The following is a 117,730-nucleotide window of genomic DNA, read 5'->3' as shown; positions in this document are numbered from 1 at the left end:
AGAAAAATAAGGGATCGCAGCGGCGCGACACCGGAAGTCACTTCTATGCATGTCCAGACATGCGTAGAAGTGACTTTCGATGCTGGCGCTGCCCAATTTCCGGTGCCCAGACATGGGCGGAGCGGCACTGGCTCAGATGCAGGAAATAAATGCTTGCAAAAAAAGGATGCCAAATGCACTAATACAGTGATGCTTCAGGGAGATGCTTGTGCTGTGATTCCTGCACTGGAGGGGGTTGGTCTAGAGGACCCTTGGGGGTCCCTTCCAACCGTCCAGTTCTGTGATACTATGATTAAAATACTCCAAGAAATAAATAAACGGGCTTCTCTGTGGCAGTCATTGGAAAGGGCTCCGGGGGGGGGGGGGCATCCCACAGAAAGTTTGGTATGTGCCCTGCAAAACCACCCTCTAGCCTTCAGGTTTATTTTATTTTTATTTACTACAATCGATTGTAAAATAACAACAGCAACAACAACCTCAAAGCAGTTTACAAACGGATAAAACAATAAAATTAAGGGGGGGGATCTCAAAACTTAAAACGTACAAAAAGTTAAAATACTAAAATAGATTGAATTTCACATCCACTTTATTGGATATTCCCTGGTTCTAGTATTATGAGAAGGGGAAAAAAAATCTCTTCATTCCCACCCACAATTACTTGCCTTTTTTCTAAAAGTTAAAATGCCCCAGATTTTGGAACATTTCCTCATAGGGGAATTGCTCCAATCCATGGATCATATTGGTTACACACACACACACACACACACACACACACCAATAATGTGATTCTCTGCCATGGCAATAGGTATGCTCTCAAGAGACAACTATATAAGACAATCTTGTTGAGTATTGTCCACTGACTGGCAGCAGCTTTCCAGAGTTTCTGACTCTACCTGGGCATGCCTGCAACTGAACCTGAGGCAATGCAGGGCAGCTATGGCTATACTGAGCTACAGCCCAGAAAGCATAAACCAGGAACAGAGAGGCAATTACAGTAAGAAAGGACAATAACAGTTTGCTATAATTTGGCAAGCTTTGGCTACCTAAACCAGCTCAAGAGAGTGGCTTGCAAAAGGCACCTTTTGTTTATTTGAAACCAAGGAATGTCACGGATTTGCAAGATGCAAATTGAATCCCTGCCCCCAGGCAAATCTATTGTACTTGGGGTGCAAATTGGATTTGAGCTCACAGCTCCTTTTATGTGGCTGGGCACAGGAGGAGGTGCTGCTAAAAAGATATATTAAAAAACAAAACTTTTGAGGCCATTTATCGTAATAATTTTCACAATTTGCCAGATGGAAGTGAACTAGAGTGTCACAAGAGGAAGAGGGGGTTAGGATTTAAATGCTCCTGGGGAATAAAACAAAAGAAAGAGAGAGGAAGAGGAAGGGGGAGAGCTTGCAGGAAAAGCCTGGCAGAGCTCCTCCCCACCCGTCCTATCGATCCCTCACCTTAATGGGCAACAGCAAGGATCACTCACCTTTTTTACTCTCTGGGCCATAAAGAGCCCAGCCCGTCTTGAATGTTAGATGACTTCAAGGCAACCCTGTCCTGCACGTACATGCCCAGCATTTTGTACTATTGGGAGGGAGGGAGGGGGGTTGCAGCCTCTTAAACGGGATCCAGACGCAGGAGCATTGCCGGCCAGCCGCCGGGGAGGTGTCTGTGTGTGTGTGTGTGTGAGAGAGAGAGAGAGAGGCAGCGAGAGCGAGAGAGAGAGCGCCCATGCCTGTAAGGGAAGCGCGTCCTCCTGCAAGCTCTTTCCCAAAGTTGCAGGACGGAGACTGACCTCATCCCTTGTCAGAAAGGGGGCGGGGGTCCAGCCAGGATCAGGCTGTGTAAAGCGAGGATTCCTTTGTATCAGTGTCTACCGGTATGCAGCGAACTGCATAGCTTAATTAATGCAAATGCTGCCTTCTCTCTCCCCATCCCCCTTTCCCTTTTGGCTGAGAGGGGGGGGAGGCAAAGCAAAGCAAAGCAAAGCAAAGCAAAGCAAAGCAAAGCAAAGCAAAGCGCCACACAGGCGTCTGACCCCCACCGCTTGCAGCCGCAGGTAGGGAACTGCCTCTTTCCCCGCCGGGAAAGGAGCGAGCTGCAAGCGGATGCCGGAGAATCAGCTAAGGGGGGACCGGGGCTGCGAGACAGTGAAGGAGCCGAAGGGAGAGGAACAGCTTTGGCAAGGCTGCTGCTCCTGAGTCCTGACTGGAGCCGCTGCCTTGCAGGAGAGTCGGCAGGGAGGGAGGGGGCGGGGGAGCCACTTTGCATGGAGCTGGCAGGACTCGCTGGGGTGCCCCCTAGAGGCCTGGAGCAACGCGCAACGTAAATCCGGGTGATTTATGGGATTTTGTTCGATCCGGGCTGCCAGCGGGAAATGGCTTTGAAAACGGGGCTTTCCCGCGAAAAACGGGAGACTTGGCAGCTATGGTAAGTTCCCCTGATGTACCAGGCAGATAGCGACAGAGGGACAGTGGCAGGCAGGTGGAGGGGAGACATTCCTATTAACAATGACACCACTCTGCTGTTTTTTTCTTTTTAGCACAATTCCACAATTCCCCTTTGAATATTCACTGAGTGTTCACTTTGCTTACAGTGCAATCCCAGCCCCCAGATACACCATTTGAGATGGCCGCAGAGTATCTTCTTACACTGACTGGGGAAAGCCCAGTTGGTGTAAATTAAGCCAGTGTAAGTTACATTGGTGTAGATGGCAAAAAAGGGCCATATCAAGGGTGGGGAGTGGTTATGCCAAGTCAGGGAGAGGGCCAAACAAAGTTACGCTGTTTCCTAACTCCCTGCGTTCACTGGTCTCATCTACAGAGCTTGATATAAAATACACCACCAGGTATAACTAAATTCACTACAGGAGTAAATAGAAGGGTAGAAGATGAAAGTTCACCTTGCCTCCCTGGCCACATACATTCTGGTCAGAAGCAGTTAGGACACAGCTGAACATACACAGGAGATACACTAGCAAATCTACCTAGTAAGGCTTGCTCTGTAAAGCTGCAGTTTATATACAATTACTTGAGAGTAAATCTTGATTAAGTTAGCACAACTCACATCTGAGTAAACACATGAACACAGGCTCATTTTCTGACTGTAGTTGTAAGATGGGTTCATAGAAAGGATATAGTCATATGCACAGTTTCCTGATACATGAGCAGGTTGTAATGTCTCTGAAGCCTTAATTTTCCCCAGACATAGAATAGGATTTAAGGCTGGTATTCATTTAAAAACTGTGGATGATTCTCTGCCATATAGATGGCTAATCTTAGGCTAATCACACACACTAAACCTCATAAAGAGAGAAATGAAGGGCTCTTTTAGACTTGCTATTTTTGAGTGGGGTACATACCAGAAAATTCAGGTTAGGTGATTAAAGTTGATTTGATAGTCTTTCCAGCAAATCAACTTTAATCACCTAACCTTTGTGATAAATAAATGAATGACACGGGACAGTGCAGTGAAAAGTGCTCACAGGAAAAGAATGTAAAAAGTTGGGGAAAACTTTATATAGAACATGTGAAGCCAGATGGACCACTTTGTGACATTGTATCATATCAGTATTCATTCATTGCATTCTGTTAATCATGCAAAATAATACAATAAATAAATAAACTTCTTTAAATAATGCTTAGCCTTTATTTTCACTTAATGTTGAACATGCAGTACTAGATATGGCCATGGATAGTATTCAGCTAAGTTTTACTCAGAGTAAATCCATTAAAAGTAATGAAACTACAACTTAATCATGTTCATTAATTTAAATGAGTCTACTCTGAGTAAAACAGTTGAACACCACCCCATATATTCTACTTACACTAATGTATTCTAGTTTTAAAAGTATTTACAACTCATTAATATGCAACAAGTAACCTTTTACAAGTTCAGAAAATTTGAAGTATTTTAGAAACAAACCAAATCTACTTTTAAAATATAAAATGCAGGAAAACAATACAGTATTCTTATAAATATTATTGTTCGTTACCTCTGATATTCAAATTATATATGCCTATCAAAAATTATGCTTTAAAACCTAAACCTGGATAACGGAGTTTTAAGTAATAAACACCCGCAAAAGCTAGAAACATTAATAATGGTCTTAAAATTGCAACTGCAATGCAGGATTCATCACATATAATCCGGAATTCAAAGGGTGGATACCATCGTGAATAGCCTATTTTAAAAAAGATAAAAGGATTTTTATGAAATGTGAGTTTTGTTCTTGAAGTAAGTTTAAACTATAATACAAAAATATAATACATACGTCGGCTGTTTTCTTTCTCACGTTCAGGATTTCCTGGAAGAGAGAATAGTTATAACAAATGAAGAAAGGCTTTAAAATATGAAAACTGCAATGCTACGGTAGGCCTAAGGCAAACCAGTCATATAACACTGATTCTGACATTGGCTACCTTACGTTTCGAAGCTCAAATTATAGTGTTGGCTTTGACCTGTGACTGCTTAGGACCCCAAATGGCAGAAGGAGTATGGGCCCTGTCTCTAGTCCTGGAGAAGCACTATCACTGCCAAGGACCCATGACTAGAGGCTGCAATTGGTAAAGGACAACTGGTCCCACACAAGGAGAGACTAACTTTGCCCTGATCTCCTTTCCTCAGCACTACATATCTGGACTGACCTGCTGCCCACCTCCCATGGAAAGGACTCACATGTCTTGCTATATGTTAGTTCCTACTATGACTTTGTTAAATCTTCCTCTGCATGCACCTGATTCCCATGGGAATGGTATACTCTGCTTCAGTGCCTGTACCTTACTCTGTCATGAAAACATTCTGTAATGAAATGATTAGGAGTGAATGGCAGGTATTTACCTACACAGGATAAAGTAAAGAAGTTTATTCAGGGTGGTAGGAAATTTCAGTTTTTAGATGCATTTTATAACGGAAGAATTCAACAAAACAAATGCAAGTGCGGCCAAAAAAGGCATTGTATTAAATTAATACATGATAAAATTGCTAGTCCATCTTATCCAGGACTTTAAAATGCAATAGAAATAATGTTCCTAGAGAAGACAGGCAAAATTTATAACATAGGGTCTTTTTTGCTCACTCACTTATGTCCTGATAGCTGCTGTTCAATCAGACAGAACTTCAAAGACAGCATTAGCCTTGCATGAACCCAATGCCTTGAGCACATTAGAATGCCCCACTAGAACTCACAGATGAAACCCAGAAATGACTTTAATATATGTGATGGTTGATACCATCTTTTCCATGACTGTTCGTATCATTCAATTCTATACTTACTGCAGAGTTTATTTTGACAAGTGTCTCCTATTGGGCAGTTGCTACATGGAGCTCCCTCTTTATAAGGACGAACTCCCTTGTAGTTGCCCCTAAAGAACAAAATATTACATAACGTTATGTATTCAGTACACAAAGTGCACAAAACTAAAAATGAAAATGCAATCTACTGTATCTATATGTATAAAAATGTAAAAATCATGAAAGTGCGTGTTCCACTTTTCTCCGTAACTGCTTGACCGATCGTCCTGAAATTTTGACACAACGATCCAGGCCACTCCCCGAGCGTTGTTGGAAAAGAAAATCCCTCAAATCGCACACCTAGGCAGGTATAAACCAGGTTTTCCACCAAGTCAAACAGCGCCCTCAAGTGGCGTTATTCCCTCAGCTCCTCCTCCTTCCTGTGAAATCTACACCACACCCACAAACCAAATGGCATCATCAGCCAAGCAACTGAAACCACCAAGGCGGCCATTATCAGACCCCTAGGCCCCTGCCAGGCTGCTAGGCCCCTACTAGGCCCGGGGGGGGGGGGAAGAGGGCGAGTGCCCAGATCGCAGGTCGCAGCACGGCATTTGTTTTATGTAGCCCCCTGCCAGGCCCCCACTAGGCCCGGGGGGGGGGGGGAAGAGGACAAGCGCATGGATCACAGGCCGCAGCATGGCCTTTGTTTTATGTAGGAATAACCCACAGCAACGCACTTGGGGGTACGGCAAGGGATTTTTACTTTAAAATTTAGCACCACTACCCCCCCCCCAAATCCCCCCAAATAATCACAAGACAAAAATAAATACCATCCTTCAAAACGTCATGAGATACACTGGTCACGGGGGGGGGCAAACAGAATAGATCATGGATCGGGACACGTGGGGGCAGTCACAGGGATTAGCCACAACAACGCGTCACACCCACAAACCCCGCCTCCGCCACGAGACCCTGTAAAACAGGGGGATCTGAAGGGGGCCTATTACCGTCCATTTGACAGACTAACGCACAGCAACCCACAAACCCCGCCTCCACCACGAGATCCACCACTCACATACATCTATCTGGCAGAGGTGTTGAAGACCAACCCAACTGAAAACAGGTAGGTAGCCGTGTTGGTCTGACGTAGTCGAAACAAAATATAAAAATTCCTTCCAGTGCTGCTGGAAGGAATATTTTTATTTTGTTTCAACTGAAAACAGGCCTTTTATAGCAACAAGGCCGAACATTGCCAAGTGGAGGTAGGGGCCTGCCTGGGGGGGTGGGCCCCCCGAATAGGGAGCAGGGATACGTAATGGGTCAGAACAGGGTGGGGAAGGCACAGGGATGAAACCTGCCCTCTCCACAGTATCTCGCCTCGACTCAGGGGGACTCTGAGGCTTAGGGGGATCTGAAGGGGGGCTATTACCCTCCATTTCACAGACTAACGCACCCTTAACACAGGCACACACACCTGATCAATATGTTAATTTATAGACATACTAGCTGACCCGGCCACGTGTTGCTGTGGTTCTTCCCTGTGATCCCCACCCACCCTGTCCCGATCCATGACATATCCTGCCCCTCCTCCCTCCACCCCGGCTCATCCCTGTGTTTCGGTAGGATACCCTTCCTTCTGTTGTCCCTGGGGAGTGTTGACCCCCCTCCCCTCTGTATCTCCATACCTTGGCCCCCACCCTTGGAAAAGGAACTGTCAGCTTCTAGGTTCCATTTCCCAGTATTTACTTTTGTCTGAGCCCTCTGTTGTCCCCTCCCCCCTGTATCTCCATACATTGGCCCCTGTGCACGCATCGTGAACATTTCTATATATTTAGATTAAGGATCGGGGGTGATGATGCGCCCTGGGACCCAGAAAAATACTTTAAAAATCCCGACCGGGGGGGGGTGTTAAATAGTGAAGCCCCGTAGCAACAGACAGGCCCAGACAGGAGGGGGGGGGTCATATGGGCCACTTGGCGCGGGCCTCCGAATCCAAAGGGGCTGGCAACAGAAGGTGCGTTCTGAAGCACCCGAGTTGTTCAGTTCCATAAAAAAAACCCAGGAAGTGGCAAGGGGAAGGTAGGGGATAATAAATCGAGGGGGGGGGAATTGGGCACTGCAGATATCTGAGGACTTAAACTGGGGAGAGAAAGTGCATGGTTTAAAAAAAAAAGACGCAGAGGGTTGCATTCAGTCGTAGTATATGTGAAATGGAGGGTAATAGCCCCCCTTCAGTTCCCCCGGAGCCTCAGAGACCCCCTGAGTCGAGATACTGTGGAGAGGGCAGGTTTCATCCCTGTGTCTCCCCCCACCCTGTTCTGACCCATTACGTATCCCTGCTCCCTATTCGGCCCCTCATCCCCCCCCCCCCGGGCAGGCACCTACCTCCACTTGGTAATGTAATGTTTGGCCTTGTTGCTGGAAAAGGCCTGTTTTCAGTTTAAACAAAATAATAATATTCCTTCCAGCAGCACCTTAGTTGATCTTGGACCAACTAAGGTGTTGCTGGAAGGAATTTTTTAATTTTGTTTCGACTATATCAGACCAACACGGCTACCTACCTGTTTTTAGTTGGTTTGGTCTTCAACACCTCTTTGATACTTTTCCATGTTTTGGCATAATTATTGTCGAATAAATCCACATTGCTATTAGTTATCATAATCCCTAAATATTTCACTTTTTTACCACTTCCCATTCACTAATCCTTTGTAATTTCTCCATTTCTTCCTTTCTCATATTTTTAATCATTATTTTAGTTTTCTTATTATTAACTTTGAATCCTGCTACCTCTCCATAAATTGCTAATTTATTTTTCAACTTAATTAATGTCTCTGTAGGGTCTTCCATCATTATTATCATGTCGTCCGCAAAGCCCTTCAATTTGTTATTACTCTTACCCACCGCAATACCTTTGAGATCTTTATCATATTTTATATCCCTTATCAAGAACTCTAGTGACCATATAAACAACAGTGGGGATAGCGGGCACCCCTGTCGCGTTCCTTTCGATATTTCGAATTATGTTACCCTTCCATTGATAATCAATCTCGCTAATAGTTTGCTATGAATTGTGTCTACTCCCTCCATGAATCTTTTATCCCCAATTTCTTTAATGCTCTTTTCAAGCTAGGTTGTCGAAAGCCTTTTCGGCATCCAAAAAGATGAATGCTATTTTCTTACTGGGGTTCCAGTCTGCATACTCCATTAGGTTCAGTAGAGTTCTTATATTACAGTACTATACATCTTCCTTTTGGGTAGGAAGCCTTGTTGTTCCTGGCCTATGACTTTGTTTAACACCTCTTTAATTCTATTAGCCAATATTCCAGCAAATAATTTGTAATCAATATTCAGTAGTGAAATTGGCCTATAATTCCCCACCTCTTCTGTGCCTCCTTTTTCTTTTGGTATCAGGATTATATATGTATTTTGCCACGTCTTAGGTATTACTCCTCTTTCTAAAATCTCATTAACTAATTTTCCATACACCTCTGCCAATTCACTCTTAAATATTTTATGCTTCCCAGAGAGGCCATCCGTTCCAGGTGATTTTCCTAATTTAACTTTGGCTATAGCATCCTTTATTTCTTGCCTTGATACTGGTTTAATATTTCATTCTCATCGGGGTTGATGGGAACTCCCTTAAAGCTATCCAGATATTCTTCCAGTTTGTTTTTATAAATATCCTCGCCTTTATATAACTTCCTATATTTTACAAACCATTTCTGTATTTCGTTTGGGTTGGTCTATCTCCTTTCCCCTTCCTTTATTGACGTGATTAACCTTTCACTTTGTTTTTTCCTCATCTGTCAAGCCAATAACTTCCCTGACCTATTTCCAAGCTCGAATGTTCTTTATTTAGCCCACTTAATCCTGTTTTCCATTTCTTCATTCATTAATTGTTTCAATTTATTCTGTAGCATTCTTATTTGTGTTATTGATTTATTATCTTTGGGATTTCCCCCCAGATCTATCTCTCTTTTTATTCTCTCTAATTTCTCTGTTTTTTCTTTTTTATATTTACTCTTTTGTTGTATATACAATCCTCTCATAAAGGCTTTACTAGCATCCCAGACTGTTGTTAATTCTACCTCATGTGATATATTGATTTGGAAAAATTCCTTTACAAACTCTTTCATTTTATTTAATAACGTTTCATCATCTAATACCCTATCATCCATACGCCATCTCTTAACACTGTTGTCTTTCTCCTTAAGTTTTATCATGATTGGGTTGTGATCTGTTATGGATTTTGGCATAATCTCACATTTTTTAATATATTTTGCTAATCCCGTCGATAACCAAATTATATCTATTCTAGAAGCCAATTTTTTGGCTCCGGAATAAGAATATTTCCTTTCCATCGAGTTTCTGAGTCTCCATACATCTTTTAATTCATAATTAAAAAATAATTGAAAAGTAAATCAGCTTACAAAATCCAAAATTAATACATTCAGTTTCAAACAGGCATACAGTTTGGTATTTTATAATTACTAAGTGTAACACAAGTTTAGATCACTTTAAGATTAGTTAACTTACGGTGGAGCATAATTGCACACAAAATATGAAAAATTCTTGGTCTTGGCTCCTTTGCTATTAGTTGACGCAGGACAGTGAACAATAGCACAGCCAATCTTATAAGTATTAGCCCAAACAACCTGAAAAAAACATGTTTGATTATACAATATAAAGTCCAAGCTTTGTTCATTAGTATCATTTTTTACATTCACTTTTTCCTCCAGATTTCGCTCTCCCTCCTTCCACTTTTATCGGCATTTAGCTAAAGGCGCATTTATACCTTAGATTAATATTCTAGTATCCTATTCTGTACTCCTAAAGTTTTCAGAAAGGCATCTCCCAGCACTACCTGGAGATGCTGGGGACTGAACCTGAGACCTTCTGCATGCAAAGCAAGTGCTCTACCATTGAACCATGTAAATGGAATAGTATTTTTTGCTAATCCTGGCTGATGAATGATCTGTCTTAGATGTCTGATTTCAAGCTTCACTGATTATTTTTCCTGTCAGGAAAATGTATAAATTCATGGTGATTCAATTTGTGAACACAGAGCTAGCATTCTGCTGATAACTACAAGTATTTTAAGTCATTCATATATTCCAAATCAGGGGGCCATGCCCCCCCAACTTTATAGCGGCGGCAAGCGCACGCTGCATGGCTTCCAAACGACGTGGTCAGCATGCACTGTGGTATGTGCAACAGCATGCCCTGCGGCATGTTAGCATGCCACGGGGCACACTGATGTCATGCGCACACACCGCAGGGCACACCCCACACTGATGACACACTGCCCCGGGGTCCCTCAATCACGGGGACAAGGTGATGCATGTTATATACAGTGGTACCTTGGTTTGCAACTGCTTTGGATTACAACCGTTTCAGATTACAACCACGTCTAACCCGGAAGTGCGTGTCCCTTTTTTTCAATTACAACCAATTTTTCTTGGGAGGCCCCTTTGGTGAAAGTGCGCCTTGGGTTACAACCTGATTTGGTTTACAACCAGACCTCCGGAACGGATTGTGGTTGTAAACCAAGGTATCACTGTATATGCATGTGTGTATATTAAATTTTTCCACAATAAAAGACATGCCAGCCCCCACAAATAACAAAAAAAGATGGAAAAACACCAGATTCTCCCCCACAAGTATCCCAACTTTTTGTCCCATATTTAAGTCTTATTGTAGATAATTAAAACTAAACAGAAGTAGGCTACAAACAAAACTCAATGTGTTATAAAGATGGACAAGTGTCTGAAAAAATTACAGGATACCAAAATCTCAACCGGTCCATGCACTAGCTTTTAACTATGACCTACAATAGCATGGATCTTGCATCAAGTAAACTTGGCCTTTCTGGCCACATATTTTTCTTCTTGCTAGAAAAGTGTTTCCTAAATAAAACAAAAAAAATTCCTTCAGTAGCACCTTAAAGACCAACTAAGTTTTTATTTTGGTATGAGCTTTCGTGTGCATGCTATCTGAAGAAGTGTGCATGCACACAAAAGCTCATACCAAAATAAAAACTTAGTTGGTCTTTAAGGTGCTACTGAAGGAATTTTTTTATTTTACTTCGACCCAGACCAACACGGCTACCTACCTGTAACCTAAATAAAACAGACTAGGTGGAGCAGAAAAAAGGGCATAGTCTCCTTTGCTCACATTAAAACCTTTGATGATTCAAACCAGCTTGTTTTTATAGATACATCCGAGTGCTATCTACATCAAAGTTCCATTTGGAGTCATTATTTAGTGTGTTTCTCTCTCCCATTCTGAGGACAGGAGGTTAACAGAAGGAAAGGCTGCCCAAAGGCAGGCTGTCCTTCTTTTTCATAGTAAGAACTCTGCTGTTATGTATATGCCCTGTAACAGTTAGTGCTGGCCAGGTAAGTGCTAGTAGCTGTTTTTACGAATCTTAAACTGCGGGAGGCAGTGGAAGACAGGAGTGCCTAGCAGGCTATGGTCCATGGGGTCACGAAGAGTCGGACACGACTAAACAACAACAACAACCATCAGCAATACATGTTAACTTAATATTGGAACTGAAATAAAGTGGAGGTTTATTTTGTCAATTGCCTCTAAATTAATTGTAAGCACTCCATATACTTTATAACTAAGTATACTTGATAATAATAGAATGCAGATTATCACAGTTTATGAGCAACTACAATATTTACTTCATATTTTTATTGACTGAAATAATTGAAGTTATTGCAGTTTCCTTCAAATTCTGTGGACTAAGCAGAGAAGAGAATAACTTACCTGAGTATAATGACCACAAACACGTGTACATTCGTTGGTTTTGTAGGTGTAGTGTTTTACTTCGTTATAAAAAGCTGCAATGGGGCCAGCAGGATCAAATGGGTGTTTATAGCCAGTTACAACCCATATATTTTCTCCAACAGGCCTAAATTTAGGATCAGGGTGGACCATATCAGATGGGTTATGCATAACAACGCATTTTTGTGCCCATGCTCTAGCTATTCTAGCCAAAGCTAGATCAAATGTCTGCAAAATATAAAAAAATTGTGAGTTTTTAATCACAACATTATACATGTATAGTAAACATGCTGATAATACATCTTGAGTTCTAGCAAGTATTTCTTCGGAAATATTTACTTGCATCAAGCTGTCGAATGATGAAATTCTATACATGTCTACTCAGAAGAAAGCCCCATTGAGTTCAAGGGAATCTACCCACAGGCATGGGCATAAGCAGAATTTATGTTGTATCAGGCTCTGCCCCCCAACATGAAGCCTGATACAACATGTTGTTGTTGTTTAGTCGTTTAGTCGTGTCCGACTCTTCGTGACCCCATGGACCATAGCACGCCAGGCACTCCTGTCTTGCACTGCCTCCCGCAGTTTGGTCAAACTCATGTTTGTTCTCGAAGCTACGAACATGAGTTTGACCAAACTGCGGGAGGCAGTGCAAGACAGGAGTGCCTGGCGTGCTATGGTCCATGGGGTCACGAAGAGTCGGACACGACTAAACGACTAAACAACAACATGTTGTATCAGGCTTCATGTTGGGGGGCAGAGCCTCAGTTAAGTATTTTATTGCTTTTCTTGATTGTGGGGACCACAAATTGTATAGGAACTAAAATGTCAAAGAAACTGAATGAATTAAAATACATTTTTATTACTTTCATGCTGTTATTTAGAGGAATGTGTGGCCAAAAAGAAACGGATTGTTGAAACTACAGAAATCTTAGTCTTTATGTTCAGAAATACTATCAAGAAAATTGATTTTCGGTTCTTACTAGAGAAACTGCAAATATGGGATCTTCTACAATTGGAGTGTGTCATTCAAATTAAAAATCTGTATTAATAATGAATAAAAACAATCAAGAGATGCAAAACAAGTGGCTGCCTTGGATAATCAACACTTTAAACAAATACTCCCAAAGGTAGAAGTGATTCAGACTTTTTGTTTTGTTTTGTTTTGGTCGTTTTGAAACAATAAAATAATGAATTGATTTTATATCCCACTTAATGAACAGTCTCTAGACTTTCTTTACAAAAGGAAAAATATGTAAAGTTACTGGAATAAGAAAAAGCATATATATTGTTTGAAAGAAAGGCATTTAAAGAAAGGCAAAGAAAAGCATCTAGAACTATACTCATATTTGGTGCAACAAAAAAGAGGGTTGCAGTTATAGTAAAAATCATAACATCCTATTAAAGAATTATAAAAAGGATGGATTTGTTTTTTACTCTGATCGCCACTCTTTTTGTTACATAAACAATTCTTTGAAATACTAACAAGATGACTTAATCAGTTACAAGTAAGCAACCTATTTTTCTTGGTCTCTGTGGGTAAACCCCCTGTGGGTAAAAAGCTAACTTGGATGCAGGACAGGTGATAGTCAGTCTTGGCTCAACCTAAAACAGCCACACTAGTTAGGGTTCAATTTATGCAGGGATTGATTTCTGGAATCAGTTAAACCCTGGAAAATGTAATCATCACCCAGGAACCTGAAGGCAATATTTATTTATTTAAGGAAGACATGCCATGACCCACCTCATAGAGAATCGGGGCCTGAGCCCTGGTACTTCTATACTTAAGTATTATTTTAAATAAAGCATTACACACTTAGCAGCAGTAAATGTAACTGCTAGGTCTTTTAAGAGCCAACAAGTTTTCCTCATTCGACTAAGTAAAAATTATGTCTACGGTTCAGAAGCAAGACACGAAGTGTAATTCTAAATGGACAGAAAACCCTAAAAAAGAGAAAAGATTGTCGTCACTGCTGACAACAACGCATCAAGGTACTGTATGTAGTAAACAAAGGCTGGTCTGTTATTCTGTAATCTGTGGCAAAACAAAAAAAAAACCTCAGCAATTCACCAGACTTCTCCCATGGGTGTAGCCAGGATTTATGTTTTGGGGGGAGGCAGGTTTCATATACCCTTTTAAAATATGGCTCTTTTCTGGGGCTGGGTGATATTGGGTTGCTGTTTTTATTCTATTATGTTGCGATTTTTTTCTGTGAACAGTCCTGAGACCTCCAAGTGTAGGGCAGTATATAAACTACTATAATACTGTAGTAGTAGACTAGTAGTAGTATTGGGGAGGGGCAGAACGTCAGCTAGAAAGACAACTATTATTGATTTACTTGATTTAGGGGGGCAGCTGCCCCTTGCCTCCCTTGGCTAAGCCTTCTCCCAGCATCTCCACAGCAGCCAACACCGGCTGCCTGAGGCAGCCAGGGTAAGGCAGCCGGTTGACAGGGGCAGCTTCTCCCCACACACTCCCCGCCCTCGACTCCCTTTCCTCCTTCCACCCCGTGGACACACACCATGTACAGCATGTTGGAAGCGGGGGGATTGACTCCGCTGCGGTAGTTGTTGTGGGTGTCGAGGTACTGATTGATGAAGGTCCTGTTGTTGATGTCGGGGAAGCTGCGCACGCTCGCGAACTCCAAGGCGACGAGCGCCAGCGCCACCCGCAGCCACCTCAGCAGCCCCATGGCTTGTGGCGCCCCGACGGGGGAAAAGCGCGCGTCGGGCGGCGGCGCGCGCAGCGAGCATAGCTGCGCTTTAACGGTCTAACTGCAGGGGACGGTCTGGAGCGTGGATGGTTAAACGTTCTCGCGCCACGTTTAGTGCGCGCGTGGCTCACACGGTTCCTCCTCCGAACCCCCCCCCCCGCATGTTCTACGTCCGTTACTGTATGTATCCCTGCCAAATCCAGCGCGAGCCGACTTGCATCAGCGCCACAAGTTGGGGCAGCCCCACTAGGAAGCGTCCGGGAAACACAGGAAGGAGGCGATGATGATGTCATAGAATCGTAGGATTGTAGAGTTGGAAGTGGAAGGTACCCCTAGGGGTCATCTAGTCCAACCCCCTGCAATGCCCGTTTGGGTGTAGAGACATCTAACTTTGGTTAGGGGAGGAGTTCCGCTTGGTTCCCAGTAACTTTGGCAACCAGTCTGAGGAGAAGCGGGGTCCTGCGATGAGCATTTTTATTTTTTTATAAAACCCTTACCGTTGGGAAAAGCGCAGTTGGACATCTCTGAGTGCTGCTGTTAATATTTATTATTAGTTGTTCCCGCTCCCGGCCAACCGTTGCTGTGGCTCAAAAAGAGAAAGCAATCATCCCCCCCCCCAAAAGAGACTTGCCCACGCGTGTTCTGTTAAATCCCCCACCCCGCTGTCCCATTCAACCTCCCCAAGGCTACTCAGCGCCCCCGTTCCTCACCGTCACGACACCCCTCTCTCCCGCTGCGTGGCGTCATCTTCCTCCCGCGTGATGGCACCCGTCACCCCTACCCGGGTATCTAAAGCCATTTGCACATAACAAAGTATGTATTTTATCAAAGTAAATGTTGAACTGAAATACAATTAAGAAGATGTATATATTTATAGTGAAATACAATTAAGAAGTATATTAATACTGAAATAATTATTAAGCTCTAGCTCAGGCATCCCCAAACTGTGGCCCTCCAGATGTTTTGGCCTACAACTCCCATGATCCCTAGCTAACAGGACCAGTGGTCAGGGATGATGGGAATTGTAGTCCAAAACATCTGGAGGGCTGAAGTTTGGGGATGCCTGCTCTAGCTGTATGTAGGTTTTATTTTATTTGTTTTTTATCTTATATTTTGGAAATGTACACCCACTTTTTTCCCTTTAAATTTTTTTGGGGGCCCCCAAGAGAGTGGGGCCCTAAGCTATAGCTTGTTTAGCTCATACGTAAATCCGGCACTGGTATGATCCCAGCGAAGGTGGCACCTGTGTGATCTGTATGTACCATAGTACGTATTCTTCTGTGAATAAAGGGCAAAGGGTGAAGCAGGGCATCTGTGTCACAGAGCAGTCGATGCAAACCCAACCCCCTGCAACTATTCATAACAAATCCCAGTGTACCCAAACTGAATTTAAACCACTTATATTTGATTTCACAGTGCTCAAATAATTTTACTTAGTAGTAATCTTTGTAAATTCCTTTTGTGTTATTGAAAATAATAGAATATTGCTTACAAAAAGGTTTAATTACAGGTAGGTAGCCATGTTGGTCTGCCGTCGAAACAAAATAAAAATAAAATAGAAAAATTCCTTCCAGTAGAACCTTAGAGACCAACTAAGTTTGTCATTGGTATGAGCTTCCGTGTGCATGCACACTTCTTCAGATACACTGAAACAGAAGTCACCAGACCCTTACATATAGTGAGAGGGTGGGGAGGGGTATTACTCAGAAGGGTGGTGGGAATGGGTGATTGGCTGATAGGTGTGGTAAACCTGTTGACGACTGCAGTTGGTCTTACAGGAAAAAAGCAAGGGGTGAGATGGCCAAAATTAGTCTCCCAACCCAAAAGCCTATGGTTTTACAAAAACTATAGCAACTTGCATTTTCATATTTACTCTTTCTGATTTGCAATTGAAATGTAGATTGTTTTAATTCAAGATGGATGAAACAGACTTCTAAAACCTAGTTACCGGTATATTCCATTATTTAATACTGTACAGTATACTGCTTTCATAAATAGCATACTGCCTTGATTCAAAGAACAAAATCAACACAGTAGAAACAAATTCCCATAGGTGGATCAGCTATACCAGATTTTCAAAATCCTACTAGATGGGAGGGAAAGACCACATCTAGTAAACAGCATCACACAGAGAACCTCATGCACATTCCCATGTGGAAAACTTTCTGCAAATTTATGTGCACAGCCTTCTTTTTAAAGCTGCTTATTCAGTCCCTAGAGTCTGAGCATCCATCCACTTGTTCAGTACCTGTTGGCGAACTGTTTTCTCCACCAGGGAGGACAACATGGAACAGTTCAAAGATCTTTCAAGCTTTCACTTCACTTTTTATACAGGCCCGATTTTGTATAGCTCTTTCAAAAGATACATGCACTTCTGAAACTACTACGGTATATACTTAGTTCCACTGACCTAAAAAGTATTGCTCTTCTCATAAAAAGAATTTAAGGATTACAACCTAAGACAGCCAGCAGTCTGGATGCAGAATCATAATACTAAAGTCAAGAGATCCATGGAACCATGTAAGCCTTATTGTGAAAGTTTCATATTTCATTTTTAGAACCACTTAATTTTTCTTTTTGGTATAAATCTCTTCAATATTAAAAACACTTCTTAAAAAGCATTAATAGCTTAAAAACCAAACAAACTTTATCTTTGCACCATTGTGTAATTCTATCATTAACTTATTTTAGCAGAAACGAAACTTGGCTAGCTAACAATCACAGGACTCAGCTACTTAGCAATAATAACTGTCTCCAGCTTCTATTCTACAGCATTTTTAAAAAATCATATTAAATTTATAAAAGCAGGTATAAAACTAAAGTAGAACACTAAAAATTGTCAGTTCATAATTTTGGAAGGAGAAAAAAGACTTGTGTATAGCTTAATCATGTCAAATAATTAAGCTTATTTTAATATGCTTGATCTTTATTTTTTACATGATATTTAACATACAAGATATGACCATATATTTTATTTTATATTAATTATCTTACAGATTTAAAAAATCTTCACAATGAATCAATATGAAACAGAACTTTTTACAATTTTGAAAAAAAGAACAAAATATGATATGACGCAATAAAACAAGCCAAATTTAGTTTTACAGTATAAAACACAAGAAAATATTAGCATTTGTGTTAGTGCCCTCTGTTAGCTATATAACATACTCAAAGAAAATCGTTGTGTGTCTTATGTGCATATTGAAGATTAATGTTTTAAATTTAAACCTGGATAACGTAATTTTAAGTAGTAAACAGCTGCAAATGCTACAAACATTAATAATGGCCTTAATACCGCAACAGCAACACAGGATTCATCACATGTAATGTGGAATTCATAGGGTGGATTCCATCGTTTATAATCTATATTTTAAAAAAAGAAGGTAATTTTTACTGAATGTGAATTTTGCTCTAAATTTAAACAACAAAATAAAAATGTAATACATACTCTCATTCCTTTCTTTATCGCGTTCAGAATTTCCTGGAAAAGAGAGAAAATACATATAACAAGCAAAAGAAAGCTTTAAAAGTGTTACTATTTTACCTTGGGTCATATAACAGGGAATGGAAGAGTATTTCCATTGAATTTCATTTTCAGCATTCAAAAATGTACACAAATTTATTTGATATATAGATCACACCCGCACACCCGCTCATTGCCCCCTACCTCATAGGCTTTAAGTAGACCATAAATAACTAATGTTCATAGCCAAAGACTACGTAAAGTTCAGACAACTCCCTGTTTGTGCAGGGGGTTGCATTCTTCCCCTGCCATATTCCGGGGCTGAAAACGACATACGTGTTGGCTATTGTGCATCAAGCAAACATGCACAAAATGGTCACTGCCTGTACAACGCTACTCCCCTGGTGTCGGCAGCATATATTCTCTGCTACCGGTTATCAGAACTTCTATTGCAGGCAGAGGACCCAGTTTTGCTCACTGGGTGGGCTTGTCCACATGCAAACATTCTTTAGCTGTCAATCCACTTCCCTCCCATTCAGATTAGACTACTATGCCACACCCACACCTATCTAAATTTGTATATGAGAAGTGTGATGGCACCCAGCCAGGACCCCCCCCCCCCCGGAGTCCTGTACCATCTGGGGAAAGGAAAATTTGGACACCGCAGAGTGTAGTGCCATGTTTCCTCACATGGGAGTGAGTAACTGGAAGTAGTTTTTCACAACGCAGGGTGGGAGCCTTTATAGAGCTGGGCCTCTCTCAGGTGAGAGATGGGAAAGGAGTATTAAATAGTACAGCGGGTGTGTAAAGGACTGGCGGCTCTGAGGAGGGGGTGGAAGAGGTATTATTATTATTATTATTATTATTATTATTATTATTATTATTATTATTATTATTATTATTCTGCCCATCTGACTGGGTTGCCCCAAGCACTCTGGGCAGCTCCCAACAAAATATAAAAAACATAATGAAACATCAACCATTAAAAACTTCCCTTTGGTGGGGCAAGAGACTGATCCAGGGAAAAGAGGTAGCTATTTATGGGGTTTTATAGGTTCTGAGCAGTAAGGCCAGGGAGGAGGTGCAAGATGCAGGGTAGGAGCCAGAGCTGGAGGAAGGACAGGACGCACCAGGAGCTGTAAGTTCAGGCTTTGTCCATAAATATTTAAACTACTGGCCATCCATCCACCTTGGGCCGCGTGTGCTCAGGACAGGGTGCGGAGGATGAGCCGATTAGTGCTTCAGAGATTGGAAAATATTTTACATGTGTATATTTCTTTTATTTATTTTATTTTATTTTGCCACTAAGCCAGCCTTTTGGGGTGCCGTGAGGGAAAAGGCAGTTTGTATTATTGAATACTCCCTGGAAAACAAATGATGCAATATTAGGGAGAAACTGGGATCATGCTAGCCAGAGAGATTCTGGGATTTTCATGTGTTATAAAGTTATTTTACTCAGTATAAGAAGCAGAATTAGTATCTACCTGCGTGGGACACAGGAAGTGGGTGGTTATGCTGCATTAGTTAATTGTAAATTATAATGCCAGAGATTCTCTGCAGACCAAACATTCGCTTTGTGGTGTTATATGCTTGCTTGAGGAATAAATGTGTTATGGACATGGTTGGTGGGAATGCTTCTATGGGAAAGTGTTAGGAATGTGTTTCAAATTACTGTGAGTACAACTTCCACCTCAGTGGAAAATCTCTATCTTGTTTAGCCACTAATGATTAAAAATTATATTTTTGTACAGTATCTGATTTTTATTGTAATTTTTTATGTTTATGTGCAGTAGTCGCACTCACCCTGTGGAATGCCCTTTAATCAGATGTCAAGGAAATAAACAACCATTTGACTTTTAGAAGACATCTAAAGGCAGCCCTGTTTAGGGACGTTTTTAATGTTTGATGTTTTATCATGTTTTTAATATTCTGTTGGGAGCTGCCTGGAGCAACCCAGTCTCATAAATGGCATATAATAATCATAATAATCATAACTATCCAACTTTAAATGTAGCTATTTATAGCATCTTTCCATTTGAAATGTTCTGATATTTTGTAATAATGTATTTGTAGTTTTTAATGGTACGCTGCAAATCATTTATTTTTTTCTCAGAAGTGTTAAGCAATATAGAAATTATCTAACTAAATACATTTTTTTAAATACAGTATGATAGTTTATCATCATACTTACTACAGAGTTGATTTTGACAAGTGTCTCCTTCTGGGCACTTGCTACATGAAGTTCCTTTTTTATAAGGACGAACTCCCCGGTAATTGCCCCTACAGAACAAAATATTATATAACATTATGTATTCAGTACACAAAGCTAAACTGAAAATAAAAATGCAAGCTACTGGTCATATAATTAAAGATTTTAGATGTAATGAATAAGTTGTCTAGGTCTGGGGGCCAAATGCAGCCTTCCAGGTCTCTCTCATTTGGTCCTTGAAATTCTCCAAGGGCCTCATCAGCCCTACTCTGCACTCTTGAACGTTTTTTCTGGCTGTACTGAGCCCTTGAACTGTGATCATGCCTCTTACTTATGGTGATGGTGACGGGTGTTTGTCCACTATTCTTATTCTTCCTATTTTTTGTCTCTGGCCCTACCCGTCACTGTCATGCAGTTCCCGTAAAATTGTCTGAGAGGGAATGCAGTCCTAGGTATAAAGGCATCCACACATAACACCAAATATCACAGTGGAGTATATTGAGCTGGAAGAGTTGACAAGTCTTAGAATGTGAAGGAATGGATATAAAAAATGACTTACACAGAATAGAGCTGCCAAATATATTTAGGTACTGTATTATGCCTAGTTCAGACACACCATTGCTTTTGTTCACTAAAATTTGGGTCTCATACAGAGAATACTGAAGTGGTCCAAGTCACCCTGGTAACAATGCTCAAATGAGTGGTCTTACATTGTGAAGTTATTTAAGTTACCTTATCACAGTTCACACTATTCACTTGAACACTCTTGCAAGGGTCAGCCAGCTGTAGTAGAAACACCTGTGCTTGAACAAAGGTTAAAGCTTTCCGAAATAATCTGAAGGAAACTGCTGTAAGGGATCGATTCTTTCATTTGATCAGATACAAATGACGCATGTTCAATGCTGTAAATGTCTAGACGCACAGACATGTCTCAAACTTGTACTTTTGTGTGTTACAGAAATCAACAGTAGCAATAAATAATAGCAAGACATGTACACCTGTAAACAATGGTGGAAAGGTTGTGGGTGACAAGCATCATTTAGATATCCTGATAGATAGTGCTGGAAAGGGGTGTGTGGTGCATGTTGGCACAAATGATGTGGCGAAATGTAGTCATGGGGTCCTGGCAGCAAGAATTTTGTGGCTAGGTGGGAAAACAAGGCCCTTCAAGATAGCTTTCTTTGAAATGCTTCTTATTCCTTGCACAGGGCCAGCTAGACAGGTGGATTTGCAGTGGTAGATTTGTTAGGCATTTGTTAATGTTTCAGGACAAGCCAGACAGGACAAGCTTAAAAAGGGACCACTCTAACCAGAATGGAAGCAGGCAGTTGGCATTTAAAATCAAATGCTGACCAATCAGTTTTTAAATGGAATATTCAGTTCAGGATAGTTCACCTCTCAGGAATGAGGGTGAAAATCTTTACGAATGTCCAAATGGGAATGGGCTGGAGCTAGAAAATATATAGGGGAAGTACAGGGGAACATGATAGCAATTCAAAGAGGCCAAATCACATTTGGGCAAAATGCATATGCCAAAGATATTTGGAGAGATAGACACCATGTATAAAATATGTTTATGTCCCCAAAAAAGCTTATAAATACAGTACGTTTGAAGTCATATGGACTGTCCTGCGATGGCAGCAGAGGGGAACCTTCACCTAACATGCCTAATTTCCTCCAAATCACCTGTAGCTGCCCAACACATGCATTTTAGACTACTAAGTGTCAACACAATCTCTTTAGCATTTGTTAACTTACGTTGGAGCATAATTGCACACGAATTGCAAAATATCTCTCTTTCCATCTGCTGCTCGAGAGCAGTAAACAATAGCACAGCCAACCTTGTAAGAATCAGCCCATACAACCTGGAAAGGATATGTTTTATTATATACGATAAAGGTACAAGTTGTGTTAATAGTTACCATTTCTAACAATCAGTTTCTCTCCAGATTCCTGCCCTCACTTGGCATTTGGCTAAAGGCATCTTTATATTATATTAGAATACATACCTTATATTCAAGTACCCTAATGGGCCACAGGTGTTTATCTTATGTTCTTAAAATATATATATGTAAAATGGCGTATGATTTCTGTTCATCTTGGCCGATGGAAATATACTGTAATATCGAAAATTAAATCATTGCTCATTCATTGCTCAAGGTGAGCAACTGTATTGATCATTGTCTGTGCCAGGGAAATATGTATCCAACATATTTGTGAGGATAAAACAATGGTTTTCCAATATAAAGCAACAGAACACTATCCCCAATTAAATATTTCATTTTTATTGATGTGATTCAATTGATATAGAAGGAAGCTACAAACTCAGTAAGTTGTGTTATGAAGAGACATTTGTTAGGAAATATCATGGACTACCAAACTTCAACACAGTAACTTGTAATGCTTTGTTTTTGAATAATAGCATGGCTATTGAATAAAACACCTTTGGGCTTCCTGGCCTATTTGTCAGTAATTTGTGCTGACAGCTTAGCAATTATTTCTACTGAATTTGGGTTGTTACAATTGTTAATCAGTATTATCATACTGCTTTGTGCAACTTTAACAAACAAGGGGTACAAAAGTACTACAAACAAACATTTAATATTTCTTTTGGAGTTGTTTGTCTGCTGTGTGTCATGACCAAGGGTGTCATTTGTTTGTAAATTATACCTTTGTTGCTTTTTGCATGGGTAAACTGCACACCTGCAAAGAGCAGAACAGGACATTAAAAGAAGGGCTGTCTTAAGACAATTTGCCTTTAATGCTCATGGTAAGCACTTTGTTGCCATGCATAAGCCCTGCATCAACCTGATTTATTTGTGGAGAGATTAGACAGCATTGTGTGAAGCAAATGTTATGCCACACTTTCCAGGTCATTTCCCCATCACTTTCCTGATTGTAAAAAGTCCAATCTTTTGGGGAAGCAGGTTTGTTTTGCAAGAGCTCCAAATTAACTTTAATTGCACAGCTTGAATTTTCCAGGATGTGACTGAATCACATCAAAATATGACAGTCTGGAAGCACCCAGAGCAGGCATCCCCAAACTTCGGCCCTCCAGATGTTTTGGACTACAATTCCCATCTTCCCCGACCACTGGTCCTGTTAGCTAGGGATCATGGGAGTTGAAGGCCAAAACATCTGGAAGGCTGCAGTTTGAGGGTGCCTGACCCAGAGTCTCAAATTATTCAAGTTCTTTAATTTTCTAAGCAGATGAGGATGAAACTTACCTGAGTATAATGACCACATACTTTGGAACATGTGTGGTCATCGTAGGTATAGTATTTTACTTCACTGTTAAATGAGCTAATGGCAGCAGCAGCATTAAATGGTTTGCTGGAGGCAGATCCCCGCCATATATTTTCTCCAAATGGCCTATACTTAGTTTCAGGGTGGACTTTTCTATTTGGATTATGTCCAAAAATGCATTTCCGTCCCCATGATCTCGCTATTTTAGCTAAACCTAGATCAAAACTCTGCAAAACAGAAAAGTACCATGCACAGCTTTTAATAACATTTCCCACTTCTAGTAAATTAATGGATAACATGCCTTCAGTCTCACTAAAACAAACAAGTTCTGCCCCCTTTTAACTGTTTAGTTATGTTTTTAGATAGTTTTATTGAATGTGCTTTATTGGTTTTAATGTTACTGTAGTCACTTTGTCTTCCCTTTATGATCATATCCCTTCACACTGGTAGATCCTTTACTAGTAACTTACTTAGATATTACTCACTGGCACCACCAGTAAGTATAACTGCCAGGCTTTTAAAGAACCAGCGATCTATTCTCATGCCATCATGTGAATCAGGCATACAGCTTTCAGAGGCGGGTCAAAGGGTGTTAGTGTCAAAAGAAAAGAAAACCACAAATGACTATTCTCAGCCTCGAGCTGCTGCGGTTACTTCGCAATCTGAGGCATAAAACCTCACAAGGGGCTACTCCTTCATCCCTTCCCAGATATAACCACCACGAGCTGCCTGAGACCGTCATCTTATGCCCAAAGGCGTGACTTTCTGAAGGGTTTGCCTTTTTAAATCGTAGGCAAAGAGCCCTCCAGAAAAAAAGGTGGCGGCGGGTTCAGTGGGAAGCTTCTTCTCATAAGCGCCCAGCTGGAAGCGAGGGCTCGCCTTCCCCCGTGAGTCGCTCAGATCGTCCCCGCTGCTCTCGGCTCCCTTTCCTCCTTCCACCCCGCCGCGCCCGGGACACACACCATGTACAGCATGTTGGAAGCGGTGGGCTGGACTTCGCTGCGGTGCTTGTTGTGCGCGTTGATATACTCGTCGATGAAGGTCTTGTTGGTAATTTCGGGATAGGCGGCGAATTTCTGCGCGCCGCGCACGCCCTCGACGGCGAGCAGCCCCAGCACGACGACGACGCACGGCCAGAAGCGCCTCATGGCTGCAGCGCCGAGTTAGGGACCCGCGCGAAGAGACCGTTGCTCCCTAACGGCCTCAAGCGGCGCTACTACCTCCCGCCCCCGCGCCGAACTCCCGCTCTCCACTTAGAACGCTTCCATGCCGTTCCTTTGCTTGGTGTGACCCCACCGACTACAGAGCTCCACCTGCACGGACGAGACTTGCACGGGATGTTGAGCGTGGAGCTCAGAAACCTCTTGCTGTTTTAAACAGCACCAGCCAGTTTCGAGACTGTACCTCCATCTCCGGAACGATTCTTCTCTTTCCCGGTTTATGCACTGGATGGACCCCTCTCCCCGCCCTCCTCTCTTTTTAAAGGGGACATTTGCTGGTCCCTTTCTATCTCTCCTCTCTGTCTCTTCCGCCATTTCAGTCCATACATAGGCGAATTGGCTACTGTGGTTGTGTTAAATTCGTCTGAGCTGTAGTTTAGCCGAAATGCTACGGGGGAAGTGGCTTACTCTGGAGAATCCCAAGCAATTCCATTCAGAAGCTACTTGAGCCTAAGTAATATATATATATATTTAAGTGTTTTTCAGGTGGCTATGAATGACAGAATGCTGCAGTCGCATATTAATTCAGAGAGTTCGGACAGCAAAACCTGCCAGAACATCCAAAAAAGGATTGCAATGGAGGAGTTGAACTTGAAGACTCAGTGCAGTCGAGGAAATGGTGAATCCTTTGCTTTAATACTCATGCTCTTGGTGTGGGGAGCATTTGTTGTTCAGTCAACCTGTGCGACATGTACTACAACTCCCATCACCCCTGAGCACAGGTCTTGGTAGCAAAGGATGATGGGAGTTGTAGTCCAACAGCAGCTGGGGACCCACATTTGGGAAACCCTGGACTAGAAGATAGCCAATGCTCTTCTCTCTCCACTCCTCCCCAAGAAAAACACATTCAAATAAATTAAAAGTTTAAAACTAGACTTTGAAAAGAGACGTTGCTAAAAGAGAGAAAGCATTTTTGATCTACCTCAATATACATCCAAAAGTGTGCTGTTATAAGGATATCTAAGTGGAAGGAGTTTACATCTTGTTATGGATATTATATACAGAATATTTTTTTTACATAATTTATATCATGCACTTTCAACATAAATTCATGGCCCCAGAGTTGCGAACAGTAGGCTACTAAAAAACTATTTAAAAAAACCTTCAAGTTAACAACTGGTAATAATAAAGATAAAACAACTAAAGCAGCTACAGCCCATTTAAATAGTAAAATCAAACTCTTTTAAGTTAAAATGTTGATACTAGCAGTTTTTGAAAGCCTGGGAAAACAAATATTTTCCCTGTTGCTGAAATGGTACCGTAGTAATGCAGTTTCCAGGCAGGCTTCCTTGGAGACAACATTCCAAAGATGGGGAGCCACCACAGAATACTCCCTCACATAGTGTACATATTGAATAGAACTGGAGGTAAGAGTGAGTGGACGGGGTGGACAATAAAGTATTTATCTTATCTTTAATGTACTGTATGTGCATCTGCAGCAGCACAACTGAACGCCTTAATTTGCCCCAGCTGCAACAAAATTTGTCTTTCCTGTATAGGTCTCTACAGCCACAGCAGGCGATGCAACCTTCCAGCAGCTTGACCTCACCCCCAAAGGCGCACTCCTCCATTGTCTCCTGAGACAAACAGATGCCAACGAATTTAATACGCTTAATTTTTATTTGTACAAAATATTCAAGATAACCATATATTTTACTTTAAATTTATCTTTCCAGTTTAAAAATACTTAATATGTAACAGGTAAATTTATACAATTTGAGAAAACACAAAATAACGTGAAACAATGCAACAAAGCAAATCTACTTTAATATAAAATGCAGGAATATCTTTATCATTCATGTAAATATGCTCAGTAACCTACCCTAGTATTAAAAACTAAATCTGGATAACGGAGTTTTAAGACGTAAACAGCTGCAAATGCTACAAACATTAATAATAGCCTTAAAAGTACAACAGCGATGCAGAAGTCATCACATCTAAACTCGAATTCATTGGATGGATTCCATTGTGAATAGCCTATTTTTCAAAAATGTAAAAAAGTTTTACTGAATTTGAATTTTGTTCTTGAAGTAAATTAAAGTATAAAACAAATGTAATACATACGGTTGTTTACTTCATCACGTTTAGGATTTCCTGCAAAAGGGAAATAGTTGTAACAAGTGAAAAAAGGCTTTAAAAATGTTAGCATTTTGCTATTTTATTTTCAGCCATATGGCAGGAAATGTGAAAGCATTTCCATTAAATTTCAACATCCAAAATTTACAGTGATTTATTTGATAAATAGACTTACCCCAAGTCTATTAGGTTTTAAGTTAAGAGTAGGGTAAGTAACCAATTTTGATAACAAAATTACAGTGAAATTCTGCCACACCACTGCCCCCCAATACTGATGGTTTGAAGGCTCAGATTGTAGTCTATCTGCTGCCCTGCCTATAACCTTTCTTCTATAATCTGGAAGCTGAAAGGAAGAAGTTATTTTATTTGGTTTTCAGTAATACCTTGTCCAGAGGCTCCTTAAAAAGTCTCCTCTCCCTACCTTTAAAGGGAGTAGTGATCAAATTGGTTTTGGACCCGCTATCCATGTTCTAGCTTTATAACCAGAAATGCCATGTGACTGCCACATCCAAGCCATGGCTCTGGAATAAAACTGACCTGCATCCCATCTTGAATTTGCCAATTTTCTAATCCCCTGGTAAGAGTACAGCATTCTGTGGAATTTTACAAGAAATTTGGATCCAGGAATGAACCTGATACCTAACTCAGAGAGTTCCATCTGTTAGATTCCAAAGGACAGCTGAGTCTATGCCTGCAGGGGAAAATGTGGTCTTTATCTGAGGCCAGAATCACTGCCATGTGCAAATAGCAAGAAAAGGATGAGTGTTCCCACCTTCTTAGGTGGTAGCTTGCCAGTATGAAAGCAGCTGGGAAAATGACTGGAGGAGAGGGATCATGGGCAGACACTTCCTGTTTTTCATGCACATGATGCAGTATTGTTGACCATGGTTGCTTAAGTGATCTTCTGGAATGTGACCCTTGACAAGAACTTGGCAGACCCAGGGGCAGAACACTAAATGGAGGGAGCACCCTCAATTACTTGTAGTGATGAGTTTTGTTAGGAAACCCAAGCACCTACAGTACCCCTAGTATTTCAGAGTCTCATGCTACTTGCCCCTCTATACAGAATACAGAGCACCCACCCAGTGTTTCTGCACTACCTCACAGATATTCAGTGTTATATAGGTGGTATACACGGGGACTCTGCTTGTTCACCAGTCAGAAGGGAAACCTTACTATCACCAGGAGTGGACTTTGCTTTGGGGTCTAGACATTTGTATCTGCTTTAGCCCTTAGAAAACACCTCAGAGAAATCCAGTGTCAGTGGCTAGATTAGTACCTTAGCATCCCTTGGCAGAGGAAAGATTTGTCTCCCCTAATACCTATTTCAACCTCTTGGCAAATGCCCACGAGGGAAGGAAAAAAATAACAGAAAGATTGTAGGGAATTGTGAGGTGAGCAAGTATGGCTAAAATCTTGTTTCCATAGTTTAAGTAGGACTGAGATTGGAAGAGTATCTGCTCTCCCACACAGGAAGGTTATTGAAAGCCTGTGCAAGAGTTTTGGTCCTGTCTACAGCAGTTTGAAACCCCGTGACAGGGTGAGCTCCCATTGCTCGGTCCCTGCTCCTGCCAAGCTAGCTGTTTGAAAGCATGAAGTGCAAGTAAATAAATAGGTACCACTCCAGCAGGAAGGTAAATGGCATTTCCGTGTTCTGCTCTGGTTTCACCAGAAGCAGCTTAGTCATGCTGACCACATGACCCGGAAGCTGTACGCCAGCTCCCTGGGCCAGTAATGCTAGATGAGCGCCGCAACCCCAGAGTAATCCGTAACTGGACCTAGCGGTTAGGGGTCCCTTTACCTTTTTACTGGCGTGGATGGGAGGAGTAACCTAGTCCAGGAGGTTCTCCTCTGCTGTAATAAGACTTTTTATTGCATTTCGGGTAGGAAGGATGCTCTTTTGTTTATGCAAAAGGCATTTTCAGCCTGTAATATTTCAAATAAAAATATAGCTTCATGATTCAGGCGCATGTAATTTCACTAAAGCAAAAAGCAGTTCTTATTCTACACTATAATTCTATGCATTCAGATAGGACCCCGGATTAGGTGACAATGTCATGATCTGTTGTGTTTAACTAGCCTAGAATATTGCATTATCAGGCAGTGCACACAGTGGGGGCTACCACCACAATCATTAGACACCTTTCAAAACCAGAGACATGGACAAAGTACATCTAATAACAGGCAAAAACTTGTTTATCCAGTAACCAACAGATACATACTGTAATAATTTTTGATGAGCTAGCAACTAACAGGGAGCACTGTGTTTTCTCACTTATCTTTAGCTCTAATCAAAAGGCACTTTATGTATCCTTGGAATCACATACTTTTCTAACATCCAGTCATTTGTAAAGCTCTAAACATGAACACAGATTAATCAGTAAAATATCTGAACATGGTTTCTTGAATCATGAATGGAACTACTAATACTGGTAGGTATAATGGAATGTTCCATTTTGTTTCTCTACACTAGCTCAGTACTAGTACTGGCAAATATTTTAAGGACTGCTTTTCAGGAATGAATGAAAATGCAACTCTGCACTCTACAGCACCCAGAGACACTGACCTCCTGTGAGATCCCTCTCAAAAGCTAGGTTACATACCGGTAGATTAAAGAAGGAAGCAACTGTTGTCTCTCTACTGCAACAGTGTACCAAACGACAATTATTCCCCTTTTCCCAAAGGATTGACTGACAGACATGGGACAAAGCAAAGAGGTGAATACCAGAACTCTACTAGCCTTTCCTGCGTTCCATGCCTTAAGCACATTAGAATGTCCTGCTAGAGGTGATATACATGGAACCCAAAAACCGGCATATTTGATAGTTTAAATCATCTTTTTTCATGAACATTTGCATCATTCACTATACTTACTACAGAGTCTGTTGTGACACTTGTCGCCTTCTGGGCAGTTACTACATGACGTTCCTGGTTTATATGGTCGAACTCCAACTTTCATCCTAGAGAACAAAAGTTTATGAAGGTAATAACAAATTAAGTACACAAAGTTACTGAAAAATAAAACGAAGGCTATGATAAATATAAAAGTTACAGATGCTAACAAATTGTGAAGAGTGGACAACTTCAGTCCTGGGCGCTGAATGCATCCCTCTAAGCCTTTCTATCCTGGCTTTACAGTTCTGCCTGGGCCACACTCCCTTCCAGCTTTGCACTGGCCAGAAAACTAAGAAATGTGGATATGAATGGGTTGTAGAGACCTCTCACTTTTCATGGCTGGCAGGAGTGACCAGTGTGGTGCTGCAGGCCTACCCTTCTGATACAGTACTGACATCACTGCCGCTTAACAGGATGAAGCAAAGGCAAGATTGGGTTGTGAGGGAACAGCAGTGGAGTAAATCCAGTGTTTTCGCTGGTGCACCCATGTAACCAAAATCTTGCTGCTGCCCTGTCAAAGTGCCAATGTCACCAGTGTTGGCTCTGCAACACTGGTCTATTTGCTTGGGTCTCTCTTGGTCACTGGAATGTAGCATACTGTACAAAAGTAAATGTTTCATCTACCGCCATGCCCTCCTTTGCCTCTGGCCCCACTCACTGTACGTATAATGCCCCAGAAGTTCACCTGTGAGCAAGTGCAGCCCTCATGTAGGGGGTTGGATTGGTGACCTACAAGGTTTGTGTAGTAAAGTTGCAAAGGCGTATCTGTGGTATTATTATTTATTAACTTTAGTTGCTTGTTACCTAAAGGTCTCCAAGTGACTTACAACACTGTTAAAAACACAAAAAATGGTAGTCAAAACTACAAAAAGTGCCATTGTCAAAAAGTTATTTTGGTCTAAGTTTTCATGGACCAGAGCCCACTTTCTTGGGTGCATGAAGCTGATTTGGTGATTCTCCTGGAATGTCAAGTATTTCCCCAGCACCTAGTACAGTACATGATTATTTAAGCGGAGATACTGAGGACTGAACCAAGAAACATCTTCATGGAAGGATGCATTATATTATTGATGTCTCCTCCCTGCTAGGGAGACAACATACCATACTTTCCCGTCTATAAGGCGCCCCCTATTTTTGGGGACTCAAATTTAAGAAAATGGGGGGAGGGGAGAGATGGCTCAGAGCTGTTGAGCTTTTTGCAGAGGACTGCCCAGTTTTACAGCTTGTTGGGGTTTTTTTTTTGCCCAAAATCGCTCACACGCAGCATCAACGCTGACAATCACCGGCAGCAGACAATCGCCCACTTGCCACAGCGACAGCCAATCACAAACAGACCCTTCCCCAATAAAAAATTTCTTACCCGACTGAGAAAAGCTGTTTGCTGGCAATCGCGCGTGTCCCAGAACAGCCGCCGCCAATCGTGGCAGCGACAGCCAATCAACAGCAGTATTTGCTACAGAAGCCAATCACCAACCCAATTAGAGAAGCAGCAGCCAATCCAAAGCAGCCCTTCTAGCATTGTTGTTGACAAGCTCCTGCTTGCAGCTGCAGCCAATCACCCGTCCACCCCATACACTATCCTTGTATTAGACGAGGCAAGTTTTTGAACATAATTTTAGAGTAAAAAACCCTCGTCTTATACAGTACATGGAAAAATACAGTACTTATAATACAATAAAATTTTTAACTATTGTTGTAACAGAATTGTGAATGTCTTTTTAATCACATTTTGTATGTAACAATTTGGATAACAGAAATTGTTAATCATAGAAATGGCTGGAAAGCAGCAGTTGAGTATTCTGTTTGCTTTGCAATCAACAGTAAAAGATGCAATACATACATAAAGAAAGCAATCCAATCTCTTTTACAGCAGGCTAGGGAGGTTTGGATTAGGAAAGGGTGTACCTTTGCCCAGCCCTACAGGCCTGTCAGCTTCCTTCTGGTTGCTGCCAGTGGGGTGATGCCTGTGGGGTTCCCACTGATAGCAGTTTTAAACGGGTGGGGAGGGACTGAGCTGCCACCTACATGCTGCAAGAGGCTGGCACAGTGATATATATGCCTGTCCTGTACTTTCTGTCCCAGTCATTGTGCATGGCAAAACTGCAGATGCACCAATGGCTCTGCAGCTCTGTAAAGAGCAGTTAAGATTGCTCCTTAATTCAACTGTGAATACTCATGCAATTCTGCAAGTTAGAACACTGTGTGTAAACACAAGTTTGGATCTCTTTAACATTCGTTAACTTACGATGGACCATAATTGCACACAAATGTCACACTTCTCCTCCTTCCATCTTGTGATTTACGACAGAAGATGACAGCACAGCCAACTTTATAAGTATTAGCCGAAACAATCTGGAAAAAAGTAGATTATATAATATAAACTAAGTTATGTAATATTCAGTTGCTCTTCACACTCCTCTCTTTATTGTCATTTGGCTAAAGGTACCTTTATGTTTTATGTTAGTATTCAATCATCCTGGTTGACATAAAAGATGTATGTAAATAGAATACTATTTCTGTTAATTTGGGGGTGATAACTGTTAAATCTTTGGTGTCTGATTAACAGCTGTACTCATTATTTGCATGTACCAGGAAAATGTGTAACCTTAAGGTGCTTCTGTTTCTGAAGATAGATAAATGGTTGGCAATCTGACCAGCAAAAAATACAACTTACCTGAAGATAATGTTTACATAGCATTTCACATGTGTTGCTGCTGTAGTTGTAGTATAATACTTGAGCATGAAATATTGAAATAGGAATAGCAGGATCAAATGATTTACTTTTGGCAGGTGCCCTGTACATAGTTTCTCCAAACGGCCTAAATGCATGATCAGGATGAATATTATTAATTGGGTTATGTTCAAATATGCATTTCTTTCCCCATTCTCTGGCTATTTTAGCTAAGGCGAGATCAAATGTCTGCAAAATACAAAAGTATCACACACAGCTATTAATTATTTTTGTTATACAGTAAATGCAACGATGTCACATTTTCAGTTTAGTCAAAATTCAGATTACGAGTCTTTCTTTCAATACCTTTCCCACTGAGCTCTCAAACAATGTCTTCCTTTACATATAAAAAAGACATATGACACAGCCCTCATTGGTGGATTTGTATTGCCTTAGCACAATCCTGGATTTGCATGAAATCAGAGTGGGGTAGGTGGAGTACACCCACCAATGAATGACCTGGCATGGGAAAACCAGTGGTTTAAAACAACAGCAGAAGTTAAAGTGAAGTAGAGATGGAGAGAACTGATAGGAAAATAGCAGTTTTAAAGATGACAGAGGTTTGAATAAAGCAGGGATGGAGGGGCACAAAGGAAAATGGCAGTTTTAAACAATGACCCTGCCCAGGTAAGGAAATAGCAGTTGAAACCAAGGTTTGAGTACAGTGATATTATTCACTTTTGTGTTCTACCCATCACTGCTATTCCTGGTTAAACACTTGTCGGGTCTTCTCACTGCCCTCAATAGCAGCCAACACTGGCTGCCTGAGGTAGGCACCCCCCCCCCACTACCCCACTTGTAGGGCAGCCATGGTTTGCTTCTCAAAAACGTCCAATGTTCATTGACTATCCTTAAGATGCAGTGGATGACAGTGGAAGTTTCTCCCATTCAAGGCCAAAGGGGAAGCTGGGGGAGGGGTTCACCTCTCCAGCGGCCCCGCAAATCGTCTTGCCTCCCTTCACGGGCGTAGCCAGGTATTATTTTTTGGGAGGGGGAGCAGAACCGAGCTATCTGTGACACAATTGGTCAGAGTGAAGGATTCACATTTATTTCCCCAGGGCCGGATTTTGGTTTGATGAGGCCCTAAGCTACTGAAGGTAATGGGGCTGTCCTTTGTCAACAACAAATTGTTGCTGTTTTTGTGTGTTGAATATACCGGTATGCTATATGGTAATTTATGGACCTAATAGGTATCTAGGGATGCGGATGGCGCTCTGGTTTAAATCAGAAGGTTGGCGGTTCGAATCCCCGCGACAGGGTGAGCTCCCGTTCAGTCCCAGCTCCTGCCCACTTAGCAGTTCAAAAGCACGTCAAGTGCAAGTAGATAAATAGGTACCGCTCCGGTGGGAAGGTAAATGGCGTTTCTGTGCGCTGCTCTGGTTCGCCAGAAGCGGCTTAGTCATGCAGGCCACATGACCCGGAAGCTGTCTGCGGACAAACACCGGCTCCCTCGGCCTATAGAACAAGATGAGTGCGCAACCCGAGAGTCGTTCGCGACTGGACCTAACGGTCAGGGTTGCCTTTACCTTTTAATAGGTATCTAATACCAGTGATATTTTAGGGAGCAGGCTAGCAGGCAGAGCCCATTACTTACATCATAGGAGCCTACACAACACAAAACACTGTTGCTGTATGTAGGTTTTATTTTATTTGTTTTTTAAATTATATTTTGGAAATGTATATCCAGTTTTGTTTTTTCCTTTAAATTTTTTGGGGCTCCCAAGAGAGTGGGACCCTAAGGTATAGCTCAGGCATAGGCAAACTCGGCCCTCCAGAAGTTTTGGGACTACAACTCCCATCATCCCTGACCACTTGTCCTGCTAGCTAGGGGTGATGGGAGTTGTAGTTCCAAAACATCTGGAGGGCCGAATTTGCCTATGCCTGCTATACCTTGTTTGGGTTATTCGTAGATACAGCACTGCCCCCTGCCTGCACACCCACACCCCGGCTTCGCCCACAACTCCCTTTCCTCCTTCCACCCCGCGCCGGGGACACACCATGTACAGCATGTTGGAAGCAGTGGGCTGGACCCTGGCGCGGAAGTTGTTGTGGGCGTCCAGGTACTGACGGATAAAGGTCTGGTCAGTAATCTGGGGGTAGGTTCGGAATTTCTGCTGGATGGGCTCCTCCTCGGGGACGACCAGCCCCAAGACGAGCCACGGCCACAACCGCCTCATGGCCGCCGCGCCCTGACAGGAACGCGCGGGCTGGACAGAGCGCGCAGCGACCGTTGCCCTAACGGTCTCCGCCTCGGGATGATGTTCCCGCCCACAGGAAGAGGGATACAGTAAAGGCAATCGGAAGTAGCCGCGCAGATTTCCCCTCCGCTAAGTTTTCCTCAGAGAGCCGATTAGGCCCCGAGTTGAACTAGCTAACATCGCTCTCTAATTTCCTATGAAGGCAAAAGGCGCTTCGCTTTTCCGTGTCGCCTGGAGCCCGCCAGGGGGCACCAGAAAGGAAAAGCGGAGGCGTCGCGGGGCCGGAAGTGACCCTTCCCACGTTTATGGTTTCCTCGCCCAACTTCCCTCGCTCCTGACTCTCGCTTTCCCCAGGCGTCTTTCCGGTGGACGAAGCCGACACGAACCGCTCGACGATTCCCGGCTGGCCGAGGGCCGTTTGCCGCCCTCTGCTTCTCCTTTCGGTTGTTTCCTCCGCTGCTGCCGTTCTTGCTGCTCCTTTCCCCGCTGCCATCGCGATGGTGCTGTCGTCGGTGCAGCAAGTGTTCATCTCCGTCTTGCTGGTGCTCTGCGTTTTCGTGGTCATGCCGAGGATGTTCGGCGGAAGCGGCAGGTCCCCGCGAGGGGCCAAGGCCTCCCCTGGTCGCCACGATCTCCATCAGCAGCGCCACGGTATGTGGTGTCAGCCACCTTCCCCTTCCCCGTCCCATCCCTTCAGTCCGGTTACAGAGGGAAACGAGGGAGCTTCATTAGACTAGTTAGCGAACGGTGTTTTTCTTTCAAGAAGTTCATTTTTGCAAGCCATCTTCCTTAAGTCCCGCCCCCATTTTAAAAGATTTTTTTGCTGTAAAGGTAGGCATGGGTGATACTGGAGGAGAAAGGTGATGCTGGGCATTAACGGTCATTGGCGTCTCTTATGTTGTTAGTGTGCTACAAAGAGCAACTTTTGGATGTTACCTTCCCCCTTTAACTCATTAATTCTTCTTCTTCTTCTTCTTCTTCTTCTTCTTCTTCTTCTTCTTCTTCTTCTTCTTCTTCTTCTTCTTCTTCTTCTTCTTCTTCTTCAACAATAATGTTTCGAGTGGTAGTATTGAATTAGTCCCAAGGAAGGTGAAAAACTGGTGTTTTCTGCCTTTTATGCATTCTGGGAAACACAACTTCTAGGGTATAGATGGGCAGAATGAGAAAAACCCACTTTTGTTTCTATGTTCTTAATATTGATAAAGTCTTGGAAGATCATTATTTTCAGGGGGAAAGCCTGGCTAACTTCCTTTTGGCCTAAAATCCATCAAGAAAATTAGAAATTAAAACTTCAGACATTTCTATAGCAGCATGAGGTATGTCTCCTTAGTTCAGATTTAAGCTATCTTTTTTTGTGTGGGATGCGGGTGGCACTGTGGGTTAAACCACAGAGCCTAGGGCTTGCTGATCAGAAGGTCAGCGGTTCGAATCCCTGCGACGGGGTGAGCTCCTGTTGCTTGGTCCCTGCTCCTGCCAACCTACCAGTAGCAGTTCAAAAGCACATCAGAGTGCAAGTAGATAAATAGGTACCACTCCAGCTTTTCCATTATAACAAGATGGCTAAAGTATAGAAGTCTTTCAAGCTCCAGCAGGACATAAAATCAAACAAAATGTCAACATACAGTATAGCACAAAATGAAATTAAAACATTCCCAGCCAATTCCTGTGTCTTATGTGACTCTGACCGCAGAGCTCCATCTGCAAAGAGGAGACTTATAAGAGTTTTTAAGAGGGGCTAATTTTAAGAGTGGAGTGGAGAAGCCTCTTGCCATGTTCATTAGCATCAGCCAATCTCACATTAATACATTGAGGCTGTACCTAGAATTGCTTATCACAGTGAAGCTTATTTCTCCATGCTGCAGAACAATTCTCTTCTTCACAGACTTGAGCACTTCTCATGTTTTTTATTTCCACCTGTTTGTATGTGCATATATGTAGCAGTAGCATCCCAAGGATTTATTGAAAGAAATAATAGATTTATGATCATGTGTGTGGTTGAAGAGGATGATCTGAATTTTATAATTCATTATGTCAGACTTTTTCCACCTGGGTTATAGAATGTAAGATTTGCGATATAAAGTCCACAGGATGCTTAAGTATCCATTTCTCTATACTTAAAACTCACGTTTCATCCTGAGTTGCTTTCAGGCAAGTATCCCACCTTCCTGCCATTTGGGAACCTTTGGGAGGAGCTGGGGAAAGCTGAATGAATTGTCATTGGAGCGTTTGAAATCTGTGACGTGTTCTGATTGTAATAAAAATGACCTGAGGGGTAAATGCGGGGTCGCACTTACTCCACAGGCTTTGCAGGTCAAAGTATCTGTCTGTCTTTCTTTTCCCCTTTTGCTATTCTTTCCTACACTCATGAGTAAACCCCACACATGTATGTATTACACACATGTATGTATGTATTACACACATGTATGTATGATTTGTTTTTCAGGTGGATCTGAGAGAATCTTGCAGTCACAGATGAATTCAGAGGGTTCTGAAAGCAAAACATACCAAAGCATCCAACAAATGAGAAATGCAATGGAGAAGGAGTTGAAGACTGAGAGGACTAGAGGGAATGGCAAAGACTTTGCTTTAACACTCATGCCCTTGTATGCTGTTGGTGTGGGTGTATTTGCTTTATACAAGTTCTTAAAGGTAACTATTAGTAAGCAAGAGAATTTATGATCCACGTAATTGTACAGAACTGGGATTTGTTCAGTCATGTGCGTAATGATAATGCCACAAACATGCCCCACTCCCAAACAACTTTGGAACAATGCAGGAAAAGGTGATGATAATGATGCCTTTGCACATAGCTTTTAGAACAGTCTCTGTTCTGATGCAAAGCAGAAACAAGACAAGATTCCCTCACTGCGAGAAGTGAAGTTACAGGGAACTAGGCAGAGGGCCTTCTCAGTAGTGGCGTCCGCCCCATGGAACGTCCTCCCATCAGATGTCAAAGAAATTAACAACTATCTGACATTTAGAAGACATCTGAAGGCAGCCCTGTTTAGGGAAGTTTTTAATGACTGATCTTTTAATGTATTTTTAATCTTTTGTTGGAAGCCACCCAGAATGGCTGGGGAAACCCAGCCAGATGTGCAGGGTATAAATTACTGCTACTACTACTACTACTATTTAGGATGCCACATCCTCCCCTCACCACCATATTCAACTGAGACCCCTCAAGTAGCTTCCTACTTTATGCGCCAGCAGGCAGTAAAACAAACATAGCCGCAAGCTATGCCTAGAAAAATTATTGCCTACAAAACGGAGAGAAGTCAACAGCAAAGCCAACTGGAGTTGGAGGTGGTTGGGCCTTTCCGACTCTACCAAGTGCTCTGCTCCAAAGCTAGAATAAGCATTAAACTCATTCCTCTGTCTGTGTAATGGTGGCAACCCCTTGCTTAGAAGGTTGCCTGCATCACAGGAAAGGGTGTCTACAGATAGTGCAAGTGGAAATGATAACCAAGCAGAGAAGTGTATTTCTCCAGCAACACTTGAAATATTCATTGGCATACTAGGTTCTCCCATCCAAGTACTAACCAGGCCTGACCCTGCTTAGCTTCCGAGATCAGACGAAATCGGGCGTGTTCAGGGTAGTATGGCCATAGACAGTGGGAATTTTAATCGTAGCAGTGGGAATTTTAATCTTAGGATTGTATCTGGAATAAGAAATTATACTAAAATCGGTATGACTAAATCAGTAAAACTGAACTGTAAGTTAAAACATCATGACTAGGAAGGGACTAGTTTTCAGCTTAGTTCAACTGGAAACTTTGGATTGATGCTGGTTTTGTCATAGTGAAGTCAGTGAGAATAAAGAGGCTGGAACCTAAATTAAGCAGATGGGGAAATATATTTTGGATTACACTATATTTCCAAGATAAAGTATTATTACCTGCCTCGTGTCTTCACATTAATTTAAATGAGTGAAACATTTTCTTGAGGTTTAGTTATTTTCAATATTAAAAGCTTTTGTGGTAAATTTTGTTTACTTTTTTGTAGATGAAATCTCAAGAGGAAAGCTTGTCCAAGAAAGAAAAAACTACAGAAGTTAAGACAAAAGAAACAGGTAGAAGTTTGTTCAGAAATCTCAGGCCTAGAGATCTTTATCATATAGTTTGGACATAGTAGTTCAGGCAATCACACCTCAGCTTAAGAAGCTTGATAGATTTTTTTCTACAGCCCTTCTCTTCCCGTTTGTGTGAACAGCAATCAAATTGCTAGAATTGTATAATCTTAATTGCTTTTTGGGCTGCTGTTTTTCGAGTTGAGTGCATTCCTGAAAATGCATTCCACTCACTGCTTACTGATAGTTATGGCAAAGCTGCTTTGTATCATTATTCCTTAGCACAGACTAGAGCAATCTACTTTGGAGAACAGAATTCTTGGGAGTGTTGATAATGTGGGGGAATGCATTACTTAATGTGTATTTGGTTTTTAGGAAAAAATGTCTGTCAGATCAAATGCTGCTCATTTAATCAAATAAGTGAAGCTGTTTTTTCCTAGCAAATTTTGCTGGTAAAATGGCCTTTTCAAATTTTCTCTTCATTATATTATTTATTGTGCAGTCCCAGGCATGTTTATCCTGAAGTAAATTCTACTGAGTTCAGTGAAACTTAGTTTTTTTATTATTATTAAAAAATACGGTAGGTTTAAGATTACAGCCCTTGAATGCTTTAGTCCAATTACATAGCTCCTCTTGAAAAGTAGATATATAGATTATTGGTTTTTAAATACCTATTAGCAACACTGATTTAAAAAGTATTTGTTCTCACTTGTAGAACGCCAGCTTATGGAGTTGGAGCAACATCTAGCACAGACAGAGAAAATGTTAAATTCTCTATTGAATCAGTTAGATCCACTTTCAAGCTGGTGAGTATTTTGGTGGAGATTTGATTTAGTAATATTTCAGCTCTCAAGACAATTGTGAATTGGTAAATGTGATTAAACATCACAAGAATATTAGCATGTGAATTGCCTTGCTGTCTCCATATTTTCTGCATTAACAATAATTGACAATATAAAAAATAATAATCCTGGAACAATCTTTACACTCCCTTCCTAGACCCTAAATAGCATTCTGGCAAGGCAGGCTACACAAGATTGGATGAGTAATTCAAATTACAAGGTGCCAATGTTAAGTTTTCTTCATACAGGCTTTTCATGCATTTGGAGTACTTATAGATCTGAATATTTTACGATTGAAAAATAAATTATACCAGTATCACTTGAATGATCCATTTAAACATTTTATTAGACTAACAGTGGTAGATAAGTACAGTAGATGAGAGTATGAGTATATCTTGGACATCTTCTTTTGCATGTGTCTTGAGCAATATTAAGGTAAAGGTGAAGGTAAAGGGACCCCTGACCATTTGGTCCAGTTGTGACCGACTCTGGGGTTGTGCGCTCATCTCGCATTATTGGCCGAGGGAGCCAGCGTATAGTTTCCAGGTCATGTGGCCAGCATGACAAAGCCACTTCTGGCGAACCAGAGCAGCACACGGAAATGCTGTTTACCTTCCCGCCGTTTACCTTCCTATTTATCTACTTGCATTTTGATGTGCTTTCAAACTGCTAGGTTGGCAGGAGCTGGGACCGAGCAACGGGAGCTCACCCCGCCACAGGGATTCAAACCGCTGACCTTCTGATCAGCAAGCCCTAGGCTCAGTGGTTTAACCCAAAGAGCCACCTGGGTCCCTTATCATGAGCAATATTACATAGATCCATTTATCTGGCCACATCATGGCAGATGCAGTTAGGTTTTGTGCCTGTATTATCAATACAATGTTGTTTGCTTCTTTGCACTTGCCAGTTTGTGTCTGTGGTTTTAATCTGGATTGCAGAATCCTGACAGCAGGAGAATTCCTATTGCTTCCTTGATGTGATGAAAGGTGGTCCCTAGTGACTGGCATAGTTGAAAGATGTTTCCACAACCTGTCTGATTTTTAAGTGCTGTCATAAGAATATATAATTAAGAGTTTTCTTATAAGAGGGCTAGAAAAAGTATTTTGGTGGCATATTAACAGCTGTTCCCTATTACTACCTGCTGACTTTTCAATTAATTTCATGTCAGCATTAATGCCTTGGCTTCGGAACAGAAAGATGAAATTATGGTACAGCTTGAGTCCATTAGGAAGCTGATGAAAGAAAGTGGATTGGACAAATCAACAATGAAACCAGAAGGTACTTACATGTTTAATATGTTAAAATCACACTGTAATAACCCCTGCTTGAGACTCTGGCTGAAGGTTTTGCATATGATTTTGCAGGTCTTGACATATTTGTATGACTTGGTGGTATAGTGTAGTATTGTTCTTTCTAAGCAATTAGAGGGCACAGCATACCTTCCCATTAGCTCAGGGGTGGGGAAACTTTTTAGCCCAGGAGGCCAAATTGCTATTTGTCCCCACCTATGTTGTCCAGCTTCAACAGCCGGGCTGTCCTGCCAACCTGTCCCAAGTCCTTGTCCAGTAGTTTCCAAGTGTCTAACACTCAGCTGTTTGTTGGACACTTGGGGACCACAGTGCTGAGCATAGGGCTGGGAGCACAGTCAGCTAATTTAGCAGGCTTGAACTCACTGCCCATAGGCTGTGACTTCAACCCTGCTTTCTGCATAAATCAGTGGTGCTATTGAGTTTGCCATGGAATACTTAGGCATGCAGCTGATCCAGCTGTGCCGCTACCTGACCATATATGACATAAGGCAGAACTTTCCAAACTGTGTCGCAACATGTGTAGGGGTGTTGTGTGAACACTTCCTGTGCTCCTCCCAGCGCTGGAAAGAGGTTAGTTTAACCTCTGTTTTGCTAGTAAAACTGAATTACTGTGTTGTGAAATGATGCATGTCTAAAAAGTGTGTCACCAACATGAAAAGTTTGGAAAGCTTTGACATAAGGTGTAGGGCCGATAGGTGTGGTTTGGGGAAAACAGGGGAGGACAGGCCAAAGGTTGCCCACCCTTTCATTACATTATTAGTGGATGCAGATCTGCAGCTTCTATGGTGTTCCTCACTCATTTTTATAGAGGAAGATGGACCTGTGAATTATCTAAATATTTGTTTATGCTACAGAACAAAAGAAACATGACTTACAATTTAATAGACAAGTTAAAGAACTGTATACTTTAATGTAGTGTATACTGCCATCTAATAAAGCTGGTTGCTCATTTGCAATTCTCTGATAGCAGCTCTGTTTTAATTATTATATACACAGTGGACTTAATTATAATTTTAAATCTCTCATTTTCTCCCCTCCCCGTTTTTTTTTGGAAATTCAGACGTTAGCCACACTTGCCAAGAGCGGCTTGAAGATCTTATTCAGTCATTCAGTTCACATCCTGAGGCAGAGATGGGTGAGGGTGATAATGAAAACTGTGGGCATAAAGAGCTGTTTGAAGATATTGAGGAACACTGTGATGAAGAGGTGCATAAGCACTATGATCATGAGTTCTTGCTTAGTCCAACAGAAGACCCAAAGAAGATGGAAGATGATGAAGTAATTGATCAAGAAACAGCAGAACCAGAGACTGGGTTAAGACGACGTATTAAAAATGAATTAGATAGATAAGATAAATCATATTTAAAAACTTGTGATGAATTATTGCACATATTATAATGCACTTTTAAATTATTATGGAACAGGTTCACATTTGCTGCAATATGCATTGATACAATATATTTATGAAACTTTTCTATTTATTCTATATAAAGGTATTTCTGTATTTATTACACTAAAAGCTCTATATAGTATTCCACTACACTGTAAAGATGCAACATTTTTTTTACAACTATTAAAGTCAAGGAATGGTAACAGATTATGTTGTATACATTTTTTTTCAATTTCTTACTTTTAAAGTCTACATGTTTCACATGAATGTCTCAACAGAAAAGATTTTGAGCCAATACTGTGTACTGACAAGCAGTGAGTCCTGTTTTGTTTTTCTTTTGTTATGAAACAATTGAAATACTCTGGAAACTTTATATAATTCACTGTGGAAAGGTACAGTACTGGGATAGCTTAGTTGGTAGAGCATGAGCCTCGTGTTGGGTGAAAAATTCCTGCATTGCAGGGAGTTGGTCCCTTCCAACTGTACAATTCTATGATTCTGTTACCTCAATCTTAATAATTTTTGCCAGCCTCCCTGAAAATTGTATAGAGCATCAGAAGTACTGAAAAACTGACTAGCTAACAATAGTGAAATGTTGTAACTTACCTGATGGGGTGTCATATAATCCATATTTAGGTATAAGTGGACAAAAACAGATGGAAAATGTTCCCTAAGTTTGAAATTTGAGGGAAAATATTTCTTACTTATTTGATCCCTGTAAATACTATGAAGACAGAATTCTATGACAAATCTTTTTTACGTAGGGCTTCAGTAGGATTGAAGAAGTATTAATCATAGGTGGTTTTACGTAATAATAATAATAATAATCTTTTCCTTAGTAGGTCTTAAAATCAGGTAAATGCATCCTCAGATGAGCAACAAAACATGGCATATTACACTGTCATGATTTATTTAACAGAAATAAAGCTATCTTTGAATTCACACTTGTGTATTCTACATACAGTAAACTTAATTTCAAGATTGTATCCATTACTGAGAGCAGCATAAAATACATTATGAGGAAAAAAACTTTTTGTCATGATAGAAAAACCTGACATGGATTGCCCTGCAGACTGGGTGTAAATATATATACCGGTATATATATATGGTTCCATCGTACAACACCACGCTTGCTTGGGATCATGAGTGTAATAGTAGTTTCTTGCATTATGAGAAAGCTGGCCGGTACAGGAACTTTATAAAAGCACACAAACCAGGACCGCCCGTTTAAGGCAGTTTAAGGCAATCATCATAGCAAAAGTTGGCTCATATATACCTCGTAATCCGATCTGTGGAATTACCCCCGGAACTTGTCCCGAGCACCGCGATGTTGTTATGGCAGCAGCGTATGGAGTAGAGAGGTTGTTGCAACGGTGGCCTTTAGTAGTCGCCCCTCCTTCCCGCTTGGAGGTATGCCTGGTAAAAAAAAGTGCGCAAGCTCCAGGTGAGAGAGGAGCTGCCGCATTTTTACAAATGCAAAGCAATCTCTGCGATTTTAGCTCCCCCCGGTCTCTGTGACTGCGCTCCTACTAGGGCAGCACCAGCACCTCTAGACCCGCTTCCTAGGGAGGAGCTCACGGAGGAACAAGCCAAGAAGAGAGAGCGGGGGGGGGGGGGCTGGGGGCTGGGAAGGAGGCTGGACAAGGAAGCGCCCAGGCGGGAAGAGGCCGAGGAAGGAAGGGACGTCGTCGCTGAGGTGAGAGGAGCAGATCAGGGCGCTCGCCCGGCCTCCCCGTTTGCCTCTCGGAGCGCCTTTTCAACTTAACGCACCGAAGTGGCGGTTGAGGAGGGAGCGGCGTTCCGTCTTGTTTACCGGTGGCCTAGGCAACCGCGGGGGCGCGCGCCCAACGCATCCCTTCCCGGGAGCCGTTAACGGACAAACTAGCGGGGCCTTTTCAAATTCCAACCGCCGTTTCTCCGCCGCCCTTAGCACCAAAGTCGTACCTCCACCGAGTGGTATGTGAAAGAGAGAAAAGATTTGTTGACGGGCAGCCTAGACTACTACGGGCCGCCTTCGCCGCCCTCCTCCTCCCGCGCACGCACCGACCTCGCCGAGGGAGAGCGAGGAGCCATGGACGGAGCCGCGTTCGCCGAGAGGCGGCCGCCGTGCTTGGCCGCGGATCCCCAGCCCGGCAGCAGGCGGTGGTGAGAGAGCTCCATGGCCGCGCTCGCTTCTGGTGGCGGGAAAACGGGACCGTGCGCGAGCGAAGTGCCCGAAGGCGCCGCGATCGAAGCTAACTATATATGTAGCAGAGCCCAAAGGAAGTCCCAGGGGGCCCACCTGCTTTTAGATCACTTTTAACTCCCAAGTTACTTTAAAAACTGTCCTTCAGCTGCAGGGCAGCCCCCCAATACATTTATTTGCAGATATAATATGTTGTCGCGGGAGGGGAATAGATGATCAGAAGAGGGTCCCTTCCAACTCTGCCATTCTGTGGTTCTGTAAACAGGTCTGCTGGTTTAATTCTACGATTTTGTTAAAATATATTTTATTACCAGCCCTGTTCTATGGTCTCAGACAGGGTTACAGCGTTTCCCACCAGCAGGGGCAAAACTGGTAGGCTTTATTTCACCCCAAAGACCCAGTTTGGCACCCCCTCCAAAATGCTTTTTTGCGTACATGTGTACACACAGAGAGAGGCTGGGAGCCTCAATGACACCCCTCACTTAACCCTGGGACAAAAAGCCTGGCTAGCCCTTCCATAGTTACTGGCTCTGCCACCATGAGAGATGAATCAGTGTCCTCAAAGGACAGCAGAACCCTAACCCTAACTGAGTCTTCCAAGGGAATCAGTGGCTACTAGCCATCATGGAAACTATGTTCAGGGGTGGACTTTGGTAATACAGTATGGTGCCCTGAGAGAGGACCCCCCCATACAATATTTCTTACTTTAATGTCATACTCCCTCTTGTATTCTGTTCTATGCATGCTTGCAAGCACACTACATCATAGTTGAAACAACTCAGTCACCCTTCTGACTACTTTGCATTGGTACCCATATAAATAGAGGTTTCATTATTTTTAGTACTGTACATTTAACTGGTTTGTTCTATGTAGTGAGCATGTATCCCTGAGTTAATTTATTTGTTGTATGAATATGAGAAAATTGAATAAAACTGCAGAAAAAGTCCTTCATGGTGTAATGGCTTATTTGTGCTTGTATGTTGAAATGAAAATTTAGAACTTAGAGCAGGCATCCCCAAACTGCGGCCCTCCAGGTGTTTTGGACTACAATTCCCATCATCCCTGACCACTGGTCCTGTTAGCTAGGGATCATGGGAGTTGTAGGCCAAAACATCTGGAGGGCCGCAGTTTGGGGATGCCTGACTTAGAGTATCCAAGGATGGTTTTTGAGACTCTGGTTTCAAGCTGCATCTGGTTGAGCCTGAAGTATGAAATTTGTTAAAGCTGATAGATGCTCTCATTTTAAACAATAAATTGGTAACGGAATTGAATGCTTATGGGGAGAAGTGCAGTTCAGGAGGGAATTAATTGCTGTATTATGGGAAATACTGTTTTGTTAATATCCATCTTAGCACAAGTCATTTTTTCTCCCATCCTGGGAGAATAACCTTTTTTTGCTTTCCTTTCCCCCCCCAGGTAGTTAATACCTGAATTCAAATGGATCTGGAGATTAAAGGAGTTGCTGCATCTCCAAGAAAGCAAGCAGCCCTGTCCTCAAGGAACTACAAACTTGCTCAAGTAAGTTGAACATATTAAAGATTAATATTTTAAAAAAATAAAAGATAAAAATCATTAACCATTATCTGGAGAGTCATTGGTACATACGGTAAGTGAAGTTCAGTATTGGATCCTCCTTCATATTTGTCTCATTGCTTACGTTATAATTTTTCAAAACAATCCCTTGTTACAACATACTATCAGATACCGCATCTGTCCTATCCTGTTGTGGTATGAAAAATACCATGTCACTAAACTGACGTGTCACTAAATACTGTAAGAGCTGCTTAGTGTGTAACACTAAGTCAAATCATGGTTTAGCCTCAGTGCAAACATGAGGGTTCCCGGAGAGGAGATTTCAGTTGCTGCACTGCAACCCTGGTCTTCCTGCTGCTGCGCTGCTGCAAGGTTTAATGTGTCATCCAATCCTGGGGCTATGATTTGTCTCCTCCAGACAAATCACATGCTGTAAACCCAAGAACAAACCTTGGTTTCTCCTCGACTGTGCCCATCAATTAAATGTATTTCGACCCTGATTGATACTCATTTAAAAGATTTCAAATCTTAGGGTTTAGAAGTATGGGAAAAACCCTGGAATTAAACATGGTTCTATTTTTTTCTTCCCTTAGGGATGGAGGCCACATACAAAAACAAAACATGGCCCTCGACCAGCTGAGTAAGTCAATGTTTTCTTTTCTTTTTTACTGCCTATGTTTTGTTTACTGCCTCCCCCTTCACAGCACTGTCACATTTTTCATTTCATATGAATCCAAAGCAGCCCTTTCTTCTGTTAATGGAAGGTCAGGTGGTCCAGTGGATGTTGTTCCTCTTGGAAGGAGAATGGCTATTTTCTCAGATTCCTGCCGTCTCTTCTTTCCCCACCTTCCACATTGTTCTTGAGGGCGTTCCAGTCCTCCAGAGCAGATTTGCAGGGGAAGGGGGAATTCCCCCCCCCCAAACCTACTTTCTGCTTTCGTGAGTAGAACTTCAGCCTTAGGATCTCTAGCTCTAACTCTCTGAAAATAAGAATTGCTTAATACCAGACTTTTCTTACATAATTCTACAAAGAGAAATAGTAATTCTCATCAAATTTTAATCATTGTGTGTGTATGGTATGTGTGTATCTATAAGGTCCGTGTTCTTGTTTTTATAATACGTGCTTTCACGTATTTCTCAATGAACAAGTTCATACATTGAAGAAGACTATGTAGAGAGAAATGTATCATTCTTTTTACTACAATTATTCCAGAGTTTCATGTGCTTTTTAAACGGGTTTTGTACTTGAAAATTAAATTTTACATGGGGATTAAAGTTATATAGGTATGGAGGGCTGTTGGGTTCAGGAATGAAAGACATGTAGACAAAGGAGAAAAACTAGCCAACTGATGTGAAAAGAATGTTTAGGGACATCAAGACTTTTAATGTGAGCTAGAGAGGATTTAGGAGGACTATGAAGGCAGAAAGATAGGGATTGCTGCTGAGCATGCATCTATGTACAATGGGTGAAGTATAGAATCATAGAATCATAGAGTTGGAAGAGACCACAAGGGCCATCCAGTCCAACCCTCTGCCAAGCAGGAAACACCATCAACGCATTCTTGGCATATGGCTGTCAAGCCTCTGCTTAAAGACCTCCAAAGAAGGAGACTCCACCACACTCCTTGGTAGCAAATTCCACTGCCGAACAGCTCTTACTGTCAGGAAGTTCTTCCTAATGTTTAGGTGGAATCTTCTTTCTTGAAGTTTGAATCCATTGCTCCGTGTCCGCTTCTCTGGAGCAGCAGAAAACAACCTTTCTCCCTCCTCCATATGACATCCTTTTATATATTTGAACATGGCTATCATATCACCCCTTAACCTTCTCTTCTCCAGGCTAAACATACCCAGCTCCCTAAGCCGTTCCTCATAAGGCATCGTTTCCAGGCCTTTGACCATTTTGGTTGCCCTCTTCTGGACACGTTCCAGCTTGTCAGTATCCTTCTTGAACTGTGGTGCCCAGAACTGGACACAGTACTCCAGGTGAGGTCTGACCAGAGCAGAATACAGTGGTACTATTACTTCCCTAGATCTAAGTAAGTAGAAGTGTTATTATAGATAATGTTTAGTGGCAGTGGAGCCTTTCTGGGCACTGTTTTCTTCTTGCAGATCTTTACACATTTCAATTATTTCACAGAACTAGAGTGGTTTCAGATGCTAAATATTAATAGCAGACTGAATGCCTCTTTCTAAATCATAAATATTCACAAATGCATTACTTATATGAGTGGAGAGTGAAAAAGAAATAATCTTCATTGGCTCAAGCTTTAGGAGATGGTAACAAAAAATTGCCTTCCAGAACTTCCTCACAGAACTTCAAGGGTCCTTTGCAAATGGGGCTGGAAATAGTTTGAAGTGGATTTATTTTCTTTATTTTCTTCTTTTACCTGATTCCATAAGGAAAAGGAGGGTTGGAACTTTTTACTTAGACCCTTTTAGAAATCAATGAAACTTCTTGAAAGGAAAACAAATTGTGGCATCTGAAAACCAAAGGAAGTTTTGAAAGCTTGTTACATTTTCTAATTTCTGATTTTCTACAGAGTTCCGTGCCTTGATCTGGGAAAGCTGGGAGATTCAGAGGATGAGGTAACAATTATCTATTAATTTCAGAAAATTAGCCAACTTTTAGATGTGACAGTTGCTGGAAGTAAAAAACAAAATAATATCTAGATCTCATAGTGCTAGTTTGAATATGCTGCCCTTGATGTCACTTACCAGTCATCTAACTAATTTTCTGAATTCATTAGAACATTCTTTTAATAAGTTGGGTGGAATATGCAGCTGTGTGTGATATTTCAGGATAGAAAACTGTTTTGCAGTTCTTACCGGTAATTGGCATTATTTGGATTGTTGTTGTTGTTTAGTCATTTAGTTGTGTCCGACTCTTCGTGACCCCAATTCGTGACCCTAATTATTCGGATTAGGTTTATGTAAAAAACAACGCTTCTCTCTGAAATTCGTATTGTTACTTGTGTGTGATAAAACTCTTTCCATAACACACATGATACTTGTGTCTGACTAATGTGGTCAGATAGCTTATCCTTGTGTATTTCCAATATCCATAATTTTTACGAATTTGCTTCCTGAATTCTTGGGCAATTGATATTCTGCATGAGTTTAACAAAGCATAACACTTTGCCCTTTAAAAAGTCCTTTTCATTTTAGGATGGTGATCCCTACATTCCATACAATGGTGGACAGCCTCATACTGGTCTACTACTTTCATCTTCGAATATCAGCTGGGGTACTCCATTACAAAGCCCTTATGCACAGCATTATGATATTCAACAGGTTAGTTTGTTAACAGGAGTATTTTCAAGCTATATCATCTTCAGGGTTATAGGTACTGGGAGATGAGGCGCAAGGATGTACTATCTTGGAAGGAAGAACATAAAGTATAAGTAAAGCCTGCTCTTCTCTACAGATTGGCCCTCATCCAACAAGGCTTGGGTGGCGATGTGACCTGGTGGTGCTTCTGGTAAATGCCATGCCAGTCCATAATAAAACATCACTCATCCATGACATGATCATAAGTGGTGCATGACCAAGTGGTGGGCTGAATGAGGGCTAGTGTACTGCAGCTGAATTCAGAGATGCATTGGATAGGTGGGTGCTACAGCAGGGAGTGCCAGGGCAGACAGAAGGAGGCATTGAATCCCCATGATCCAATTTTTTCTCTCATTAAACCCACAAACCAGAAAGAAAACTATGCCAGTCCTGGAGCTGCTTTAGTGAATTGCCCTTCCATGGGAATCAGTGGGAGGGAAACTGGAGGGGTGGGAAAGCACCAGAATTACCAGGAAAAGAGCTGCTCCTACCCAGCTTCTGTCCCAACTGGTGCAAGCTCAGGAGGGATTGGATGCAGCAGTTCATTTATCATGAAGGTGCTGGAAAAGTGCAAAAGGGTAACTGTTTGACTTCTACTTTTAAATACATATTACATTTTTCTGTTGTGATCTTGTTCACTGTTTAACATGCATCACCACCCTAAATACGCTGGTCTTGATTGTATTCAGTATGACTCTACCATACCCATTTATAGAGGAAAAGAGTCTTATTCATTCATGAGCTGCATCGTCCATTTGCATCACATTACTAATTATGGCAGGCAGTTGTTTCAGTGGAACATTCAACTGAATGGCCATGATTAAAGGGTCTGCAGTAGATCCTTTCATGCATGTCCTGTCTAATAACACCAAAGTGTATAGAATATGCATGTGTGGCTCTGGGTTATGTATAAGGTCTGTTGGTTTAGATGCGAGTAAGCCTTACAGAGTTCATTAGAGGCAATTTCTGAGTAGACAAGCATTGAGTTGCACTTAAATATTTATAACTCATTTAATTTCCCCCTAAAGTCATATCTGAAATTAATTTCTGTTTGAATTACAGTATATTGATTAACTCTAAAAATTTTTTATTTATTTATGTTTCTGCTCTTTCTTTTACACAGACAGCAAGAAAAACAGAGCTGGAGAAAGCTGAGGTAAGATAGTTAAAGAAACACCTTAAACACATTTATTTTGTGTGTGTGTGTCTCAAAATAATAATGAAATCATTAATATTTCTGCTTCAGTCCAATAATAGAAAAATAAAGCATCCAAATGCTGAAATCCCCCCAAATATTCTAGAAAAAGTTTGCCAGTTTATATTTCCCATTTATGATTTGCCTATGAAGTGTGGATTGCTATATTCAAGATAATAATGGAAGTTTGTAGAAATCTTTGTCCATTTCACCCATTGTGTAGTTAATTGGTACAATAATAAACTGCCCTATTGACAAATAACTCTACTTTCATCTTACAATTACCATGATAGTTTTTGGCAACTTTTAAAAAACAAAGTGTTCGCTATTAAACTTTCACAATTGCAGTTGCTGTTTTGACTGCTCCCCATGATTCATTTTCAGCTTTCTTTGTGGGAGCAAAACATTGTACCAGAAAATTTGCCACCCCCAACAGATAAATACAAACTCAAGTATCAGCAGTATGAAGCAGAAATGAAAGAGGGATATAAACAGTATTCTCAAAGAGTTGCAGAAAAAAAAGTAAAGGATGACCAACAACACAAACCTCCAGAAAGAATGGCTGAGGAAAAGGTAACATTCATACTTCATTTGACACTGGGAACTCCACTAACCTTTATGTAAAAGTACTGTGCTGAGACAAGTATATAGAATTTATGCATGCAGGATTCATATAACATACTACACTATTTTTATAAGTTGCATACTGCCTTGATCCAGAGAACAGAATTAGCACTGCAGAAATAAGTTCTCCTAGGTACTCAAAATCTACATCATTTCAATTTATCAGCATATACAGTATATAGGTGAACAGTGCAAGTTTAAACCAGCTCATAATACTGGGAAGTTAAAAAAAAGGAGTTATGTGCAAGACACTAGCAGAGGTTGGAGCCTACAAATGTTTCTTGCACATTCTGGATGGTGAGGAACACAAATCAAATGCAACAAGAGTGCTGGTCTTGGCCACTGATTATCAGTGATAATATCTAGAGAACATGTTTTATTCCCACATAGGATTTACAGCCTGAAAACAAAACGTATGATGAGAAGGCCCTTCTGCAGCAATGCTATACAAGCAAACCCTACACAGTACAGCACAGCATAAGAAAATTGGAAGCTGTAAGTCTTCTGGGAAATGTTAACTTGTTATAAAATTCTGTATATACTAGTTTCTGTTCCAAGCATTTTTAAATAAGGAGGCTTTCCTACTTACTCAAAACCTTGTGTTTAGCTTTATCTCAGTGACATAGGATCCAAGTTTCATATGATTGACTATGTGTGTTTCATTTCTGAGCAGCGTATAAAATGTGTTAAAATTAATTCATATCACTGTAGTCACACAGGTTCAACTAGTCTATTATGCTGTGATGCTCTGAATGGAAGCAGAAGTAATGGAAACAGTTTTTCTTTCTGTTAGAATGATATTTGCACATATGACAGACACTCAAATTATCTTTTCTTACCTAGTTGAATAAAAATGAGTCTCTAATAACCATAACTGAGTTTATAAATAATCTGTGAAAGCTTTTTATTGGGTAACATTTTATGTGTGTCCCAGTTTTACAACCCAAATCCACTATCAATTTTTAGGAAATCCAAATGATCCTAACATTTTAACAATATTTTCTTAACTGCTGTAATTATATATTTTTCTCTTTAATGTTTGCCTTGCAGGAGGATGTAGCAGAAGAAAGAAAAAAACAAACTGTAGTGGAACAAGTAATGATAGATCAGTTATCTAGGTAAGATAATAAATACAAATGTTGATATATAAATGTTGATATATAAAATATAATAAATACAGTGTAGATATATGTATTTTTTCCAGAAAAATGGATGCAAATTAATTCAAAGTGCCTAAGGTCCCAATGCTAACCATGTCTACTGTGAATTAAGTCCTATTGAATTCAACGAGGTTATTCGCAAGTAAATGGATTGCAGCCAAATTTTCTAAATTCAATAGGATTATGTCACTGTTTATTATTGATTCTATAACCCAACTTTCACATATCCACACAGTAATTTGCATCATAAAACATGAAAACAAAAAAGATGTTGAAAATGATAAACTTAAAAAGGTAAAGGTAAAGGGACCCCTGACCATTAGGTCCAGTCGTGACTGACTCTGGGGTTGCGGCGCTCATCTCGCGTTATTGGCTGAGGGAGCCGGCATACAGCTTCCAGGTCATGTGGCCAGCATGACAAAGCCGCTTCTGGCAAACCAGAGCAGCATATGGAAACGCCGTTTACCTTCCAGCTGTAGCGGTACCTATTTATCTACTTGCACTTTGACGTGCTTTCGAACTGCTAGGTTGGCAGGAGCTGGGATGGAGCAACGGGAGCTTACCCCGTCGCAAGGAATCGAACCGACGACCTTCTGATCAGCAAGCCCTAGACTCTGTGGTTTAACCCACTACTCTTATTAAGCATGCATACTTAGAAGGTCTCCTTATGTTCAGTGGCATACTGCTGCGTAAATATAAGATTATGCCATAAGATTATTATGTTAGGCATACTGATTTGTGCATAAGATCAATTGAAATTGATTTTGTAAATATGTAATGGTCATAATCTGGTACCTTGGAACAGGATGTAGAACAAATATAAAAGAATCTGGCAAGCAAGGTCTAATGTGGAACAAGATAGGACTGCCACCTTACTTTTCCTTTTTGTGGCTGACAGAATACTCCTTACTTGTTCACATCCATCATCTCAGGCCTGCACATGGAGGTATTCCTATTCCTGGTGTTAGGGAAGGAGGACAGGCAACTTCCCATTTACACATATTCTAGGCATGTGCAACCACACACACACACACACACACACACACACACATTTCTACGAACCCATAAGTGGCACGAAACAGTGCAAGATCAGCCCTAAAAGAGTGTGAAAATGGCAAAAATGGTGTGAAAATAGTGTCTAGCAATCCCATGAAGCTTTGCAAGTGAAATCCCAGAATCCTTTGCACTCACCTTTGAGGCCTGTGAAGAGTTGGAGTATGAGCAAGGATGTTTGGAGGGAACAATTGTGGTTGAGTTTGGTGGATTTTTGGTTTTTTTAAAAAAGTGTTTTTCAAGGGTTGCCAGAGGTTTAGGGGTTTTTTCAGTGGTGTTCCCAATATTCGTGATTTCACTTAAACACAAGGTGCCTCGGAACATAGCCTCTGTGTAAATGGGGAGTTGCATGTATTTAAAAGAACCCAGAAGAGAATCATGTTGTGATGCACTGTGAGCTGAGCGGCAAGAAGGATGGGAGAAAGAGTTTAGGGAGGAGGTAGAATACACCAGGTGTGACTGTCCTTTTCTCTCCCACTTCCCCCTCCGCTCATCAGTCCCTGCGCTTGTTTCCAGCGCATCCTGCCTCTGCGTCAGAATTGTGACCAAATCTTTTTGTTGTGAATAGGGTTAAATGGTGAAAGCATTGCTAACTTAGTTATACTGGTTTACCACTATACAGGTATACCACTCCCATCAGCCCATCACCCATTCCCACCCACCCCCACCACCCTCTGTATATACATAAGGGTCTGACTCTTCTGTTTCAAGTGTATCTGAAGAAGTGTGCATGTACACGAAAGCTCATACCAAAATAAAAACTTAGTTGGTCTTTAAGGTGCTACTGAAGGAATTTTTTTATTTTGCTTCGACTCAGACCAACACGGCTACCTACCTGTAACTTATTTATACTGTGTAATTTAGATAAAACGTTCATTATTTAAAAATTGTATGCATAAATTTGAATGCATAGATTCTGCGGCTGTCTCTTGATATCTTCTATGTATAGCTAGTTCCAGTGTAAGAATTTGACTTTATATTTTAATTCTATAAAACTATTTCCATGAAATCATGTGGGGTTTGGGGTTTTTTGTTTGTTTGTTTGTTTGTTTGTTTGTTTGTTAGAGCTGTGATAAGTGATCCAGAACAAAATGGGAATGCTACTTATGAGAAGGATCTTATGCTTCCAGGATTAAGGACAGCACCTCTACGCTTTAGAAAAAGAACATTACATGAAACAAGGTAAGTATATGCTGTTGTGTTGGGTTGTCTTACTGAATATAGCCTTAAAATTATTTCAATGAAGCTTTGGTTGATCTAAGACAGTGTAACTGCGTTTCTTTGTTTCATCTAAAAGAGTGCCAATCACTCAGACCTGTTTTGTCTTTGAAATACAGTAAATGTTTTGTTTTTTCTTCATATTCACAATTCAGTTATGATTTAAGACAAACTGTGGCTTATTGTGAAGTTTTAACTGGATCATTAAATCTGAAAGAGCCCAGGTATAAGAAACGTGAGTTATTTTTTGTAACAAAATAACAGCTAGCTTTTTTTCCACAAATGGAAATAAGCAGATGAAATCAACAAATGCAATATACACCCTTGGATGATCATTTCTAATTAAACTTTTAAATAAGATTATTCAAAATAGATCACTGATCAGTTGTACTATGTTCCTTACAAAAACTGTGCTTTGGAGACAGGACCCTAAAAGATTTCATCAGTATATTTTGACAGGAACATATTATATGTCCATATATTTTGATGGGACCAATCCAACAATCTTTACTACAGATTGAGACTAAGAGTGATATTCAACTAAATTTTCCTAAGACTAGACCCATTGAAATTACCGTAATGAACATAAACATATCGTTCATTATTAGGTGTCCAACCAGACAGCAGTATTCTGCTTGATTTCATTCTAGTAAACAAAGCTGTTGAATTGGAGCACAGCCAGTTGGACCTCATGTGGCAACTGTTCTTCCCTGGGTCTTTCCTGGGATTATGGCAATGTGGGGTTGCCCTTGAAGATGACTTGGAAACTTCAATTGGTCCAGTATACAGTAGTAAGATTACCAACTGTGGTTCCCTTTGGATCACATATAACTCCAGTTTTAAAATATCTGCATTAGTTGCCAGTTTACCTGTTCACTTTAGTGTTTAAAGCCATAAACCACTTAGCCCCCAAATATCTGAAATACCATCTCTTTCCCTACAGACCCTCTAGGGTGCTAAGATCAGAAGCGGGGGCCCTCTTGGTTGTTCAGAAGCTCAGGAGGTAGCAGCCCAGGAGAGGGCATGCTCTATGGCAGTTTCTAAATTGTGTGGAACTCCTGTTCCACAGAGGTGCATCTGGCAACCTCATTATACAGTCCTTGATGAATGCTGAAGATGTGCTTCTTTGACCTGCCCGTTGGTAAATGAGATACATATTTTTAGGACCCACCTTATTTTTAATTGAATTTTTTATTTTAAGTTTTTAAAAACTGTTTTAAATTGTGTTTCAATTGTGCTTCAGTATGAAAACCATACTGGGACCTTAAGAGTGAAGGGTGGATAATAACATTTTACTACAGTTTCATAGCCGACAGCCAGTTTGGTAACATCCCCAGAGTTGTCTTATCTAGTCCTTAGTGTGTCTTGCCAGATGTCAATAATCTAGATGAAATGGAGATTGTAGCCCCTTTCATGTGAAAATCTCATGGAGGCATCTTGGAAAGACCAGTGTCTTGCATGCTGTGGGCAGAGGTGGAGCTAGCTGCTCCAGCACTCGGAGCGGCGCACATGCCGGAGGTGGGGCTAGCCATGTGCAGGGGCGGGGTGAGCGTCCGGGGGGGGGGGCTGCATGGCAATGTCACCCCCCTCAGGGATGACACACGGGGAGGATTGCACCCCACTTCCTCCGCCAGTGGCTGTGGGCCATATCTGCACTTAAGAAGTCTGTATGACACATAGGGATTACTAACCATATGGAAGCCCAACACATGGAAGCTTGTGCACAAGCAGCAGCTATTCATCCCTAGGCCTTTTTAGTGCTGACATCCATGCCAACTCTTGAACACCTGAGGTGAGCCAGCTGTGTTCAAGGGCCAGCAGTGCAGCTCCACTCTCTACTCATTGGGCCTACCCTGTGTATGACTTGGTTGAACATCAATCAATGTTACAATTGGTGTTTTATTTATTACATAGTTTTCATTTACGTAATTGTAAGCTGCCTCAAGTCGTTTGCAGAACAATGGGATATAAATATTTTGATAAATAAATAGTGTTACCAACATCAGTAACGCTGAACTGAAGTGGGCAGTTTAGATCATTAAGGAATTTCTTCACAGTTTTGATCTCCACCAGAGAGCTGTGAAAAAGGGATGTGGCTGATAGCATAAATAGTGAGCACATATTTCCTGTTGTATTTGTTGTTGGTTTGTTAGCAGTTTGAATTCACATGTTGACTTGGCCCACTGCTTTCATGATTTGTTCTCCGCGTAATTCAAGAGCGTTTGTAGTTTCATAAGTAGCTTGCATGAAGAATGTTTAATTTTGCTTGTGTAGATCTTAACTAATATTGTGAATTATTTTTACAGAATAAGGACTAGGTCATCATTAACTGAAAATGTGCTTTCCAACAAATTACGCTTTGATGGTAGATTACTATCAAGGTATGCCTAAAACTTTTAAAGTATTTTGTAACGCAAGTATGTTTTAACTGAGGATGCTACTTTCATACTTTCTAATAAGATAATGAAAGAATATTGCATGTTTCTCCCTGAGGAAGTCTTGGAAGAAAGGCAACCCAGGGTGGCAGACTAGGTGAGGAATCCTTCTGCGTAAGAACTGGGAGGGTTGGAAGGAAGGGCGGCCCTTGGTGTCACTGGAAGATTATTTGATTACTGAGATACAGTGGATAAGATTGGAGTCACCGTAAGCCACGTGGAAATGGTGATAGTTTAGCTCTTTTGCGCTCTCTCTCTCTGTAAAATCAAACTGCTGCTGCTATTGATGAAGGAAAGAAAAGAGGGTCAGGTATGATACTGTCTTTTGTGGTTTTTATTAGTTTTTATTTTACTGCTTTGTTATTTCTGATTAGTTAAATTATTGTTTGACATATTAAGTACTGTGCGTTGTAGGGTTTCAGTTGTTTACTTGAGACAATATGCATCTGGGCAGTGGTGGATAGAGGGGAGGAGGCACAGAATACTATTTTTTTGCAAGGAGGCTATATATATATTACACTGCCCTGGTGTTTGCATAATGGGGTAATTATCTTTAGATGCTCTTTTATTGAGGTTATTCACTGTTGAATTGTTGCTGATGACCATAGCTGCCAAGTTTTCCCTTTTCTCACGAGGAAGCCTATTCAGCATAATGGAATTTCCCTTTAAAAAAGGGAGAACTTGGCAGCTATGCTGATGACTTATGTGTTACTTTGTATGATTGTTTTATTTGTTGGTTGTTAACCACACAGAGCTGCAGTTCGGAGGAAGGACAGGATAATAAGAAACTAAAAAAGTAATGTAAAATATTGCACAACCTGTGTACTGTGACCTTAATGTAACATTGCATAAACAAAACAGTGGGCTGCTGTATGCACATTTTAATTGACTGAAAAGCTTCATTCATAAACAAGAGTTTTGTGAACGTAGCCCCAAGTTGTTGACAAAACTCTTTCATTTGCTTAGAGGAGGTAAGAGGTAGGGGTATGCACGCAAGCATAGAAGTAATTCATTTGTTCATTTACTTTGTATCTAGAAAATTATTCTTATGGTAGATGTTGATGTACCAGCTTGCCAAGTTCTTGTCTGTTCAGTTGATAGGGTTTCCACTTTTTAAAAAAAAAAAAAAAACTTACGATAGCTTCTGTTACCATTATAGAAATGGTCGTGATGCTTGTCGAGAACTGATTGGATTTTTCTTTGCATATGACAAATCTCTAACTGTATACGAATATCGACAGTTTGGTAAAAATAGGTACGTAGAACAAGGAATAACTTCAGAATTTTATCAAATCATTACTGCTCAGGAAATGAACTTAAAGGTTTGGTTTTGCTTTTTAATTTCACCCAGAACAAATGCTCTACCTTTCATTCAGAAGGGAGTTTATACTCATCAGCGTGGACAGAGAAAAGGAAAGCAATACTGTCTAAGTGATGTCTATGTTGTAAGTATGGTGAACCTCCATGACAATGCTTACCTAAGGGCTTGTGGATCTGCAGTTGTTAGGTGTGATGATTTGATCTTTCCATAATATTTTTCTAGCGTGTCATGTTAGGATGATGTTTTTGAAATTTCAAAATTGTTCCAATGAAATGTTCAGAAGGATTTTACTCTAGTTCGTCAGAACTAAACTAGACAAATTAAGTTATCTATTGATTTCTGTGGCCAAGGAAAAATGAGCCAGGAACAACATCTTAAAATTGGGGCGGCATCAGGTGTGTGTGTGTTATTTAGTGGGTACAATCGGATCTGCCAAATTTGCATGGAGGTGTTTTGAAAGGTTGAGAAAGACTGAATGTGCACCATAGGAAGTTATGCAAGATTGGGCTCAGATGTTGGAAGATAGTGGCACAAGTTGGCAAGCAGAGAGGAAGACTGCTCAGCAATCCCATGAATTGAATGGAATTTTATCCAAAGTTGGTTGGATAAAATATTGGTTCCACAAGCACAGTAAATTTCTCTAAGTTGGAACAAAGCTGTGCAACTACAAAGGTGGTTTGAAGAATGTTAATCTGGGAGTATTATGGAAAGGAGACATACATTTGCAAACTGAATAATCTGAAGTCTGTTGTTGAATTCATGGGTGGAGGTGGGGGCTTCCATAACACCTCAGTGCAAAAGTATAAGTAAGCGGTAAAAATCTACTTAATCCGAAGTGCCTGAAGACTGACTAAAGAAAACTGGAGGGTATGTAATGTGGCAGATGATATATGTATATTTGTGTAGTTTTGTGATGAGATGTTTGTTTAATGTTCCTATTTTGGTTTTAATATATTTCATAAGGCCAGTTGCCTAGGAAAAACAGGGATAAGTACTAATGTGAGAAATGGGGGATGCGGCAGCCTGGGCCAGCTTGGCAACTGCCGCTAAAGGACTCAGAATATTGGGAAAGTAACTGTTTGAACTGTTAGACTTGGGAGATGAAGAGAAGGAATGGAGGGCTAATGAGGAAGGAAAAAGTGTTGTGAGCATCTGGTGGGGGGAGAATGATCAATTGCTGAAAGCAGCTGTGGGGGTAGAGACAGAACGAATGGGGAACAGGACTGGTTATGCACGTCAGTCTGGAGCAAAGTATGAGTGTCCCTTCTTAGGAACACCACACCATCATAAGGGACTCGGCTGGGGGAAAGTGGTGCAGTGTCTGTTAATTGTACAAGAAAGGTAAAGCTATTCTTTCCCTCATTAATAATAAAGATAGTTTTAACAAAGGCATTTGTGTAGGCACTTTCCAGAGTGCGGACTTGGGAGTGTGACCTGTCACATGCCAGTGGATTTGCATTCTGTGCCTAAATCTTGGCTTTATGAATTGTTCTGTTGAATATATCACTTGTGAATAGTACAGTACTGTATTACTGTACTGTAGTAGAATAAGACTGCATGTCTTACTTTTCCCACAAGAGGGCAATCAGTAGCAGTCAGGAAGGGGTTATTAATTGTTAACTTTTATAATCAAATTACAACAGCTTTGTTTCTTAATGCACATTTCCTTTTATTGACTGACTGCAAAATGCAATGGCATGCCTTTTGCAAATTGATCATAATTTATTAGAGTCTAAAAGGATTTATTGCAAAATTTTAAGACACTACAGCTGTCGTTTTTGGGTGTATTGTTTTAGATATTGCTATTCTTTTTAGCATTCAAGAAAAGTAACTAATTACTGAATAATAGGTGACAGAAGAATTGTGTTCACTTTTTATTATATGGTCCAGAACCTTGGGTGAGAACTAAATGTGTAAATTAATTTGAAGAGGTGCCAAATTATTCTGGGCAGTTAATACAAAGAGAATACTCCTATTGTGAGGTTTTTGCAATCATTCTGTGAACAGAGGGATAAAGCAAACTTGGGCTTTTGAGAATCTGTGACCCATATTATTTGGAGCAGTCTTTGATTCTGCCACAATTGAGTCTCTAGTAACAAGTTTCTAGCTGGATAAAAGGGTATTGCAAGCTCCTCTGCATTTCCTCCGTGGTCATTGGACAGGATAGTTCTGTTAGCTGCTCATCTGTTCCTCAGTACATGCATTGAAAGAGACTTCTTTAGTATTATACATATTTTGGAAATAAGCTCTTAAGTTTAGATAGATTCTTGGTAACTAGTCATTGTTAAAGATGCCACATCATGGGGGGCACATCACCTTGAACAGGTGAGCACTCCTAATTCATATTGCTATGAATCACTAAATACTGCTTTCCCCTTCCCCCATCCAATTCCCATAACTAGGCATATCTTTAATTGAGTGCACCACTTTGAATGCATTTGTTCATGTCACTGTATTTGTAATTGTTCTAGTAACTAGAACGTTTCCAGGCTATGCAAGTAGAGAGGTTCTATGACAATGGGAGCAATCAACAAAGGCAGGGAGCAGATAAAATCATGTTACTAAATGAGGGAATTGTTAGGAAATAGAGCTAACTTACTGCAGGCACTTGGGGCATTGTGGGAATAGACAAGGTGGATGGAGCTCGTGGGTGGCTGGTTGGCAGAATGAGCAAGGACAGCTGAGGATTGAGAGTTCTAATTGAGTACTGTAGTAGCTATTGTTGTTAGTATTGCTAGAGAACATTAGATAAACTGCTTAGAAGAAAGGAGAAGATTGAGTATAGGAACCAAATGGTGTCTGTGCTTGCATAAGAGAAACATGTGAAATTGTTCATCTTTATGAAGATAGTAGTGATGAGTGAGTTATATTTTATGGAATATTGTAAGTAAAAAATAATAGGGCATGCTTGTAAATCACTTTTATTGCCGACAGGGAGCAGACCTAACTTTTTTGAGTGTGCAACACCCTGCCCTTCCGGAAAGCATTAAACAGAAACCGGTATTTACAATCCGTGTCACAAATATTGATGAAACTGCTAGAGCTTTTCTAAAGTAAGTGAATTCACGGGTCAGATTTTATTTCTTGTCTTGAAAATATGTTCACAAATAAAGGTTTATGTTGACTCTGGAGATTTGGGTTTTTTTCTGGATCTCTATGGGCATAAGTGTTATATCTGATTAGACAGATACTGTGAAGCTGAAATTACTAAAATGGGGAAGTGGGAGGGTCATAATCCTTCCTTTTATGAAGCTCCAGATAAATGGAGGAAACATACAGGCAGCACTATATTAGATTAATACATTCTTATGTTTTCTTTCAGAAAATGCAACTGAAATTTTATCTGAAGGGGGAATCTAGTGTTGTGGGTGGTGAGAGGCTCCTTAATACTTTCTCTTCATGCCATTTCCCTCCTTTAGCTGCTTGGACTCTGCAAGAGAAAAGAAACAGCACAAATTTCTCTTCAAATTGCAGCTGTAGCTTACCCATTTTATAAAACAAAACACTTTCTGTTAAAAAAAAGAAATGCATGATATCCTGAAAAGGTGGGAATTAATAAGCAGTTATTCTGTTGAAGATAAAGGGAGCCCTGAAGTAGGGAGCAGAACAAGAATGGAGAAAATATTAGGAGCTGGATCTACAATGATCTTTTAAACATTATTAGAACAATAGTAGATACATTGTTATAAAGCATCACCTTACCTTTAACATGCAGTTTCTCTATGGCTGGTGGCTCGTTGCTCTGCAGTACACTCTGGTGTCATATTTTAATAACACATTATTAATGTTACAAACCACGAATGTAGATTCACCCAGGGTTTCTGCTGCCATAAATGCCACTTGCATTCCTATAATCCTTGATCTGTACTTCTAGGACTTCCCTGATAGCATAGCAGGCCTAAGGTTTAGAGATCATCAGTAAAATCATAGTGGGATTTTTGGGAGGTGAGTGAGGGAAAGAACTCTTTAGCAAGACAAATTAGAAGAGAGGTAGTAATCAGAAGCAAGGATGGTAAAGATGCTAAAATGACAATATAGGTGGTGGTTGGATAATCTTCTAAGCTGGGTGGAAATATGCAACTTATTTTGAATTGGGTTGAACTCCCTCTGAAGAATCAAGCTCTGGTTGACCAGGTTGTGTAGGTAACTAAGAGCACTAGCTCTGGCTGGTTTGCCAACCTAAGAAAGGGTGCTTCATGGCACTTAAATAAATTGGTTTTAAAAAATACTGAATTTTGATCAGTTACTATAAAGCATTTTATAAATTACAAATAACTGCCTTTTCCTAACATAGTTGTAGGTGATAATTTGAGTAGATCTATGAAAATTAACTTCTGTTATGTGTAGCGTGGTTCTAATGAATTAATATATTATAGGAATTTTGATGTGGAAAATGAGGAACATTCTATCAAACAAGAAGATGAAGACAATATTATTCTCCGGAATGTTCAAGGTTTGTATATCCCATACCATGTACCTTCGTGAAAGGATGGCTTTTGCTTTTTAACTACATTAAAATATCTAGGTGTAGAATCCCACCTTTATTACTATTACTATTAGTATTATTATGTTTTCCAGTAAGAAAGGAGGTGCTGATACTTTGTGCTAGTGAGTGCTTTCACAGAAAAAGCTCTGATTATTAATATTTATTTGCTGCTTGCTACAAAAAACTTGTCTCATAGCAACTTACAATTTCTTTCAAAAAGCATATAATTCCAAATTAAAATATATCAAAAAGTTATTGACTTAAAGTGCTCATCCTGCAATAGCATAAAAAGGATACATACGTCCCCACCCAACTAAAGTGGAAACAGCAATTAAGAGCAGAATGCCAGCTAGAACCGCTACTGCTTATACATATAAACTGAATGTACCTGCTTATCTTATCCCTTTTATTTATGCTGCCATCAGTGATGGCATGGCATTCAGTTTTTAAAAGCCTTGATAGCTAAACCTCTGTGTTTATACACAAGTGAAGCTGTGGAAACCCAGTGTATCCAACACGGACAATTGTGAACAGCTGATAAATCTGGGTTCTGTTATTTTAGAGCACTGCTGTTTTACTCTTTCTTTCTCTGCAGACTTTCTAAGAATTTCAGCCATGGTGTCCTGGCTGCTTCTTCCTAGACAACTGCATGCTGCCACTAGGACTTCTCACTCATCCAGCTGCTTCCTCTTGACGACAGGGGCTTCTTCAGCTCCCATTCTTTTCATACTCTCTTTTCTTTCTTATTTCAGACTCCGATTCCAGACTCTCCCACAGTAGTGCTGTGTCTGCCCTTTTATTCTTTCCTGTCAGACTCCTTTAACCAATCAAAAGGGTCTCTCTGACATGCCACTGGCCTTTAATTAAGAACCTGTGAGTTCAAATGGAACGTCCATTAAATGGTCTGTTACAGCTTGGCGTTTTTTATTCTGTTGACCCATGTTACATTTATAAATGTAACAGTCTCCAGTGCAGACATAATGGAAAATTTCACAAGACACAGTCACCTCTTTAGTAACTATACAAACATATTGGTTTTGTATACATTATATCTGCCAGGCCTCTGTTAGAAATAAATTGACCATCACATTCAGCAAACTATTTACAATTCAAACAGTTTTTATAACGTAAAAACATTAACTTGTGTAACTTTCATTTCATAATGTTCTCCATGTTCTTGGATTTTTTAAAAAAAGTTTCTGGTGATATTTATTCCATTTTATTCCATTTGTGTCAGTGAATAACTATAATTATTAGTTACAATCTAAAGTTCTTTTATTCTGCGACATTATTACATGTCCAGAATAAATAGACTTTAGGTTGTTACTAAGAAATATAGTTATTTACTGATGCAAAACAAAACCTTTATGTATCCATTTATTTGTTTACTGTACTTTATTTATTTAAGGTTATCTCTTAGCACAGTGGAAGAAAATATTTTTGCATGCAAAAGGTCTGAGGTTAAATACGCAGCAACTCCAGTGAAAAATATCTCACGTAGCAGGACTTTCAAAGTCCTCTGCCTAAGATCTTGGAGAATAATTATAAGTCAGAATAGACAATATTAAAATGTTCCCTTTACCTTTTTTTTCAGACAGGCTAAGAGAAAAACTAAGTAAAAGAGGAGTTCGTACAATTACAAGATTAGGAAAGTACTTCCGGGAGCTGGAAAAGAAACAGCATGCAATTCTTACAAAAGCGGACTTCGAACAAGCACTGAAAGTGTTTCATTTAGACGTTTCTGAAAAGGTATGCTATCATGAACCCACTCTTCTGAGGGAATCTACTGATCCCCACCTGCAAACAGCCTAGTATGTTCCATCTAAAAAAACTACTTTGGGTATATCTCAGAGGTAAATTGCTGCCACCAACCCTCTATGGATAGTTTCTTTCCCAGGGTAGAAAGCAGCTTCCCTGTACCAGTCTAGAACAGTTAAATGTATTTTTATTTAGAGAACACAGAGTTGGCATCAGCAGAACACGTATCTTATAGACCTTTTTTAAAAAAAAGGAAAGTGGCTGTCACTTGAGAAAGACATTTCCTGGGGATGTCAGAGGCAATAGTTGTGAGATCTCTTCCTAAAATACCATTTACTATTTCCTGACATGAGATTATGTTAGCTTGCTCTCATGGCAAACTTGGAGTCAGTTTTTAATTTAAATACCATTAGGTTAACAAAATTGTAGCCAAAAGGGCTTTTTCATCATGCATGTGAAGGTGAAAATATATCTTCCATTATAACCTAGGACACATAGTCTGCACCTCACATCTGGGTTACTTGGAAAATACAGATTTCCTTCTACTGTGCTATGTTAAAATTAAAACACTTAATCTTGAAGTCTGCATCTATATTGAAATTGTTTTAAATGTGTTTTTTATTGTTTTGTCACCTGTTTGCTGCCCTGTACTTCTTTGGGATGAGTAGGATAGAAGTTTAATAAAAACGTGGCTTCTGCTATTGTTGCATTATGTGGTAGTGTTAGGCTATGTGCTGAATTGCAACTTATTTGACACAAAATTCTTTCATTTTAGGAGTTTGAATCTTTGTGGTTAATGCTTAATGACAACAGAAATGATGAAGTTGATTATGCTGAGTTTACTCGTGTCATCCTTGGTGAAATGAATGAATATAGGAAAGCATTTGTGAGAAAAGTAAGTGGGTTTTAAATACTGTATATACATATATGTAGTTTATCTGCATATCTGTGTGGATCACAGAAGACTATGGGGGGTTCTTAAAGAAATGGGAGTGCCTGATCAGCTTATCTGTCTCCTGAGAAATCTCTATGTGGGACAAGAAGCAACAGTTAGAACTGGATATGGAACAACTGATTGGTTCAAAATTAGGAATGGAGTACAACAAGGCTGTATATTGTCTCCCTGCTTATTTAATTTATATGCAGAATACATCATGTGAAAGGCTGAACTGGATGAATCCCAAGCCGGAGTTAAGATTGCCGGAAGAAATATCAACAACTTCAGATATGCAGATGACACAATTTTGATGGCAGAAAGTGAGGAGGAATTAAAGAACCTCTTAATGAGAGTGAAAGAGGAGAGTGCAAAATATGGTCTGAAGCTCAACATCAAAAATACTAAGAACATGACCACTGATCCCATCCTGGCAGATAGAAGGGGAAGAAATGGAGGCAATGACAGATTTTACCTTCTTGGGCTCCAAGATCACTGCAGGTGGTGACAGCAGTCACATAATTAAAAGACCCCTGCTTCTTGGGAGAAAAGCAGTGACAAACCTAGACAACTTCTTAAAAAGCAGAGACATCACCTTGCCGACAAAGGCCCATATAGTTTTCCCAGTCAGGGCCAGCTCTAGGTAGAGTCCCGGTGGTGTGGGGCGTCGGGCCGGCAGGCAGGGCGCTGCGCGGCGAAGCCGCATGGAAGCCGTGCTGCGCGCTGCGAGGGCAGGGGCGCCGGAGTGATCTCAGTGCCAGGGCGCCCGACCTGCTCGAGACTGCCCTGTTCCCTGTAGTGATGTATGGAAGTGAGAGCTGGACCATAAGGAAGGCTGATGGCTGAAGAATTGATGTTTTTGAATTGTGCTGGAGGAGACTCTTGAGAGTCCCATGGACTGCAAGAAGATCAAACCTATCCATTCTGAAGGAAATCAGCCCTGAGTGCTCACTGGAAGAGAAGAGAAGACACCCTGGAAAAGACCCTGATGTTGGGAAAGATTGACAGCACAAGGAGAAGGGGACGACAGAGGACGAGATGGTTGGACAGTGTTCTTGAAGCTACCAATATGAGTCTGACCAAACTGCGGGAGGCAGTGCAAGACAGGAGTGCCTGGCATGCTCTGGTCCATGGGGTCATGAAGAGTTGGACACGAATAAACGACTAAACAACAAGAAATTTATTACAGACTAGTGGATTTTAGCCCGTTTAAAAACGGGCGCTAGAGGAAGCGGCCTGCCGGGACTGGCTTGGCGGTGGCGGGTCTTCCCGCCACCACCAAGCCAGTCCGCAGCGGGGGTTTTTCGCCGTTTGCCTTCCCCTGGGGGAGGCAAACGGCGAAAAACCCCGCCGCGCCGCAAATCGGCTCCGGGACTGGCTTGGCGGTGGCGGGTCTTCCCGCCACCGCCAAGCCAGTCCGCAGCGGGGGGTTTTCGCCGTTTGCCTTCCCCTGGGGGAGGCAAACGGCGAAAAACCCCGCCGCGCCGCAAATCGGCTCCGGGACTGGCTTGGCGGTGGCGGGTCTTCCCGCCACCGCCAAGCCAGTCCGCAGCGGGGGGTTTTCGCCGTTTGCCTTCCCCTGGGGGAGGCAAACAGCGAAAAACCCCGCCGCGCCGCAATTCGGCTCCGGGACTGGCTTGGCGGTGGCGGGATGTTCCCGCCACCGCCAAGCCAGTCCGCAGCGGGGGCTTTTCGCCGTTTGCCTTCCCCTGGGGGAGGCAAACAGCGAAAAACCCCGCCGCGCCGCAATTCGGCTCCGGGACTGGCTTGGCGGTGGCGGGAAAAAGGGGAGGAATTCCTCCCCTTCTTCCCGCCGCTGCCAAGCCAAAGCGGGCCTCCCTCCGCGCCCGCTGCCGCTTCGGCTTCCTCGGGTTCCCCGAGGAAGCGCCGTCCCATGCCGGAGGTGTGCGGCAAGGCTGCCGGGGGGGGGAGCGCTTCTCTCCCCCGCCGCCTCACCGCGCACCTCCAGCATGAGACTGGGCTTCGGAGCGGCGGTTGGCGGAGCGGCAGTTGGCTGTTCCCTGTGTCCCGAGAGCGCGGGTCCAATCCCTGTGTCCCTGGTTGTCCCTCCGTCCAATCCCTGTGTCTCTGGGGGACATGCGCAGTGACCCAGGGACACACGGGACATCTGGACGCAGGGACAACATGGACATTATTATATAGGATAACTAAGAAGTACTGATCTGCTTAATGCTTTATTGTTAAATGCTATCTAGTACCCAATATATATACTTTAAGATCATTAATCACTATATGTTTTGAAGAAAAGTGTGCTTCCTCTGGTTTGTTATTTAACAGTTCTTGTTCCCTTTATAATAATTGACTTGCCCCGTTGACTTTTCTGGAACAACAAATAAATACCTTTGAAACTGCAACCAGAATTCTGCAAGTGTTGATACAAATTTTAGTCATTTGATTTTATTCTGTACTCCTTTTGGGGGCAGGGATGGGTGATTCAGACTGGACAAGTTACTAAAATGTGTTTCTTACCATCTGTAAAAGATGGTAATGTCCCATGTAAAAGATGGTATTACCCTTCTGAGTAATACCCCTCCCCACCCTCTCACTATATATAAGGGTCTGGTGACTTCTATTTCACTGTATCTGAAGAAGTGTGCATGCACACGAAAACTCATACCAATGACAAACTTAGTTGGTCTCTAAGGTGCTACTGGAAGGATTTTTTAAAATTTTGTTTCACCTGTAAAAGAGGAATACTGTATATGTTTTCTGATAAATATTTCCAGATCGTGTAATTATAAAAAACTAATCATGATTTCATTTACTAAAAGCATTTCTATACCACCCTTCTTAATATTTATTATAAGCATTTCAGTTTGTAATTTGTTTCTCTATCTTTGCTCTCTTTCAGTCCCTCTTCCTCTCTTTTGCACTTTTTTGCATGCATAACCCCACAAAATGTGACCCCTTAAGGCCAGAAATTGGTTATGTGTGCCACAATAATGCCCTGCAAATATCAAAACAGATTAAAGGCAAGCACTGCAAAATAATCTTTCACCTGCAGGTCTGTTTTGCATGCTAGAATAAAGGTATCATTCCTGGTATTTAATCCTATGGTCCTTGAACCAATTAGGCATTTCACTTTGTGAAAATGTAACTCCTGTTTTGAACAGTACCAATCTCCCCCCCCCCCTTTGGCAACGGATGTGCAGAAAGAGAGAAGAATTTTCTTTCTAGGTCATTTGAATAAAATTTGTCAGTTGGTGAGAAAATGAGTGAGTCAGTGAGAAAAGGCTATGCATCAGGCTGAAAAAAGTGTTAATGAATTGGCAGTGTTGACCAAAAAAATCTAAAAAACAAAACAAAACCCTTCACCCTAAACCTGACTTGGATCCAAGTTACACTCACAGTATGAAACTGATGTACTTCAGGTCTATTAATTTCAATGGGCTTAGTCTTTGAGTAGGAATAACATTGGAGACAACAATTTATATTTTGACGTAAAAGTCATTAAACAGCCTGCTTTCCTGCTACCAGTTACAAAAGTTACTGTTTTAAATTGTATGCCACTTCAATACATTTTTTTAAAAGTTGTATATAAATATTTTAATCTATATATATATAAAATGTAAAAACGGCATGTGGGTGTGTTTCCACTTTTCACCGAACCCGCTTGACCGATGGCGTTCAAATTTGCACACAACGTCCCATGCTACCATGAGATTAATCTTATAAAGTTTGCTAAGACAGATGTCACACCTATGTCGCGTAAAAAACCCAAAACCCCATGTTACAGAACACACAACTCACCCAAAAGTGCATGCTGGGAAAAGAACCAGGTTACAAACCAGCACCCTCTAGCAGCGGCTACATTGGTACCTATAGAACCTTCCCTCTCAATAGCACCTCAACTGCCATTTACATACTAGGCCGAAGCCTTTACAGACTAGGCCGAATGGAGGTACTGACTCGCCTGGGTGGGGGTTTGGGGGAGGAAAGGACGAGATAGGTCAGGACACAGTGGGAACAGTCACAGGGATGACCCCGGCGGTGGGGGGAAGAGGGGGCATGATACGTCATGGGATGGGACGGGTTGGGGGGAATCACAGGGATGACCCGGGGGTGGGGGGAGGAGGGGGCGGACACAGGGTGGTGGCAGTCACAGGGATTACCCACGGCAACACGTGGCAGGACCAGCTAGTAAATAAATAAAATTAAATGCTTGCTTCCAGTGAAGTGTGTGTAGTTAAGCACACTGAGCTATTTACTTTACTATTCCATTTTTTATCTTTCTCCATACTCAACATGGGGGTGTAGGTTCACAACTAAGATGATTTCTTCACTTATGGGTTTTGTTTTTGTTTTTAAAAAATGCACATTCTGTCTTTTTAAGGTCAAACCAACCAATTAATTCTTATCATTCAAGATGCCAGGTGTATGTAAGCATAATTTGTGTTTCTCTTCCTTGCTCTTTTCTGACCGTTGTCTTTGTTTCAGGCTTATATGAAGCTGGATTATAACAAAACTGGCAGTGTTCCTATGACAGATATCATGAAATGTTATTGTGCTATAAAACATCCTCAAGTCGTAACAGGTAATTAATGTACAATAAAGTAATTGTTGATTTGTCTTGTTACCAACATCGTATTATCTATCCCACTTCTTCTGACTAGCCCAACAACACAAAGTGAAAGGACGATTTCTATTCTGACTGCTCTGAACTTGCGGGGAAGGCAGGGCGAGTCACTCATATTGTGTGCCCTGTTTTGGTGTAAATGGCAAAAGGTGGTTTTTGTTGTTGTTGTTGTTTGCCACAACTGCATTCTCTCAGCCTAACTGGAATAAGAGGCTAATAATAATAATAATAATAATAATAATAATAATAATAATAATTATACCCCACCCGATTTGAAAGCCAGGCTCAGGGCAGCTAACAACAAATAAAAACATTGATTTAAAGCGACTTAAAATACAGCTTAAAAACAGCATAAAATGCAACATAAATGTAGCATTCATGTCAATAAAATTCAAAAAATTCAGGGTCATTTTTTTTGGGGGGGGAACCCAGTTTAGGAAACATCAAGTGATTGCCAGGGCTAACTGGCCAAGTTGGTCCTGCTAGGGCCAGCAAGGAGACCAGGGAAGAGTTTAAATGTGGGGTCCCAGAAGGGTTTCTTCATACAAAAAGGAAGGTTCTTCTCTATATACAGTGGAACCTCGGTTTATGAACACCTCGGTTTATGAATTTTCGGTTTATGAACGCTGCAGACCCATCTGGAACGGATTAATTCATTTTCCATTACTTTCAATGGGAAAGTTTGCTTCAGTTTATGAACGCTTCAGTTTATGAACAGACTTCCAGAACCAATTACACCCATGCTTCAGTTTATGAACGCTTCAGTTTAAGTACTCCGCGGACCCGTCTGGAACGGATTAATCCACTTTCCATTACTTTCAATGGGAAAGTTTGCTTCAGTTTATGAACGCTTACTCTGCGGACCGTCTGGAATGGATTAATTCACTTTCCATTACTTTCAATGGGAAATTTCGCTTCAGTTTATGAACGCTTCAGTTTATGAACAGACTTCCGGAACCAATTGTGTTCATAAACCGAGGTACCACTGTACTATACTATCAAACCTTTATTAGGCATTTTACAAACAGAATCGCAAGAAAAAGAATCACATACAAAAGTATTTAAAATGCATACAAAGAGGCAACAGTAAACTGCATATACTAATTGTATGTGTATATATATATAATCTGAGATTTCTTCCTATTAAACTACTCCTTGAGACACTGCTGCCAAAAACTCAGCTACTCCCGCAGTCACCTTATGATCAACGGCAGACAGGCAGAATCCAACATTTCCACCATGCTGCGGTGTCAGAGCACCCAGAAGGAAGGTTCTTCTCCCTTAGGACTTCTAGATGTGCTACAGGATGGGAGGGACTGAGGTTACAACAATTAATGACTGGTCACAAAGGCTATTTGTGGATGCCTAAGTTTGTCCATTAGGAAAAAAAAATGTTTGGATTAAGTACCAGATTTCCATGTACAGTGGTACCTTGACTTACGAAGACGATCCGTTCCGCGGCCATCTTCGTAAGTTGAAGACTTTGGTTGTCGAAGCGGCGCTTCTGCGCATGCGCGAAGAGCGATTTCGTGCTTCTGCGCCGACTGACTGTGCCACTTTGCACAGGCGCAGAACGCACAAGGCAAAAATACTTCCAGGGTTGTCGACTTCGGAAGTCGAAACCTTCAGAAGTCGAATTGTTCAGATGTTGAGGTACCACTGTACATACCTTTGAACAGATACCATTACAACCTTTTGGTACCACAATAAGCTGTAATGAACTCTGCTGAACACGAGACAAAAAATTAATACGCACTCATTCATCCCAATGTGAATGCTGTGTCCATCGTATAGTCTGAAAAGGTATGAAGAAGGCTCACAAAGTATACAGAAATCTTTGTGATAGAATCCCCAGCCCCCTCAATACTGATGTAACAACTCAGAAGGGCTCAAAGCTTTTTGCTTTGGGTTGATCGTGATTGAAAGGGGTAGATACCTTGCACATTGCTTTCTGACCCATTTTAGTCACACTTTGGGAATGTGGGAAAGAGGGGAGCTACGGTAGCATCTTCTTGTCAGCAATTCACATCTTATTTGAATGGCTTGCCTTACATTTTGATAATAAAGTTACCAGCTGACTCAAAAAATGGACTATCCTGCTCCAGTGCTTTTAACAGCAACTAAAGTTTAATTTGTGTTAATTGAACTTGAAAATATTATCTGAAATATGAATACAAGTATTGATTATAATCATTACGGTATTGAAAACAGGGTAGTGATAATATCATGGACATAGCAATGATGGCTGGTAACTTCCAAGCCACTATTCTGTGTATATTTATCAATAATTCTTCAAATCCATACTATAGTACAAGATTGCTTTGGTTAATTTCCTCATTCATATCTACAGATTGATATAATGAAAGACTAAAAAATCTGAGATAAAATTCCCTTTCCAAGATTCCCTTTGACCTTCTCCTGCCTTGGTTTGCCTCCTGCAATTTTCACTTAAGAAATCCATTTATGTTAAATTCTTATCGTACTTTTAATAACAATGACACATGGATTTTGATTTTGTCTATTTTTCTGCTCTCTTGGCATCCCTGCTAACGTCTTTAATAATAAGCAATATTTTAACAGGTGATGCAACAGCAGAAGAAATTAGATCTTCATTTCTAGAAACTCTGGAGGATGCCTGCAGCAATGCTAATGAAGTGTCATTCTGTGAGTTTGAGGACTATTATGAAGGATTAAGTATTGGAATTTTGAATGATGAAGATTTTGTTAACACATTAAGGAACCCCTGGGGGATTTAGTGTAAACATCCAGGTGGGAAGCAGTACCAGAATTTGAAACATGTTAACTTCTTGCATGAAAATGTCTCAAATTAGCCTGAATAGTCTAAAGATATTTCAGTAATTTTTTAGATTGTTGTTTGTTCATCTCTTTTGAACTTTACACTTTTACACTCTGAATATTCTTAATATGAAAGCTGTGTTTTGGTACAAATTCAGAATATTTTCCTGCCTCTGAAAACTGTTATTAAGACTACATCCTAGATAAGGAAACTGTGTTTTGTTGAATCGGAACTGAGTAAAAGGAGATATGAGAGGAAGTTACAGGTTTGATCAATATAGCTAATTTTTTTAAGTGATTGTATGCCACCACTATACAATGACTACTTCTCATAAGTCTCTATAGATTTATAAGTACTTCATAGCTGCCAAGTTATCCCTTTTTTAAAGGGATTTTCCCTTATGCTGAATAGGCTTCCTCGCGAGAAAAGGGAAAACTTGGCAGCTATGAAGTACTTTTAAAAGGCTTATTACCAGAAAGGCTGATACTATTGCAATTCCCTACCTGTTTCTGACAGATCACACTACAAAATGTATCAACAACTCTTTCAGTGATTTTCCCAGGTGCTTCTTATGTTTTTCCTTAAGTACAAATCCAATAGCATGGAAAGTTATATGCAGATGTGCTCTTACGACATTTTAGAAGTTGTCCATGGTAAGACTGACATGCATCTCATAGAAGTAGCTACATTTCTTGTTAACTGCAAATTTTATCTGAAAAGTGTGTTCTAATTGAAGCATTTTACTTTTGTAAAATGACGTTTTGAAAACACATTGATTTCTTAGCTATTTCTAGAACTCATTGTACATTTTACTTCTTCACCCACGTGCTTTCCTGACTGTGGTAGTGGTTGTTTATATTGACAGCACATGACAACACCTACTGAAGATTTGTTTTATTGTGATTACTGGAAATGGTTGTAATTTTATATGATCTCATCTGTTACGTTTTAACTGAGTTGTATACCACTTTGAGATTACACACATACATACATACATACATACATACATACATACATACATACAGGTTATAAAAATACTTATAAACAAATAAATAAATAAATAAATGCCTTGGTTGACGGGTATATGGTTTGCATATATTCTATTGTTATGATCTGCCATTATTTTGTTGGGTGTTGGTTTGCTTTTACTAAAAAGGTAGAGAACAGCTTATTTGATCTTAATGCACACATTTTTTTACTCATCCCACTAATATTATGTCTTAAATTGTGCCTTTGAAATACAGATTATATTGATGCTGAAGAGATTTATTATTTTTATGCAGTAAAAAACCTTGGCAAGCTTGTTATGTGAAATATTCAATTTAATGTTAGAGACTTTTCATAACAAAATTTCATTTTTAATTATGTAGTATTAAACTATGGATGTTTACTATGCATGCAAGTGTTGGCCTCTTTTATTATGTTACCCCACCTTTCATTTCAAGAACAAATACCAAGGCGGTTCACAAACAAATAAAATCCAAGTACAAAATAACAAGAATAAAACCAAGAATACAGTTACCTGTAATTAAAATACAACTACATTAAAATATCCATAATTAAAATATAAAATACAGAAGCTCATTAAAACAGCATAACAGTTAAAACAGTTAAAAACCATTAAAACTAAAATGAAAGCAGGATATTCATTTCAGGAAATCTGGGAAATATTTTCCTAAACACTATATGCCACACTTGGTGGTACCATGCCTCTAATGTGCCTCCTGGCTATGATTACCCCAACTGCAGTGATAAAATGACTTATTAGGTCCTCATTCATTAAATCCACATTTTGGTTCATAAACAAATTTAGGTGTTTTTTTTTCAAATTCCAAGAAAGTTATGTTCCAGAAATCCTCTGGTTCCTTACAGTCCCACCACATGTGGAAATGTGTTCCAATGGAAGTGCAGCCCCTCCAGCATTTTGCAGAGGAGAGCAACCAAGATGATAAAGGGTCTGGAAACCAAGCCTTATAAGGAACAGTTGAGAGAGCTGGGTATGATTAGCTGGAAAAGAAGAGACTGATGAGAGGCGATATGACAGCCACCTTCAAATTTCTAAAGGGCTGGCACATAGAAGATGGAGCAAGCTTGTTTTCTCCTGCTCCAGGGAGTATGGCTCAAAGCAATGGATTCAAGTTACAAGAAATGAGATTCTGACTAAACATCAGGAAGAACTTTCTGACAGTAAGAGCTGTTTGACCGTGGAATTGAGGTTGTGGACCATCCTTCCTTGGAGGTTTTTAAGCAGAGGTTGAGTGGCTATCATTCATGAATGCTTTCATTGAGATTCCTGCATTGCAGGGGATTGGGCTAGATGACTTTCGCGGTCCCTTCCAACTCTTAAGATTCTATGATTCTGTGACTCTGTTTTCTATTCAAATGTTTTCTTTCCTCCCAACAATATTGGAGGGTCTTGCTACTCAGAAATCAGTGGGTGGTGGCAGCTGCCAATCCATGTTTGGTTTAATTCCAGTGAAAATGGTGAAGACACATGCTAATTTTCTTACTTTGTGATCCATAGGGTGTGGAATGGTACAGAGAGGGATAAGGACTATATCTGAAGGACCCCATCACATGACGCAGCTTAGTCACTTTTCAACAAATATCCATTGTGATGTGAGGAGAAGATTCCATTGTAGTAAAGTGTGAGTTAAATACAGTGGTACCTCGGGTTAAGAACTTAATTCGTTCTGGAGGTCTGTTCTTAACCTGAAACTGTTCTTAACCTGAGGTACCACTTTAGCTAATGGGGCCTCCCACTGCCGCTGCGGTGTTGCCATGCGATTTCTGTTCTCATCCTGAAGCAAAGTTCTTAATCCGAGGTACTATTTCTGGGTTAGCATAACCTTTCTGGGTTCTGTAACCTGAAGCGTCTGTAACCCAAGGTACCACTGTAGCTGTACTTAATTGGCCGAGGCAGCAATATTTTATTCTGTTTCAAACTTTATTAAGTGAATCCTTAATACTCTTTAGAGCTCAATCTAATTCCGAGATCCTGCTATTTTTCTTGACACAAATTAAATCCTGTAATCAAGCTGATACAAAGCTTTTTGCTTCTGAATTATTTTTGTTTTATGACCGTGTTTACATAGGAGCACTAGAGAAACTGCATATGGTATATGTGAATCCAGTAAACATGCCTGCACTGGGATTCAATTAATACCTACCTCTTCCTACAGTGTTTCAGAAACCAGAAAAAAGTACCTGAGATTTGGAAACTTGAAGCTTCAATGGCTGACTTCACGTAGTGTTCTAAGGATAAGAGGATTTAAGGTGCTTGAATGTCAAGCCAGTGCTCCAATTTCACTCTTTTAAAAATAACATTTTGGAATGGCCTGAAAGCTTTCAACCTACAGTATACAACTCTAGAGACAGGGGAGGGGGGAGGGACATGTGATTGTGTTGTAAAGCCTGTCTTAACATATATTTGCAGTTGTCTTAAAAGGAAACTAATGAATCTTCTTTCAGGAGGAAAAAGCCTTGTGACACAAAACAGCCCCATTCAGTTTGTATCAACTGCAAATCCATCCCCTACTGCAGCTGCACCCTGATACCATCTGAATAATCCCATGTCATTTACAACTGAGAAAGCTATAAAACCACCACTTTGAATTCCAGCTGGAAACTTATCAGAAGCTAATTCAGATCCTGCAACATGCTCCTGAACTGATGAATTAATCTGCAAAGCATGACATTCTGCATAAGCTTTAGATTTTTCAGTCTCTTAGGATGACATTCAGTCGCAAAGAAACAGGGATATGGACAGTTGTAGCATAACCTTACAATGGAGACAAAATATAATGCTTATTTTTCATGGTATAAATTAGAGGTACTCTAAATAGGATTAAAGGAAAGCATTAAAGGGTTACCAAGCCAGATGTCTTCTGCACTAAAGCTATTTGGCTGGTTAATCAAGGTTTACAAATGAATCTTGGAGTTAAAAGGTTTAGAATTGCCACAGGGACAAACTATTGGCTTCTTTTTAATTAGCACACTAAGTCAGAAATATGCAAATTATTCCATAACCTAACCTAAGAACAGTTTTGTAATCTACTACAGCATAGTGGCTTCATGTGCCTTTGGGTCTACTCTGCTAGAATGGCTGGTCCCTATATTTATTATGGCTCAATGTCACCCTGTGTTAGTTATTTTAGAGTGTCATTTATCTTTGTAGATTGAAAAGAGAAACAACAGACAGCAGAAGTGAGAGCCCGGACTATTGAACTTCTGTGCTTCAAAGCTACAAGGCAACGAGGAAGAAGACTAGATGCATTTAAAGCCATAGGCAAACTTGGCCCTTCAGATGTATTGGAAGTACAACTCCCATCATCCCTGACCACTGGTCCTGTTAGCTAGGGATGATGGGAGTTGTAGTCCAAAACATCTGGAGGGCCAAGTTTGCCTATGCCTGATTTAAAGCATACTTGCCTATATAAATTTGACTTGGAGGAGTCTTACTATCCATCATACAATTTGATCCAGGAAGCAAATAATTGGTTTGAGTGACTGGTTTCATGTGCAAATCCAGGAATATGATTTGGCACTATGAATCCTGAATGGAGGCTGCACAGTGACATTCCCACTTTTTTACTATATAGATACAATAATAGTACTTGACCATTACCCCTTTCTACATAGGGAAGCAACACATTCATTTTACAAGATATAACAGGAAGCCACTGAAGCTCTTCCCAGAGACTTTAGTGGGAAATGCTGCTGGAAAATAGGCAGAGCAATCTCAGCATTGGTCCTTTGCAGAAGATTGTTCTGTTTCCATGGCAGTAGACAGCTCCATCCAAACAGAAACAGGTTTCTCTGCAAAAGTTACACAGGGGAGGGGGAAACGCAACCCAAATGAAGGTGGAAAGCATCTGATCTACAAGTAAGCCTATCACTTCTACTGTGATCTTTTGTAAATTCTGAAATGGGAATAAAGTTTTTCCTGCATCCACATATGTGGCTGCAACTTTGAGAATGGCATCCATTGTAGTTGATTTACACATTAGCCTCTTAAAAGAAATATGTTTACAGTATTACGGTATCTCTCTGCCTGACTTGGAATCTAGAAGAAAGCAACAGGGTGTCTTCCAGCAGCAGCTACTTACAGGACTTGCTGATCCCTTTCCCTGCCCCATGATTCTTGAAAAGAGGGAGAAGTTTTCGCTGCCACACAGGGATCCACACTAGCAGCCTCACTTACCGGTAGCTGTTTAACACACCAGTATCTTGCTCAATGCATCAGTAGGTGCTCTTGTGGGCAAGAATGAAAGCCCAGTTCAATCCACTTGAAACTCATACAAATGAGAGGCAGGAAGAAGTTTCTAACAACCTTCTCAAAAAGTCTGTGGTTTAACCTGTTTTATACTTTCTATTCTCTTTGGCCCTTTCACACATCATGCTAACATGGGTGTGTGATATCCCGGAGAGCAGATTGCAGCTGATTTGCATCTCTCTTTTTTTTTTGCATCTATGCTATGCTCAGCGAAGCCCGGCTGAGCATAGTGTAGGGGTGGGGAACCGGTAATCTTCCAGATGTGTTGGACTACAATCCCATCAGCTTCAGCCAGCATAGCCAAGGTCAGAGCATAGCCAAGGTTACTTTTCTGGACAGTGCACTGAGCAGGCCTTGTCCCCCAAGCAAGGCAAAGAGCTTTTAAACTCTCCACCTTCCATGCATTTAATTTGTGTGTTTTCAACTGGTCAGTCTTCAACCATGTAAGTTTGAAATCACACAAGTTAAATGAATTTAAGATATTATCATAAGGTAAAGGTAAAGGGACCCCTGACCATTAGGTCCAGTCGTGACCGACTCTGGGGTTGCGCGCTCATCTCGCATTATTGGCCGAGGGAGCCGGCGTATAGCTTCCAGGTCATGTGGCCAGCATGACAAAGCTGCTTCTGGCAAACCAGAGCAGCACATGGAAACGCCGTTTACCTTCCCGCTGTAGCAGTTCCTATTTATCTACTTGCATTTTGACGTGCTTTCGAACTGCTAGGTTGGCAGGAGCTGGGACCAAGCAACAGGAGCTCACCCCGTCACAGGGATTCGAACCGCCAACCTTCTGATCAGCAAGCCCTAGGCTCAGTGGTTTAACCACAGCGCCACCTGAAGATGTTATCATACTGTATGTGAAATTCAGTTGGGACTGATTTAAGGAGATGTTATAATATTTATCCAATCTATATTGCATTCTACTACACAGAAACAAATTTGGACAAAATAAATGTGCAAATACTTTTAAAAACAAGGGGATATATATTTTTTCTGTTTTTCTTTTAGCAGAAAAGCATATATGTTGCCATTCTTCTAATACTTAAGTAATTTAAAATTGTTGCCAGAGGAAAAAGTTATAAATGTCCTTAAAACCGCTTAAGAAAACAAAAGTTGAAAGAACAGATTAGATGATTTAGGCAGCTCTGCATGCAGTATGGGGGGTGGGGATCCAGATGATTTTGACTGTTGGATGTGTATAGGATCTTGATAATAGGCATAGATAGTGATTCCCTAGGAATCACTTGAAGCAAATCACAACAAAAGGGAAGGAAAGAATGAGGCCAAATGGACCAAAAATATATTTAAATGTCCCTAGAAGAGGGATATAATAAAGTCAAAGGCCTACAAAAAGCCAGGGTTTCTCCCAGAAGTGGGAACCAAAAAAAGAAAGCTGTAGGCACTAATGAAATTAATTAGGGGAATGGTGACCCATTTAAAGGTCACTATATGTTACTGTGTTCTTCCACAAAAATACAAAACAAATATAGACATAGCTTTTAGATAAGAAACTTTTCTTTTTGCTATGAGCACACCAATTGGGCAATGGTACAAAATAATACCTTGTGCCATGCTTCAGATGTTGCAGATAGTTTTCAATGGATTCAGCAGCTGTGGCACAGACACTGGAAGTCATCGAGAAAGACAGCCCCTTCTTATGGACAATTACCAGCATTGATCACAAGGAGACCTAATATCCAAGGTATTCTTGAATCTTTGATGTTCTAGCACTGGAATTGGAAACTTGTGGCTATTGGCCTGATGACACACAGCTTGAACCACCATCCAACTCTGCAGGTGCTGCAGGCCCATTATTGCTTGCCAGATTGCAATTGATTCCTCTTATGCCCCAATGTGTATATGTGAGGTAGAGAAAAGCGATGGTGGCACATAGGAATAGCTAGGTAATGCTACAATCTCTGCCAGCTTTTGGATCTTAATCCTCCCACCATTGGCTAAGCCCCCTGGTTGACTTTTGTGATGCGTCAATGGCGTTCTATGGGGGGGTGGAGAGATTTTTTTCCCCTAGCAGATGATCTTCAAATGTGTGAAATAATGTGATGTTCAGACTGTGTTACATCTTAGGGCATGTCTGTGGTATTTGCACACATTGCCTTTTGACTTCTTTTCTACTAAACTATCTTGCCTACATTCATTCCTTAGCATGTAGGTAGATTGTCCTGCAAAGAAAGATTGACTGAGTATGATTATACCTGGTTAATATTGGCTTCATGTAGAAGCAGCTCACAGCATTTGCTAAAAACTTTTAGGAGCTGTTAGTCTCCATATTTCAGTTTCCTTGCTATAAGAAATGTAACCAGACATTTCATCATTGTTCCCCCCCCATCTGTCAGTGGAGCTTCTCATGGTTTGTCTTGTACTTCTTTGTTTGGTGACTCTTCAAGGATAGTTCAAGCTGATCACTGAGATTTCTTTTGCTTCTTGGTAAACAATGAGCATCTTCCCTGCTATCCTGGCCATAATAAGCCAAAGTTACTTTACCAGTAAGTGTGATTATAGTGTATAAGCATAATTGTGAAATTCTCATAAGGGAGATTTTTTAAAGGCAAGAACCTGCAAGATCATAGAAATAAAACTATAGCTACATATATAAAAAGCAGAGACATCACCTTGCCAACAAAGGTCCGTATAGTTAAAGCTATGGTTTTCCCAGTAGTGATGTATGGAAGTGAGAGCTGGACCATAAAGAAGGCTGATCGCCGAAGAATTGATGCTTTTGAATTATGGTGCTGGAGGAGACTCTTGAGAGTCCCATGGACTGCAAGAAGATCAAACCTATCCATTCTGAAGGAAATCAGCCCTGAGTGCTCCCTGGAAGGACAGATCGTGAAGCTGAGGCTCCAATACTTTGGCCACCTCATGAGAAGAGGAGAATCCTTGGGAAAGACCCTGATGTTGGGAAAGATTGAGGGCACTAGGAGAAGGGGACGTCAGAGGACAAGATGGTTGGACAGTGTTCTTGAAGCTACGAACATGAGTTTGACCAAACTGCGGGAGGCAGTGCAAGACAGGAGTGCCTGGCGTGCTATGGTCCATGGGGTCATGAAGAGTCAGACACGACTAAACGACTAAACAACAACAACATATTTCTAGGAGCAGATTGGTTGCACCCAAAAGCTTAAAACTTTGTTACACAGATACAGGAGGTGTTTCTAATACTAGCAAATTGGGAGGAGTGAAGATGCACAGAAATGCAAAAATATGAAGATAAGCTGTAACCTGCAGTGCAGTTATGGTCTTAGGTCTTGTTGAGGGCTAGCATTCTTTATAGATGTCAGGAATATGTGGTTGCTTCTCTTGGGATGTAGTCTGCCTACAACTGTATGTAGAGCAATCCAGTGAAAAATTACATTTGCTTTTGAAATCTTGTGTATGCACTTGTAACGGTGGATTTAAAGATTTTCAGGCTTGCACTGAGAAGGGACTTCAGATTCCCTACTTGATTCTGTCTGTTGTTATCAAGTGATCTCTACCAGTTTTTATGCTGAATGAAAAATCACACCTCTTTGTTCTCCTTCAGCCTCCTTGGACCCTTAGGACAAAACATCATATTAGGTAATGCGGGGTTGGTCCTCTGCTTTCTGGATAGTGGCTCTTCCTGATGTCAGATGATCTAGGTGAGCTTTTCTACCACCAAGGAAAGGACTACAGAATTAGTGGGATGGGGTGTGCAAGTGTATTTATGATTACATCTGAAAGCAGTCTCATTACCCTTGAACAGTTTCATTTTTTTCATGGATCATGGTGACACAATGGCTACCTAATGAAAGCAGAGTAGCCACTAGATCCTTCTGTTCCAGGTACTTTTCAATGTGTGTGTGTATGTGTGTATGTAAGAGAGAGAGAGAGAGAGAGATTTTGGAACCATTCTGTTCATGTTGAGCTCCCAGAGGTTGTGGTGAGATTGTGAAGGAACATTCTATGGAGATGGGATATAGTAGTGACACACACAGCAAACCTTTAAAATGCTCCTGTGAGTGTAGTGAATAAGGAGGCAGGACTAGAAACAGAGGTCCATAGACACGAAACAACAACGTTCAGCCACATCCTTGTGTCTTTCCCCTCATCCTTGCTGTTGACTGCAGTTGCACTTCCTACATCCAGAATTCTTCTTCTAAAAGCCTACTCCGTGTCATTTTCACCTGTAGCTAGGTGCCATCCTCATTGCTCCTGTCAGGTAAACAACTCTTCCCCAACCGGATGCTCTGTTTCTCCCGAAGTGAAATCAGCGTGTGAAAGGAGCGGAGGTGCGTTCCTCAGAAATGGCTTTTGCGTTGCGTTTGGTGTGCTTTCAGCGATCGAAGCAAATCGCGCAACCCGAGAAAACAAGGCTAATGGGGTCGCCTGCCACGTAATTGCTGAAGAATGGTGCTGAAGGGACAGCTCCCACCTTGCCTCTCTTGAAACGCAGGGGAAGCCTTGGCAGCAGCGCTCCTTTCACCTTGGAGCTGGAGCGAGTGGAGAGGCTCTTGGATGGAGCAGTGCCGACTCCTTCAGACGCTTTGAGCCCACCCTGCCGAGGACACCCTCGCCTCCTCCCCCCCCATGTTTTTGTGATGCTTTTTTCTCCTCCGATAAGCTAAAGCGTCTCCTCGATCTGGCACAATGACTGAAGAGAGGTTTCCTAGCAGCAGGTGGGGGCTGCTTCCCTTGCCTTCGGGGTTGGCAGTCAAGGGCGCTGGCATGGCCACCTGAAGATGGGAGGAGCGCCCCCCCTTCCCCGCTACAACAAGTAGTTCTTCGTTTGACACCAACACAACCGAGTCTGGAGGCAGCTGCGAAGGAAAGAGCGTTTGCAATGTGAAGAGCAGCCTCTTTCTCTCGTGTCACCAAGGTATGAGGAAGGATGGCGTGGGGAGGGGGATAACCATAGCAGCGCATTTCTGATTACATCTGCTTCTCGGTCCTTAAATTAACCTGCATGTATAATCTGGCGAGGATGAGGAACGTAGAAATCTGCTGCTAAGGTTACACGACAACAGATCCTATAGGGTGTGCCCGCTGCTGGATTTGGGAAGGGGGGGGGGTTGCAAAGAGTGTTTGGTTATCACTAGTCAACCCCAGATGTCTCCTGTAGATTTCTCTCCTAATAGAAGATGGACAAAGGGCACCTCGTTTTAATTCCTCATGTTTGTCCAGACAACTTGGGCGAAAGAATTCAGAGACGAGGGATGAAGAGGGTTGACGAAGGTGACTACTGATAGCTAGCAAGGAGAAGCGGCTCTATTCCGGTGTGAGCCTTGGCTGTATTGGGGTGTTTGTGTGCGTGTGTGGAGGGAGGGGGCGCTTTGAGGCAGAGTCCAGATCATCTCAAGCGGAGGGAGGGCGAGAAGATGGAAGGATGAGGAAGAGCAGCCATCTGAAAGCAGGAGAGGAGAAGGCGGAAGGAGTGTGGGGCAAGGGGGCTTCTCCGGATTGTGCCCAGAAAAGAGCTGGCAGGAGCTCCAGGTTGGTTCCAGGGTCGTTGGCAGAGCAACTTTTCCCTTGAGCTGCGTTCTTTGCCACTGCTTGCGAGGAACTTAGACGGGAAACTTGAGGGTTCAGAGTCTAGGGTGGCCAAAAGGGATGGGACATGGGGTTGAGTTTTGTTAAGGAGAACGGCGGATATTGGGAGTGGGGGAGGCAAACGCCGGACAAGGGAAACGGAGGCAGCAACATGGGGAGGTCCCTCTGGTGACCTGGCTCTGGGTTCCAACAGGAAACGGTGTAGGTTGGGAAGAGCGCCCTCTCTTGGACACGACCAGCAGGGGACTGTAGGCTCAGGACGAGTATGCGACGCCTGGCTGTACGGCTCTTCTCGAAGGGCTTCGTCCCTTCCTCATGAAGATGCAACTAGCTACCATGCAAGGTGCAACCTCTAGGAAGCTGCTTACCCCTCCTTGCTACATCCCATTCATATCTGGGGGCAATTATCACGTGGTGGTGGCCGTGGCCCCTCCCCCACTCTTCCATGACAATCGACGTCTTCCTTTCCCCAGGCGGCCTAAAAATAGCCACCAGGCTCCGTTGCCTCTGGGCGCCTTTTTCCTCCTTCTTCTCCTTTTCTCTCCCGCAGTCATGTCTGAGCCACAGAGATGGGGAAGCTCGAGGACCACGAGAGGGTGATCCTCAACGTCGGGGGCACGAGGCACGAGACCTACCGGAGCACCCTCAAGACGCTGCCGGGCACCCGCCTGGCTCTGCTGGCCTGCGAGTCCCCCGGCGGCGGGGAAGAGCACCAAGCGCCGCCCCTGCCGGCTCCCCCGCCGCCCCTGCCCGCCCCCAACCCGGGACCTAACCCGGGCGGAGGCAGCGGCGGCGGCGCGGGCGGCCCCCTGGACGGCGCGGGCGGCAGTGCCTGGAGTCCGCGCAGCAATGGCGGTGGTGGCGGCGCCACGTGCTGCGAGTTCTTCTTCGACCGGCACCCGGGCGTCTTCGCCTACGTGCTCAACTACTACCGCACGGGCAAGCTGCACTGCCCCGCCGACGTGTGCGGGCCGCTCTTCGAGGAGGAGCTGGCTTTCTGGGGCATCGACGAGACCGACGTGGAGCCCTGCTGCTGGATGACGTACCGGCAGCACCGCGACGCCGAGGAGGCGCTCGACATCTTCGAGGCGCCCGACCTCATCACCGGAGAGCCGCCCGCCGAGCCTGACGACGACGAGCTGGCCGCCAAGCGACTGGGCATCGACGACGTGAGCGCCGCCGCCGCAGCTGCCGCCGCCCTCGGAGCCCCGCTCGACGGCAAGGGCGGCCGCTGGAAGAGACTCCAGCCGCGCATGTGGGCGCTCTTCGAGGACCCCTACTCTTCCCGCGCCGCCAGGGTAAGGAGAAGGAGGCCGAGGGGGATGAGGTGGGGTGTGGGGAGGGGACGGGAGGGGAAGGTCCAACCTCTCTCCCCCTGGGTGCTCCCCTTAAAAACCCACCCACCATCCCTTCGAAGGAGGCTGCTGTGACCTTGGAGCAGGGTTGTCAACTTGAATAAAATATTGGGGGGGGGGAGTCCCACCCCACATAATCAATCACATGATGGGGCTCAACCACACCATTTGAATGGCAATGTTCATCAACTTGGGGGTGCCCCATACCCTCATATATTTTAATGGGGGGCAAAGGGCCCTTGGCCCCTAGGATTTGGCTCCTCTTCCTAGGAGTAACCCTGGGAGAGTTTCGTTCGGGGTAAACATGCATAGGATCGAATACTTGTTGTTGCTTCTCCTATTCTTGTAACTTCTTCATTATTATTTTTTAAAGAGCTATTATGTGTAGCTAGGTCCCATTGGGTCCTCACACACTCTCAGGTGTGTGAGAGATTGCCATCTTTCTTAGTGCTCTTAACCATGTGAGATGCCTTATTGTTCCCATTAAGGGGGCCTTCTCAAGCATGTGTTTTAGATAAACTCCCTCATATGGGGAGGGGGGAGAATTAGCCCGTGGAGAGCAATAATTGACATGAATAGATGTACTTGCCATGGGCAGCAGTGTATTAGTATGGACTGTTACCATGCTAGTGGTGAATGGCACCAGTTGCCCTGTTAACACTATATGCAAATGGGCTGGTGCTTTATCCATAGAGTGTGTCACATCTTCCCCCGCTTATTGAAGGCCATGGGGCTCTGTCAGTACCACGAGATGTGAACCCAAGTCTTCCACATGGAAGCCCGGCTCATGGTTCACCAGCTGTATGGGCTTGATGGTGATCTTGGATGGAAGAATGTCTTGTAGTAACTGACAAAGCAGGAAGGGAGCCTAGAAGGCAGGTCTTCCACGCAAACTGAGAGCATGCAGCCACTACTGTCTTCAATATCAGCAGGCTTTAGCAGCCTCAAAGGGAGAGGCATGAAAACGAGGGTCAGTTCCCCCCAGTTTTCTGTTCATATCTGTAGATTTGTCATCTGTAAGATGGTTTCCTGAATGGCTCTGATACACCTGTGAGAAAAGTTTAATCAGAATAGAGTTTCTGTCCAACTTTCTCATAAAGAAAAACTAACCTCGGTTGAATATGTCTAATTGCCAGCATAATGCTAAATCTGCCTCCCCCTTTTGTGTGATTCTTTCTATTATGCATGAGCACACTGTTGAAATGTGCATCTTAAAGATAGTACACCATTTAAGAGCAGCTGTATGGAAGCAACAGGATGCTATGTGCTGCACGTCTGAAGTTGCCTTATGTTTCTGTGATCCAACAAGCCATATCAATGAAGCAGGATACTTTAGCTTACAGGGTTTGCTTAGGGAAAGTCTCCTGAAAAAGCAGATACCAACTCCTGATTTTGGTACAGAGAGTCAGGGCTGCCTACATTGGTCTTGGCTTGGTCATTGTTTGCTGTGTGGATCAGTGGAGCTCAAGGCAGAATGAAGTACACCAAACCACTGAACAGCAAGGGCTGGAAATACTGAAACAGTGCTCTCAGTTCCCAAAACTAAGGCTGTCAGGGTGTGCCTTGGGGACAAAACATATACCGCATATACCTGTCGGTTCGTTGGGGTCCATCTAAAAAAATCTGTTTTGGATCTGGCCTTGTTTGAACGAATGTAGAATAAATGTCTGAGGTTACATTTGCACAGCTTCTCTGCAATGCGAGTAGGCTTTCATTAGTTTTATTCAATGCTTGTGTCATTTTTTACTACATTTTTAACTGCAAAGTTATTTTACAGCTCCTGTGTCTTAATTTGTCTGTTTTGTAGATAAGAAACTGAGGCTGATAGGTAGTGAAAAACAGTGGCACCTGTGCGGAGCTGGAATTTTTACAGCAGGATACATGTTCTGCTGCTTAATGGCCTGGTTCATCTGACACAGTCAAGCAAAGTATGGCTTATTGGGACCATGGGGGCTCCCGAAGATGAGCTTGCAGCTGCTTTCCTCCTCCCTGGTCCCGTTTACTGTTGCACCACAGTGAATTAACACAAGGTTGGGCTTAGCGTGTCATCTGAACTAGGAGCTCTTGGGGTTAATTTCTCCTCAATAGCCATGCACTGTAACCAAGAAGCAGAAAGGACCAGGAGGGAGTCAAGCAGCTACAAGCTACTCTCCAGCAGCCAGCATCTTTATGAGTTCCTAGTACCATAGCGTGGCTTACCGTGCTTTGTGAACGAGGCCATTGTCCATAACTTCCCTTGTCTGTATTAGGGCCAAAGTACATTTCCCAATTTTCAAAAACACATTTGTTAAACCAAAAGTAGCCCATTTTAGTCAAGCAGCAGGGGATGGAAGAAGAGCTGCTTAATCCTTTCTCTTCAGGCTGTTTTCCCACTCAAAATCTACTCAAAATGTATGTTTCCCCAATCCATGCTGCTCTTCCTTCTGTGGAGGAAAAAGGTATTTTATATATCCTTGTCCACATGTACAAGGAGGATATAGTGGGTGGTATTCAATGAAGTTGATCTACAGAAATTAATGAACCTAACCTAGCCATGTTTTTTTTTATATTAAACTTAGTTGAATACCACCCAGTATAATCACACAGTGTTATAGAGTATAACAAACATATTTCTGTTAAATAATAGATGCTTGGACATCTTTGTCTTGTGGTGAATTAATACCTATGTTGTTATTTGATGATGTGAGCAGCACAGGTATCTGTAACACAGTCAGACTGCTTGTCTTTTGATTATGGCCAAAGAAGAATAGGAATGCATGCAGCCCTTGAGACCGAGACTATATATGTTGACTTGTTCTTCACTTGATCAGCATGTATCTTTGAAATCATGCTCTTCATCCTGCTGTACAGTTGTTTGCTTGAATGTTAACTCAGTTTATAGTACCTCATATTGAAATGCAGGGTTTGTCCATTTATACTGCATTGAACTGTGTATTGAAAAGCTTATTCTCCATCTTTAAAATGATGTGGTGGCATAAAGGAATGGGTAGTTGGGCTGCTGAGATGAAGGTTGTAATATCTCCGCAGACACAAAGTTATGTGGGTGACCTTGCTGCAGTCTCTTTGCCTGACCTTTCTCAGAGGGTTGTTGCAATAGTATAAAGTGTATCTGAGGCCCTTGGAGGAGAGACAGGATACATTTATCTGATATTTATCACATTTCTTTTTGTATTGCATTACTATGTTATTGATAGTTACCTGGAGCACCAAGCAAGGAAAAAGCAGAGTATTAAAAAAAATTCAGAGAACTGTTAGAAATAGGAATTGTGAAGGACTTTTCACGTTAAGGTCCCATTCCATAAACCAGATTTAGGTTAAAGGTCCTGTACCTCTTACCTGAAAGGAAACCCTGATGAACACAGTGTGACTTATTTCTGAGTAAGCATGTATAGCAACGCTGCTTTTCTTATGGTGCTTTCCAGATGTTGTTGGAATACAACTCCCATCATCTGTGACCATTGGCCATGCTGGCTGACTCTGGTCAGAACTGGAATCCCACAACATTTGGAGAGTATTGCTTTTGCACTGGGTATTGCCCACATTGTAAGCTGTGAAATGCACCAATAGTGGGTTTGATGTAAATAAAATTTCAGGCTGAAATGTTTTTTACTCTTTTTTCTTAGGGCCTCACTCCCAATGGCAATTTTCTCACTAACACATTTTCAGGAGAAAAGCTCAAGTACTTTAGGAGGAGGTTCTTATCCTGAGATGCTTGTCCTAAAGAGCTGTCAGTATGGTGCTTGGCAGTATGAGAAGTCTAGAAGTATGAGAAAGTAGGTTAGTAGAGTAAACTCAGAACTGCATACTGTGTTACACAATCTGTGTTGTTTTAGTCCATGGATAACCTGATAGAATTATCTAGGTCTAAAGTCTTTTAGCGTTTCATCATTGCTGGTTTTACTGTTACTGCCTCCTCACCTGTAGGCTTACTGGGTAGGAAGCATAACAACCACAACCACAACAACAAAAACAGTCATTTTGTTATAATATATAAAGTTTCCAAAGAGCAATATATGCAGGCAGTTGGACCTCAAATGGATCAGCTGTTTGAATGGATGTTGGTGAATTGTGGGCAGTTGCTACAGGAAGATAAAAGCAGCAGCAAAATGACAGCACAAAGTCCAAGGACTGCGTTTGGCTTACAGTAGCCTTTTAGGGGCATCCTATAAAGATGGTTATGGGCCTACAGTGATGTAACATTGTGCCGGGGGGGGGGGGAACGGGATGGTTGTCCCAGGCACAAAATTATTAGGGACACAAAATTTTCACACCTAGTGGTGCCTCAATACAGCTGCACGCTTCCCTTGCTAGGCTTGGTTGAAAATGGTTTAGCCATGTGAACCAGGAAGTGATGTCTCCAGACAACGGAACAACTCTTCTTTGCCTATCACTGCGGTTGTGATTTCCTGGGTGACACTGACGCCATTAGGCAGTTGAATGCACATGCGTACTTTGCCTGTTTCCCTCCCACCCCTCCCTCCATGCTGTCCTGGGCTCTGGCAACCCACACTATGTGACTGTGTGTAAGATGGAAATAAGTAAAAGAGAACCGCTGTTGAAAGCAGGACTTTCAGAACCACTTCCTCCTATGGCAGCAAGCACAATACTACTGGTTTCATCTGGCCAGGACATAGTTGGTTGCATTGGTAACACCCACCCACCTCTTAAGTTTTTATTTAAAGCAGCATATTACTATTTAGTTACTTTATTTCACCTGCACAAGAAGCACGATCCACTTTCTTGCACCATGAGTACAGCGCCCATGCTCAGAGTACTTGATAGGACTCAATAGGACCCAGTTCCCCTCCCACCACTACTTATGTGCACAAGTGCAACAGGATGTTAGGCTGAGTAGGAGATACTATACACATGTGCGTCTTGCATTCCCATCTGGCCATCTCTCTCTGTGCCTTATAAATGCTCCAGCTGCATGAGGCTACGGACAGCACACAGACCTCCCTTTCCCTCTAACATCCTGTTGTGTGACCTCTAAGTTTACCTGTCTGCACACATGGATGAATGGATGGAAATAAACCAGGCTATGTTTGCTACTGGGATGCAGAGCCCTCAGTGCGAGTGCATTGTGCTCAGTGTCATCCTCAGCTATTGATGATACAGATGTCTTCTATCAGGAACTTATTACTAAACTGCCTCCAGTAAATAAATATGGAGAACCACTTTGTCATTATGGTAAGAGAAACCTGCTCTACTTATTTAGAAAACAATATATTAGCATAAGCTATCAAGTTCCAGCCATGCTATTTGAAAATAATGGCTCTTTAGGGACAGTTTGCTACATGAAAGAGAAGTGAAAAGGTTTTTGATTAAACGTCAAGCATGGCAATAAAGCTCTTTTGCTGACATTTCTATTTTGTTTTATCCGTTTTCCAAAGGTGGTATGAATCATTGTGAGAAGACTGTAATAGTTGCCTTTTGGAACAACCCTGCAGTAGTGTGAGAGGATGGCAGCTGGAGGACTGGCTGACACCTGTTGCCTAATAAGTTTAGAAATGGAAGAAAAATGGAGTCAGTCGGCCTAATATTTTGATGGTAACTGTGTGAAAAAGATATGTGAAAAAGGTAACATAAGAGATACTTCAGTTCCCCCACACCCTGCCCAGCATCTGCAATTTTCCCTTCTAGAGCAGCACTGTCTAGTCCTCCTCTTGTTTCCATGGAAACAGGTCAGCTTCTGGCTTCGTTTTTTTTAAAATTGAAAACAGCATCCCTCTGCCATTTATTTAAACATTTCCGCATTGTTCTGACATAAACATCACATAGATGATGTGTGCTGTCATTTCAGATGATGGTTGCGTGTGAATGCATGTACATATGTACACATTCCGCTGTGGTGGAATAACCCAGAGAACACCTTCAAAGTCATGATTCAGTCATAATCTGCATTAGTGTAGCTGGGAGCGGAAGTTGGCTCCAAATTGCAATGCTCACATATGCAGCTACTGATAAATAAAGTGTGGGCTTCCTTTTCGTTTGGAAAGCTTTACTGACAACATTATGTTCTGCTTTTTAAAAATTTTTCAGCACTGTTTATATTTTCACTATTCATGTTTCAACACTTGTTTATACTTTTTTTTTTTAAAAAAATAAGAAAACATATATGGGAATGGGGTCTCTGAAATGGATGGCTACAGAGATAGCTTGGAGAAATTCCAGTCTGTTGCCAAAGATCTTGATATTGCACTGACTTGGAATATTGGGATACATACAGCAAAGAGGAGATGATGGGGGGGGGGCAGGCAGGCTGGAAAAATTCCACCTGCTTCATTGCTCAGGTGTGTAGAGGGGCAATTCTGGGACCTAGAATTCTGAATATTTTTCCAGCTTTTATAACCAGCATATTGAAAGCTATGTTTAGATAGTAAGCTGCCATTCTCAGGTTTCTCAACAATCCAGAATAGAATACTTCTATGGTGAAGGAAACCAGCCCTGAGTGCTCCCTGGAAGGACAGATCCTGAAGCTGAGGATCCAATACTTTGGCTACCTCATGAGAAGAGAAGACTCCCTGGAAAAGACCCTGATGTTGGGAAAGTTTGAGGGCACAAAGAGAAGGGGATGACAGAGGACAAGATGGTTGGACAGTGTTCTCGAAGCTACTAACATGAGTTTGACCCAACTGCAGGAGGCAGTGGAAGACACTGGAGTGCCTGGCATGCTCTGGTCCATGGGGTCATGAAGAGTTGGACATGACTAAACAACAACAACAACAACAACAACAACAACAATGGTGACGCTATTTACTTCTTGTTTTGGTGAGCTACTTTTGACAAAAGCTATAGTCTTGTAAAATAAAATAAAAACCATGATTGTACAGTCTGTGTGGTAGCCAGATTCTCAACCTAGACACTGTTACTGCATGTTTCCTTTTCTGTCTGAAGTGCTCCACAGTATCTCTCTGCATTTAGTTTTCAGATTGACAGGTTAATTCACTGCCTTGTCTTTTCACTGACACAAACTTCTGCATGCTCTCAACAGGGATTCCTCTCCAATCATATAAGTCTACTGCTTTGCTTTTGGGTAATGATTCTGGAAGCTATGGGCCGTGTTATAATTACTGCCTTACCTATAATCTGTTCCCAGGGCTAGCCAGGAGTGGGAACTGCTCTGTAAACCAGTGCTGCTACTGGCCATGTCTAGAGTGGAGTCAACTCAACTTCTTTATAAGATAGACTTGCCTACCAAGAGATATCTGTGATGTTCTCCGAGGAAAGCTGCCCTGAGAGAACCATTTTCCAGTTGGAAGGTGGACATGCCAGATGAGGTGAATGGTCAAATCCACAATTTTATGACTGGAACACAATTCTGTTTAAAAAGATACTACTTTTTATAGGCTTGGGCACATGTGTATGGTTACGATTTCTTGTTGAGATCAGCCCATGTAGGATTTCTGCTGACTACGCATAGGCATTGAGGAGAACTTAAAGCTACAGAATTTTCAACATGGTGTACCCAACACTTGAATCTCAACATTTTTTTATAAAAAACCTAAGCAGCTGAGTGGAGTCAGGGGTGGAAGGGAAGGAAGAATATTGGATTAAGATAAGTAGCCTTAGAGGAGAAGGTGTGTCATCTTCACCTCTTTGCTCTTTCCCCAGATGACATTCCTCTACCTCACGTTTCTATTAGGTGCGGGAGGGAAGTGGGAGAGATTAGGACAGTATTGGTACCTATCTGTTTTCTCCAGCGGGACAAATAGCAGCTTCATGGGAAACTGCCTTTTATTAGATCATGCTATTTATCCATCTAGCCAAGTATTGCCTGCTTTGAGTGGCAGTGAATGGAATCTGGGACCTCCTGTGTGCTCTGCCAATGTGCTCTGCTATCATTCCCCCACTGCGATCCCCCAAAATCCATCCTGGGTTTCCTATCAACCCTCTGGAGCAGTTTTGGGCACTGTGGGGGGGTGTGCACTGGGAAAGGAGAGGGTGAAAAAGTATGTTGTGCAAGTGGAAGTCGTACTGCTTGTGCATTGATTCAGTTGAATTCTGCTCAACATTTCCAAATGCTACATGCCTTTTTGCTCAAAAACAAATACAGCAGAGGACAGGATCTGACTATTAACCTCATTTTGCTCCTTAATGAACACTAATTGCAAGATGAGCCAATTTGTAAGCCATTTAAGCAACAAATATCAAAGGATGCATAACATGATGACCACACACTCAATTATTTAGTCTGGTCCAGCTGTCACAACAAACCAAGGATGTGCTGCATCAAACCTTGAGCTTGCATTTTTACCCTCTCCCCTTTTCTCCCTATTTCTACATGAGGAGAGAAAGTTTAGAAGACCTGACTAGGCAGTCAGGATGTTGTGGGAGAAGATGGTCCTTCAAATATCATGTTCCTCTTTGACCATTTGAACTGGGTTTGGAAACAGTGAAGATGCTATAATATTGGAGTCGCATATGCATGCACCAGTCAAAATTCTTGCTGAGGCACTGTGTACCAGCTTGGGGCAGCCCAATGTAGAGCATACTGTACTATTCCAACCAGGATGTTAATCAGGCATGTGTAGTGTCCTTTACCAGGAAAAGGTTCAGCTGGTGCATGCAAAAGTGTCCCTAGTGACAACCACCATTGGAAGATCCAGGAACAAAGCTGGATCAATTAGTAAACGCAGGATGCAACCCTGCCTGGTACTTCAAGGGGAAACTACACATCTGCTGGAAACAGGTTGTATGATGAGTCCAACCCATTCAAGGATCTGAAGTATTTTGTTGGTTCCATATTAAATGGAATTCCATGGAAGTCATGCTCCCTTGATTTCATGTTGTTTTTGATTCTTGGTCTTGGTTTTTATTCTCCTACAACCCCTCTTGTAGATCTTCAGGTGACATGCCTCAGGTTTTGAGAACTTCCTCTGTTAAGCAGAAATGTCATTCAGCCCCTTCGATGAGGAGGGGGTGTGGTGGCTTGCCAGAGTGGCAGGGATGCCATCTGGTATGGCCAACAGATTGGGGCTTGTTGCCACACATGCCAAGAGATGAAAGGCAGACAAGAGGAAGAGGAGTCACTCACTTCTGCTGCCGCCGCCACCCCTTCCTCTCTATTCAAGCTACTTTCTGCCCTCTTCTTTGGAATCTGCTCTTTCTTCATCATTCTGGTAAACAAGGTGGGGCTGACTGATTACAGATTCCCATCTCCAGTGCATCTTGGAGCAGACAGCACTATGTTATTGTAAAAAAAGAATAATAATAAAATCATTCACTTCCCTGATTTTCATAAGGAGATCCCCATGAAGCTGTTTCTGCTTCCTCTGATTTATGTTGGGAATCACTTAAGTGGATTATCAAGCACAAGCAAGGATAAGTTTGCCAATGTTTACAGTCCTTAGGAAGTTTATCATTCCTTTTACATTACTGCTGGAAGTCATTATTCTTGGGAAGCACTATCCTTTGAGCATTCTAATTAGCCAGTTTGCAATCATCCTTGGGGCTTTCAAAGCAGCAGGATCATATCTAGCTTTCAGCATGGAAGGCTATGCGTCTGTGTTGCTGAACGGTGTCTTTACAACAGCAAACAGTGTTTACACAAAACAAAAAATTGACCCAAAGGAGCTGGGAAAATATGGAGTCATTTTTTAATATCGCCTGCTTTACGGTAATTCCCACAGTTCTCATAAACTTCTTCACGGGAAGGCCACTGATTTCAAGCAATGGACAAATGTTTGATTTATCTTTCAATTTCTTCTTTCCTGTTTTCTGGGGTTTCATCTGATGTATTCTACAGTTCTCTGCAGCTGTTATAATTCTGCCCTCACTACAATGGTGGTCGGTGCTATAAAGAATGTGTCCACCATGTTGCAATGCTCATTGGCGAAGGGTATCTCTTTTCCATGCTGAAATTCACAGGGCTCCTGATCTGCATGGCAGAAGGGCTAAGATACTCATTTCTAACAAACTGCTGTCCTAAGAGCTCCACAGAGGAAGAAAAAGCAGATGCCAAGAGCTAGCAGAAGCAAAAGGCAAGGGAAGCTGTCAGGATGTGGGCGCCTGTAGAAGTTCAACACGCACATGCAGAATTGGCTGTGGAGTGGAAGTTCTTCCTCACCTCACATTACAGTCCATGTGAGCCAAGTCATGATCTTAGAGAGCTGGGAACAGTTGTCTTCAGGCATGTTTGATTATTTATGTAGCCTGACTAATCAAAGTAGATGGATGGATGGCAGGGTGTGGGTATTTCTTTGTTCCTTCCACTGAAAACCTTTGCACTTGGTCAAATCCAGGGGTCCTTGCTCAATGTTTTTGCTATCAAGGGCGTTGATTTGCCATCTCCCTCAGAATGCCTATGGTTGTGGGTTCCTGGGTAGATTCAGATGGACAGTTTAAAATCCTTGGCAGGGACAACTACAGTGGATAAGTGTCTCCAGACTTGTCTCAGGAGGGGTGGGGTTGGGAAGAAGCTGACAGCGTCACCGTTTTACTGTGCAGACTTTGTGCATATGTCTCTCATGTTTGTACAATATGCTGCACAGCTATCTGCCCAATATTTCTTTTCCCTGAGCAGCATGCAAAGGAGCTGGCACATCTAGCTGCCAATATATTCTCCTTAAATCGGGCAGAAGCAGGTAGTCTGAAATAGTTGCCTGAACCAGCACAAGAATATCTGTGTCCGAGATCAAATTTGGTGATTGCCACAGAAACACTTGCTTTTGTCGCTTGGTTTGCTTTGGTTTTCGTTAAGCATTTTAAGGATAGGCTTATATGAAATGATGTGCCGAGTAAAAATATAATTGAGTCAGTTACTTCTAGAATTCTAATAATAAATAATAACACTCTGACTTGTTTTTGTGTATAAGGCAGATATTACATGCATTAAACTGCTGTCATTTGAATTGGGGAAAAAAACATATAGCTTTTCATTATGATTCATTGCTTTTTCTACCACTTCTGCAAAACCTAGTATAACAGAAATGAAAATGTTTTTTATTTATTTATCATACCTTCCTGCCTTTCCTCCAAGTAGTTGAAATGAAGCATACATGATTCTACAAAAACAGTATGTATGTCATTCACATATTTCATTTTGAATGTTCACTAATAATCAAGTTGACTGTAATTATAAAAATGGTGGGGGTGGATGCAGCTCTCCAGAATTATCCTTATTCTTCTGCTGTTGTGAATACTTCTAGTTTGTGTGTACAGTGGGTCCCCAACCTACATGAAGGTTCAGTTCTGGCAGTCCACGCACAAGGCAAAATCAAGTAAAGTCAGGAAACCTTTGGAACTGCCCCTTCATGCAACTCCTGTCTGGAGTGGGCCTTGGCCTCTGCTTTGCTTAATGGGCTCTGGAAAGGTCGTGCAAAGGTCCTGAGATGCTCCCAGGGCTCCTTGCATGGCTTTCCCACAGCCTAGTAAGCAAGGTGGGGGCCTCAGAAAGCACAGACTGCCACAGAAAGGAGATTGCAAGCCCTCTACCATGCTTACTAGGCTCTGGGAAGGTCGCAAGAGATCTCAGACACCCCCTTCTGGCTCCCCTCCCATTCTCCATTTCCCCACCATCCACTTAAAGCTGCAATCATCTAAGTAAATTAAACATAAGTTGTGGGACCACTGTATTTTTTAAAGCTGCTGATCAGGGTATTGTCTTCAAAGTGCCATATATTGTTGATGCTACAATTGGTTCTGGTCCACTGGAGGCTCCTTGAACACCATTGAATTACACCTAGTGAGATCACTTTCGGTTGTTGCAGCCTGCGAATGTAGACAGGATGCTTGTGGCAGCGAGGCCGACAGTGTGCCCTCTTGAACCCTGCTCACCATGGCTGCAGCAGGCTCATAGCTTTCAGGTACTCTGGGGTCCAACATTGTCACTTGAAGCCCAGGTTGCCTTGGTGGCTAGGCATGTCTGTTTCTAGCTATGTCTTATTTACCAGCTCGTATGGCCCTTTTTGGACAGAGATGACTTGGCATGGTACTCCATGCTCTGGTGACTTTCAGATTGGATTACTGCAATGCAAACTGAATGAGGCTGGCCTTGAAGCCAAGTTGGGAACTTCAACTGGTCCCTATTACTGTCTTGGGTTGACTTTAGAACTTGTATAACCAGCTTTAAACCCAACTGCTTTGGCTGCCAGTTCATTTCTGGGCCCAAGTCAAGGTGCTCATGTTCATGTTTGAAGCCCCAAATGACTTAGGCCCCAAATATCTGAAAGACTGCTTCCTTCCCTACCAACCCTCCTAGGTGTTACAATCAGCAAAGGGGGTTCTGTTGATAGTTCCATCTCAGAGGTTTGGGTGGCGGTTGCCTTCTCAGGGCATTCTCTGTGGCAGCCCCTAAGTTGTGCAATTCCCTCTCCACAGAGGTGTTCTCCTGGCTTCTTCACTATACAGTCATACCTCGGTTTAAGCAGGGCCGGCTCTAGGGGTAGGCTGGGTGGCGCGGGGCGCCAGGGCGCCGGGCCGCCCACCAGCTGCGGCAAGAAACAGGACGGGGCGGGGTGCCGGAGCGATCTCTGCACCACGGCGCCCGGGCGCCCGACATGCTTAAGACAGCCCTGGGTTTAAGTACGCTTCGGTTTGAGTACTTTCAGTTTAAGTACTCCGCGGACCTGTCTGGAACAGATTAATCCACTTTCCATTACTTTCAATGGGAAAGTTCGCTTCAGGTTAAGTACGCTTCAGGTTAAGTACTGACTTCCAGAACCAATTACACTCATATTTCGGGTTAAGTACGCTTCAGGTTGAGTACTCCGTAGACCCGTCTGGAACGGATTAATTCACTTTCCATTACTTTCAATGGGAAAGTTCGCTTCAGGTTAAGTTCGCTTCAGGTTAAGTACAGACTTCCAGAACCAATTGTGTACTTAAACCGAGGTACCACTGTATAGCTTTTGGCTGACGATACGCCTCTTGACGCTGTCCTTTGGCCCCAACGGTGGAATGCGGTGCTAAATGACTAATTGGAGCAGATGGCCAATGCAACACATCGGCTAAAACATTTCCATTGGGTGCCAATATGCGACTTAGCTAGGCTCAAGGCTGATATACAAAGTCCTGACCAACATGGACTCAGGATGCCTTAAAGCCCACAGGAGCCTTTATATCCCAGCTTGTTCACTGAGACCAATCAAAGGAACAGTGTCCGTTGTCTCCCAACTAGTATTACAGAAGCCCAACTGGCATCCGTTAGAAGATGGGTGTTTATTGCCATTGGTCCCATGCCACAGAACACACTTCTAGCAGTGATTCGGAAGTCATAATTGCTTCTTATTTCCAGGAATCACTTCAGGACTTTTTTTATGCTGACAGGCCTGCATAGCTGTTTGAAACTTTTTTTGACTGGTCAACAGAGGCACCATCTTCTGAAGCACATTGAGGGGCCCCAATGTGATGTCCTGACATCACACACACGGTGTTGCACAGTGTCACTCTCTGCCCAGCTCCAACAATAGGGGGTCCCAGATTCCTAAAAAAATATATTGAGGGACCCCTAGTGCCTTGGTCCCCTGGAACCAGCACCTATGCTGGCCAGTTATTTTACTGATTGTATTGGGTGGTTTTCAACATTTGTCCTATTCAGAATAGACCTATTGCCATGACTAAAGGGTAAAGGGTAAAGGGACCCCTGACCGTTAGGTCCAGTCACAGATGACTCTGGGGTGCAGTGCTCATCTCGCTTTATTGGCTAAGGGAGCCAGTGTGCAGCTTCTGGGTCATGTGGCCAGCATGACTAAGCTGCTTCTGGCGAACCAGAGCAGCGCACGGAAACACCGTTTACCTTCCCACCACAGTGGTACCTATTTATCTACTTGCACTTTGATGTGCTTTCAAACTGCTAGGTTGGCAGGAGCAGGGACCGAGCAACAGGCGCTCACCCCATTGTGGGGATTCGAACCACCGACTGTCTGATCAGCAAGTCCTAGACTCTGTGGTATAGACCACAGCGCCACCTATTGCTATGACTAGGTAAAGATAAAGGTAAAGGGCCCCCTGACCATCAGGTCCAGTCGTGTCCGACTCTGGGGTTGCAGTGCTCATCTCGCTCTGCACGGAAACGCTGTTTACCTTCCCGCCGGAGCGGTCCCTATTTATCTACTTGCACTTTGATGTGCTTTCAAACTGCTAGGTTGGCAGGAGCAGGGACCGAGCAACAGGCGCTCACCCCATTGTGGGGATTCGAACCACCGACTTTCTGATCAGCAAGTCCTAGACTCTGTGGTATAGACCACAGCGCCACCTATTGCTATGACTAGGTAAAGATAAAGGTAAAGGGCCCCCTGACCATCAGGTCCAGTCGTGTCCGACTCTGGGGTTGCGGTGCTCATCTCGCTCTGCACGGAAACGCTGTTTACCTTCCCGCCGGAGCGGTCCCTATTTATCTACTTGAACTTTGATGTGCTTTCAAACTGCTAGGTTGGCAGGAGCAGGGACCGAGCAACAGGCGCTCACCCCATTGTGGGGATTCGAACCACCGACTTTCTGATCAGCAAGTCCTAGACTCTGTGGTATAGACCAGAGCGCCACCTATTGCTATGACTAGGTAAAGATAAAGGTAAAGGGCCCCCTGACCATCAGGTCCAGTCGTGTCCGACTCTGGGGTTGCGGTGCTCATCTCGCTCTGCACGGAAACGCTGTTTACCTTCCCGCCGGAGCGGTCCCTATTTATCTACTTGCACTTTGATGTGCTTTCGAACTGCTAGGTGGGCAGGAGCTGGGACCGAGCAACGGGAACTCACCCCGTTGCAGGGATTCGAACCGCCGACCTTTTGATCGGCAAGCCCTAGACTCTGTGGTTTAACCCACAGCGCCACCTGGGTCCTGTCACAGAGGCCGGATGGGGCTACTTCAGAGTAACGACTCTACACCGCTCTGCATTTTATCTTTTTATTGGTGCTGCGTATTTACAGTGCTAAAGGTAGAGCTATTTACAGAGACACATCTTCTCAGCTTGAATCAGTACCTCCGAATGGCGTTTGGCGCGTTTGTCGCCAGCATAACAACTTGGGGAGACCCATCCTCTTTCCCCTACGCTTTTTGCGCAATTCCGGAGTTGGGGGGATGGGTCTGCCCCCCTTTCTTCCTCCTTCCTGTCCCACCTGGGACGATGGCTCCTCTACCCTGCTAGAGCCTTGGACCCCACTTCCTGTTTCCCCACTTGAGCTGGAGCTTTCCCTGCTTTCAGCCGCGCTCTGGGCTGGGCTGGAACTCAGGAGGGGAGGGACTTCGCGATAGCCCCTGTCCCTCACATCCACCCCCCTCCCAAGCCCCCCTTCTCCCCTCCCGAGAGGCTGCACGGGTGTCGGTGACGACTGAAAGCCTAAAAACTCCGTGCTGTCCGAGCCGGTTGGTGTGAATACCTCCCCCCAGTCCCGTTGGCTCCCTCCTTCCTCCTGGGAAGACTGAAATCCCAAAAAGTCCGTGGCCTCAGAGCTGGTGGGGGTGAAAATCTGCTGCCAGTCCGCCTCTTCCTCTGACTGGGTGGACCGCGGAGACGCCCATACCTCTTCCTCCGGGTCCCATAGCTGCCAAGTTTTCCCTTTTCTCGCGAGGAAGCCTATTCAGCATAAGGGAAAAACCCTGTAAAAAAGGGATAACTTGGCAGCTATGCCGGGTCCTCAAACTCTGCTTCCCATCTCCATGGCGAACTGCTCTCTGCGACCTCCTCCCCTTCTCCCTCCCCCTCCCTTTCCATGTGCCAGGGTTTGGGCCTGTGTGGGAAGAGGGCGTGGAATTCTTCCACCAAGAATTCCTCCCGTATCTGAGTGGCTGGGACCCATTCATTCTGGGATGGCGGGGCATCCTCCCATGCCATGAGGTACTCCAGGCCCCCCACCCCCCTTCGTGAATCAAGGATGGCCGTTGCTTCATTGAGTGGCTCCCTGCCTCCTCTCTCCCCCCCTCCCTCGGGGGGCTGTTCGCTGCCTCGGAACCTGCTACTTTCCCTGTATGGCGACAGCAATGATCTATGAAACACTGGGTGCACCCTCATGTCCTCTGGCAGTGCCAGCCTGAATGCCACCGGGTTAACCTGTTGCGTGACCGTAAAGGGGCCCAGCCGTCTGGGTGCCAGCTTTTTGCACCTCCCTCTGGTGGGAAGGCCCTCCGAGGACAGCCAAACCTTGTCCCCCACCCTGATGACCTCCCCTTGTCGCCTGTGGCGATCTGACCCCTTCTTGTACGCTTCCTTGGCTCTCTCCAAGTGTTCTCTGAGCTGCTGGTGCACCGTCTCCAGTTCCTCTGCCCAATCCTCTGCCTGTGGGCCCTCCTCCTCCTCCTCTCCCTCCCTCTCCGGGAAAGATCTGAGGTCGCGCCCGTAGTTGGCCTTAAAGGGTGACACCCCTGTGGAGACGTGCACTGCATTGTTGTAGGCAAATTCTGCCAGTGGCAGGCGATCCACCCAGTCCATTTGCCTCTGGCTGACGTAGCATCTCAGGTACTGCTGCAGAATGGCGTTGACCCTCTCCGCCTGTCCATTGGTCTGCGGGTGTCTAGCCGTCGACAAGCTGACCTCCACCTGCAGGAGGTTCATGAGCCGCCTCCAGAACCTGGAAACAAATTGGCGGCCTCGATCCGAAATAACTCTCAAAGGAAAACCATGCAGTCTGAATACGTGGTCAACAAACAGTTTGGCTGTCTCTTCTGCAGAGACCGCCCTTGCACACGGTATAAAATGGCACATTTTGGACATGAGGTCCACCACCACCAACACTGCGGTCTTGCCCCTGGACGAAGGCAGGTCTGTGATGAAGTCCATGGACACTACTTCCCACGGCCTGTGCGGTGTGGCTAATGGCTCCAGCAACCCTGCTGGTGGTGCTCTGACCACCTTTGCTCGCTGGCAGGTGTCACAGCCCCTTACATAGTCCCGAACATCTTCCCGCACCCCTGGCCACCAGAAATGTCTCATGACTAGGTGAGTGGTTTTGTCCCTTCCAAAATGACCCGCCGTCGGGTTGTCGTGCATCTGCTTGAGGACCTTACCTCTGAGCTGGGTGGTGGGCAGGTATAGGGCTCCCCTGTAAAAAAAGGAGCCCCCCGCGTTCTGCAAAGTCCGTTGCCTGCTCCCTCCCCCCTCGCAGCTCTCTGAAGATGCGGGTGGCAAACTCATCTGCTGCCGTCAGTGCTGTGAGTTCTGCCTCGCTCACCACTGCTGCTCCGCAGGACCATGCTGATGGGGGGAAAATGTGCCGGGGTGCTGGTGGCAACTCCTCCTCCATGTACTCCGGCTTGCGGGAGAGGGCATCCGCCCTGACGTTCTGCTCCCCCGGTATGTAGTGGATGGAGAAGTTGAAGTGCGAGAAGAACTCTGCCCACCGTATCTGCCTCTGGTTGAGCACCCTGGCTGTTCTCCAGAACTCCAGGTTCTTGTGGTCCGTGCACACCTGAATGGGGTGCTTGGCGCCCACCAGGAAATGTCTCCAGTGTTTAAACGCAGCATGGATCGCTAAAAGTTCCTTATCAAACACCGTGTAGTTGCGTTCTGGCTGTGTCAGCTTTCTGGAGAAAAAGGCACAGGGTCTCCACTCTCTGTTGGCATCCAGTTGCAACAGGATCGCTCCCAAAGCCCTGTCTGAAGCGTCTGTTTCCACGCGTAGGGGCGCATCCTGCACCACGTGGAACAGGTTCTGGTCTGAAGCGAACACCCTCTTGAGGCTTTCAAACGCTGCTTGCGCCTCCTGTGTCCACCTGAACTTCTGCTTGCCTCTCAGGCAGTCAGTGATGGGATCCGTAACCTGCGAGAAGTTCTTGATGAACTTCCTGTAGAAGTTGGCGAAGCCTAGTAGGCGTTGGGCATCTTTGCGCGTCCTGGGGCTGTGCCAGTCCAGGATGGCCTGCACCTTGTCCTTGTCCATCGCTAGCCCCTTGTCTGACAGTTTGTAGCCCAGGAAGTCCACCTCTTTGGTGTGAAACTTACACTTCTCCAGCTTCACATACAGGTGGTGCTCCTTCAGGCGCTGCAACACCTCCCTGACATCCTTTACATGCTGCACTGGGTCATTGGAGTATATCAGGATGTCATCTAGGAAGACCAAGCAGTTCTTGAAGAGGAGGGACCCCAGGACGTGGTGCATGAAGGCCTGGAAGCATGCTGAGCCCCCTTGCAAACCGAAGGGCATCACCAGATATTCAAAAGAGCCCAGCGGCATGAACATCATGGTCTTCCACTCATCGCCTTCCCGGATCCTGATCAAGTTGTACGCCCCCCTCAGGTCGAGCTTGGTGAAGATCTTGCCCCTGCGTGCCGCTGTCAGCAGATCGTCCACTCTGGGCATTGGGAAAGCCACCGGTTCTGTCATGTTCTTCAGGCGTCTAAAATCCACCACAAGACGGCGCTGTTGCGTGTCTTTCTTGTCCACCCAGAAGACCGGGCTGCCCCCCGCTGCCTTGCTTTCTCTGATGAACCCCCTCTTGAGGTTCTTGTCTATGAACGCACGCAGATCCTCCAGCTCCTGATCTGACATGGAGTACAGCTTGGCTGGGGGTAGCGTGGCCCCCGGCACCAGGTTGATCTGGCAGTCAAACGACCTGTGCGGGGGCAGGTGGTCGGATTCCGCTTCACTGAAGACCTCCTGCAGGTCCCAGTACGGCTTGGGTATCGCCTCACCCCCCTTGACGTGCATGGTGGCCACCGTGGCTATTGGAGGCCCCTCCCCTGGTTGGCACTGCATGCAATGTTCCAGACAAAAGTCCGATCCAAACGTGATGCATCTCTGGTGCCAACTGATGGAGGGGTCATGGCGCGCCAGCCAGCTCATGCCCAAGACGATGGGGGGGTCTGAGATGGTGGTGATGTTGAATGCCAGTGTCTCTGAGTGCCTTCCCACCGTCATTCTCATGGGGGGGTGTCTGGTGGGTGATGGCCCCTCCCAGCAACTCCCTGCCATCAATGGTGGAGACGTGCAGGGGAAAATCCAGCTGCAGAAGTTGGATCTGGTGCGCTTCTGCAAAGTCTCTCGAAAAGAAGTTGGCCGACGCCCCCGAATCGATTAGCGCGAGGACCGTCAGGGGATACCCATTAGGGAGCGTTAGCGTCACTTCTAGAACCACCCCTGCTCTGGGGGGTGGGGGTGGGCTGGCGCTGCTCCTCGCTGTGCGGGTGGGTGGGCTGGTGCTGTTGTCTGCCGATTGCGCCTGGCTGCTGCCCCTTGTCTCCTGCAGCCAGGCTGTCTCGTTTCCCTGCTGTGGTGCTGCGTCAGTGGGGGAGGGCACAACCGTTCCCGCCTTTCCTTGCCATTCCCTGCGATGTGGGCAGTCTCTGACGAGATGCTGAGGGGAGTTGCAGAGAAAGCAATTCCCGCCTCTTCCCTCCTTGCGTCTTGGCGCCGCTGGGGTTTGAAAAGCCCGCGTGCGCGCGCTATCAATTTGCATGGGTTCCTGGTCTTGGCTGGCCCCTGGCATGGCGTGAGATGGCTGTTGGGGGAGTGGCTTCTCCTGCGACCGTGGGAACCAAGCCCGCTTTGCGCGCGTTGCTTGCTTGTCGTTCCACCGGGATTCCTGTCTCACCCCCACCGCCAGAGCCACTTTGCTCAGCTAATCCATATTACTGGGCTTTGGACCTCTCGAGAGCTCATCTTTCACATCCTCATTCAACCCCAGGTAGAACGCCACTTCCATCGGAGGCGAGTGCAGTTCCCACCCCAGTCTGTGCACCAGCATGGTGAATCTTGACCAATATTCGCGAACTGTCATTGTTCTTTGTCGTAAATTATGCAGTTCCTCTTTGGTCTGGTCCATATGGCTATCAGACGCATACATGGTTTTTAAAGCCTCTAAAAATAGCTTGACATTCTTCATGCAAGGATTTTTTGTCGCGATTAACGGTCTAAGCCACTCCCTGGCTGCCCCGGTAAGGTGTTCCACAATAAACGCTACTCTGTGCGCATCATCAGGGAACTCATCATGGTGCAGCTCAAGAGCATACACGATCTCAGTCTCAAAGCCATGATATTCCCTCGGGTCTCCATTGAACTTGCTTACTAGGGTCCCTGCTCTCCTTCCTGGCAGCACTTGGAGTTGGGCTCCCCCTCCTCCCTTGTTTTTCTCTGCATCCAACTTGTTTTGGAGGTCCACCGCTACCGCCCTTAACTGCTGCTCTTTCTCCTGAAGTGCTCTCACCTGTTCAGCAAGGTTGTGCCTGTCCTCTTTGACTTTCTCCGTTTCTTGCTTAGCCGCCTTTAATTCCCCCTGTGCCTGCAACGCCAGTTGCTGCAGGTCCTGCTGGGCTTTCTCCGCGATCTGCTGCCATTTCTCCGCTTCTGGCGCGCTCATCCCAGCAACTCCAAAGTAGCCCAAAAAAAGATTCGGAGGTAGCTGTCACAGAGGCCGGATGGGGCTACTTCAGAGTAACGACTCTACACCGCTCTGCATTTTATCTTTTTATTGGTGCTGCGTATTTACAGTGCTAAAGGTAGAGCTATTTACAGAGACACATCTTCTCAGCTTGAATCAGTACCTCCGAATGGCGTTTGGCGCGTTTGTCGCCAGCATAACAACTTGGGGAGACCCATCCTCTTTCCCCTACGCTTTTTGCGCAATTCCGGAGTTGGGGGGATGGGTCTGCCCCCCTTTCTTCCTCCTTCCTGTCCCACCTGGGACGATGGCTCCTCTACCCTGCTAGAGCCTTGGACCCCACTTCCTGTTTCCCCACTTGAGCTGGAGCTTTCCCTGCTTTCAGCCGCGCTCTGGGCTGGGCTGGAACTCAGGAGGGGAGGGACTTCGCGATAGCCCCTGTCCCTCACAGGTCCCTATTGCCATGACTACCTTAGGTTAATTAATTTCAGTGGGTTTACACTGCATTGCACTCATAGCTGAATACAATCCCCCATTTTTAATGATGTGTTATTGCTGTGTACTGCCCTGATATTGCAGTTTATAAATACTTTTATAAATAAATAATACTATAAAACATGGTTTAGAATTGTGGGAATGAGCTTGCACAAGTCTAGACTGGCATATTTTCCCTTCCCTAATTATAATTAAGTAACAAACAAGGATATCAAACTCTGGTTTGTTTTAAGTAGACATAGTTAGAACAAACCAGAGTTTTAGAGTTTTATGTCATGGGGGAATGGTGGGTAGATCTTATACATTGAAATGAAGAGAAAAGAGGTCATGAACCCAAGGTTCATGCGCCCTCATCATTCCCATATCACGGATTAGCAATGTATCTTAACATGGGATCCTAAAAGGATATTTTGAAAAAAATCTCTTTGTTGGTAAAATTATTTGAATATGTGTGTCTTGGGAAGCTACCTGGTATCTCTCTCTTTTCTGCTTCCTGCATGGTTGTGAGGGTTTTCTAAATTGGCTGTGGATTTATTGCAACATGCAGGGAATCCAAGCAAGTGAGCTGACACACTTACTGACGTTCTGGCATGCTAGAGCTTCTACAGTTAGGATACCAATTTGAAAAAAACATATTAAGACCTTGTGGATGGATAACCCAGGAGTTGCCAGAAAAAGCTGGTGCCCATGAAATGGCAGTTAATTAGGATGAAAGGCCAGGAAATAAAACCACTGGAAAAGATTGAGGGCGAAAGCTTTGGAAGACAGAAAGGCAGGAGGCAGACTGGGAGAACTAGATAATGCCATTGCCTTGAAATACAGGCTGCATTTGGTTGTAGTATCTTCTTGATCCCTTTTATTTTGCTGCCTAGGGAAGAGAAAATGCATGTTAACAATTTTGTAGACTAAAATTATTTGCATTTATCACAGACCTTGGGAATTCTTGAACTGATTATTGTGCGGCAATAAGGGAAAAAAATATTTAATTCATACTGATCTTTGATCCGTAAAGTGTTTTTGGACATAATTATGTACATGGAAAGAGAGGGGGGGGGGCTTTGTGCTTTTTATCCTTTGTAGGCTTGTGATTCAGTAAAGAGGATTCCGCTGCCTGCAATGGACTTTCCAAATTGCTTTGTTAGTGGAGTTTTACATTAAGCAGAAATCTTAATTTCTTTCCTTTCTTTGCATGCCATTAAGACAGCTTGAAAGAAGAAGGAGCTGATGCCTTGGCATCCTTGCGCTGAAATGTTACTACTACAGAGAGTCGAGAGTGATAACTAGCTGATTCCAGCCAGCAGTTAATCAATTGGTCAATAGATTCTACCTGGCCCTATAAAGCTGCCAAATCTGGCTTGTTCCTTTGCCTGAGGTGCTGTTAGATTGTCCATTTGTGGCTGCCTGTCTGACCCCTAGACCACAATACCTGACAATCTGCTACATCAAATGTTTGTGCATTTAGATTTTTGGCGTTCATCTGTCTCAAGGGACTACAGAGTGTACCTCTGGGGGTGAAGTCAAATTGCTGTGTTAGCAGGGCCAAAGTGACCTCCTTGGGGCACAAGCTTGGGCATTGTGTATGGAGGTCCTAATGCACAATCCCTAAAGATCATAAGGATAGAATTTTGCAGAACGTTAGGCATATGTGTGCATGTGTGTGTGTATATTTATTTTATAGCCTGCTACGTAAACCAGACCCTACCCTCCTCAAAAGAGCCAATCCTTTCCTAAAATGGAGGAATGGCTTAGAGAATTTCTAGAATAATCTTGCTCTTATAACATATAAAACAGCCCTTATGTTCTAATGTACATAGCACCTCTAATACACATACTAGCTAGTGAGCTTACCTATGTCATTCAGTGTTGAGGAAGAGTAGACATGATAGATACGTAGAAAATTATGCGTGTTGTGGAGAAAGTGGATCAAAATATTAGACATTGGCGCCATCCAATGAAACTGAATGTTGGAAGATTCAGGACACACAAAAGAAAGTACTTGTTTTTACATTGGTGCATTGTTAAGCTATAGAATTTTCTCCCACAAGATGGCCACCAACTTGGATGACGTTAAAAGAGGACTAGACAAGTTCACAAAGGAGAAGATTATCAATGGCTACCAGCCATGGGGTAGATTCTGCTGCTACTGCCAGAGGCAATATGCCATTGAATCCCAGTTGCTAGGAATTACAGGTGCAGAGAGTGCTTCTGGACTTCCTATGGGCATCCAGTTAGCCATTGTGAGAACAGGATGCTGAGCTGGATGGACCGCTTACCTGATCCAGTAGGTTCTTCTTATGTTCTTAATTCACAGGGTGCTCATGAGAAATAAATTCTTTTTACAGTCATACCTCGGTTTAAGTATGCTTCGGTTTGAGTACTTTCAGTTTAAGTACTCTGCGGACCCGTCTGGAACGAATTAATCCACTTTCCATTACTTTGAATGGGAAAGTTCACTTCAGGTTAAGTACAGACTTCCGGAACCAATTGTGTACTTAAACCGAGGTCCCACTGTATTTTATAAGACATTTAGTAACCACTTTACTATGTAGAAATATCAGTGTGTGGTTTTATTAATAAAGCCAGGGCCAATAATGCTTCCTCCTCCTCCTCCTCCTCCTCCTCCTTGTTCCTGCCCTAAATATTTAGATATAACATTTAGATACACTAAATGTTCAGTATATTGATTTATTCAGAGAAAGAGACATTTCCAAGAATACAAGTTCCAGACAGATTTCTCACAACCTGTTTGTAGCAAACAAGAAATTGAAAAATAGGCCATTTTAAACATAACGAAGAGGCTAATTTGATAAATGTTTGATAGGTAAGACTGCAGCGACAGCTAAGCACATTAATTGTATTGTGAGTATTACTTCCTGGAAACCAAATGAACTATAAAAAGAACAGGCAAAACCCCCACAAAAATCTTTTATTCACTTAATAACTGTGGCGCTGAACTGAACGAGTTAGCCAATTATAGTCATCTTTTTCCCCGTTTACAGTATTTTAAAATATTTTAAGATAATGGTTTGGATCCTGTGGTAACTGAGTGGAAAGAAGTTAATGAAAGGAAAGTCTAGTGTACCTCACTGTAGACAACAACACCCACTGAAAAGCATCTTGGAGGATTGTGACCCTCCCTGAACAAAATGGAATGGGGTGAGGAGGTTTCTGGGAGAGGAAGGGATCACCCAAAATCAGACTGATTTTTCAGCAGTTTCACCCTTCCAGCAGCAGCCCAAATGTCCCATCAAACAGTGTTCAGGAGGCAGTTGGGGGACTTTGACCTTTCAAATTTCAGTGGCGCCCAGTTCAGTGTGTGCTTAGGTGGCTTCATCCTGAGTCTGTCTCTGCCATCACTTTAGCTGTCTATCCACTTCTTTCATCACCTCAAATCACCTCAGAAAACTTAGGAGCCTGAGGTACACTGATTGATAGAGGGTACTAGGGAGTGATAGTGTCAACTGTCTGGCCCATTTCCTCATTTCAGAGAACAGCCAGAACTCATGTCACTATGGACTCATCATAATTGACAGGTGGGACTAGAGTTTACTGCAATAACTTCTAAATTCAGGGGAGAAACCCATTCAGTTCATAAGAATTTCCCTCAATTTATCCTTGCCTGCAGACTCTGTTGACTCCAGTAATGCAGGCTATCTGCTAGAGATTCCAGTCTTGACACTTCCACAAGCTATAAATAAGGGATTGAGATTTAGGAAGCGACAGAAAATAACTTCTTAGAAGAAAAGCACTAAAAAGCTATAAATGTCTCAACATGGAAAAGATTACGAGTACCACAATTTCATTTCAGTTTCTTCTACTTTTTAAAAACTGGGACCTGAACCTATAGATTGCAGAAATACAGTCCAGTCTCTTGACCACTTTTTTATTTTATTTTAAAAAATGGCAACTTAAGAACCACATCTGAAAAGAAAAAGGTCCTTTTTATACCACCTGAGCCAGAGTGTCCTGAGTTTAATGTGCTAAAGTTAAGAACTGCAAATAAAGTCTTGTGAAATCTAGCAATGTGAAAAGAAAAATCTCCCTCAAAATAGCCCCTTGTTTTAACCACAGGGCCATTTACGGAAACTCTGCTTAAATCAAATAGCTGTTTGAATGAGTCATATCCATATGTGAGCTGAGTAGTTTTAGCTGTGGACTCCTTGATTTTAAAAAAGGGAATTCCACAGAGAATTATTTCTGTTATGAAATAGAAGTATAAAGTGAAAGCAGGATTTTTGCCCTCAACTGTCACGACTATCTTCTTAAAGGAGCCTTCATTCTTCTTCAAAGAGCACAGCTTCAGCAGTTAACTGAATTTGTTATAGAAGCAGATACACAGAATTGGAAAAAGAATGATTGGCTGAAGTAATGGACGTATAATGTTGACTAGCTGCTCTATAGATTATTTTTCATATTAGGTTGTGTGATTTGGTTCCAATTGAGAAGACACACCTGAAAATACAAAATGTAATACAGAGAAAAGTCACCACTGGAACTGAAGCCTGAGTTTTAAAATACCCCTTTACATTCTAATAATCTTAGTGATATATATTAAAACTGTCACACACAATTTAAAATGTCTCTCTCTCACTCACTGTTGTTAAACCATATTGTAAAAATGGAAGTCTTTTGAAAACTGAAGAGGTGCAAAGATAAAAGCCTGAGGTCTTACGTGATGGTGGTTTAATAGCATCTTTATCATGAGCTGTGTTCTGGAGAGACTTTGCTGTTTATTGTTTAAAATTGTAGATCTTTTTGGCTATACAAAATCAATTCTTTAACTGATTCTAGTTAGATCAATTTTCGTTTACCATTTATTGTTCTCCCCTCATTTGTTTATGTGACATTTTGTGAACTTCTCATTTCATTGCCTTCCTCAGTCTGGTCACATATTGCTTTTCTTTTCCCTAATTTTATGTTCCTGATCTTTCCAGCCAATCTTTTTAGATGTCATATTTCATCTGTCATTTTGATTTTATGTACTTCTAAGTTGAGTTCAGTTGTGCTGTTTTTCAGGGCCACCATCTGAACCCCCCCCCCTAAAGATGCTAACAACAATAATACAACTGCTGGATGATAATGTCAGTGCCTGGTGCCATTACTCACCCAACAGCTCGGTGCCTGCAGAATGCTGAAGTTGGAGCCTCATGCCTCTACACTGCCCTCTTATGACATTCTTTAATTTTTTTGTATGCTGCTTTGCTAGCTAGCATGCTTAAAGCAGTTTATAAATCTTCCAAATAATAATGTTAGCAATAGGAAAAATAGTACAAAAGGAATAAAGGTAGGAGAGGATAAAAGCAAAAGTGACGGGCTGTGTCCATACATAATGCTAAACCATAGTTTAGCATAGGGATAGGGAATCTGTGGTCTTCCAGATCTTGCATTGCCCATGCTGACTAGGGCTGATTAGAGTTGGAATCCAACACCCTCTGGAGGGCCATAGCTTCCCATCCTTTATTTAGCATCGTAAGGATGAGCTTGTGCAAAGTTCAGGCTTGCATGCCTCCCCCATCTTTTCTCCAGTATGGCAACAAGGGGCAGATTGGAAGCTTGTGTATTTAATTATTCACAGTTTAGTGTTACATCTGAAATCTGAACTTACCTGCGGTTTAGTAAAATAAACTTTGCAAACCACAAGTTGGGAGGTCACTTGTACTAATAAACCATAGTTAAGACTCACCATAGTTTTACTTGCGAGGAACGCTTCATTGTTACAATAATATTTTTGCTGCCTTGAATCCTGTTCTGTTTTCTTGGGTATAGGAATTTTAGCACATGGTTTTCCTGTTGCAGATGCTTGGGCGGTGCACTAAAATGAGCAGTGATATACAGTGAGCCGCCAAGGAGAACGGATAAAATTTATGTGCATTGTTAGCCACACTCCTTCACAAAGACATCATGGGGAGGAGGGAGAGGAAATGGAAAATGAAGAACAGCATCCTTTTGCTTCGCGAGAGAAGCTGCTCCTATTTACTCTACCACCCCTAAAGACCTTCATTGAAGCCATAAGCTAACTCTGTTTGCTTGACTGAACATAAGAGCTCCCTCTGTTTATAGATACTGTTTCCAGAGCTTCAGAACCAGATTGATTGGTTGACTAAATGCCACAGGAAATGTCATAAAGTTGAAAATAACTTGATTTAGCTTTCAAAGCAGCAGGTCATGCTAGTGAAGAATCTATCCAAGGACACATGGTGTAAAGATGTTGATAAATTTGGAGTTATTTAATTTTGACGTATAACAATATTCATTGTCAGATAAGAAATAGCATGAAGGTCATATCTTCTCCATCAATCACAGACGTGCATCCTAATTGGATAGGTTTTCTTATATCCAGTAGCTCTTTACATTTAATTGGTTATCAGTCTATCAATATTATCATACATTTTAAAATATGTATGTCTCTTCAGGATCTTTGGGGTTTTTTTTAGCCTCAGAGAAGGATACGCAGGAAACTGAAGAAGTAGATTTTGTTGAAGTTTTTTTGAGTCATTCCTAACAAAACAAAAGAGAAAATAACTGAACATCTCTCAAACAATGCAGCAGCCATGCAGGATGGTGGGTGGGTCTCGCTTTGCCCTTCCAAAATGTTGGGTGGTATGAAAGACTAATTTATTGCCAAGTGAGTAAGGATCACAGATACAATAATGTGATATCATGGAACTTGAATCTAAAGGGATAGAAAACAGTGTCAGGAACTTTCCCATTAATCTTAAGGGAATGTTGACCGAGAAGTGTATTTGCAAATGTGTTAAGTGCCAGTGTGCAAATACACTTGGTACTGGGCTAAACTCAAGGTGCTAGTTTTGGTTTCTAAAGTCCTCTTCTCTCTTTGGCGATCACTCGTAGCCCAGTAAGATTGTCTTCCATAAACACGGTTTTAACAATGAGTCTGTAAGTGACTGTGGAGGCCAATTCTGGATCCGCATGTCCTTCCACAGTGGGGACATTGGTTTCCGCGCAGGAATTGATCACGGTGTGGATTTGCCAAGTGTGCCATCCTCTTAGCATGTTTCTCTCTTGTGTCCTGAGATCGAGTGTCTTCAAAGCCCATGACACCTTTGGGAAAGGCTGTTCTCCAACTGGAGCGCTCGCAGGCCAGTGTTTCCCAGTTGTCGGTGTTTATACTACATTTTTTAGATTTGCCTTGAGACAGTCTTTAAACCTCTTTTGTTGACCACTAGCTGATGGTCCAAAGTCCTATACAGCTGGCCACCAGGATACCTGAAAGATTGTCTCATCTCTTATATACCCAATTTGTCACTGCGTTGTGTACATGATGACGTCTGGCAAATACCATCTTTTTAGGAGGTGTGTTCTGCCCCGTATAGAAATCGGGTTTTCAGTGTGGTGGTACCTACCTTTTTTAATTCCCTCCCCTTGGATAATAGGCAGATGCCGTCTCAGTTGCACGTAAAGCCCTGAAACCCACCCCATGGAAATAAGACACAGTGGAGACAGAATTTTAGTTTAAAGGTTAATGGGCAAATTTAGGCCACAACTTTATTGAATACACAAGTGTGACTGGTATTGGCTTAGGCATTGGTATCTAATGACTATACTGGCTCCTGCCCACCCAGCAGGGAGCCTGCAAGGGTAAACTACCAGCAGAGGGAGCTCCATCAATGCATATTGTGCATTGGTTTTGACCTTTAAAGCCCTATGCGGCTTGGGACCCTCGTACCTACGGGACCACCTCTCCTGGTATGCCCCGCGGAGGACCTTAAGGTCCACAAACAACAATATTCTGGAGATCCCGAGCCATAAGGTGGCTAGATTGGCCTCTACTAGAGCCAGGGCCTTTTCAGTATTGGCCCCAACTTGGTGGAACGCTCTTTCCCAGGAGACCAGGGCCCTGCAGGATTTGTCATCTTTCTGCAGGGCCTGCAAGACAGAGCTGTTCTGCTTGGCCTTTGGGTTGGATTCAGTCTGACCCCTGTGTTTTCCTACCTCATGGTTTGGATTTATGGACTACTTAAAATGAAGCTGCATTTTAAATTTTATATTTTAATATTGTATTTTAATCTGTATTTTAATTAATTCTTTTCTTTTCTTTTATATCTTATTGTAATTTTATTGGTGTTAGCCGCCCTGAGCCTGGTTTTGACTGGGGAGGGCGAGGTATAAATAAAAATTATTATTCTTTATTATTATATTGACTGGAGCTCACCCCTGGGGCTCTCCCCGGGCTTTGGATGAGATCCAGACCCCTTTAATGGAATACCCTGTCAAATGGAGGGGCAGGTGATGGCCGCACCTCCCCTCCCCACATCCCCCCAAAACCAATGCCTAACCGCCAAACCTTACAAAGTTGTGACGATTGCTAAGGGACAAAAATCAAGCGGCCACTGCCAATCTGCCACATTGGGGAAAATTCCTACTCGGCCCCTGTTCCAAAGCAGGTGACCAACCGAAGTCCAAAGCAAGGTCAGACACGACCCAACCAATGGCTGGCTGGCTGGGTGTTTGGCAGCACGAAGCAAGAGGAGGTCCCTATGTCGCACTTCTGATTAAGTACCCCCAAACCCCCAGCCCCCGGCCAAATCGCCGATTGGCTAAAGGCCAGTGGCATGGTTATGGCACCAGTGGCTGGAGCGGGGCAAAGCCCCACCTCCAAGCTGGTTGTGGGGAGTCGCAGGGCTGCGCGCAACATGGACCCTCTGTTAGGAGGTTCCAATTTGTCTTTTCGGTGGCTTTTAAGCAGACACCTTTCCCAATCTGCATTTACTACTGGAATTGTTTTGAGATGTTTTTATTGTTTTATCACTTGTTTGCTACCTTGGACTCCTTTTGGAGGAATGGGAGGATATAAATTTAATTAATAGTACTGTTTCAGCCATCTTACTAAAGCAAATACCTACTGATTTGTTACTAAATATTTATTCTTTTATCACACAGCAGACATTCTAGAAGTGGATATGAAAGAAATTTTATGAGAGTAAAAAAAAAAGCCAAATCCTGGCACATTTCAAGTCCAAACGCTCTTCAACAGGGAATATAAAAAGAATTGTGTAGTTTGATTTCTTAGTTGCATAAGGCATACAGAGAGAGTGATATATACTACCTACAGATGAAAAGTGTGCAGGTTCAGAACACAAGGCTTGTTGTTTATTCTTATTAAATTGTCTTCAGACCTACTTCTTGAATGTTTGTTGTCACTTGGATAAAGTGGTATCAGCTTACTTTTCAGACTGTAAGCACACAAAGCTTTTTAAATATTATGAATGGGATATTCTGAAACCCTGTTTTCCCCTTTTTAATACGTAGTCATAAAATAAGCCATGGCAGGGTTTTTAAGCATTTGAGAAATATAAGACATACCCTGAAAATAAGCCATACTTCCGCGCTGCGGAAACCAACCCCCACAGGCACCTCCACTCACAGAGTCACTCCATGCGGCCGGCACTGCAGGAGCGCAATCAGCTGTGAAGCGGCGCTCCAAGAGCTCCGCTTAACAGCTGATCGCACTCCCGCCTTGCTGGCTGCATCCCCGCGCTCCGCCTTCTTGTCCACCGCCGTCCCTGCCGCTTCCGTGCTTGCCGCCACTGCTGGGCTCACTGCTTCTTCCTTTCCTGGCCCGGCCAAGGAGCTTGGAGTGCCCTGCAGTGGCGGGCGGAGCGCCTGAGCCAGCGGCCTCCGCCTGGCCTGGCCAAGGACGCCTGCCACCCCGCCACCCGGAACCGGTGGCTGCTGCAGCGCCGAGCACTCAAGAGAGACCGCCAGCGCCCTGAGCCATAAAAACCGTACCGGTAATAAAAAAATAAGACATCCCACCGAAAGTAAGCCACCCAGTGTTTTTTTGAGGGGAAAAAAGTTATAAGAAGGTGTCTTAAAAAGGGGGAAACACGGTATATCCTTCCATCCCTGCAGAGCTTAGAGATTCTCATAACATAAGCCTCAACCTTTTAACAACATGATTTCAAAGGTAACCATCCCAAACTCGTAAGACCACCTTCAGACTACAACTGTCTTGCCATCAGGGTTTGAAATTAGCAGGGCGCCAGGTGCATTTCACGCCTAAAGATTCTCCATTTGTGAGCACCTCCACGAACCTGGGTGCCATTTTTTGCATCTGGCTGACACTGAAGGATTACTGAAATGTATGTGCTTTGAAGTCTCAAAGTAAATGTTAAAGATAGACAATATGTTAAGGAGTTAAACAGTCAAGAGTAGCGTGTTTTGAAAACTGAAGTATGGTTGGTACCAATATTTTTACTGCAAGCACCAAATTAAACATGTATTAACAATTTCTGCTAAAAATGTGATCTTAACAATGTGTCACTTACGTGAATTGCATATTAGTTCAAAATCGTAATTAAAATGTGTTGCCGACCCCCCCTCCAAATGGCAACTAGATGTTCTGTTTTGGCACCCAGGTCCCAGAAGCCATTTGGCTCCTAGCTTTTCTATCCCAGTTTCTAACACTGCTTGCCACTACAAAACACTATCTTGAGCACGTGATCTGTCAAATGAGTGGGCCTTGATATAAACTGAGACACATCCATGGTTATTGTGGAGGCAATCAGATCCTGAACTGCACCACATGTGGGGGCCACAGCACAAATGTTGAAGCCACCCAGAACAATTAGGCTGGCGGACTTTAACACTGCACCTCAGACAACCCCAGTTGCCTCAAGCAGGGAGACTATTAAGCAGACTCGGAGGACAGGATATTAGTTCACTGGTAGAGCATGTACTTCGCTTGCCAAAGCTCCAGGTTTACCGTACTCTCTGGCATTTCCAGATAGGTCTGGAAAAGACTAAAGCCATGAAGAACTGCTGGCAATCAATGTAGACCAGGGTTGGTCCACATTCAGCGCATGCCTGAATTGTTGGAGATTCATTGCCCATGTGCAGTCATGGGATTGTTGTCTGTCATATGACTGTATCTGTTTTCATTCCACATAGTGGGAAGTGACGTAGACAGGATGTTTGTCTTACTGTGTTCCTGAAGTGCAACTGTTGTTCTTTGTTCTTTTTCCTTGCTGTCGGATGCTAGAGAGAGAGGGAGCCATGTTGCAGTGTTCCATGTGTGTTTATCCTATATAATAAAGTCCAAGTTGTCCCTGCGTCCAAGCTGTCCCGTGTGTCCCTGGGTCACTGCGCATGTCCCCCAGAGACACAGGGATTGGACGGAGGGACAACGGCCAACCGCCGCTCCGCCAACCGCCGCTCCGTCAACTGCCGCTCCGAAGCCCAGTCTCATGCTGGAGGTGCACGGTGAGGCGGCGGGGGAAAGAAGCGCTCCCCCCGGCAGCCTTGCCGCGCACCGCCGGCATGGGACTGTGCTTCCTCGGCGAACACAAGCAGGCAGACAGCCCGCCTGCTTGCCTTCCCCGAGGAAGCCGAAGCGGCAGCGGGCGCCGAGGGAAGCCGGCTTTGGCTTGGCGGCGGCGGGAAGAAGGGGAGGAATTCCTCCCCTTTTCCCCGCCGCCACCAAGCCAGTCCCTGAGCCGAAGTGCGGCGCGGCGGGGGCTTTTCGCCGTTTGCCTTCCCGGAGCGAAGGGGGAGGTAAACAGCGAAAAGCACCCGCCGCGCCGCACTTCGGCTCGGGGACTGGCTTGGCGTGCGCGGCGAGGCGGCGGGGGGAGGAGAAGCGCTCCCCCCGCCACCTCACCACGCAGCGCTGACATGGGGCGGGGCTTCGGAGACCTCCGAAGCCCCGTCTCATGCGGGAGGTGCGCGGCAAGGCGGCGGGGGGGGGGAGAAGCACAGAGCAGCGTTCTAGCGCCTGTTTTTAAACGGGCTGAATTCCACTAGTATGTAAATAAAGTAGGTTAGCCAAGATGCTGAGCTACTGAGTTCTGTTATGCAACTGTGCA

General features: G+C 42.8%; 6 protein-coding genes, 1 long non-coding RNA gene and 1 pseudogene across 12 annotated transcripts; 5 read left to right on the top strand and 3 right to left on the bottom strand.

Annotated features, from left to right (window-relative positions):
• Positions 1-3,623: 3,623 nt before the first annotated feature.
• On the bottom strand, positions 3,624-14,724 carry LOC118091125 (glioma pathogenesis-related protein 1-like). The gene is made up of 6 exons (XM_088676860.1): positions 14,544-14,724; positions 12,004-12,249; positions 9,766-9,884; positions 5,269-5,357; positions 4,268-4,300; positions 3,624-4,177 (listed from the first exon to the last, which is right to left on the bottom strand). Exons 1-6 carry the CDS (start codon positions 14,712-14,714, stop codon positions 4,023-4,025), a joined length of 813 nt encoding a protein of 270 aa, XP_088532986.1. The 5' UTR covers positions 14,715-14,724; the 3' UTR covers positions 3,624-4,022.
• Positions 14,725-17,611: 2,887 nt separating this feature from the next.
• On the bottom strand, positions 17,612-24,942 carry LOC118091124 (GLIPR1-like protein 1). The gene is made up of 6 exons (XM_035127772.3): positions 24,616-24,942; positions 23,635-23,880; positions 22,166-22,272; positions 20,390-20,478; positions 18,184-18,216; positions 17,612-18,098 (listed from the first exon to the last, which is right to left on the bottom strand). The coding sequence occupies exons 1-6, from the start codon at positions 24,799-24,801 to the stop codon at positions 17,944-17,946; spliced, it is 816 nt and encodes a 271-aa protein (XP_034983663.1). The 5' UTR covers positions 24,802-24,942; the 3' UTR covers positions 17,612-17,943.
• Positions 24,800-26,930, top strand: LOC148684583 (uncharacterized). The gene is made up of 2 exons (XR_015951761.1): positions 24,800-25,492; positions 26,373-26,930. It is a non-coding gene; the product is annotated as an uncharacterized LOC148684583 (long non-coding RNA).
• Positions 26,475-35,013, bottom strand: LOC118091199 (glioma pathogenesis-related protein 1-like). The gene is made up of 6 exons (XM_035127878.3): positions 34,573-35,013; positions 32,519-32,764; positions 32,090-32,196; positions 29,824-29,909; positions 26,938-26,967; positions 26,475-26,850 (listed from the first exon to the last, which is right to left on the bottom strand). The coding sequence occupies exons 1-6, from the start codon at positions 34,750-34,752 to the stop codon at positions 26,684-26,686; spliced, it is 816 nt and encodes a 271-aa protein (XP_034983769.3). The 5' UTR covers positions 34,753-35,013; the 3' UTR covers positions 26,475-26,683.
• Positions 35,014-35,125: 112 nt separating this feature from the next.
• Positions 35,126-42,588, top strand: CCDC107 (coiled-coil domain containing 107). Its single transcript, XM_035127877.3, has 6 exons — positions 35,126-35,424; positions 37,217-37,422; positions 38,776-38,842; positions 39,555-39,645; positions 40,850-40,959; positions 42,052-42,588. The coding sequence occupies exons 1-6, from the start codon at positions 35,271-35,273 to the stop codon at positions 42,339-42,341; spliced, it is 918 nt and encodes a 305-aa protein (XP_034983768.3). The 5' UTR covers positions 35,126-35,270; the 3' UTR covers positions 42,342-42,588.
• A 1,122-nt stretch (positions 42,589-43,710) lies between these two features.
• Positions 43,711-74,401, top strand: CAPS2 (calcyphosine 2). Of its 5 annotated transcripts, none has more exons than XM_060279670.2 (19): positions 43,711-44,523; positions 45,983-46,084; positions 46,693-46,739; positions 48,640-48,685; positions 49,265-49,390; positions 50,550-50,582; positions 51,006-51,194; positions 51,636-51,740; positions 52,296-52,363; positions 54,524-54,640; positions 56,983-57,057; positions 58,271-58,366; positions 58,463-58,556; positions 61,367-61,485; positions 62,809-62,885; positions 64,513-64,667; positions 65,452-65,571; positions 70,069-70,165; positions 72,788-74,401. In XM_060279670.2, the coding sequence occupies exons 2-19, from the start codon at positions 46,004-46,006 to the stop codon at positions 72,961-72,963; spliced, it is 1,821 nt and encodes a 606-aa protein (XP_060135653.2). In that variant the 5' UTR covers positions 43,711-44,523; positions 45,983-46,003; the 3' UTR covers positions 72,964-74,401. The 5 variants fall into 5 exon arrangements, with proteins under 5 accessions (XP_060135653.2, XP_034983766.3, XP_034983765.3 ...); XM_035127875.3 differs by having other exon boundaries at positions 43,717-44,526; XM_035127874.3 differs by having other exon boundaries at positions 43,788-44,077.
• A 9,973-nt stretch (positions 74,402-84,374) lies between these two features.
• On the top strand, positions 84,375-88,867 carry LOC148684582 (voltage-gated potassium channel KCNC2-like). Its single transcript, XM_088651896.1, has 2 exons — positions 84,375-85,103; positions 88,784-88,867. The coding sequence occupies exons 1-2, from the start codon at positions 84,375-84,377 to the stop codon at positions 88,865-88,867; spliced, it is 813 nt and encodes a 270-aa protein (XP_088508022.1).
• A 2,321-nt stretch (positions 88,868-91,188) lies between these two features.
• On the top strand, positions 91,189-95,131 carry LOC118090692 (nucleotide sugar transporter SLC35D2 pseudogene; annotated as a pseudogene). The gene has a single exon (XR_015951760.1). The product of XR_015951760.1 is annotated as a nucleotide sugar transporter SLC35D2 pseudogene (transcript).
• The last annotated feature ends 22,599 nt before the right edge of the window (positions 95,132-117,730 follow it).

This window comes from Zootoca vivipara, chromosome 9, assembly GCF_965207765.1.
Source record: "Zootoca vivipara chromosome 9, rZooViv2.hap1.1, whole genome shotgun sequence".
Classification (NCBI taxonomy): Eukaryota; Metazoa; Chordata; class Lepidosauria; order Squamata; family Lacertidae; genus Zootoca; species Zootoca vivipara.
Note: the sequence above shows the minus strand (reverse complement) of the source record. Positions and strands in the feature narration are given on the sequence as shown.

Bases quoted from the DNA above. Each gene is read 5' to 3' on its own strand.
- LOC118091125 (XM_088676860.1), bottom strand. From the start codon at position 14,714: ATGGGGCTGCTGAGGTGGCTGCGGGTGGCGCTGGCGCTCGTCGCCTTG. The intron at 9,885-12,003 runs GTAAGTTATTCT...TGTTTTTTTCAG, and splicing joins TTTGTGGTCATTATACTCAG to GTTGTTTGGGCTAATACTTA. The intron at 4,301-5,268 runs GTAAGTATAGAA...TCTCTCTTCCAG, and splicing joins TTGTCAAAATAAACTCTGCA to GAAATCCTGAACGTGAGAAA.
- LOC118091124 (XM_035127772.3), bottom strand. From the start codon at position 24,801: ATGAGGCGCTTCTGGCCGTGCGTCGTCGTCGTGCTGGGGCTGCTCGCC. The intron at 20,479-22,165 runs GTAAGTTAACAA...TTTGTTCTGTAG, and splicing joins GTGTGCAATTATGCTCCAAC to GGGCAATTACCGGGGAGTTC. The intron at 18,099-18,183 runs GTATGTATTACA...TTTAAAATATAG, and splicing joins CGATAAAGAAAGGAATGAGA to ATTATAAACGATGGAATCCA.
- LOC118091199 (XM_035127878.3), bottom strand. From the start codon at position 34,752: ATGAGGCGGTTGTGGCCGTGGCTCGTCTTGGGGCTGGTCGTCCCCGAG. The intron at 32,197-32,518 runs GTAAGTTGTATT...ACTTTTTTCCAG, and splicing joins TATGTAAACATTATCTTCAG to ATTGTTTCGGCTAATACTTA. The intron at 29,910-32,089 runs GTAAGTTAACGA...TTTGTTCTCTAG, and splicing joins GTGTGCAATTATGGTCCATC to GATGAAAGTTGGAGTTCGAC.
- CCDC107 (XM_035127877.3), top strand. From the start codon at position 35,271: ATGGTGCTGTCGTCGGTGCAGCAAGTGTTCATCTCCGTCTTGCTGGTG. The intron at 38,843-39,554 runs GTAGAAGTTTGT...TCTCACTTGTAG, and splicing joins AGTTAAGACAAAAGAAACAG to AACGCCAGCTTATGGAGTTG. The intron at 40,960-42,051 runs GTACTTACATGT...TTGGAAATTCAG, and splicing joins ATCAACAATGAAACCAGAAG to ACGTTAGCCACACTTGCCAA.
- CAPS2 (XM_060279670.2), top strand. From the start codon at position 46,004: ATGGATCTGGAGATTAAAGGAGTTGCTGCATCTCCAAGAAAGCAAGCA. The intron at 58,367-58,462 runs GTACGTAGAACA...AATTTCACCCAG, and splicing joins CGACAGTTTGGTAAAAATAG to AACAAATGCTCTACCTTTCA. The intron at 61,486-62,808 runs GTAAGTGAATTC...AATATATTATAG, and splicing joins ACTGCTAGAGCTTTTCTAAA to GAATTTTGATGTGGAAAATG.
- LOC148684582 (XM_088651896.1), top strand. From the start codon at position 84,375: ATGGGGAAGCTCGAGGACCACGAGAGGGTGATCCTCAACGTCGGGGGC. The intron at 85,104-88,783 runs GTAAGGAGAAGG...CTTTTTTCTTAG, and splicing joins ACTCTTCCCGCGCCGCCAGG to GGCCTCACTCCCAATGGCAA.